The sequence below is a fragment of the Brienomyrus brachyistius genome, chromosome 17, assembly GCF_023856365.1.
Source record: "Brienomyrus brachyistius isolate T26 chromosome 17, BBRACH_0.4, whole genome shotgun sequence".
Lineage (NCBI taxonomy): Eukaryota > Metazoa > Chordata > Actinopteri > Osteoglossiformes > Mormyridae > Brienomyrus > Brienomyrus brachyistius.
This window is the reverse complement of record NC_064549.1, coordinates 16,922,536-17,054,468: the sequence shown is the minus strand read 5'-3', so window position 1 is coordinate 17,054,468 and position 131,933 is coordinate 16,922,536. Positions and strand designations below refer to the sequence as shown.

The following is a 131,933-nucleotide window of genomic DNA, read 5'->3' as shown; positions in this document are numbered from 1 at the left end:
GTTAGGAGCTGACATCCCGAAAAAAGCAAGATTTCCGGACTGGTAAACTTCCCCCAAGTGGATCAATAGTGAATTATCTTGAATTATCTTAGCATGTATCGATCACAATAGTCTATAGTAAGGTTGTATTCATTAAGTTTACCTGGATGAAACTAAGAGAAACAACATTTCTACAGAGGTACACTGGCCCATTCTTCGTAAAGTGTAGGTATGGTGCTGTAATGTGCCAGGCTGGTGCTTCTTGGCTCTCTTGCTCGTTTAATTTGCTTTGAGCTCAGTTAGTTCAAACCTTTTGATGTTCATACCTGCTGTCATTAAGCAGCTGCTGCTGTGTCTGTACACTGCTAGTTATAGTCCGTCTGGGAACAGTTTGTCTTACTGTAACTCGTCTTTGTAGCAGAATACTGAAGGAAAACCCCGTAATTGTCCATCTTTTTTGCACTTGCTGAAACATACTCCGACCTCTCTGACTCCTCATCCAACTGCACACGCTAGATGGCTGCCTAGCCTGTCCTCTTGGTGCTTCCCTTTCTCACAAGGTTTGCATTATTTCTCTCAGATCTGTTTACTCTGTCTCTGTCTCTCTGAGTGAAGTGAAGCTCTTGATTCTGTTTTGTTGCCCCTCCATGCACTGGCTACATGCCCAAGCTGTGGGTCTCATGTTGTCCTTCCCAGTGCTAATACCATAATGCTACTGGATTGTTTAGACGAGGCTCTGTCCCAAAAAATCCTTATTGACATTTTTCCATTTTCATCTCGATTATCTTAAATAACCATAACAGCAACATATAAGGAAAGCAAGTATTGCAATGACATCTATATTTTCAAAATATATGTGTAATGTTATTTTGACAGAGGGCTGTTTGTTTTGCTCCTCTCAGTCCATATGCCTTGATAGTAATAAGTAATGCAAGTACCTTTATACTTTTTTTACAAATAAGGTGTGTGTCTATATACTGTATGAAAGGTGCGTGTACACACACACACACACACACACACACACACACACACACACACATACATAATCTGTCTATGTATAAATTATACATATAATTTTTTTTTTTGCTTACACCATACTCCTCAGAAGTGATTATTACTACATTCTACACTGCTGGATGCCTGCTTAAAGTGTAACTGCAGACTGCATGCTTGGTTAAGTAACTTGCATCCCGTTGCTGAGCTCACTGCTGCTCTCTCTGCACCTGTGTCTGACTGTTAGCTTCTGCAGTAGCTCACGTTGCTGCATTTTACAATGTGAAGGATTCTGTAGCTCCGTGTCATTTATAAGTTATTTATTAACTGGCATTGCGGTCGGCTGGGAGACCGTGAGAACGTTCTCGGTCCCTGTGGCCAGCCTTGGCTAGTTGTCATGGGTGTGTACTTAATTATTTAAACTTATTTATTTTTTAAACTTTATTTGTCTCACATATCATTCCCATGATCTTGACCTGGATAAATGGTTGCAGGGTGGATAGATAGATTACCTGTAGCGAGTAGAATCCCATCCAAAACTTCTCACCTTGTCTGGTGTCCTGTGACAGGACCCAGGGTGTATGGGTGGTAAATGGATGGTATATTGTAGTTTTATGAAGTTGTTATATGTGGATTATGATCTGCTTTTGCCATATTAAACTTGACCAGAATTAAGATATATGCTCTGCCTTTAACGAACCGTTCATTCACTCCCGGCTCTGCATCACAGAGCCTAAAGGTGCCCTTTCCACAATGGTGAACTAATTAACACATCTGGAGTGACATGAAAGGAACCTGAAAGGCTGCAGCTGACACAAGAATACAGAGTGTTTGGGCTTGCAACTAAAAGACGTGGAACACTACAGAAGATTGTGGGGGGTGGGTCACCTGGGCACTTACTGCAATGAAAGTGTCACATGGGAACATTCACATCCGGCATGGAATCTGAAGGACAGAGTCACTTGCGCAGAAATTAGCCTGGAGGTGGTAAGGCTGTGATCTGGTTAGAAAGGCCATGAGGAGATGCTACAGTCCCAGAGTTCAAACATTGTAAAATTGTGACTGTGAGTTGATATTTGGGGATGGACAGAAGTTTCAACGATGCATGTATCTGTTTCCACCTAAAACAAGCATGATTAGTGCTAATAATGCAGTGGAGATGAGTGTAGGCTTATCTTGAAAGAATATGACGTAGGTCAAATTATTGTCCATTTTTTTTAAAATTGGGCAGCATAAAGCTTTTCCTGGCATGTTGTCTTGACTCATAGAACTTGTTCCTGTAGCTGTATAAATATAATATTAAGTATTTGATTTCCTTGATATAAAGTTTCACTGTTTCACGTTTAAATCACTTCTGTTCATAATGGAGACCAGGTCTAACCAATGAAACTGGAGTGCAGCAGTTTAGTGTTTGAAACCAAATTTATTTTAATATGGACCCAAACATGCATTTTTTTCTTGATTCGTAAAACATTTCGCTTTTCAAAATTCAGTAGATGCATGCATTTTATTAGCCTTCACTGCATTTCATGCGTTTATATATATACATAGATACATCAGTAGTATTTTCATTATTCAAAGGAATGAGTCATAATATTGTTAAATTCCATATATTTTTTATTAGTTTAATGTTTAGATATGAGATAAAGGAAGGTGGATGTGGGCTTTGCAACACGACCAGCACTAATAAGTGGTTTGAAAGGAGCATGGCTGGTTGGTTCTGACTGGTACAGTCATTAACACTGATTCTGTCAAATTCAACACATAGTCCAACCTTTCTTATTCTAGACCATTTCACCTGGTGGGGGGGGGGGGGGCAGACTGGGGATTCTTGTTCTGTTGGGGGGGGGGGGCGTTGCATTTGACCTTAATGTCCTCCAAGTATTACTTACACTAGATTGCCAGCATTAAGAAGCAAAAGACTATTTTGAAATCTGCTGTTATATATACAATGCTTTGCAATCACATTTTACAGTTCATACAAATATGTAATTGACTCTGATTTCTTGCTTAGACTGTCTTCCTTCCATAAGCTTGATTATTTTTTCTGTCATCAACTTCACTTATCACTGAAGCGACACAACCCCCCCAGCACACCCGCGTTAAGGGTCCGTCAAGAGAATGTGCTTACGTTTGTGTTTCGCCTTCTCCCAGTGCACAAAATTTTAGCCCACATATATAAATGTAAACAATAATAATAATAATACATTTATTTCAGACTCAATTAGCATACATATTAAGGGGGGCCACAGGAAGGTCATGCATGTTCTCACATGGGCATTGGCCCCCCTGCCCCCTCAGACCGGCCCCTGTTTAGTCATTATTGGTAATGTTATCATGAGATATTTTTGAGATGACAGATTTATTGCATGGGGCGGCATATTGGTGCAGTGGTTAGCACTGTTGCCTCGCACCTCTGGGACCCGGGTTCGAGTCTCCGCCTGGGTCACATGTGTGAGTTTGCATGTTCTCCCCATGTCGTTGTGGGGTTTCTTCTGGGTACTCCGGTTTCCCCCCACAGTCCAAAAACATGCTGAGGCTAATTGGACTTGCTAAATTGGCCATAGGTGTGCATGTGTGAGTGAATGGTGTGTGAATGTGCCCTGCGATGGGCTGGCCACCCATCCTGGGTTGTTCCCTGCCTCGTGCCCATTGCTATTGCTTCCGGGATAGGCTCCGGACCTCCCGCAACCCAGTAGGATAAGCAGTTTGGAAAATGGATGGATGGACTTATTGCACCTTACACAGAGCTGCATTGAAATATTGTAAAGTCAGATTTGATGTTAATTTTTATTATAATTTTTATCTTACCATTTATAAATATACCATGCACCAAACTGGCCCCCACTGTTTTACATCAGAACCACTACAGATGTCTGGGTAAAACATTTCATAGAAGCAATGCCCTCTGCACCTAAAGAGCCAGGGCACATAGAAATTGCAGACAGATACTGACAAGTCGTTCCATAACCACTGAGTGGCCCAAGTGTGATGTCATGGTGCAGCACAGCAGACATTAATGTGTGTGTTTCTAACGGCCCCTGCAGTTGTTAAGGGATCAGAACAGAATGTGTGGCCATTTGCATCCATTTCAGGATAAACTGTTGCTTCCTCTACTTCCTCTTCCCCTCTATTGTTCTGCAGTTCTGCAGATGCTATAATTCGGACAGATTTCAAATTGCCGCCCAGATATCAGCAGTCCCTGGGGGGGAACAGCACCACTAAAGGCTGGTGTGATGTGAGAGTATTCACAGACCGCAGACACTTCTCCATGGAGAGTGAGAGTTATCGCCGGTCCCCGAAGGGAATGGGGGAAAACGCCGCATACACACTTTAGAGGTTACCTGTAAATTCATGTGGAAATCACACGTTTGCCACTCAGTTTTTGAAAGGTCATTGTAGTATGGCACAGGTGTCATGGCTTGATCATTTGGAGGTCAGTTATAACTGATGTAATGTTTTAGAGTGGGCAGTACATCCCCTCTTTTTAATAAACCATTAGACTAAATCGCTATAACATGAAGATTCTCATATTAAAAGAATCCCTTTTAAACTTCACTGCACTTAGCTCACCTTTCATACCAGCTACTGCTTTAATACTGGCAGGTTGACTAAAACTATAGCTATAGTCGTGCAGCCGGTGCCAGCGTCACCTCCTGACTCTCCTCTCCATTTAGGAGTTCACTGGGTATAGCAGGAGGTGGCAGTATTGCTCTGCATGTCCTGGCAATTACTAGAGATTTTATCCTTACACTGTAAATGAATTCTTTATAATTAGCTTCATGAGTTAAATATCAGTGGCTCAGTAAACAGTATTATTGCCTTGCATACCTCTGGGTCGCACCCCTGCTCTTTGTGTGTTTGCGTTCACCCTGTGTTGTACAAGTTTCCTCTCGCAGTTTAAAGATATGCTATTAGATTAACTGTAGCCTGTAAAATGGTATGTGATTTTGTGTATGCATGTGTGTGTCTTTGTCCGGCAATGGACTGACATCCCAGGGTGTTCTTGTGCGCCCCCCCCCACCCTAACCTCCCCCCTCCCCCCCCAGCCCATATTTCTATTCTGGATAAATGTTTTTAATACGTTTTGTAGCCTCTTTACAAAATACAGCAGCCTATATCATCCGTAGTCATGCTTTTATGTGAATACTAAGAAAATCTATTCTGCTCCACATTTGGATAGATGACATTGAACACTGAAGTGAATAGTAAATCGCCCTGGAAATATATAGAGCTGCATGCCTATAAACTGTGACTATTCTGGGCCATCTGTGGTTGTGTACTGAGGGTTTGAGTGCTTGAAACATTCAGGCTTCCATAGTTATTCCGTAGGCATGTTCAATTTTAGATATGATGTCAATCTTTTAAGAAGACTGTGAGCGTGACACGCACATGTTGCCATAGCGAGTTGGAGAAAGCATTGAACATAGGAAATAAAATGTCTTTCATAGGAAGCCAATGGTTGACCCTCAGATCACAGCCAAATGGGAATGAGAAGGAGAGTAAGCAACTGTCAGATGCCATCTGGTCAATCTCCGTTCCCGTCTGTCTGTGGAGCAGCCTTTGCTTTTGCATGCTTGCTTCTCTAATTCCAGAATGGTTGTTCTGCTGTAAGGCAGGAAAGTTTGCTTTGCCCCATGCCTAGCGGGCACATCTCAAGGCCAGGCCAGATGGGTCTCTGGGAAACCGATGAGCTCCACAGAGGTCACATGGCATGTGACTGTATCCTGCCCAACCTAAAGCACTCTGTGCCTTCGTGACAGGTGGGAAATGGTCATATCGTAACCTAGCTGTGAAACAGAAGCCACTTCCACAGGGAAACCTCTTACTGTGAGCCATAGTATCGACGTATACAGATATCATATATGCGTACTGCATCCAGAATGCTAGTGTACCTACAGTATATTTATTTTTTTCCCCAATGAAAGGTGTAGGAACTGCCTGTGGGTAGCAGAAATTTGTAGGATTTGGTGTTAGACTGAAAGTTTTCGAGATATGTATCCAGAAGCTGAATTGTTGAAGACTTCATTGCAGAGTGCCAGGTTCTGTAATAACTGCAGATGTTTATCTGTCAATTAGCATGACAATATTCACTCTCTATAAGCTTATTGTAGATATCATATAATATCTTAATTACCTCTTATAATGTCTTGTGTTGTACGTTTTTGCACCTGTTGCAAAAATGATATTACGGGACATGCATCTCTTGATTTTACCTTGATCCCTGGCTTTTCACAGTTCCTCTGTTATATCACAGGAAGCCTCATTGCTTCTTACCCGAATGCCAAGTCATCCTAAGAATTGTCACGATATGTTCAAAACATCTGCCTCTTGCAAGTGTTAGTACAGAAAGTTGTACTTCAATTGTATCTTACGAGTGCATTACACTAAAGCATCTATGTTTTTCCAGGTCCCAATGCTTCTAATTGCCACAGAAATACTCTTATGTGATTACTGAATCTTTATTAATAAATAGCTACGGTCAATAGCATGTACACAACATAGCTGACAAGACGGAATCTGGAATTAAAAAACAACAGTAAGATGAGACAGGGACAACTTTTTTTTTGTCATTTCTCAGAAGGACAGAAGTTTGCAGTCTTCATAAATGTTGTGAAAAGGGGAAATCCGAGCATCTGGAAGCATTTTAAGGTCAGGAGTTTAAAGGCTTGAATTGCATGCTAAACAGTCACAATCAGTCCCACGACCCACAGTCCTACTGTTGTATGGAAGTTCTTAACCTGATTATCATATAATATAGAGATAGCTGCTGCGTAAAATGTATTAATGCAAGCCTTACCGAGAAATTCTGACTTGTTGATGTTTCATCTATATTGACTAAGAATATAGTGGTTTTGAGTCTCTCCAAGAGGAGCAGGGCAGGGTAATGCAGTCCGAGTTCTTCTTTGAGTCTGTTATCCATTGTTATGTTCTATTTGCATGCATATGCTATGAGGCCTGCGTTCATTTTAACGCTAAATACCAGAATTTTTAGCATCCCCTCAGGACACCTGAGATGAATTGCTCTGTCCTCTCTGTCTTTCTTTTTGTTGTTCTTGTTGCTGTTGTGATGAGAGACTGATGGGATCATTTGACCATCTACGGTTACATTTTTTTTTTTAATGCTGTCCAAGAGGAAACATCCAGTTTCATTGAAGCGCCTCATAGTCATTTTTGTCCATAGCCTGTCATCTCTCAAGCTGATTTCTGGCCGGATGCAGTGCACTGGATCTCCGTGCCGACCCAGGCTGGGTTGTTGATCGTATTCTCTCGTTCCGTAATTAAACTGCCCCCTGGCTGCACCTCTGGGAGAATTTGTGAATAGGTGTCGTTCCTAGATGCTGAGTCAGAAATCTGGTGACTCTGCTACATCTCTATGACCCCAGAATGCAGGGAAACTCTCTGGATGACCGTATGACTCCATGCTGATTTTATCGACAGGCTACTTCAAAAGTCATCGGATTATTATTATTGTCTGTTGTCAAATGTGTTTTTATGGACACTGGACAGATCTTATGAAGGTAATCTTAATTTTATGTCTAACGTAGTTACCTTAGACTAGGGTTAGGTTCAAATTCACAAACTTGTCCTGGTTTCAAATTAATCATTTGTTGCAGATGGTGTTTAGTCTGCTTCAGCTGAGGAGCGTGGTTTAAAAACACAAATTGAAACACTTTATTGTCCATTTCAATAGACTGATTGTGTTTCTTCTAAGCTTCCTGTGCTAGGAGAAAATGTTGGAAACACTGATACATGAATGTTTTGTTATGTTTTCCATTCAAATTTTTACACACTGACTCATAGGCCACAGTACTCTGGAGACTCTCTACTTCTAGGGGTTTTTCGCTTCATTTTTCGGTGTCTAGTGATCACATCATAGCAAAGGCCGGTCATTGGCAGACTGTCCAAACCTAATGCCATAGTGGGCTGGGCTTGGTTAGCAGCTGGATGAGGAGCATCCAGACCAAACCAACTTTTTCCTTGAGGTGGTTTTGAGTCTCTCCAAGAGGAGCAGGGCAGGGTAATGCAAGGCCTGTTCACACTGCACGATTCATCCACTCTCGTAAGTTGCCTTTTGAAGTCTCTGATTCTCAGCTGCTATTGAAGAGTACACAGTACATATTGCACCCCCCCACACACACACACCCATCATGGAGTAAGACAAGAGTTCTCCTTATGTAAGTAGGGTGCCTGTTTGCTCAAGGTTTACTGTAATCCATATGAACCACTCCTGCCAGACAAGGCCATTAGTTACAAACAAGCATGCATGCAGAATAAAATTTATATTTTAGTCTGTCTTCCTGTTGTGTTCCTTCAGACAGAAGAGTATTCTGCGGTCTAAAGAATTGGGCGATATTCAGCTTTATTTAGTTTGTTATTTAGCATCGCATCATGGTCGATTTCAGAAGCTTACTATCTGCTTTCAAGCACCAACCCAAGTGACCTTAAAGCTTTGCATTACAGGGGATGCTGCAGGGTGGAGCAGAGCTTTAAAATCTGCATGCGCTATTTATATGGGCTGAATTTTTCAGTCAATTCTAGCTTCATTAGTACTTGGTCAATAATGCTAATAGTATAGCAGAACACAGGGTTCTGCTGTAGGTATGACACAGCAGAAAGTGTCCTTTCTAGCTTGATTACAACCAGAAAGGGCCAAGCTTCTTTAGGATTGTACACCAGGTCATTATTACCTGATGGTCTTGGGGCTTCCTCCAGATAAGTGCTGTTTTTACGTGATGTACATTGTTGAATCCCATACCTCTTCCCTTTGTATGATGTTTTAATGTTCTACCCTTGATTTCTTCCCATAGCCTAAAACCTTTAAGCTAGATGAATTTGTGCCGCTAAACTGTCCCTGCTGTGTGTGAGTGCCCTGTGATGGCCTGGCATCCTGTCCATGATGTGCCCCTGTATGGTGTCCTTTGAAGCATAAGGCACTTGGGCAACGCGGGGAGAACATGCAAGCTCCACACACACAACGGAGGTGAGGCTAAAACATACCTGAATATTTATGGTAGGAGTTTGGATTAGGGGATGCTTAAGTTCAGGATAGTGGAGTGCACTTTAGCTCCATTTCACTCCATGCTCCTTCTCAAACGCACTGCTGCGCACTTGCATGCAATGCAGCAAATGAAAAATCATATTTTCTTTCTGTGATCTGTAGGTGGCGGCAGAGAGCTGAGGCAGAGAGATCTGTGAAGTTCCTGATTAAATATTCAAACATAAGCACTATTCTTGCCGTGTGATGGACAGCGGGATCATGCTTTTATTTAAATTATTTTTCCGAATTAAATGCTTATAAGAGTATGTTGGATGAATAAATAAAAATAATTTGTGACTGAATTTAACTCGCAGAAAGATCTGTGCTGATGACACAACAGTTTTTCTGCAGTGGTACAAATACGTTTTATTAGTTTTCGTTTTGCCTGCTGTTTTCGTAAAACAGTCACACGCCCCCAGTCTCCTTAAAGACTGACAATACACCCTGGATTTGGTCCTTTCTCTCTGGAATCCATAGGTTGCCACTCACCTTGCGTAGCTTCAGATTAAGACTAAGGTCTCCCTTGAGGTGCTAGTGGGAATTTTCTGCAGAGTCAGCTTTCGGGAGATAATGGGGAAACGCATGCCTGAGAGGCTGTGTGATTTTTTTTTATTCCAGTTTTAATTATTCCAGTTTTAATTAAGAACAGTCTCTCTGGAGGAGTATAGCATTTTTAAGAGTTTAATCTTTTAGCAGTTTTTTTGAGCATTGCAGTTTAGGCTTCTCATAATGTTTGTGTCTTCTTTCAGTCGCATTCATGCCGTTTATGCATTGTCTTTACGCATTACGCACCCAGTAACACTGCAACCTGCATAAACACACAGAGGTTTCAGACAATGCATTCACGCTGCAATGCATAACACATTCCTCTGATTCACAGTTTGTGTGTGTGTGTGTGTGTGTGTGTATGTATTCGTGTGTGTTTGTGTGTGTGTGTGTGTTTATTTGTGTGTGTTTGTGTGTGTGTGTGTGTGTGTGTGTGTGTGTGTATTCGTGTTTGTGTGTGTGTATTCGTGTGTGTTTGTGTGTGTGTGTGTGTGTGTGTGTGTGTGTGTGTGTGTGTATTCGTGTTTGGGTGGGTGGGTGTATTCGTGTTTGTGTGTGTGTACGTTCATGTTTCTCCTTTCCTCTCTCTTATTCAGTCCAGGTCAGCCCAAGTTCACTGAAAGTTCAAAATAAGAAAGTGACACGTGCAGTCAAACGAAACACACATGCTGACAAAAGCACAGACACAGTTTCTGTACTCTGTGAACAATGGGAGAAAAAAATATCTTTTAATTTTAAGGACTATAGATATTTTTATTAAGTGCATGTAGCAGAGAAATGTAGGCCCAGGAACTGTCCAAACTAGACGTCCTAAAAAATGTGAACTACAACCACAGTTTTTGATATTCATTGTATTTCTTAGAGTTTGTTTATATCTAACTCGTGTATAAATGAGTTACATTATGTTTTCTTTTTTTTTTTTCCACGGCACAACTGTCCTTGGCCCCTCCAAGTCTCCATATATACCACTTTAGCTTCACAAGGCCTCCCTTCTGCTGATTTATTTGTCCTGATCTCCAACCCCCCGCCCCCCCACACAAAACACAAAATGGTATTCCAGATATGCATTCTAATATTTTCTGTTTCTATTTATTTTAGGTCTTACTTTGCCATCACAGTTTCTTTTAAAACTGCGAGCAGCTATAAATTTCTCCACTCTACGTCCAAGTATGTCAGCATTAACTGAGCAACTTTCCTTCTTTCCTCTGTCACTGTGTTACTAGTCCTGATAGTTCAATGTATTCAATACGTGGTGCCCGTGTCATGTAATGTGTTCAGGCCTTTAATGTGTTCACATGCAATATGCTCAGGCCTTTAATGTGTTCACATGCAATGTGTTCAGGCCTTTAATGTGTTCACGTGCAATGTGTTCAGGCCTTTAATGTGTTCACGTGCAATGTGTTCAGGCCTTTAATGTATTCACGTGCAATATGCTCAGGCCTTTAATGTGTTCACGTGCAATGTGTTCAGGCCTTTAATGTGTTCACATACAATATGCTCAGGCCTTTAATGTGTTCACATGCAATGTGTTCAGGCCTTTAATGTGTTCACATGCAATGTGTTCAGGCCTTTAATGTGTTCACATACAATATGCTCAGGCCTTTAATGTGTTCACGTGCAATGTGTTCAGGCCTTTAATGTATTCACGTGCAATGTGTTCAGGCCTTTAATGTGTTCACGTGCAATATGCTCAGGCCTTTAATGTGTTCACATGCAATATGCTCAGGCCTTTAATGTGTTCACATGCAATATGCTCAGGCCTTTAATGTGTTCACATGCAATGTGTTCAGGCCTTTAATGTGTTCACGTGCAGTGTGTTCAGGCCTTTAATGTGTTCACATACAATATGCTCAGGCCTTTAATGTGTTCACATGCAATGTGTTCAGGCCTTTAATGTGTTCACGTGCAATGTGTTCAGGCCTTTAATGTGTTCACGTGCAATGTGTTCAGGCCTTTAATGTATTCACGTGCAATATGCTCAGGCCTTTAATGTGTTCACGTGCAATGTGTTCAGGCCTTTAATGTGTTCACATACAATATGCTCAGGCCTTTAATGTGTTCACATGCAATGTGTTCAGGCCTTTAATGTGTTCACATGCAATGTGTTCAGGCCTTTAATGTGTTCACATACAATATGCTCAGGCCTTTAATGTGTTCACGTGCAATGTGTTCAGGCCTTTAATGTGTTCACGTGCAATGTGTTCAGGCCTTTAATGTGTTCACGTGCAATGTGTTCAGGCCTTTAATGTGTTCACGTGCAATGTGTTCAGGCCTTTAATGTGTTCACATGTAATGTGCACTGGCATATAATGCGTTTACATGTAGTTATGCATTTTTAATTTTTCTGAAAGTTGCAATTCCGAAATAGAAATAGAACTGGCCCCAGCTCAAACCCCCCCCCCCATACAGCTGTTTTTTGTCCCTTACCTGCCCCCACATCCCCTACCCCCATAATTCCTTCCTACATTTCCATCCAGCAATTGTAGAAATTGTGCAAGCTGCTGAGTGTGGGATGAGTATGGATGAGATGGCCGGACTAAATGACAGGACTCTCTAGAGAATACAATACTGTCATTCCTGACAGCACCAAATATAGCTTCTTTCACCTGTATATATGCAACTTAAACTTTTGGTGGACGATTGGCCAAACTACCAAACCTCTCGCAAACTCACAAGCACGCTGTGTCTGAGGAACCATGAAGCCGTTGTAACCTGACACCGCAGTTCTGCCACGAGGCCAGCAAGTCATGTGCACACTCTTTCATATACAGTATCCTTCTTCCAGATGCTTAGAGTAAAGCAGAGGGGTTGAGGCAGGGAACGATCTCATGCCCTGCAGAACATGCACACATACTCACAATCACAATTTTGAAGTGCTCTGCCAGCTATTATGATTATTATTACATTTAATTTATTTAGCAGATGCTTTTATCCAGGCCAACAAACATTTTTTTTGAGAAAATAGGGTTATACAGTCCCGGGAACAATTAGGGGTTAAGGGCTGTCCTCACAGGCCATGGTGAAATCATTTTGCTGACAGTAAATTTTAAGTTGTTATGAAAAACTGCACAGTTTCAGGACTCAAGAGGCTTGAAGGTGAGCTTTGTTCACAGACGAACTGCACAACAGGTCTGTGGGAACGCAATGTGACAGACAAAACCACAAACCATGTGGCTGTTTGGGTTGGAAATGATCAAAAGTCAAAAATCCTTTCAGCGTTGTCACGCTTCTGTTTTTTTTTTTCTTCTCACGATTCTCTCTGACCTTATGCAATGGTTCATTTTTGAGTGTTTGCCAAGGGCTTCTTAGTTGGACATCTTGGTCTTGGTACATGGATTTTCAAATGCATACACATAACCTCATACTCAGACACAAAAACAACAACTGTTTGACAAAATAAGTGAATTTGTATTACATATAACAGACAAGGATGTACCAGGGGCGGGGGCGTCTGGGGGGCTGGGGACACCTAAGTACCTTCTCTTTTGCCCGAAAAATTAAAAATGCCCCACTTTTGAGGTTACAAGTACTACTTTTTGATAACTGATGTTCATGCCAAATTTGCCGAGGGGGAAGTCCCACACCACAATAAAGACAACAAACAAAACAAATTTATTTTTGTATAGCGCATTATCATAACATTACATCGTCTCAAAGCGCTTTACAGCATGCCCACCCAAAGCCCCCAGTCAGTAAGCCAAAGGCGACAGTGGCAAGGAAAATCTCCCGAGAAGGAAGAAACCTTAGGAGGGACCAGACTCAAAGGGGGAGCCCATCCTCCAGGGACCGGCAGGGAGAGTCAAATAGGAGAGATGGCTAAGTGCCAAGTCACACTGTCCAAATCATAAGATTTGAGACACAACTGGGGAGCAGGGAGGTGACAGTGTGTGCATGGTGCTGATAATAGATATGAGATTATATGTGCTTGTTTAAAGCCTGTGTATTTTACCTGAGCACAGGGCCATTGACTGCAAGCATCTTTCTTTAGCAGGACCACCTACTTGGAAAGTTGAAGGACCCTAGGGCGGCTGGTGACTAATACTGTGTATTAGTGGGGATGGTCTACAGTGTAGAACGACTTCCAGGTGTCAAACGTTCACATGATATCTTCATTGTGGGCTGTAAGATTAATAATGTTATATGATTATGTTCAGTGCTATATCTCAAAGAAAGTAAAACCAAGTTACATGGAGTCTGAAACCACCAACCTGCAGAAGTTGTCACTGGTCTTTTCTGAGGATGTAGAGATCAAAAACTGTAGCTGGGAGAGGCTCATATATTAAGCATGGCTTTCTGTGCAACGCAGCCTACAGATCAGGATGTGGAGAACACAATGAAGAGAATGGAGGATACTCCATTTTCACATGCATTAAAGGTTCCTGGGTGATTCTCTCTGAATCACCTTCTCTTCATTTATGCTGCAAGTTATACTTGATATTGAGCAGTGGTTCTCAAAGTCGGTCCTCGGGACCCACTGCCCTGCTTGTTTTCCAGCTATCCCTGCTCCACACACAGCTGATTACCTGCATCAGGTGTGTTCAATTAATCAGAAGCTAAAAGACAGCTGGGACATGTGTGTGGGGGAGGGATAGCAGGAAAACAAGCAGGGCAGTGGGGCCCGAGGACTGACTTTGAGAACCACTGATATAGAGGGATGCATCTTGTATGTCAACAATTTTGTCCCTTGTGGTTTCAACATGCAGATTTGATCTCCACTGAGCGAAATAGTAACTCAGCTGTCAGATGTGTGACGTGAAGGCCTGAAGAAACAGCATATCTAAACAAATTGGCATCACTAACATACTGCAGTTTCGGCACTTGGACATTGACCTGACTTCCTGGTAATGACATCATGAAACCCCACTGACAGTTTGCAGCTGCAGACTGTGATGAGTCCAGGCTCCTATCAATCACAGTGACATGCACTCAATACAAAGAGCAAGGTGTGTGTGTCGGAACAGCAGAATTAGCGACAACCTGTCCCAAAGGGCAATAGATCTGGTAATTAGTCATTAAACTTCAGGACTTGCCCAAAAATATATATAACCATTGGTGTTAGACTAGGTTTTGGATGGACTACCCATGATGCATAACTTTTGTGCTGTTGAATAAGACCAGAGGAATTTCATGTGGTGGTACCTATGCCCTCGTAAATGAAATCCCACCTTTTTCCAAACGTGACACTTAATCGAATGTAAGAGAAAAACTCAGATAAGATTTTAATTGTGAGTGTTGGAGAGAAGCAGCACCCGCATGTGCATCCCCCTCCCCAGGCTGCGAGGTGTTTATTTTATAGCTGGGTTTTATGTCTATGAATGGAGTTTGTTTTCGAGTGCTGGCCCACCTCTAAGGTGTTGCCACTCGTTTTTCATTTTGTTACAAATGTACAATATTTCAGAATTTTTCTGCTTTTCCGAGCAAATGCAAACCTGTGTGAATACAGTATGTGGCAGAAAACCCCACTCACCGGGAAAAGACGGAGGGCCACCAACTGAGGTACTGGGCAGGACAGGGAGGACAGAGTACGGGACAAAGACCATCCCCAGTCCGTGTAAAGTATGTTTAAAGTGCGCTTGATGCATAAAATATCTTCCCTCTTGTTGTGTGTGTACTGTATATAAGGACTGTCAATATCATGAATAAGACTGTGTGAGCAAGGATGTACAAACACACATAAATGACTTCAATTACAGTGACAAAGGGTCCAGAAAGTAACACTGTCACTGTAACATCATTTCTGTCAGGGGAAAGGAAAGGCATCATTATTGTAAAGCAGGTAGGAAAACATGCATTATTTTGCATTAATATGTGCTGTAAGGACAATAAAATAGCAACAATGGGTAAACTTGCTGCAAGGTCAAAGTATCAATAAAACAGAAAGGAATTTAACACAATGTCCATTTATGCATTTAATGATGGAAGCTACATTAATGTAATAAACTGTGGAATGACTTTTGTTTTCTATTAATGAACATAGGTCTATGGTATGGTGTAAACCCAACAAAATAAAAAATTCTGAGTGCCTGGTTTCCAGAGTGAAAATGCAGCTCCACAACGATATGAGGCTTGTTTGCTGCTCTTGGCTACAGTTTTGGTCTAATAATTGAAATAGAGGTAAGGATTCAAACAATGTATCCTGCCTGACTTGTGACATTCATCTGTACCAGGGGTGCCAAACTCCAATCCTGGGGGGCATTTTTGGCTTTCCCCTCATTTAACACACCTGATTCAACTCTTTGCAACTCCCTGTGCTAATTACCACACAGCTCTTGAGCTGAATCATTTATGGTGGAACAGGGAAAGAACTAAGCTACACAGGGCTAAGGCCCCCCAGGACTGGAGTTTGACACCCCTGATCTTTACCGATGGTTTTCATTCTGCAACGCCATCGCAGAAGGTCAGCACAAACGACAAAATGTTAGCATTAAGATCCGGTTTACACCACATGGAAAATATTCACAGGGGAATCTCACCTCCACAGGGCTATAAATATTAAAGGCCCAACCTCGGTCCTTAGTTCTTAGTTACATTAGTTGTAGGGGGTCCCCAGGTCTGAGCTACTTTCATTTTAGAATTTCTGGTTTAAGGAAGGTTGCAACCCATGATCTATATTCTTCCTATTACCAGATGGGTCATCCAACAAGTGACTCAGATTAGGGTGTCATGTATATTTTCTCAGCGTATGCTCCAACTGTGGTGAGTGATATCTCGCTGAGGGATACATTTTATTTGCAACTTCGGTCGGTGCTTGATGGGTACCGACTTGGTGACACTCCACTTGGCATTAACAGGGCTGGGTATGAGGATTGTGTCAGTCCCCACAGCGGTCGTTGTTAAAGTGGCTCCATGTTCCTTGACCTTGAAAATAGGTCAGATGATGTGGGAGACCTTCCATGACAAGACTCTGAAGGTTGCACTAGGTTGTGTTCAAGTTGCTGGTTTTTCCAATAGGTGTTTAATCTCACAGGACACCCTGGATATTATTGAGAGCACGACTTGATGGCTGCTCTGGTCTGTATTGGAAGCTGAGAAGCATGGCTGCAAAGGCTCTGAGGGGAGATAAAGAGACGTTTGTTAGAGGAATCTGTGACCAAGTGACACACCATCTATGATCTAGCGACTCACATCCTGCTTACAGAGGAAATGAACCGTTATGCACATCCAATTCTGTTCTTCGAAGAGTCACAGTCAGGGAAGGTGATGGAACCCTCCAGAATGAATTTCGCCAGGCTAGAGGTAAGGCTGTCCAACTGGATTGCAAGCAACCTTCTTCCAGTCATCCCAACTGACTAGAAAAAACGATTTGTTGTCCCTATCTGGAAAAGGAAAAGGAAGGGTGATCACTAGGATTGCAACAACTACAGGGGGATAGCACAACTCTCAGTGCTGGTTAAGACCCTGCTAGGGTCATCCTCAACAGGATTCTTGATCACTTACTTGTCTACCAGCTACCGGAGCAGTCTGGTTTTATGCTTAAGAAGTCTACCATTGACCGGCTCTCATTGAGCGTAAATGCATATATCCATAGGGTTTCTTTGCAACCTTTGTCGATTTTCATAAAAGGTTCGACAAGCTTCCCTGTGGGACATGCTAAGACTTGGTGAGAGACAATTCACTGATCTTGACTCTGATCATGGCTCTCGAGAGACTGAGAAAGGAGTCAGAGTTTGTGGGTTTGTGAGGTTCCTGGATAAAAACCAAGACATAGGCCTTGAATGACAACACATCCATCAGCAGTGTTTCTATCTGGGGAGAGAATGTCTGTTGTGTTGAGAGGTTCATTCAAGTCTCTGGTGCACCTTCTTTGAAGTCAGTAGTCAGATTGGGAGAGCATGGGAGGTCATGAGGTTGCTAGAAAGGGGTGTGTGGTGCTCCTTACATCTGTAAGATGATGAAGGTCCAAGTCTTTAGAGTCCTGGTGCTCCTTATTTTGCAGTATGGCTGTGAGACATGGACACTATCCAGTAACCTGAGATGAAGACTAGACTCCAATGGTACTGTGTCTCTTCGGAGAATCCTTAGGTACCGCTGGTTTCACTTTGTATTGGACGAGCGGTTGCTAAAGGAAGTCTGAATGAGGCTCTTTACCTGCATTGTGAGGGTGCATCAGTTACAGCACTACAACCATGTAGCGCTTTTCCAAGAGGGTGATGCAACTCGCAGGATCCTCTTTGTTGAGGCCCCAAGTGGCTGGACCATGCCAAGGGGATGCCCACATCCCACCTGCCTGTGAAAAATAGATGGCCATTTCTGGAGGGTGTGACTGGACCAGGTGTCAGCCTGGGGGCTTGCCAACTGGGATCTTGAGGTGTTTCATAATGTAGAGGGTGCAGTAACATGCTGTACCAGTGCATGTTCCCCAACCTGACCTGATCTGACCTGAGATGGGTCATAGCAGTTCCCATCATTCTCTACCTCCCAGTCTCCAGATCTCCGTCTACACTCTTTGTGAAAATATGAATTTCAGTTGGAGTCCTCTCTGAAATAGGCCTGAAATAATAGAACTGGGTTCTAAAATGCAGTGGTGTGGTGAATCATTTTTGACCACTACCAATATGCAGTTATACTGTATGCATGCACATCCACCAATTAAATATTATTACAGGACTATCTACGGAACTGTGGACTGCACATAATGATTGATTACGCCTAAAGGCAATTAAACTTTCACATAAACCAAAGTAAGATGAAAAGCTACGATCAGTGTTTCAACTACAAAGTAAGATTGGGAAGAACCTAAATAAATCTACAGTTTGAGTATGGCAATACGCCAACTGATACATAACTCATACATAAATCAATGAGTGCCGTGATTTTGTTCTTCATTCATACTCCCTGTAAGCAAAGTGATTATGGAACCAATTTCCTCAAAGCATGGCAACTCTAGGACTGTAGGTCTAGCAAACTTTACTGAGCTTACAATCATCATGGCCATTCAAAGTAGGTAGCATGCTGCTCAATAATGAACAGTGTATATACCAAAGGTATATATACATGCATACAGGCATGCAACTACAAAGATGTTTGAGAACCAGTCTAATAATGGAGATGTATCCTCCATTCTAATCTAAGCAGAACCTTGAGCAATGATATGTGAGTTTTTCAGTGTTAAAAAAGATGTCAGCATTCCTCTCCAGAGTGTCATGTCATTAAAAAGTAACAGGCATGAGGCCCAAACATCCAACTCTGGATAACAGTTAGGGCAGTAGAAGGATTATTTCAATGAGTGATTACTTTTGTCTTTGGCCGCTGAACTGTCCTTCGCTAGCCGTTTTGGATGCCTGCCATTGCTTTCAACTATTAAGCTTCATAGCTCTCTGGGCAAGGATTCATACTGCAGTAATGAAAATAACGCCTTGATTTATTTGTATTATGAATTATATTATCTGTCAGAGAGACTAAGAAATGAGTGCCAGAGCAAATGCTACTTTAAAGTATGGATGTCCACTGAGGAACTCTGGCATGAGTCAAATTAGTGATCGCCTGGTCTCCAGATGGATTGTGCCTGGCCATTTTCATTACAGTTTAATCTTTTAAAATGATAACCTTTTGGATGTTTCCAGTTCCATATACCGCTTAGGCGTCTGTGACAGAAGCTAGTGGCTTAGTCCCCACGCGTAGATCAATAGTAAGTGAGTTTTTATTAGCTGTTTTTGAGTGGACTGGAAAAATGAAAGTGAAATTAGAGACTATTTAAAAAACATTTATCTGATGATGTGTAGTGGGAACCAAAGGGGTTGCCTGTTTGTTGTCATCTGTTAATGTGACTCATGGGTCAAGTCCTGCTTTTACACGCATTATCAGCCCTTTAAGAAAGGTTTTCTAGAAAAGCTCCATTTTGGTCGTGATGACCTGCGAGCTGTCACTGGTTACAGATTAAATAATCAGTGAAATAAAAACCATTATGAATTTGCAGCCATTTCTTAAAGAGCATTTATCATCTATTAATTGAAGAGAAATCCATTTGGTTGATGTTGGTGTAATTTGAACAGGGTTAATATGGTAATACTACTTGAAGGATCACGAATAATGTAGTTGTACACTTTCACTTAACGTATTAATTAAATAATAAGTATTAGATACGAACTGATCCCATGATCGTTCATCATCAATCAATCATGATGGTTCCTGTATTTCATGCAGTTACTACATTTGTTATTGGTTTAGTTACTAAGTTACTTGTGCCCCCTCAAGTAAAGTGTTACCATTAAAATAATAGCATTGTAAATGACTTGTGTAATTTTTATTGCAATCCATTCATTTGGAGATATGCTTCATCAGAAATTCGGAGAGCTTCCTTGGAATATGCAACATCTGTCTTAAGACGTAGCAGAAGCAATGCTGGAAGAGGCCTGCAGTATAAACAAGGAAAACTAGACATGTTTATTTGTATAGCACATGTTCTTATATAATGGTTATTCAAAGTGCTCTACAGAAAAGGTTATAAAGAAATAAAGTACATAAAGCAGAAGTAGATAAGTAAAACATAAATAAGAAAACTATAAAGAAAAGTGCAAGAGATGAGAAAGTAGGACTAGTGGGAGGGGCTCATTGGTAACTGGTAAAGCGACCTAATACACCTGTACCTGTACAATAGACCTGTACCTGATTTACTTACTTATTTATATGTCTTTTTCATGTCTTTTGTCCCTTTTACTTTACATAGTTTGGGTGAGGGTGGCAGCATAGGTGGGTTGATTTTGGTTTTTCTTTTTGAGTTTGCAGGAAAAGTCTGACCCTAATAAAGTCTGATACCTTTAACATGACAACCTGATGGGGTCCGATGCCCTTTAACAATTTGACCAAAAGGCCAGTGGGAAAGATATGGGTAAGCAGGGGGACAAGTCTGGAGCTGTAGTGTGGGTTGGTTATTAGTTACTGAACTGGCCAGAGGCAGAGTGTTGCGTATTACAATAATGGTTTGTAATAATCACTGACATAAGCATGCAAAGAGAATGAATCTCAGTTTGTCTCAGTATGAATCGGGTACTGAATGAGACCAACGGTTGTCAAGAAGCACTTTCACAAAGTCCGCTCTCTGAACCCTCAATGAGCGGCATTGATAGCCTCAGGAGGAAGCCAGAACGTGTCATGACTCAACTCGGTGTTTTCTTCTGGAAACACTATCTTCATGTGGGTAACTGCTCTGCAACTGTTTGGAGCTGTTTTGTAGTGACAGTCAGAAATTCTGGTAGAACATTCTGCTTCTTATTGCATGTGAACCGATATTTTCCATTTTCAACCATCCTGCTCACATTCTTATCTACTGAAGGTGTTTCAAGGACAGCGTTGGGCTTTGTGCAGCATTAGGGTTTTTGCTTAACTCGATAAGTGGTATATCCTTTCTGTTCCCGTACTATGTAACTAGAGCCAAATGTGAGAACATGATGAAGAGATGAACCTGAACCAGGTCATGAGTCATGCAAACTTAATTGATAATAAAGGGACATCTCATTCTGCATTGGAAGATGTTTTGTATTTATGTAATCTTACTTTAGTGTCTTTCAGGATTAGGGCAAATGTGAACTGTTTATCCATCCATCCATTTTCCAAACCGCTTATCCTACTGGGTCGCGGGGGGTCCGGAGCCTATCCCGGAATCAATGGGCACGAGGCAGGGAACAACCCAGGATGGGGGGCCAGCCCATGGCAGTTAAATGCAATAATTTAATAAGATTTATATAAAGTGTGTTACGTATTGCTTAGACTACTCATGAATAAGTGTGACGCCATAAAACAGAATAAATTACCATAAATGTGTTATTGCCACATTTACTCTGATATGGCTAAATATCACTAGAAACTGTATTGGAAAAGACAGTCCTGCGAGTTAATTGCTGGCACTAAAGTTCGTCATTATGTAATTTCAAAAAGGGATTTAAAAGTATAATATCTAACATTAGTAAAAAAAATGTTTTTTTGGAATGAGTGACATACAGTATTTTCATTTCATTTATCTTTTTACCATCCCCAGCGGGCTGCACTCCAGCCACGGGTCCTGTGCTGCCTGGGTTGGGCTCCAGGCCCGGGGCCCTGACCAACCTGACCAGCGTTTGGAAGCTGGATGACTTTGCCTTTTTTAGTGACATTTGAATTGTTTCAGTAGCATAATTCTGTGCCTTTCTTGATTAGGATACATAAAAATTCTTAAATACTAACCATACTGTACAAATTTTAGGATATTTAGTCAAATTCTTGGAGGATTTTCACACAGATGGCACAAACGGTCAAACAAAATATTTGTTTCAAACTGAAACCGACAACCTCAAACGGCTTTTTAGTGATGTGGTGAAACTGCTCTTTCAGTTATCTTTGAATGAGTCAGGGTGTTGTCGATATGCCAGCTCAGCACCCCTTCGCACCTTTTTGACTCAGCATCTTCAGTTTGACAAACATGACCATGTCAGAGAAACTGCCAGCCACACTGTGAATGAGTGAGGAAACATCTGACAGCCAAACTGAAGTGTCATCCTCTGCTGAACTCTGCCTTCTTGGAGTTGAGCAAACTAGCCTAAATAGAGAGATACTCAGGTCCCTAATGATGAAACATGATAACATGCAAGCATTCCAGAAAAATTATACTTGCATTTAGTAGCAGAGGAGAACTGTATCAAAGGAAATGCAATATTTAAAAAAGAATACAACAGATCCCTTTTTAACAATATAAAAAGAGCTATTTTCTGGTTTAGTCTGTTGCAAGAAATAGTACTTTAGGAACCTTTCTTCATTTGTGGTAGTGTCATTGAGGGGAAAAGCCTTTGGAATTTAAAGTAGAGCGACAATGAAAGTATTAGACAGGGATGATTAGCTAATGAGTGGCAAAAAGAGAAGAGCTGTAGCACTGATAATGCTGGATCACAGCCAATGGCAGCACTGGAAATAAAAAATCATAATGAGAATTTTTGTAAAGGGAGGAATAGCGAATGGGAACGTTCAAGAGGAAGTAGCCACTGAGATGACAGAATAGTTTACAGGGGCATAGATAAGGGAGCATTAATATGAATTAAGTTACACTGGAACATAATATGGATGGATGGGTGGACGATGTTTAATGTATCACAGAAACAGGGTCAAGACAGTGGCTAATGCTCTTCACTGCATAAATATGCCTAATGCAGATACATTACATTTCTGAATGTATGTAGAAGAAACAGAGCAAGATGACACAAAATGGGTGTTCAGTTTAAATGACTTTGAGGCTTGGAAAAAATTAAAGAACCAGTGGCTCCTACCCAGCTTACAAAAATTCATAAAAATGTAAAGTATGGCTTGCAAGGTCAGTGTTGTAGCAGTTGGGGGTTGGTGGGTGGGTGGGGGGTGTTGATATAGAGATAAAGGGAAGGAAGACTGCTGATCTGTACAGAGTGAAACAGCTGTGGAAACACAGCCATGAGTGTGCGAGAGAGTGAGTGTGTCGGGTGCAGTGGGGGGTGACGACTGGGCTAGCGGGGGAGGGGTGGAGGGCGGACTGAGGCCACAGCCCCTCTGTGGGCTTTTTACCCCCCATCAGAGCAGAGAAGTGAGAAGTAAACAGCCAAATGCTGCCAATGATGAGTATTGCTGATCAAAAACTACAGAGGGTGGCAATGAGTTGCTGTTAAGACAGTTTCTCTGTGGGATGGAATTATGAGAGAGAGCTCTGCTGGAAGCCTCTCATCACCTCTGGGTTCCTGCACTGCTGGCCTAAATATCTGTTTAACTAACACCCAGAGGTACACACACACACACACACGCACACACAAACACACACAGTTAAAAACTTTCACCTCACCTCTCTCTCCATGAGACTGAAAATGGGTGGTTCAGCTCTTCTATACCTGGGCTTAATGTTAAATGTCTTGGGTAAGTCTGATTCTAATTTATTGCTAAAGAGGTTTTATAACTGTGCAAACTGAAATACATAGTTTTCAACTACATTGTATGCATCTGCTTTTTCCTGTTATATATGTCAAATAATAATATTTATAGTATATTGTACATATTGATTGTCATTGTGCACATTTAATTTAATTATATATTTTTTTCTAATTCACTAAAACAATGGCTGTTTAAGGTAAATTGATTAATTTTAGCTGTTATAAAGTATATTAAATAAGAAATTTGTGTTCTGTAACTTAAGAAATTTTGGACAAAGGACATTTTAATACAGATTTATTTTTTTTTCTTATTTTGAGTCATGATTGCATTCTTACAGGTGTTTGTATCTGTTGTAGACAATTAAATCTACCTACCAGATGAAATCCTTTCAGGCACATTAGAACACATTTTTTTTGGTATTTTTTGATGCTTCTATTGGAAACAATCAGCATAATCCTGTCAGAGCCCTATTCACAGAGGCAGGATGCTTCCCTTTTTGCATTATAATGGGCTTTTATCTGGGATGTTATTAATGCACATTTTATTACTGCTGTGGTGCTGAATTCACAACATAATTGCCACAAAGAGAAGCATTTGTTCAAATAAGCATCTACACAAGCACAAACACACAATATGTCATCGAGAATGACCTTTATACCACAAAAGAACTGAAACTCGTAGTAATCTCAGTGTTTTGCCACAACATTCTTTAATCTCTCAGTGGTTATTTGAAAATCTGACAACATATCTTAAGGAGCCGCGAAGACTATCAGACTGATGCCAGAGGGCACTGGGGTGCTTGGGGAGTATTAGAACATTTACAGAGGGTTGACCATGTCTTGTAAATCAAATGACACATTAGCAGTATTTTTCATAACTAATGAATAATAATTTAACGTGAATATATGAGAATGCGAGTGTACCAAGCTTTCTGTGTTCTTGTTAAGCTTCTTAGCCTTTCCATTCAGGAGGTTTAAGTTGACTACTGAAAATCTTTGCATCACCGCAAAACAAAGACCAACAGTTTTGTTACCTCCTCTGACCTTTTGCCATGTCTCCTGTCTTTCTCAGCTAACTGTTGCTGCTCTGATGTTGAGATTGAGAAGAATGTTTTAGGGGTTCTGGGGGAGACGGTGGTTCTCAGATGCCAATATCTCGGCAAATCAGAAGTGATGGCATCCTACTGGGCTGAGCAGCAGTCAAGTGGGAACTGGAAGCAGCTGGTTGGGTCCTTTATGCAAATGGTCAAAGTCAATGATCCGAAATTCAGTGCTCCGGTATCTCCAAGCAACCTGACAATAACAATGAACATCACTAGTTTGGAGGATGAGAGGGAATACAAATGTAGCTTCCATTATGGATTTGAAATTGTGGAAGAAAGAATGACCCTCACTGTCCTGGGTAAGGTGTGCTTCTACCTATGTTCATGAATGCTTTTGGAGTGATGGACTTGCATTTTGGTTCCGAAATGTACCTTCTACATATTACCAGTGGATGTTTGGGGAGAGTTTTCCATCCATCCATTTTCCAAACTGCTTATCCTACTGGGTCACGGGGGGTCCGGAGCCTATCCCGGAAGCAATGGGCACGAGGTAGGGAACAATCCAGGATGGGGGGCCAGCCCATCGCAGGGCACTCACACACCATTCACTCACACATGCACACCTGCGGGCAATTTAGCAAGTACCTGGAGGAAACCCCACGACGACATGGGGAGAACATGCAAACTCCACACACATGTGACCCAGGCGGAGACTTGAACCCGGGTCCCAGAGGTGCTAACCACTACTACTACTACCACTACTACTACTGGGGAGAGTTTTGTACCAGATTGTTACTGCCCGTGCCCTTGGTTGGCACAGTGGTTTGCACTATCACCTCCTACCTCTGGGACTGTGGTTCATATCCCGATCATGACTCCATCATGTGTCATCATGGGGTTTCCCTCAGGTACTCCACTGTCCCCCCATAGTTCAAAAACATGTAGAGGTGACTCAGAGTTTCCAAATTACCTGTAGGTGTGAATGGTGTGTGATCGTGCCCTAGTATGGGATGGTGCTCCATCTTGGGTTGTTCCCAGTCTTGTGCCCATAGGCTCCAGGCCCCTTGGAACCCTCAATAGGACAAGTCGTTGCAGAAAATGGGTGGATGTCTATACACTGTTGCTGCTGGATTTGAATCTCCCTCTCTTTCTTATTTGTCAAGCCCGGCCATCAGTTCAGATTAACGTGGCTATGACTTTGGAGAATGGAACACGCTACCAGAAGGTCACCTGCTCTGCCGCTGGGGGGAAGCCGGAAGCTGTGGTCAGCTGGCTGGTCTACGACCAAGAACCCAACAATGTGGCATTTTCTGTAACAACGGAAACACTCCAGCATTCTAACAGCACCTTTACTCAGACCAGCACACTTCGCCTACCCATGCATCTTATGCACGAAGGCAATGTGACCTGTGTTGTTAACCACCCCGCTTTGGCCAAGTCTACGCATGTGAAAGTGAGAGTGCAGACCTTTGGTAAGGTGTGCTGTTGTGAGATGATATGCAGGAATCTCGTGTGGGTCAGATGTGAATTTATAAGCAAGCTGATATTTATCATAGTTCACTGTGTGTTCAGAGATTCAGCTAAAAAACCTTCCTGCTGGTTAAGTGGTGTCTCATCCATTTAGGCTGTTTATACATTTCGGCTGCTCGCCGCACTCTCCTATCTGAGCCGCTCGTGTGGCACAGCTGGGGCGGCTCTTCCTGAATTCCGGTGATGTCACTGTCTGCTGCTCTTCCAGTCTGCTTCCTGCTTGGCCACCTGTGCCCCGTTCCTCACGTCACAGAGCAGTCTGCGCCTCCGGGGCCGAACCCCTCATGCAGTTCAGCTGTGTAACCACACTGGCAGACATACATAAAAGATACTGTCTGCTGCAGATGCTCGAGTGAATTGAGTTCACATTAACTGCTCTTGATTCAGAAATTTAATGGTCAGTCCATGGAAGTCCTAATTAAAATAATAATAATAATAATTACAACAGTAGCAGCAACATCAACAACAACAACAATAATCATAATAATCATAATAATCATAATAATAAACTATGAATACTTGAACAGCATTTTGCTGTAGTAACCTAAATGTCACTACAGATATGTAATCATATATTTGAGTATTCAGCAGGCTTACAGTAAGTTGAATAACAAAACCAGTAGCTGTTTCTCTTGTCTGGACAAAAAAATCCTGGCTGTGGTTTATTCTGGAATCTTTTCTCTCAGTTTTTGATGACTAGTGTAGAGCTATTTCCTCTCTTTCTGAAATTGCTGTTTGTCGTTGTAGTTACTCCACTTGTGACCATGAATACAACTTTGCTTCAAGATGAAGGAGGAGAGTTTCAGGTGGTAACCTGCAAAGCCGTGAATGGTAGACCTGCCGCCAGCCTTTCCTGGTCTCTCTCTGGAGACACAACAGAAGCTAGAAACATCTCAATGGAAGTCGGGAGTAAGATCGAAATGGACATGGACACAGAGACAGAGACGGCCATCAGCTCACGCAGGTTTCCAGCGCACCTTCATGAAGGCTGGAATATCACCTGCATGGTCACGCACCCCACATTTCCCAGTGAGCAGAGGAGGACCATAACCTTGCCCACCTACCGTGAGTCCTGGGGTTGAGGGAGACCTTCCAGTAATCACCATAGAGCAAATGTAGATATAGATGGATATAAAGAATCTGTTTTCCAAGACTGAGAGCATAAACGTATTTAAATGGCATATAAAGTTGGATGTGAGATTTATGCATGTTCTGGGAACCAGGCTTTTCAGCAATGAGGGTGCTAACCCCAAACGGTGAGGCTGTGGGACACGTCTTGGTGGATGAAGGACAAAGCAACGTCACCTTTCAGCTTGAAGTTACAGGCAATGTGCCCCGATACCAAATCAACTGCACCAAGTAAGCCCTCAGAAGAATGTTTTTTCAATTATCGTTTATTTTTTACTGTAATTATCTTTCAAATGGACTTGACACCAGTATTGAATGAAAATTCCATTCTTTAATAAAAAATGTTGTTTATATTGTATCTTAACTTAAATATTTGGTATCATTAATGATGTATTAAAAAGTGTTTTTTTGTGAGATGTCACCCATTTGGAAAGAGAAACACAAACCACAGAAGATGAAAAATGGACAGAAGATGGCGCTGTGCTGAATAACCTTCTCATGAAACCAAACAGCCTGCTTCACGCCCTATGCATGCTATACCTGCTGTACTGTTTACAGTGGACAGCCTGAGAGAAGACCTTCTTGGGCAATTTTAACTGGATGTGTGTCTTCTCTCTTCCTCCACAGAGAAGATGGGCCCCTCTCTACAGATATGACTGTGATTGGCAGCTTCTTGCAGGTGATGGGGCCTGTGGGCTTACATCATGCTGGAAAATACGAGTGTCAGGCTTCCTATTACAACCACACAGTATCAGTGGATCTAGAAATGCAAGTAGTCCCTAGAGAAGTGCAACAAGGTACAGTAGCCTTGTCCTGTGGTTTCTAGTCCTAATTTGCTATCCTCACTAAAACTTGCTCCCTATCACCCTCAGCTCCAGTTGCTCCAAATGTTACTATACAGACCTGGGAAGAAACAAATCACAGGATCATCCAGTGCTCTGCTGCAGATGCTGTACCAGTGGCTAACGTGTCCTGGGTCCTACCTGAAGGCCTGCTCGCCACTATCTGGCCTAATTCAACGCTTCAGAATAGAGCACATACTGTCAGTGTCGCCTTGCTATTGCCTGTCTGCCTATCTGAGGAGCACCGAGTCCAGTGTGTGATAGAGCACCCTGCTCTCTTTGAAACAGATATCAGGGAGGTGACAATTCCAGCGTGCTGTGAGTATGCACTGTCAGGCTCAGCAATAACCTGCTAAATGTCACCTTTGCTGCAGCAAATCTGCTCTCCTTAATAGTTTCCACTCAAAACCAAAAAGTTACTGCCTGCTTCTCTGAAACGCAGCTCTACTGCCTTTAGCCGACAGAATGACTGACAGGACAGAGCACTCTGACCTTTGGCATGTTCTATGTGTTTTTAGTAGCTGGCCCTGAAGTTAATGTTAGCATCAGTACCACACGGGAAAATGGGACGCGATACACTCTGGTAACGTGCAGAGCCGATAGTGACAAACCTGCAGCCACAATCACCTGGAGTCTCAGCGATGATCATGGCGGCAACAGCACCAGCTGGTCTGAAGGGGTCCAGACAGTGAACTGGACCTCCCCCAATGGGTCTGCCACAGTCGTCAGTACGGCTCCAATTCCCACCCTGTCATTCTTTGGAAGGACTCTGGCCTGTATAGTTACCCACAAGGCTCTAGCAGAACCAGTGAGGAGAGAAACCTGGATACCGGCTGTTGGTAGGTTTTATATGCGAAGAATGGCTCTCTGTACAAAGAAAGCAGCATTACTACCCATTCAGCAGAATAAGCCTCTTTATTCTTTCTGATTTTCTTCAGAGCCTCCTAAGCTGAGCGTCTCTCTCATCATGCATCCCAATTCCCCACTGTGTCTCATTGTCTGCGAGTCCAGTTGGGAAACGGGCACATTTAATCTCTCCTGGATCCTCCCTTTGAATAACACGGGCCGAGCTGTCCAGCGCTCAGGGAATGTGACGGGTCGATTCTGGGCTAACAGCACTTACAAGTTTCCTCTGGACCTCCACGAGGGGCAGAACCTGACCTGCCAGGTTAAAAATGAGCACATTTCTGCAGAGAAGACTTTACACATTCCTCAGTATTGTAAGTTCAGCAGGGCTAACTTGTGCGTTGTATTCATATATGTCATCAATGAAATGTTTATTCATCCATATTCAAATTGGCAGTGAAATTAGCTTCCTCCTAGGATTTTTACTGTCCTTAGTCACTGCATTCCTTTAATGAAAACATTCTACACACCAACATTGCCGACTCACCATAAACCCCCAGTGCTTACTACAACTTTGCTGTGTGTCTGGAATTGCATTTCCACTCACCCGCAAAGAAGATCCGGACATAGACTTAGCGAGGAGTTTATTTCTGCTGATTTATGAGCCTGTTTTCACTTGTGTGGCTCCCTCAATTTTTCACGACACCACAAACACAGCACTGCTACTCACTTATAATATGTGTCTGTCGCTCTGTCTGTCTTGTTTGTCTAATCTGCTGCTCAAAGAGCAAAACCACAGCAGACCACAGAGACTCAATGTTTTTTTTTTCCTTTCTAGATTTGTTGGTTGTTTTTTCCTGTTCATTGACCAGGGTGTTACCTTCACAGATATCTCCTCCCTCAAACTACTGAACCCCGCTTCAAGTACAGCAGTACAGAGGGTATCTTTAAAAACGCATCTCCACGACCAGAGGATCTCGCTGAAAGTCTGCGGCAAAATCCCAGCATTCAATATCACATGTGTCAGGTCAGCCTACCTTCCCGTACTTACAAAGCTGAAATGAAGTACATGTCTCCCTTGACCTGCTCATAACGCTGGTGCCTTTAGTCTTTCAGTGAAACCCAAAGGGATTCATCTGCTGCTCTCTGAAACACACCACTGCTCCCATTAACAGCTCCATGACTGTTTTAATTAACCCTCATTATCACTGCATCTGTCTCCTTACCACCTCTGAAAACTAGCCTCATTACAACCATACCTTTACTGCTATTTTCATTAGTTACACTTCTTAGAATAATGCAGCACTCTGGGAAAACATACGAAACTGATGAACACTGAACATTAACAAAGGTAACAAAATCGTTATTGCCATTCCATCATGCTGCTACTCTTTCCGCGCCAATGAAACTCTATTTTCTTTTATGCTAAGCAACTCTCATTAATAGTACTCTACTCTGCAGTTTATATTAAGAGCAAACTGTCTTCACATAACCACTGTCTTTCAAACCACACTGATCTCATTACCAGTGTCGCCACATTCATTGACATCCTGGCACTTTCATTACTACTACAGCTCTCACTGCAAGGGCTTGCAAGTTCACTTTAAAGTTTTCATGTCTAACCTTATATCGCTGTCAAAATTTGCTCAAAGCATGTTTCCTGACTGGTACTTTGACTGTGTTCTGAGATTCAGTTATCACATTGCAAGGATGAACCACCATCAGAAATTATCTTTGCAGCTTAACACCTTATTGACTGGAGATGCACCACAAAAATGTTATTTCTGAATGAAAATTTTCAGCAAGGGAATATGACAGCAGACTAAGAGCACTGCTTGAGTTATTGATTAGAGCAGGGGTTCGGCAACCCTGATCTTGGAGTGCCAATATCCAGAAAGTTTTCTATCCCACCTGATGAGATTCTATCTGCCTGAGATCAGGTGAGGTTCATCAGAGACCAGGTAGGATGGAAAACCTGCTGGAGACCAGCACTGCAGGATCAGGGTTGCCTACTGCTGCATTAGGGGAATCCTGGCATTTAACTGCTCCTCTGTGTCCTATACATCGCCGGTCCCAGGAGTGATGACTCACCTGTGAGAACTAAAGGTGCCGCAATAGTCTTCCCATCCCCGGTGTCCCTACATGATGCTGGCCTCTACACCTGCCGAGCCTCCTTCCACCACCACTCCGCGACCCTCTCTCTCCAGGTGGAGGTCACCGAGGAGGAACAAGAGCTCTGTAAGTGCCCAGAGATGTGCATCAAGCCTCAGACTGCCCACAAATTAATGTGCAAAATTGCAAATCACTAACATTTTCTTGACTTACAAGACATCTGGGAGAGAACCTCATGGCCCCCTTTCCCATTAAAAACAAGAAACCCCACCAATGCATGTCAGTCTTGTAGGCTGTTTATGGTGTTGCTTTCCACACTGCGAATCTTGAATTCCTGATTTGTGATGTCCTGAAGTAAAACCACTGCATCTACTTACTCACAGCTCTGCAATTCTCTAATCCTGCTACATGTGTTAAAATTACTGCCAGTACAATTATTGCTAAAATTAAAGAATTCAGTTTTGAATACTGATTTTGCTTACTTTATTTTTAGTATTTAGTATTTGAATACTGTTTTTTATGACACTTTATTATTCTGCTCCTTGAATGAAAGTCTTTATGCTTTGCTCCAATTACAGGGAACATTTTCATGATATGTTTTCCAACGGCACTTGCAGTTGCTCTCATCCTCATCGTGTTTGCCTGCGTCCTTTGGTGAGTTGTGGTCTAAGTTGCATACAGTCACAGGTAAGATATCTACATGTACCACAACGGCATGACAAACAGGAAGCCATGTTCCATCAGGGTGATCTTATCAGGCCTCGGCGTAACCAATGTGGTGCCTTCGATTCATAAACAGGAAGTGGTGTGGGTGTGGCCAACATGTGCACGGAGCTCTGGCACGACATGTGGTCAGACGCAGTCGAGTTAATCCTGTCTATTCACAGACATCACTTACCATGATCTATTGCTTGCAGGTGTTTACAGACAGGTTTCCTGGATCTGGTATCATGGCCTCTTTTTGTTTAGTTTTGGATCCAAATTGCACAACATTAAGCTTTGACCCATTTTTTTGCTCACGTCTGTATAGTACTTAGGAAGTCAAAGAAAATGTTTCAAGCTATTTATCTGGGTACTAAATGTTTATTTGCTCAGAAAATAATACAATTTAACATTATAACATGCATCTTAACAGTAACACAATAAAAACAAACAATTTCTTCTCTTCTCTGAAATGTTATTGACATCTTGTTGGATGCCTAAATAAACCCAAACCTTATATCTCTCTTAAGTCATCGAATGAGTCTTACTATTTATCACAAAGATCTTTTACTTCAATATGTGTATGTATGTATCTATGTATATAAGCATGTATGTACTTTAAATCAAAATAGAATTTCCTACTTACATTATGCCTCTGGTCCAAATTCTATGTTGCTTGTTGTTGAAGGTTAAACTTCTCTTTCTCTTCTGGATCTCATCACCATATTAGCTTATTCACAAACGACTTGCAGGCACAGACTGTACAGACTGAAAATGAAGTTTAAGAGGTCTCACAGTGGGTAGTTTTTTATTGAAGTGGAAGAAATTTGGATTAGATGTATGGCATGTAGATATTTCTATATGTTTATTAATGATTTTTACATCTTGCTTCTTAACCTTTGATTTTTTGTGATTGTTTGATTAATTAATTATACTACACAATTTCTGTTTTAGCAGGAAGTATAGAGCTGATTCTTCAGCATCAGTGGTAAGTCTAGCATTATTGCATTTGTTACAAGTTTTCTTTCATTTGGCATTGTGAGCTTTGTTAGAAATGTGATGTTTTTTTCAGGCTCTCCATGCTCTCAGACATAGGATACGTTAATATGCACTTAGTGCTGCTGTGTCATATAGCAACTGTGGTCAATGCCATTAAAATGCGGTTCTTTTTTTTCTCTTTTCTCTCCCTTCCTTCTTTTTTTGCGCCCTGCCCCCCCCCCCCCCCCCCCCCCCCGTCCCTCGTCCCCCCCCCCAACCGCATCTTGGTACTGCCGCGCCCCTCTTTTCCCAGGGCTCGTCTCAGAAGCACGAATCCCTGGCAGCGCTTACCTCCCTTCTGGCTGAGCACCGCTCCCCAGAGCTGAAGAAGCCGGTGGCACAAGTGCTCAGGCCATCCAGTGAGAAAGGCCAACTGTACCCAGAGCTCGTCAGGTACTCCATCGTCATCGACATCAAGAGCACCGTGTGAGACGGGGTCCACCTGAGGAATGTGACCCATTTCGGGACAGAACTGGGCTCCTGATTCGCAGCAGACAACGGCTTGGAAGTGTTGTGAATGTACGTATTTTAAGAAGTAAAACAAGCCGGTGACATGTATGTGACAAAATAGGGGAAAGTCATGGACATCCCAGTGAGAGTGGTGGCCTGTTATCACAGGGATTTCAGTGCCTTTGATATCTGCTCCTGTTCTGTTGATGGTGTGCCATGAAGTTTGATGTTGGCCTCTCTCCATGATTAAAAACAGCAGACTGTCTGTAAGTAATCAGGGTCACTAACCGTATCCATCTGAGACACCATTGTGTTACTCTTTGCCTTTTTTGTAATCCTTGATGAAAGATTCTTTCTTGATGTTTTATGGATTAACCTCAGTGGAAACATGCAATAATGTGAGTCTCAGTTCCTGTTCTCTTGTTGGAGGAGCAACACAAAGAGCCTGTTTATTTTTATTCTATTTTTTTTGTTTTGTTTTGTTTTTTTCTGCACAGAATTTACAGAATTTCTGTATATTAGCATTAGAATATACAAATATTGCACAACCTTTCTCATAAGGGCACTTAATATTAAGAATGACTGATTTTTGAGTATATTAAACAATGAGCCTGTTTACATAACATTGATTTCCGTTTGTACTGTATTAATTTTGTATGTGATTATATTTTCTAGGAGATCTCAAGCATTATCAAGGTATTCACGCGCAGTTCACAACATGATCTATTACGTGTTTCTTCTTGAAATAAAACTTTTTTTAACTTTGTGAGCATTGAATTCAACACAAGATCCATACTAGATACCAAACAACAGTAACACACACACACACACACACACACACGCACACACACTCACATTCACACACACACTCACATTCACACGCACACACACGCACACACACAGACACACACGCACACACACAGACACACACACGCACACACATACACACACTCACATTCACACACACACACACACACAAACACACACACACAGGTTTGTAATTATATCTTTGTGGGGACTCTCCATTCATTTCTATGGGGAAAACTCTAATCCCAATATGACGACCTTAACCCTAACCCAGCCCTAATCTCATCCATAAGTAACCAAACAAAATACGAGAACATTTGGTTCCCACAACGTAATATAAACATAATCCACGCACACATGCACACACACACACGCACGCATGTGTAGGGTATACCTATCCTTATGGGGCCCGCTCATTCACTTCTATGGGAAAAATACTAACACTAACTATGACAAGCTTAACCCCCACCCAGCCCTAACCATAACCATAAGTAACCAAACAAAATACAAGAGTTTGTGCATTTTTAGTTTTTTCATATCAGTCACAGATTTTTATAAAATAGAGTTTTCCCTTATGGGGACCAGTTTCCTGGTCCCCATAAGGGAAAAAAAAACGGATATTTATCACGTTATGGGGACATTGTGTCCCCATAAGGATAGGTATACCCGCTCGCACACACACACACACACACACACACACACACACACACACACACACACACTAATGTGGTTGCAAGTGACAATAATGAACGTACAACTAGCCCATAAAACAACAGCGTTGGTCTGCTTATCTTCTTCTTTCATCATTTTATCTTCCAGCTTCTTAACCAATAATTGATGCGCAGTTAAAGAAAACTAGTACAGGCAGCCCCAGATCACAAACAAGATCCGTTGCCTGTGTCTGTCTTTAATTCTGTCTATAAGTCTGTCTAAGTCTGCCTCGAATTTGTAGGCAAGTCAGAAGAATAATAATATAGTACATAATAATGATAATAATTATACAGTAATAGTAAAAGTACATATAATACTATACTGTATCTCAAGCTGAGAAACTGCCGAAGCTGTGCAATATTTTCACGAGTGTCACAACAGAGTGCGTGTATTCATTATCACAAACTATTGTGTTTGACCTATTTTTTTATACAATGGGCTTTAGCAGTCTCTTCGTCATTATGAGTTGTCCGTAAGTTGGACATTCTTACCTGGGTAGTGCCTGTGTCTCTAAATGTGTGTCTTATGAATGTGTATGTATTCATCCCAGCCTAGTCCACCCAGCCGTGTGCCCTGTGTTGCCTGCGACAGGCTCCAATGCGCTGTCCAGGATAAGTGGCTAATGGATAGATCTCCAAAATTTGTGCTGCATAACTTCATAGTTTTGGAGAGAATTATAGAGAATTATATACAAAGCTGCATGCATATATGCGTGATGATACACAAGGCAACTTTCTGAGCAATGTTGCCGGGTAATTGCTAGCCAGCGAGACAAAGGGCAACATATCTTCATCTGGATGACCATGAAAAGTTGCCCACTGCCAATCAAAATTTTTCAAATAGAAATTTGTTGCCCCGTGTATCATCACCCTTGCAGTTTTACACTGTTATCTATCTGTACAATGTTTACTGAAGCATTAATTCCCCATAAACACTCATCCAGTGCAAGTCTTGGCAAGGCCTTTCACAGATGTAATTCAAGTCACAGTAGTGACTTTTTAACTTGTAACCATTTGGTTAAAAGTCTGGTTGTAAAGCAGAGGGTTACATCTGCTGATTTTTCAGGCTTCTGCCAGTCTGGTGCTTTCATCAGTGGCTTTCAGTCGTTAGACCTCACATGACTTAATACCATTTAACTGCTGTTGTCACACCCCCCACTGGTACCCTGCATTTTTATAGACACTTCACTTCACTGTCTATGATTTGATTTATGCTTTCACATATAGTTCACCCAGATGCAGAGCTGTTATCTGCTAAGTCACAGCTGCCTGCCTGCAAAATATCGATTACAGCATCATTTGGAATTAACAGCAACCATTATATTTTAATATCTGTTTCATACAAAACTGACTTGGTTTACTTTGGAATTGAAGTGACACAATGAGGTAACAGGCCTGGGTTTGTTTACATGCATTGTCTCTGTGTTTATGAATATGGGTAATTTTAACTAAATTAGGTAGTACAATGACAAAAGGTCAATAGGGTTTCAAAGTCATTTTGATGCCAGCACATGAGTGAATTCATTAGTCTGACACAATTTGGATTGTGACAGTGATGGTCCAGTAAGTGCATGTTAAGCAACTTGCAAGAAAAAACATCACTGAAATAATGATTTTCTGTCACAAGAAGTGATACCTCAGAAACAGCACTGGGGAAATGCAGTATTGAAACTTGTAAAGTGTACAATAAAATCTCATTTCCACAGTCACAGATGCTATAAAGCCCTTTAGTGAAAAATTTCTTTCCCACAGTTAAATAAAAATGCCTGGACTTGTGTTTCGGCCTGGAGTTTTGCCAGAAGGGGTTTGGCCTGTTGTACCTTTATTTAATCAATGATAAAGTGCTGCAAGATAAAGTTATTACCTAAGCCTATAATAATAATAATCTGTGAGCACTTCTGCAATGCAGGGTTACAGAAAAGCTAGAGAATATTCTAGGAAGAACTGGACAGAGAACAGTAATCTCAGCAAATACACACTGCAGACAACATAGAGCAACCATCCATTCAGCTCCCAAATGCTTTTCCTGGAAGGGCTATCAGCGAGATCCAAGCTCATGCCAGGCAGCTTCGGGCACGAGGCAGCGCGGGATGCCATGTCCGCCCACAATAACGGGCAAGTAGCCTGACTGCATGTCTTTGGACTACAAGAGGAAATCGGAGTAAACCTGCCTGACACAAAGTCACCATGAAAACTACCCACATGCAGAGCAGGACCTGACCCCCCCTGCCCAGACAGACAGACACACACACACACACACACACACACACACACACACACACACACACACACACACACACACACACACATGTGAGACAGTGTCCCACTCCCGTTGCTGCTGGTTTCTTCCAAGTTCACAATGAGCAATTTTTCTCATGTACCTGAAGGGGGGGCTGTTGCATAATAGGCAATCTTCCATAAGATGAACCTATTTCATTGCAGCAACAGCTGTAATAATGATGATGAATATGGTAATATGGTGACGTGTGAAACACTGAAAACAGAAAATAAAGTCATACATATTGGGTGGTGTGGAGCTCTGTGGATTAAAACTTAAGGTTTAGTCTCAAAGCTTGCCAGGTCAAGTCCCTTGAGCAGCAGAGTAACCATATCACCTTAATATAACCACATATAACCCCAAATACTGCTCCTGGGGGGAGGGAGGGGCAGAAAAATTGCTGACCCTGTGCTCTGCCCCCAAGATTTGTTCTATGTGTATATGCGTTTTTTTTTGTAGGAGAGCAAGATAAAATGTGGTTGTCCTTGATTTCACCTGTATAATGATAATAACGACATTCTATTATGTAGCAACAACGTCCGCAATACTTATAAGCAGCGATCAATACTACATTTCTGTTATATATACAGCAAAGGAATCTACTGAATGCGGACATTTTCAATTGATACGATACCCTCGCGCCCTTATTGCAATATGTAGTCCTAGATCGCCCTCTGGTGACAAAGTATGAAATTAATGCGATAGATTATGTTTTTCGCGAGAATGGCCTTGTTGGACATATTTGAAAGCACAAAATAGTTATCAGTAATTTGTTACACAGTCCAATGAATAACATCTAGTGCAGCACTTACAATTACATTTTTTTCTTCATCAATAAAACTAATCATCAAGCTCTGAAAAATGCGTAAGGACGTTTATATCTGGCCGTCCATGAAACTGGGGGGACACAAAGGTCTGTTTATTGGAGCTGTAGCAGCTGCCACTCTTCTGCGAAGGATCTCCAGTCTGTCTGTGGGAATTTTTGGCCAATCATCCAGAAGAGCGTTTGTGATGTCAGGCACAAGTCTCTGTTCTAGTTCATCCCAAAGGTTTTCCGTGCAGTTGAGGTCAGGGCTCTGTGGGGGCCAGTCGAGTTCTTCCACACCAAACTCACCTAAACAAGTCTTTATGGACTTTGTTTTGTGCACTAATGGCACAGTCATGCTTTACAGAAAGGGCTCTTCCCCAAACTCTTCCCACAAAGTTGGAAGCATAGAATTATCCAAAATGTCTTGGTATGCTGAAGCATTAACAGCTCCCTTCACTGGAACTAAGGGTTCTAGTCCAACCCCTGAACAACTACCCCATATACCATTATTCCTCCTCTACCAAACTTTAACAGTGCAGTCAGGCAGGTAATATTCTCCTGGCATCTGCCAAACCCAGACTTGTCCATCAGACTGCCAGACAGATAAGAGTGGTCTGTCACTCCACAGAACATGTGTCCAATGTCCCAGGGTCCATGGTCACTCCATCCGACACCTGGCATTGCGCTTGGTGATATGAGGCTTGCATGCAGCTGCTTGGCCATGGAAGCCCATTCCATGGAGCTCCCTGCACACCTTGTGCTGGGATTTATTCCAGAGGAAGTTTGGAACTTTTGCAGTTTTTGAATCAACATAGAATTGGCGGCTTTTATACACTATGCACCTCAGCACTCAGTTACTTTACGTGGTCTGCTACTTCATGGCTGAGTTTCTGTTGTTCTTAAACGCTTCCACTTTACGATAATGCCACTTACAGCTGGAATATCTAGCAGGGATCTGACTTATTGTAAAGGAGACATGACAGTACCATGCTTCAATTCACTGAGCTCTTTAGGACAGCCCATTCTTTCACAAATGTTTGTAATCCTGACTGCATGGGCAGTTACTTGATTTTATGCATCTGTTGCAATAGGTTTGAATGAAACCTCTGAATGTTGGGATTAGAGTTTTACCCATAAAATTGAATGGAGAGTCCTACAAATATATAATTACAAAATTGTGCGCGTGCGTGCGCGCGCGTGCGTCGTGTGTCCTGCAGGACACCGCAATACGTTTACTTTAGTATTATGAACCACCAGTGTTGCCGTAGTATTGTCGGTGCCATGGTAACTAAAACTAACATATCCCGTTGGTATCTGACGCGGTGAGTGAATACAAGCCGATCTAATAAGATTAAAAGCAAGTAAATGTTTACTTTGCCTTAAAGTATTTTAAATACTTTAGTTGTATAAAAATTAATTGTTGAAATTAAACTTTACTTTGCTACGACTTTTTTTTACTTAAATGTGTGTTCGTAGTGGAAGACTTACGCAGTAATAACGTAATCATTATTATGAGTATTTTAAGTATAAACAGTGTACTGAGCCCTTAAAAAACACACCGAGCTACGGGAAAACACCGACCGTCGCTTCTCGAATATTATAACACTGTACGCACATTTGAAAACTGGCTCATGATATCTCCTCTTTTGTTCTGCCTGTTCTATTGCAGTGGGCTTGGCGATGTGTTTTGACAATAACTTGAGTTTTGCCCACAGAAATCAGGTAATCTATGCACTTAGATGGGTTCAAGTCCAGAAAATCCTATTTTGAAAGATATCTCAGAAGGGGCCCTTGCTGTTTGTTGCTGGACTCCGCAGGCACACTCTCTGTGAGGAATGGAAAACCAAAATTACCCTATCAAGGACCCCAGGGGGGGCTCAGATCCTCATTTACCTCATCTGGGCTCACAGGAGCATCCTTTCCACCTACATCCATCCCATGCATTCCTCTCAGAAGCATATCCCAGCCTCTCCACTGGGTGCCTGCCGCCTGTCTCACTGGCCCTGTCTCTGGCTGAGCTCCCCCACTTAGTGGCAGAGGTGGGCCCTGAGGTGGCCATTGCGGAGTCTCTGTGGACGGAAGGGCCCCACCTGATGACCTCGGCACTGGGAGTCGATATTCCTGTTAATGCTGTAAAGGTCCAGCCTGTGGAGGAGACACAGAAGGCAGCAGAGTGAGTGAGAATCGGTACTGTGGTTTGGTCAGGTGCTTCTGTCATTTCCCCCATTTTCCCCATGAACCTAGAAATCACTGGACTACAGGGGCTGAACATTCTGATTAAGGTATGGAGATGTTCAAAGTGTCCAGTTTTTCTGATGTTCCCAGAACATTATCTCACTGCTACAACAAGTAATGCTTATGCAACAGGCATGGTAGAGTAGCAGTTGACTCTGTCACTGTCACTGTATACCTCAAAGGTCATGGGCTCAAGACTGGATGGTACATGAGTAGTATAGACATAGCCTACAGCACTTGAATAAAATAATATTTTATTGTAAAATGATATTTTTCAACATTGTGTTAAAATGATATTTTGGTAATATTATTATGTGACATTGACAGAATGTTGTAATATATACAACATGACAATAATGTTAGGGTTACAGTAAGTTTTAGATTACAATTTTAATTTACAGCAGTGATTCTCTAAAGTGTGGGGCGTGGAGTCATGACAGGTGGGGCAGAAGAGACCTGGGGGAAAGTCGTACAGAACTGATGTTTAACTTCGGAGTCATTTTCACGGTGGAACAGAGAATTCACATCGGTACCATTAGCAACTGCTCATTTACTGCTATCAGAGCCTTAAAGAGTCAAAATTGACAGATATTTAACAGGGAGGAAAAGAAAAACAGGTGACGCTTCTGAGAGATACGAAGCAAGTGCCGAAAACTGGCAAAAAATCCAAAAAGGAAATATACTGAAGCATATCTTGCGTTCCCTGTTAGTTGGGCGGGAGCCTGTCCCCATGAAGCTCCGTGCACAGGGCATGCGATAGTTTCCCGTCCACCACAGGACACGCTTGCACTTGTACATGACGGGTGGCTTAGGGGCACCGATGCACCGAACCGCCTATTTTTGCACTGCGGGAGGAAACCTGAGTACCAGAGAGGCCACTAGAGCACATGGAGAACACGAATCTGCTTGTAATTTAAGATAAATGTCTGAATTTTTGCAGTTAAGCTGTACCTCATGAATATATGTCATGCTAATTTGGGTGCCAGCTTGCATTAGTGTGAAAATGCATAATAATAATTGCAATCCATTAACAAGTGTTTGGCGCCATCTATTGCCATGACTGCGCCAAGCCAACCATCCAGCCACACCCAGCTTCCCCTGAATACCAGACATATCTGCACCAGTTGGCACAGATTAAAAGTAGCAGTTTTCAGTTCACTCATTGAGCAGTATTCACTGTCCACCATACCGAGTGGTTGGAAGATGAACGGAAGATTTATTGTGGTTTGTGTATGGAATAGGTTTGGATTTTGAGTAAAGCCTGGTCACTAACTGAGCACCTTACATTTCATGTAGTGCTGCAGGTTCAGCTGTGCCACTGGGGAAGCCTACAGATGCCACTTCATCTAGGCCGAAGGCCCAGCCTAAAATGGAGTCTCTGACAGGCATGGAAGTGTGGGAGATCTTGACAACAAGGAGACACTTTGGAGCGTTTCAGTTTGTGCACTTGAATGTTGTGGATGGTACCTCCCATAGGTAGCTTTTACCTTTTTCTTTCAGTTACTCACCAGTGACTAAGTAGTTTTCATTCAGGACATGTGATTAATTTAAAGATGTGTCCTGTTAGATTGGCATAAAGAAGACGGTTTATTTTGAGAATTAGTATTATAAATGATAAACCAAATTCAAGAAGGGGCAGGAACAGGATTGCAGTTTCATACAAGCAGTCAGCATTGTCCAAAATTGGAGCTGATATAACACCCCACTGTTTTAGAATTTTTGAAGGTCATTAGTAAAAGTCATACTGCATTGTGTGGCTATTAGCATCCCCCACACTTCTGTCCTGAGCATCCTGCTGTGATTGCAGACCCTATGACCTGCATGTGGTCCCTCGCAGCCAAGCTGGAAATGAGCACTATGTCTTTTCCCCCACCTCTGTGCTGCACGTGCGGGACGGCTGCTGTGTGGGCCTCTGCACTCTGGCCGAGTGGCACCGCGAGGCCAGGCTGTGGAGGGCGCTGCAGGACATCCCCTCTTTCAGGCTCTTTAGGTTACGCAAGACTTTCTCCTGGTGAATATCCCCGCACCCTCCATAGTCATCCCACAGCCACGTCTGTCTGCTTCAGCTGTCATGCAAGATACAACTCAGTTTTTCAATTCTTACATTTATTTTTCTACATTTTTTAAATGCATTTTAAAAAATGCTAAAAATATGTTTTCACTGACATCGTGTATTGGTTTTGATTCAATCCATTTTGAAATGTCTACAACACAATATTATACAGTATTTTAGAGAAAAGGTAAAGAGGCTTGAATACTTTGAAGGCATTGTACACTGTCACTGTACAGTTGCTAATATCTGTTTCCTTATCCGATGCTTCTTACAGCTGGCGCAGGACCATACGACAGGGTATTCTTCACTGCAGGCGCAAGATACTGCAAAAGCAGCTGCTGATGGCTGTGCCCCAGTTCAGAGATGCACTTATCCAGCTGAACAGGTACATGGCGGTAATCTCATCATTTGCTGTCAGTAGCAGTAGGCTAATAATATGAGCGAATTGATTATCTGTAAATTAAAAATCAGTGCCTCGAAATTTAAACACTGGACTTATGAAGTGTTTAGATCATTGAGTACAATTCTGTCTTCATCAGGCTACAAAATCTTCTTCCAAAAGGTCCCTGGATCTGTCCCATAGTTTCTGGAAAACTTCAAGCCTGACTTAATGTTTTCCTTTCTTGACATTCATCTTGCTCTTTTCCAAAAACTGGCGTAATTGGCACTGCACACCTTCGACAGCACTTAATCCCCAGCTGCAGGGGTACTGCACGCTGGCTGACTCTGAGCTATGTCCTTCAGGCTAGCTGTATACTGTATGTGTCTGTGTGATTTATGGAGAGCAAGATGGGGTTGGCAAAAACACAAAAAAAAATTTCCCAAGGGGATCAATAAAATATCACTATTCTATTCTTTTCTATTCTATTCTATTCTATTCTATTCTATTCTATTCTATTCTATTCTATTCTATGTTGATATTGCATAGACAATTCCTTGGTCTTCATCACAGTGTGCCAGGTCTTATCTACTGTTTTACATACACGATCAATTTAAAGTCAGTTTTAAAATATAATTTTAAAAACATAAATACTTGAATTTCATGTGTTGTTAGGTGCTACGTAAAAATATCAGTAGAAAAATAATCCCATTTAATTATGATTTAATTTGCCCTTGCAACACAACAAAATGAGATGAACTGAATATTGTTTGACACCACTGTGCTTCTGCTGAGTATTTAACTCATTTTAAAGCCATTTAAAATATTTGACTTTTCTTAGTGTTTGATATTCATTCAAGGCTTATTGAGGAACTGAAGCAGGTGCACTGGTTACCTCAGGATGCCTCCAGGACCTACACGCTTTTGGATTTCCAGAATATTCTCGGCAAACAAAACCATGAATCACGGAGGATGCTGGCGAAGCTCCTGAAATATCAAACTTTCATACTGCACCTGGTAAAATGAACATTATCTTCAGGATTGGCTGAATCCTGGCTTGCTGTGTTTGTATGGGAGGCCGGCCTGGGGGTTGTGTTCCCATACAGTGTTTGTTATGTCTGTCTTTTCAACCTACAACCAGGGACGGATTACGGACCGGGCCAGCGGGGCCGCTGCCCAGGGGCCCGTGGGGCCCCTAGCCCAAAACAATTTGCAACGCTTATCAAAAATGTATTTTCGTTTGTCTATTTTAGAGGGCCTACATTCTTTGATCCTCTGCCTACAAGGGCCCCTGACCCTATAAGGAGTGCATTTGGCTGTCAAGGGCCCTTGAATTGTGGTGGTTGTGGTGGTGGTGCTGGTGGTGGTGGTGGTGCTGGTGAGGCTGGGGGGGCCCTCGCGAACGTTTTGCCCAGGGGCCCACACAACCCATAATCCGTCCCTGCCTACAACAGACATGCAATACCTCACTGAAAGACTTTTGAGCTTACTGCAACATGTGTTTTTTACTGGTCTATGAAACCCAAGACAAGGTTATGTTAAGCAATCCAGGTATTCAATAAATCAAAATATATCAAAATATCATAATAACGATGTCCCTGCTTCTTTTCGTACACCATTTCCAACGGCAAACCTCAGGTTTGGGAGGAAAGCTATGCAGCAAAACGAGATCTTCAGCTGCATGTTGAACGCCTCTATATCCACCAGGACAGACATTCTCTGCACCATCAGCAGGCACAACTGCGCAGCCTGCAGAAGGAACTTGGTCAAGCCAATCACGTGTTGCAGCGACTTGGAAACATGGCCACTCTGGCAAATCAAATGATTGTCCATAACCTTGTCACAATCATCTCTTCAGAGGTGAAATCATTTGTCATCAATGCCTTAAAGGTAAAGGGAGAATAAATGGTGGTGAATAAAATACAGATTATGGGGACATTATAGATAAACTAATCTTTCATTAATCTGTAGTTGAAGTCTTTAAATTAATTTGTAGACTGCAAAATTTGTAGTCTGCATTTCATCTGAAACAAATACAATTTAAACATATTTCACCATATGGAATCACCATATCTTAAAAAGGACATTGTGGCCTTAGAAAAGGTGCAGCGTAGGGCCACAAAAATGATTCCTGGTCTTAGAGGAATGTCATACGAGGAACGGTTACTTGAGCTAAATCTGTTCAGTCTCAAGCAAAGGAGATTGAGGGGGGACATGATCCAGGTATATAAGATTCTAACAGGTTTGGATGCTGTTCAACCAAATAGTTACTTCAGCATTAGTTTAAATACACGAACTCGTGGCCATAGGTGGAAATTAGCGGGAGAACATTTCAAGCTGGATTTAAGGAAGCACTTCTTTACGCAGCGTGTAGTCAGAGTATGGAATAGCCTTCCTGATAATGTAGTGCAAGCTGAATCCTTGGGTTCCTTTAAATCAGAGCTAGATAAGATTTTAACGACTCTGAGCTATTAGTTTAGTTCTCCCCAAGCGAGCTTGATGGGCCGAATGGCCTCCTCTCGTTTGTATAGTTCTTATGTTCTTATGTTCTTATGTTCTTATTTCCATGTTTCCAAATCCGGTCCTTGGGGATCAACAGACAGTCCATGGTTTTGCTCTCTCCTAGCTCCCAAACCAACTGGCAAGGGGTAAAAATGTGAACTGTCTGTCAGGGAACTGGTAGGGAGCAAAAACTTGGACTGGCTGAGGGTCCCTGAGGAACCGGGTTGGGAAACGCTGCGGTAATGATATGCATCTTAGAAATTCCAGTTGATAATGGGTTGGTGGGTGTTGCTCTTGGCAGAGACGGCAGCCCCAGCAAGCCAGCTTCTTCCAGGCAGAACTGAGATTTGGGTCCTCGGGTCAGCTGACCCTCCATCCACCTGTGCATCTCTTCCAGGAAGCCCTGCATAGTGCTGTGCTTTCCGTGGGCAACTCTGCCTTACGGGTGAGTCTCCTGTTAGAATGTGACTCTCACCCCAAATACTTAAAGATTTCATAACATCAAGATGTTTCTTCTGCCTGAGCTGCTTGAACCATGAGCACCTCCACAACCATGGAAGTCCACATGTAACACAGCTGGCTGGCTGCAAAGGTGAAATCAGAATTTCACCTGTACTATTTTATACCTGAATAGTTTAATTACAGGGAAAAAAAAATTATATTCTGTAGTCTCTCGCATTTTTCATTTGGATTGAAATTTTCACTAAGAGCTTTACTGTGTTTAACTTTTTCTTCTTTTGTTAGTCTTGTAGTAAGGGGTCTTCCCACCAAAGTTTGGGAACATGGTTCCTGGATCTGAGTTCCTGGGCCATCTCAACTGGGAACGTTTGTAGCTCATGGCCACTTTGATATCTCAATTGCACAACAAGGAACTGTGACCTTTATGCTAAATAGGCATGGAAGATGCAAAAAGCTCATAGATTTTTACTTCGGAATTTCATACGAAACTAGATCACCAACCCCAAAACAACAGAGGACGAACAAGTCGTTCCATTAGTTATTTGATATTTGCGGATTATCTATCAATTAAGTAGGGTCTTAAAAATAAGGTTCAGGAACTACAATTGTGGCTGAATTCCTGCAGTGGGAACACTAGAGAAATTTCCGGTTCCTAAAAAAAGTTCCACTTGCCAGAATGCCAAAACCATTTTAGGTGGGCTAGTTTTGTTCTAATGAGAAGTTATAAATTGTTTTTAATTTAATCACTTTTTCTTGAAAAATAATGCGTTTACACAATTTTATATGTCGTCAGGGTGAGTGCGGCCCTTCCTGGTACTGTAAGCTAAAAATGAGTGAGAGTGAGTGGAAAAATAGCTTGATAAATGCAGAAATATGCATCTGATATTGTGATTTTGCAGGTTTTTGACAGTAGCAGGGATTCTCCAGACGACAGCATTAGTGGTCTCTCAGGTACCAAAGGTATGCTGTGTTTGTTTACAGCTCAGAACTAATGGTAGTGATCTGTTAGTTTATCAGATAAAGATTCTCAATGTTTCACCACTCAGGTCCCTACTGGGAACCCTTGTTTTTAAGGTCCTATGGACACTGACAGTCTGCTGAGTGTTACGGTTTTTTTCCCATGAATGCAGAGCCCTGCGCTTCCCTGGCTCCCAGCTTGATGCTGCCAAAGCTTAACCCTCTGCACGAGGAAGAGCAGAGCTTAGGAGAGCAGTACTATCTAATGTTTCGGAATCAGCTGGAATGGCAGCTTAGCCTCAAAGCTGACACACAGGAAGCTGAGCGAAAACAGGCCAAAATTACACAGGCAAGCCAGAGTCTATATAGAATGTAGTGTATACTTAAAATTTTTATATCTTGAAATATGAGAAGTCCTCAATTTGCTCCTCCTTTGTCCAGGAGGCTCTGGTGGAAGTACTGCAAATGTGTGAGGATTACTCCTGGCTGGTTGACATCCATTTGTTCACCAGCCAATGGAGCAGAGCCAGGATGGAGGCCCTGAGGTCTTGCGACCACTATGGGCAGCAGGTCCTGCAGGTGCGATCATGGCAGGAGAAGTTACTGTCTGTTCCTGCATTCTACATCACCTCCAACAACCTGCTGACAGTCCACTTTTCCCACCTTCTGGAGAAGATAGGTAGGCTGCCTCTGCTGGAGGAAGACTTAACCATGATAAGGGTCCAATCTTTTTGTTTTTACCTAATGTTATCTTTTCCTCAGTGCCTGTGCTGAGCTCCATTGAGGAGGATATGTTAATCCTACTGGTAGGTGAGCTGAAGCAGCGGTCAGACAGCCTGATATCAGAGCTAAACAAAGCTGTGGAGGACCTGAGGATGGAGCCTACAGACGTCAGTAACTACACTCTCTATGCCAGCATGGTAATTCCATTTTTATCTGCTGAATTTGCATCACCTAGTGCTGTTACGGCAAAATCTTTACAAAACAATGCATGAAAGATTGAAGTGTAGCTCACGAGCCCACCGAAGCGTGGCCAGCAGGGATGTGCAAAATTCAGAATTCAGAATTCACTCCACAGGATGTTGAATCGGAATTTCAGTTGGAATGACAAGAAGAAAAATTACATTTTAATCTCAATTAAAAGAAATTCAATTGAAACGCACAAGACAGGAATTTACTTTCTAGTACATGTATGAGTGAGCAAAGTGGACTTACTGCATGTGAGTGTAAGAGAAACATTGTAACTCTTAGCCTATTCTGTCGCTGTATATTTGGTTTATTTTTGCCCTCTTTTCCCTCAGCACATATTTATTGTTTTGCATATTCAACTGTTTATGTGTATCGACAGGGCCGATGCATTTTAATTCAACAAATTTCTAAAAAGGTTTTTGTATCACCATTTTTGATATGTGAATCTTGGTTTATCTTGGCATGTGAATTAACATATACGCCACAGTTCAGAATTATGTTTAATTTATTTTTTCATTTCATTTGTTTATTTATTTGTATTTTTTTACATTTACAGTAAATTTCTAAACTGTGGGTAGCAAAAAAAATGACAATTTAGTGTGTTTTTTAGCTGTAACTTTCTAAATATTGCAAATATTTATGCAAATACTGTTTTCAGACAACAAAAAATGTATTCCTATTTAAACGAACATTGGAGTTAAGGAGCTCTGAACTTAAAAAAAATACTGAAGCCTAAATTGTACCTGCAGTGTTGCTTTAAGTGTTTTGGGGGTATTTTTCTGAGAAATTCTCCTTCATCATGCAAGATTAAGTATAAGCATTGAGTAAACTAAAGAATGTTTCCCTGTTAATTGAAAAAAATATACCCCTCCCCCCACATGCCTTTTTTGAGGCTCAAAAATAGCTTTTTTTAAAATAACTTGTACGCTTTTGATGTGCTCATATCACAAATCAAAACAAGTAACAGGTCAGTAATTTATATACAAGTAGTAAACATACACTGTTCTTTATATAACTAAAAGTAATACAAAGAAAATGCAACTTGTGAGGTGAACTTTGAAAAAAGAAATTTAGACTTGGGCAAAAGTTTAAAAAACACAGTGAAAGAAAGAGATAATAATAAAACAAATCTGATCTCTGGAAGGTATTGGTAATTCCCACGCAAAATTTAATCAGGATCAAAAATGATGATGCAAAGGTCATTTGTTGAATTAAAACGGGAGTCAGTAGTACCTGTAGGGTTTGAGTCAAGTGTCAGATATATAATCTTTTCTTATTACTGTTAACAATTTATTAACAATTAACAATTTTTTGTATATTAAAAGCAAATTAAAGTATACATTTATATGTTTACAATTACAATTTATATATTTCATGTAGTTTCTCCTATTTCCTTATGTGCAGAACAATAAATGTTGTCTGTCAGTTCAACCTTAGAACCACAGCAAAAAACAAAACAATGCACATGAGTCATTGTCCTCCTCCTTGTGGCTGGGACAGACTCCGGACCCCTGTGACCCTGAATAGGATGAGCGGTTTCAGAAAATGGATGGATGTTAAGGTGCATTGTCAAAAGCTGCACATGCACTATGTATACGAGTTTATTTCAATTCTACTTTAATTTTACTTCCTTAAATTTAATTCAAATTGCAATTCAGCATTCAGTTTTCAACCATAATTCAAATTTAGTTCAGATTCACAAATTTGTGGGTAGCGTGAGGCTTTGTGGGCTAAGTCTGTGTGCCTGTAATCTGAAGATTGCTGGTTCAAACCCAGCCTCAGCACGTCTGCGGGTCCTTGAGCAAGGTCCTTAACCTCCAGCCCCCTGGATGCCCCAATAGATGGCAGCCCTTCGCAGACAGCTGACTCTACAAAGAGCAAGCTGACGGAGACATAAAAAAAGACATTTTCCCCATGGGGATCAATAAAAGTATCTATTAAATAAATAAATAAAGTTGAACTTGAATTTCTGTGCCATTTTTCAGTTCATTTCTGAATGGTGCACAAACCTGCTGGCCAGTGACTAATGGAAAAAATGTCTGAATAAAATTTGCAGTAAATGGTTCCACTTCCAGAATAATGCTCTGTAGTTTCAGCTCATTCTCTCCTGATTGTCCTCGCTCCTCTCTACCGTAGCCCATCCCGCAGGGTCCCTGCTCATTACTCCTCTACTCTCACCCTACTTCTACATCCAGGTGAAGCGCTACCAGAGAATGTCCAATGATTTTGACCAGCAGATGGAGCAGCTGCGCTCCCTCCAGGAGACTCTCCATCTGCAGTATAGGGCTCTGAATGCAGAGGAAGCCCAGCTGGAGAAGCAGGTATCTTGTCTGCTGGTTTCAGATCAGTAAAAATGATACATCTATGCATAGCTTGTCTAGTGAGAGACATATATACATTTTCTCATTCTGCCAGCAATTCTTGTGGACTGCACCACTAATTTTTATTTTCTATATTACTATGTATAGGATTTTCTGTATCACTGATGTCTGCTGTCTCTGAGTCTGTGCGTTCTCTGTCCTGTACACAGTTGCTGCACCTGTGGAAACATTTTAAGCTCCTGCTAAAAAGCGCTGCAGAGAAACTGAATGACCGTTTGCCTTTCCTGTCCAACACCCTGGACAGCACCTTCCACTCTCTGCTCCAAGAGCTGAAGGCTCTGCTATCTAAGGCAACTTCAGGTCCATATCTGGATCCCTCCCAAATGGCCACCCTTATGGTGTCCCAGCTGGACTCCTTCTGCAAGCACTTCTACGCTGTTTCAGCACACCTACAGGAGCTGAGCTGGAGCAGTGAGATGCTCAGGGGTACGATGGTGACCTTTGGGCACGGGTGGGCTTGCATAGCTGAATTTAATCATGAAAATTACTATGCAGTGAACTGGGTGTGGTACTATATTACATGTCTACCCCACTAATCTAGTGTCATAAAAATAGCAGTAATTTTTTTTTATTGGTAAGATTTTTTGTAATAAATGTGCAGTGTACAACAGAGGTAAATGAGAGTCATTAGTCAGCTTTGTCTTATCAGATCAGAATTTTATTATGTTAATGGAAAATGTGTGACACAAACCTACCAGGTTTCTCTTAACTGTTAGGGGAGCCACTGGACTTGAGCTTTGTGGAGGCAGCAAAGATAAAGCTGGAGGCACGCAAAGGGTTGTGGGAACTGCTCAGTGTCTGCGCAGCTCAAATCCAGGAGTGGAAACTTCTCATGTTCAAGAAGGTGCAGCAGTATGATATTATTTTTCGATTATGCTTGAAACATTATATCAATATTCTTTTCATGATCAATATTATATATAAATCTTGACATAATTTATGAAAAAATAATGACAATAAAAGTGTGTAACTGTTGGGAGTTGGTAGTTTGTGGTGCAGAGAGCCCAGGGGAGAGTCAGCGAATGGCTGCAACAGGCTGAGGAGTTGGCCCAGAGCATCCCGGCCAGTGACACTGTGCTCAGAAATGCCCAGCAGCTTCTTGAGGGCTTCAGCCAGCAGCTCTCAGTGCTGGCCAACCTTAACAGCCCCAAAATCAAGCCCAAACAATGGAGGAACATCCTGAAAGGTTGGAGAAAAGGCACAAGTTCACACACTGTCATATTTATGTATCCATCTGCCATCTCACAGCTTGTCTTTCGTGGTCTTTCAGCAATGGACCTTCTCTGCACCACTGAGAGAGACTTGACTGTTGCCGTCTTCTTATCCAAAAGGCTATTGGAACACCAGGATGAAATCAGTAAAGTAGGGTACAGAGGGTCCATTTTGCTATTATTTTTGGCTGAGCGGTAGTGGAAGTCCATCATAATCAGAATCAGAATCTTTGTTCACCAAGTATCAAGTGTTTAAGGAATTGCTCTTGTTCCAGGTGTCAACACAAAGAGGTACACAAGATATAAGATATAAAAAATGTAAATAGGCTATAAATGAGCAAACTGCAAGTAGAAAGGATATACAGTACAGCAGTGTAACATCAAAGTGCAACTGTGTGTTTGTATACTGACTGCAATGGTGGAACTGGGAAGGCTCTAGCACAGAAGGCAGTGGCTGAGTGCATTACAATGTGTGTAATAATGGTATGGCATGGGATAGGCAGCGGCTAAGTGATTACAGTGTGTGTAATAATGGTATGGCATGGGATAGGCAGTGGCTGAGTGCATTACAGTGTGTGTAATAATGGTATGGCATGGGATAGGCAGCGGCTAAGTGATTACAGTGTGTGTAATAATGGTATGGCATGGGATAGGCAGTGACTGAGTGTATTACAGTGCGTATAATAATGGTATGGCATGGGATAGGCAGTGGCTGAGTGCATTACAGTGTGTGTAATAATGGTATGGCATGGGATAGGCAGTGGCTGAGTGCATTACAGTGTGTGTAATAATGGTATGGCATGGGATAGGCAGTGGCTGAGTGCATTACAATGTGTGTAATAATGGTATGGCATGGGATAGGCAGTGGCTGAGTGCATTACAGTGTGTGTAATAATGGTATGGCATGGGATAGGCAGTGGCTGAGTGCATTACAGTGTGTGTAATAATGGTATGGCATGGGATAGGCAGTGACTGAGTGCATTACAGTGTGTGTAATAAAGGTGTGGCATGGGATAGGCAGTGACTGAGTGCATTACAGTGTGTGTAATAAAGGTGTGGCATGGGATAGGCAGTGACTGAGTGCATTACAGTGTGTGTAATAAAGGTGTGGTATGGGATAGGCAGTGACTGAGTGCATTACAGTGTGTGTAATAAAGGTGTGGCATGGGGTAGGCAGTGACTGAGTGCATTACAGTGTGTGTAATAAAGGTATGGCATGGGATAGGCCGTGGCTGAGTGCATTACAGTGTGTGTAATAAAGGTGTGGCATGGGATAGGCAGTGGCTGAGTGCATTACAGTGTGTGTAATAAAGAACTTACATTACAAAGCGTGTAACAGATAAATGCCTGGTCACATACGAAGCCTTATGTGCCGCAGATTTGTCGAGAAGCCAAGGCTGAAGCCAACATGAGGGAGGCGTTTCAGGAGCTCAGGCGCCATTGGGAACGAACGCAGTTCTGTCTGATCAGATTTATTATGACAGAGTGGGGGGAGGATAATCCATGGAAGTCTGTCCCCATCAGCAACATTAAGCAGCCCGTATCCTCCATGCCCTGTGATGGCAGCACATTTACCATAATTGGTGAGAAGATTACAAATGAGAATGATATAGCTGTCCAATGTCTGTCCTCCTCAACATGTCCTTGGATGAGAAGATGTAATTATATTTGAAGTTTACCTTTGTAATCAATCATACATCATTAGTTTTGTTGCTGCTTGAGTCTCCCAGTCTTGTCCTCTACCTGTACAGGCAAATGCGGCAACTAAGCACAGCTTTCTACAAAATTATGTGAGAAAGACCGCGGTAACTACCTCAGTTGATCACTAGAGGGTGACATAACCTCATTGCTTTAGGCTTACTGTATTGCCCGCATGTGTTTCACCCTATTTAAATGCTTTGTTCTTTGTTCTTTGCTCTGCCTCATGTTTGAATCCCCTGTGTTCGCATTCAAAGGCTGCTCCTTATGTTGGTCCTGCGTATCAGATCCACTCCACTCCTCTAACAGGGGATTTCAGCTTTTCTTATATCAGGGAACGCAAGATTAAAAAGGACCAGAACTAGTGCCCCACTGCCCTTAATGCATTATTTTATAAATAATTAACAAATAAGGGATGGGGGTCTTTCTTGCTGGTGACTAATAACATGCATTATGTAAAATGTACAAATGGATCGAGTGCATTTTGTCATGCTTCAGTGGCACGACGGTGGGTTGTGACCTTTGTCAGTTTGGTTTGAGTAACAACACACACTTTCACCACAGTAACCTGGGTTCAGTTCCTGATTAAGTGCCTAAGAAGAGAAACAAATCCTGTTATATCTGTTTTCAGGTTGGGAGGACCTTCTGACTCAAACTGGAGACAGTGTGATGACTTTGTCCACCATGCTTTTGTCACCACATGTGGCAGAGATTAGGCAAGAAGTGGAATATTGGGTGCAGCTGCTGCAAGAGCTCGGTACAGTCCGGGAGAGCCAAGTCAGACGTGCTAGCATGGTTGCTAAGCAACATTTGTCATCAGTGTGTTTATTTCCTGTTTGTTGTGAATCACACAGATGAGCTGCTAGGCTTCTGGGAGAGGTATCAGCAGAGATGGGTCTTCCTGAGCAAAATGTTTTATGAGACAGGTGTAAACATGCAGAAACCAGATCTGGTGAGTTTAACTATATTTTTAGTGGTTACTTTAATGGTTTTCTTAATATACTAATTATGGAATTTTAATTTCAAGTTTTAAATAAAAATAAAATACATATTTAGGTACAGAGAGACCACATTTCTTATTTTTCAGTAATTGGAATATTACTATTTATAAATTTGTAAAGTGGTAAAGACCAGCTGCATTTGTGCTTTGCAGCTACTGACTGTGGTGCTGATTCATCTTGCTGTGATTGTTCCTTTACAGGTTGAGAGGTTCTGTCAGGTTGATCTGACATACAGGGAGATGGTTCAGAACGTAGCAACAGACCCCCATGTGCTCAACATCGTGCAGCCGGTGGATATGAAAAGACAGGGACGCTTCCAAGGGTCGAGTCTGCTTGCAGTCTTTATGGAGGGATTGTCCATCATGGAAGGGATCTGTAACCAGCTGCTCCACCTCCTGGACTCACCACGTAAAGAATTTCCTCGACTCTGCTTCCTCAGTGACGGGGAGGTGACCAAGCTTCTCTTCCTTCATCCCACGCCGTCCCTGTTACTTTCAACAGTGAGGAAATGTTTCCGAGGTGTGTGCTGGCTGAAGGTTAATGCCGGCAGCACTGAGATGCTTCACCCTAAAGAGATGGACATTAATAGTAGCATTGCACTGACTAATACACAGCTGAGAGTTTGGGGTGTAATTGGACCACTGGGGGAACAGGTGAGCTTTCTCCAGGCCCTGGAGCCCAGTGTTGATGCCGTGGTCTGGCTCATCCAGCTGGAACAGCAGCTACAGTGTGCTATGGTGCAGCTGACATATCAATGTACAGCTGTGCAGGAGTCACTTGAGCCTTTAGCTAAAGATAAAATACTGGAAGATGTACCGTCACCTAGAGGTCAGGGTTCACCCACTGGCCTCAGTAGGCAGGTCAGAGGGCAGAAATCAAAAGAAGCTGACAGGCTTACCTCATTCTGGAACCTTCTATTAGACTTTCCTCTGCAGTGTGTGCTCCTGGCAGAAGAAGCGTTATGGCACAGAGAGATTCAGGAGGCTTTCCTGAATCCAGCGCCAAGTAAGAAAATCAGTCTACGCACCCGTTATACTGCGAAACTGAAAATATTATGTCGCATGATCCAGAATGGGTTTGCTGGCTTCGATGGGAGATTCCAGGATTCTTACTGTACTACAGTGCTACAAGCTCTGATTCTGCTCGCCATAAAGCATAACCGTCAGATTGATGGGCTCTTGAATCTAAAGGCCAACTTGGAGTCATCTTTTGAGTGGCATAAGCTATTGAAATATCGATTCAGTGTCGGGGATCAAAGTGGGCAGAGTAATTTATCCATGACTCAGGGGGATAATGAATTACAGAAGCAATACTGCTTTGTGGACATCTTGGATTCCCAGTTCCCCTATGGTTATGAGTACCTGGGCCCAGATCAATGGATTATGGTTAATACTCTGTCCTCAGACAGAGCAGCTGTGGGGATCCTTCTCGCTCTCAGTAGCTTCAGGTGTGCTTTTGTCAATGGGTTCAGTATGTCAGGGAAGAGTAAGACTGTGGCCCATCTTGGTGCAGCACTTGGGCAGCCAGTGGTCACTTTGCAATGTTCCCAAAATACAGCTCCTGTGGTTATTCTGAATATGCTTCTGGGTGCCCTGCAGACTGGAGCTTGGCTAGTGCTAGACGCTGTGGATTCCTTGATGCAGGGCACACTGTCTCTTCTAGGGCAACATCTGTCTGATATCCATGCATCACTCTCAGCTATGCAGGGCTTTGGTTGGAGTAAGCATGCGTCTGAGGAGCTCCGCTGCTGGGGGCAGATATCATTGGCAGGGAATCCAGTTTCACCCAAATTTGGCTATGGCTGCGTGATAATTTCATCAAGCTGTCACATATCTGATGTTCCAGAGAATTTGCGACTTGCCACTCGGCCCGTGTCTTTGACTCAGCCGGACTACAGGCTCATTGCCGAAGTGTCACTGGCTGCCCTGGGATTCTCAGAATCTGCCTCACTCAGCTGCCACCTGGTCACTCTTTTTAGCCTTGCAAAGGATTCACTCTGTTTCCCAGAATTCCTCACTAATGGTCCATCATCTTGGCTTGTTCTTCTAAAAAAAGTCATTGATGTTGCTGGAGCATACCTGTATCAGCTTTGCAAAGCTTGGCTAAACGACAAGGACAATGTAATCAGGGGGAAGCTGGGCAAAGGGGCATGCTTGTCAGGCACAGCTTTAAGACTGGAAGAGAAAACAGAAAGTGAGGGCAAAGATCCAGTTATGGGCCACCACAGATGCAGCCACCAGGCCTCTGCTGTTTTCCATGCAGTAGTTGAGGAGCAGGCTGTCATCAAAGGTGTAAAATCTGTGCTCCTGTCAGCCATATTTGACCCCAGAAAGGCCTCGCACTTCTGCACCATTTTTGAAGAGATCTTCCAAGCTGCTTCCTGCCCTTCCCTTTATTCACAGTACACAGATGAGGCTGAGCTGGTCATCCTCAGGACAGCAGTGAACGAGGAACTGCAGGAAAGTGGTCTGCACACTGATCCCATAATGCTTTGCAATGCATTATCGCTGTATCAGTCCCTGAAACGTGACCAAACAGTGCTATTAGTGGGACACCCAGGAAGTGGCAAGACAATGTGTTACAGAGCTCTGTCTGGAGCTCTAAGGAAGCTGGCAGCACGGGTTCAACAGGATGTTGGTAGCGAGTGCAGGAGTTCTGATATGGAGCAGAATTCCCCAAACTGGGTGTCTGTTAACACAGTTCTCATATTTCCTAATAGCTTATCCCACAAAGAATTCTGGGGAAGCTGGAATGAGGGGCAGGATTGTTGGTGTGACGGGGCATTCACGAAAGAGCTTAGAGATTCAGAGTCGCGAGGCTTCTCCATCACCAGCCAGGCCCCAAACGTAAAATGGATAGTTCTGGATGGGGATCCTGCGGCTCAGCCAGGTTGGCTGGATCCGTTCAGCACCATATGCAATCCTGAAGATCCTTTCCTGTCCCTTCCAACTGGAGAAAAGATACGTCCATCAGAAAGGGAACTCAAAATTCTGGTGGAGGTGTCAAACCTGGAAAACGCATCGCCATCAGTTATCACACGCTGCAGCCATGTGTACCACTCTGGGAAGGATATATGGAGAGCTGTATGGAAAGCAGAGCTGCAAGCCCTTTACAGGGAGCAGGGTCTCGACGAGGTGACTCTGAGGATGTGGACCCGACTGTCAGAAGACTTGTTTGACAGCACCCTGCTCTTCCTGACACGTGAGGTGTCTGTGCTGCCTGAAGATAGACAGGAAAAACTCAGCAGAGGGGTTGTGTATGGCTTACAGGAAGTGATGTCATTTATTAGAATCCTTCATGCATTCCTGGTGCATTTTGGGAATGGCAGTACATTGACACCCCAAACCTATAATAATGAAGGTAAATGCAGTTCCTTAAATGTATATAAAACTGACAGCATTTAAATATAGGCATAAGCCTGTTTATTGGTTGGTTCCCGCCTACGCCCGTTGTTCCCGGGTCACGATAATAGATTGATGGATGGATATTTATTTAAATATATTTGAGAATGCCATTTTTGTTATGTAACGGCGAGGCATGGCGGTACAGGGAAACAGGTGTGGGAGTCCAAGAGTATAGGTGAGGATTCCACATGAGGTAAACGAGGGGGCGTGGCACACAGGAGGAACTGCACGATCGGGATGTGACAATTTTCATTTTGTAGGGGATGCAGATTTTGCAACTGTTAGTCTTCTATGCTAACTGAGTAGAAGAATTAATCCGTAATATTTTAAAGGCAAATCTGAGTTAAAAATAAAGCAGTTTCATTTCTAAGACTACTGTAAATACTCTGAGGTGAAATAGAGCAGTAAGGAAATGCTTACTGATTAATCAGATTATCACTGGCCTTGAGGTGTACACTGATACTGCTCTGTGGCCTGGTTCTAGTGGCTGCACATACACATTGCCCTGCAGAACCGGTGGTATCCACTGGCCCGCAGGAGCTGCAGATGCGGAACCTCTTCGTTGTAGCCTACATCTGGGGCTTTGGGGGACACCTGCATCCCAGGTTAGCATTTATAATAACGTAATAAATTATTAAAAGCAAGTTTTATTGCCTTTCTTTTGTTCTGTTGTTGGGTGACTGAACATTTTCTTAAACACTGCTGGCGGTTCATGTTCCTCTCGAAGTCAAACAAAGTTGACGTTACTGTACCTCACCCAACACTGCATTTAGGATAGAATAGTGAATCTTTATTGACCTACAGGGGGAAATTCTGTAACATTTTACTTAAAGCACCCATGTATAATGCATCACATATACTTTCATTATGCATTATAATGCATTCATAAAGTATTATACACGACTATAACTATTAATAAAAAGGCATAACACATCATAGTCATGTTTATTATGCATTATGAATGCTCTGTGAAGCTGTCATCTATAATGCAGTATAGAGTCCCTTCATAATGCGTTCTTAATTCTTATAATGACTATTATAATTCATTATGAAGGTATCTATAGTGCATTATAGATGTGAGCTTCATAAAGCATTCATAATGTATAATAAACATGGCTATAATGTCTTGTGCCTTTTTATAAATATTTATAGCTGTGTTTATAATACTTTAAGAATGCGTTATAACTATCTAAAATGCACTACGATGACTGCTTTAAGTAAAGTGGTACGCAAAATGCCCTTTACCCTATCTTGCACTCCATGAAGCTTGGGGTGTGGGGGGTGTCATAGGGAAGGACAGCTACCATGTGGTGCCCAAGAAGCTGGGGGTTCAGGGCCTTGCTCAAGGGCAATGGCTATTCTGCAGAGGCCGGGCACAAACCAGTGACCTTTGGATCACAGCCACTGAGGCTTGACCCAGTGAGCCACACATGACTGTGTAATGTCCTTTGTAGTAAACCTTTCATTCAAGTATATTCTTTAGTAATTACATATGGCTGGTGACTGGAGAAACTGTTCTATGGCTTCTCTCTAGGTTTTGGCCCCAGTATGATGCTTTTGCCCGTGAAGCCCTATACCACAGCCGCTACAGGGTGGAGGTGCCTGCTGGGGGGCTGATATTTCAGCATTTTATCAACTTCAATGAGGGGCCCCAATGGGAAGCCAGCACTGGTATCTGTAGCACTGGGAAGAGAAGCCTACCCCTTTCCTACCCTATCATCCCACAGGTGTGCTCCAGGCACGATATTGCACTAATTTATTTTATATTCCATCTACTAATTTGGTAGGATCTGACTGGCACTTACCTTGCTATTTTCATTTCAGAACGGTTATATTGTGACTACAAGCTAAATACTAATCTTCAAATGTATGTACATTAATCATGTTGCCTGTTCTTGGCAGTATGAGAAGCATGCCTTCCTGTTAGATCTGATGTTAGAAGCCCGTCAGCCAGCACTTGTGGTAGGGGAGAAAGGATCAGGAAAAACCACACTGTGCCGATCCTTAATGAGCCGGGAACGTCCACATCGGCGCCTCCCTGCAAGCCCCTGCCTAACGACTGCTGACTTACGAGGAATTCTGGAGAGTTTGGGATGCCAGAAGACAAAACTGGATAACATGCCTGTCAGTGTTCAGAAAACTGGATGCCTACTGTTTGTGGATGACCTACACAGTGCCCCTTGTGGTAGGCGGTCAATAATGCTTTTGGTTAATTATGAAATTATTAATCCTTCGTTGCTGAACATGTTTATTGGAATTTATCGTTTCTTCTTTATGTGAGGCTTAGATATTTCTGGGGCTTCTATGGCTCTGGAGACTCTGCGTCTCTCCATGTCCAGAGGAGGTGTGCTGACCTCTGACGGCCTCCGTTTCAAGCTCTTCAGGTCAGGAGCTTTCAGCTACCTGGCTACCTGCAGCACACCTACAAAGGACCACCTCAGCTATGGTAGCATCACGCCACGCTTATCACGTCTTTTCTCCATCTTTACGTTACCTGACCTGTCAGAAGAAGTGTTGTTCTCCATACATCATCCCAGACTGCAGCCGTGGCTAAAAGAGGTCCAAATCATGCCCCATCTGAAAAATGTATCTGCCTGCATCATTTCTGCAACACTCGACCTGTACCATCTTGTGCAAGAGAAATTTCCCCGCAACATGGAAAGGCCCTACCTCATGTTCTCCCCATGTGACTTACAAAAGGTGTTTCAAGGGATGTGCCTTTGGGGTCCACAAAGATGTACCAGACAGCCGAACAGCAGCACCCACATGCCGATCTCACAGTCCTCGTTCTATTTACACCCCTTCACGATGGCTACTCATGGGCTTTTAGCTGACTTGCTCAGTATTGTCCGCTTGTGGATGCATGAGTGCTTGCGTACATTCGGGGATCGCCTCTGCTCTGAGGAAGAGAAAAAACTCCTGATATCGCTTATAGTTCAGGTTTCTGAAGTGACCTTTGGTGAGCGGGAACCATCCCAACATTCCGCAGACAAACTGGGCAATGAGCCTAGCATTGTGTGTTCAGCCCCAGTTATGGAAAAAGCACATTTGAAGAAGAGTCCACGTTCTTCAGGCAAATACAGAAACAAACAAGGGGAAGAGTGGATCTCATCCAGCTCAGAGACTGACCATGAAGACACTCAAGATAACTCAAAGGATTTCCCAGGTAAGGAAATCAATTTTAACTCCAGAGTCAGTTGCTGTGTAAGTGAGGAGGAACTACAGAGTGAAAAATTCTCTAAGAGTTTTGAAAATGATAATGTTTCCCAAGGAATAAAAGAAGAAATGATGAAAGATATGAAGCCAAAAAACCTTGGGCCAAACTTTGGACCAATGTCTGATGATATCTCAGACCCTTCAGTGTTATGGCCTACCCCTCCTAAACAGACTAAGCCACCGGACAAGTCTGATTGGAAGAGAAGTTTTAAACTGGTTGCCCAGTGTCCACAGAAAAGTGTCTTAAACCCAGTAATAGTGACTAAACAAACTCCTACTCTTGGCTTGCTTCCTTTGGATCTGCTCCGGGGCATGGAGATCACCATCCAAGATGCAGTCTTTAGCCCCGAGCTTTCTGAACAAGCGCATTCCTCAGCTCAGCAGAACTTCAAATATAACGCCGCATACCTAGAGCGGGACCCAGGTGTACTCTTCCAACAGCTGCGAAGAATCATGAAACTCAGAGTGGGGACACAATTAACTGAGCCAGGCATCAGCTGCCATGGTTATGCTATGTTCGGGCAGAGACTGCACCAGCTGGCACATGTCCTCCGTGCCATGCTCATTCCTGGGGGGCATGGTGCCTTGTTTGCAAAAGTAAAGGGCACGGGGCGCAGGACCAATGTGCGACTCGCGGCCCAACTAACAGGCTGCCGACTGCTGGAGGTTCATGCTGGTAATGAGGCAATGTTACACCAGTTACTGAAGGAGGCTGCCACCCGGAGTGGGCTGCATGGCAGTAATGTGGTTCTATTAGTGCATGATGATGCCAGCCAGCCTATCAGAGATGAGATTCTGTTAGTTATGGCCAATGGCAGCTTTCCGGACCTCTATTCCAATAAGGAACTGAAGGAAATGATAAAGAAAATCAATGCAAAGATAAAGAACTCATGCAATCAGCTGAGGGAAGAGGAAGGGGTAGCAAAGTAAGTATATTTAACAAATTTTGGTAACACTTTCTATAAATGCCATGTCTATAAGAATCTGTGAAAACATTCAAAATGCACTATAATGCATTATGAATGTTCTGTGAAGCTGTCATCTATAATGCTGTATAGAGTCCCTTCATAATGCAATACAAAGCATCCATCCATCCATTTTCCAAACTGCTTATCCTACTGGGTCGCGGGGGGTCCGGAGCCTATCCCGGAAGCAATGGGCACGAGGCTGGGAACAACCCAGGATGGGGGGCCAGCCCATCGCAGGGCACACTCACACACCATTCACTCTCACATGCATTCCTATGGGCAATTTAGCAAGTCCAATTAGCCTCAGCATGTTTTTGGACTGTGGGGGGAAACTGGGTACCCGGAGGAAACCCCACAATGACATGGGGAGAACATGCCACACACATGTGACCCACACACATGTGACCCAGGCGGAGATTCGAACCCGGGTCCTAGAGGTGTGAGGCAACAGTGCTAACCACTGCACCACCATGCCGCCCTGCAAAGCATCCATAATTCCAATATCAACCATTATAAAGCATCATGAAGGTGATGCATTATAAATAAGAGCTTCATTGGAGCTTGTGAAGTACAATAATCAACACTATAATGCCTTATGACTGTCAGTAGAAGATGCTGTAATGCTTTCTTAATTCTTATTCTCACCATTATAAAGCTTTATAAAGGTATCTATAATGCATTTTAAATGACAGAGTTCAGTAAAGTGTTACCAGTATTTCAACCAATGTGTCTGCTTGCATGCAATACAGTATATGCAGAATATGCTACTCATATTTTTCTGATTCCTAATCCTGCATTTATACTATAATGGTACTGTTTCCATGCCTGTTTATTAGAATACGTACGGGCACTGTGTGTCTCTGAGGGTCAGCATTGGTGATCAGAAGGTCTCCGATTCAGGTCCCATGACTACATAATGTCACAGTTGGGTTTCCTGAACAAGGCCCTAAACCCCAGTTGCATCAGGGAATACCATTTGACCAGAATCTCTCATCCTCACTTTTACGTTGCTTTGGACTAATGTGTCTAATAAGCAAATAAATGTTGTGTATTATGCCATAAAATTATTACTGCACTTACAAAATACATCCAATGTATCAGATTCTTTCGTCAGGTCGAACAAAACATGCATGTGTTCCTGATAATGCCTCTGGAGTCCAGCAAAATGTTGGGGCAAACTGGGAATCTCTTATGGGGGTCCATTGCCAGGGCCACGGAGCTCTGCTGCTGTGTGGAGGTCTACCAGCCGTGGAGTACACAGTCCTTAATAGAGGTTGCTGCTCATCACCTGAAGCAGAACATACAGGTGTCTGATTTGGGTGTCCAGGGTAAGTCATCACCATGTGTAGGTATGGCAGAGCTCTAAAATACATTTCCTATTTATAATATTAGTAAAATTTCTGAGTAAATATATTTTGTGATATTATTTCCATCTCAGTGGATGGTGCTACCTGGCTGAGCTCAGTCCCCCTGATCATGGCAGGAATCCACCAATCAGCACTGGCGTACACAGAGACTCTGCTTCCGCCTTTGCATCTTTACAGCCCCCAGACATACGCACACCTCATGGAAAACTTCATCTATTTATGCAAACATCTGTCTGATAAGATTAAGGATGAGGCCAAGAAGTAAGGATATACTTCTTAATTATTCACCACATAGATTTTTGATACGTGTCTATTTCACATAAATAGCCAGTGACTAATACTGTACATATGAAAATGTTTATTCCTAAGTAATTGACAATTACGTTTATGTATGGTTTCGCAGAATGACCACAGTTCTAAGTCATTTGAAGGACATGACTAACGAGGTTGATCAGTACAGAGAGAACGTTCTGACAATCAGAACCAAGTTAACTAAAGCACAACAGGTAAACCCGAACATCAGCCAGGTAAACATGACAAGCAGAGATCACTAACTGTGACACTATGCAGGGGAGAATAAACACCAGTTTATCTTTGGCTTGCATCTTCTGCATCTGTGGGGATCAGCTCCACAGCCCCCTGCAGCATGAGGTGAAGACGGCATGGGTGCTTTATGACCAGGCACGGCAGGTCCGCCTGCTGGAGGAGGAGCAGCTGGCCGGCCTGGAGGAGGCCAAACGGCGGGCGGAGCAGCGAGTGGATGACGCCTTTCAGCAGGTTCGGCACTGCAGGGCAGTCTGCTCTGAAGAGGTTAATCTGCTGACCAGCATGTTCGTCTCCTGTTTTGGGGATGGTTATTAGATACCGGCAAATATCCCTCACATGGCATAGCTATGACTGGGACCGTGGGAGTACCTAGACATTCAAGGACCCCAGTCAAAATGTCACCCCATCTTCCAATTTTATGTATTTTACTTAAGGGCCCAGGTTCTCCATGCCCCAGTCATGCCATTGGTTGGGACACTGCAAGTGAAGAGGTCATCATATTTTAAGATGGAAAATCACCAGGTGGCATCAGTAAGAGGCATGCACTGATACAGTGTGTTTCCATACCCACCACATGACAAACCACCTCAGGGATGAGAACCTGAGTGTAGCCCATGTGATGGGCGATACCTCAGCACCACACTAGTCTGAATGGACTAGTGTGAGTTTTTTTCCAGTGGTTGGAGTGCCAATCCTGCCACCAACCCCCTAGTTTTCCCCTACGTTTTCCTAAGTTGGAGGACCTCCTTATAAGGCTGGATATAGAGTAACATCATACCCAGGATGAAGCAATTACAGGTTAAGGGCCTTGCTCAAGGGCCCAATGGGGTAGAATGCCTCTCGGCATTCATGAGATTTGAACCAGCAACCTTCCAATTACTGGCACAGATCCCTAGTCTCAGATCCACCACTGCATCTATAAAGGTGGCATCAGTGAGCTTAGAAAAATATGAAAGCAGTGTATGTAGGAGGGCAATAATGTTTACGAATGTCAAGGAATTTTAGAGAAGTTTGATATCTATTGGCACTCTTTCAGTTTGTCACACCTATTTAATTAAACATGTTACAAACAAGCAAAAATTAATATTCTGCATGTGGTTCACACACATTTGAAAAGTCTGACCTGAACTCTTTACTTTTCATATCCTAAGTGATCCTATATCAATATATTGCTCATAAAAAGTTTCTACATATGTCCATCATAAGGAAACCTGAGGGGAGAACTGTAACTATATATCTGCTATCTAATGCTGAAAATTTCTCAACCATGGTTATATTCTGCTTCCTTTTTTATGTCTATTAGCATCTTTCTTTACAGAAGATGCTAAAGTCCCTTCTAGCCTTTGTGGATCCTGCAGCACGTTCCCCCTCCAATAACTGCTAATGCTTACTGCATTCATAGGACGTCTTGGCAAATTTAGTCGCGCCCATCTGTCCTTACACAGCAATCGGAATTCATAAGCAGAATTAATCAAATGAATCACTGAGGGAATGACTATATCTATGTATTTATGAAAATTAATTTAATGTATCCTTTCCAGGTGAACACATCATTTTCGAAATGTGTTGTACATGCAAAATGTTCTAGCTTGATGTTGGCTAAATATTTTAAATATAAATATTAAATATTTTCCAAACAAAATTTTACCCAATAAATCAGGACTCATTTATAACAGATCAATAAATTAGGATTGTAACAGATTTAAACATTTTCCCACTTTATTTTAAAAAATTCTTTTCTAAAGTTAATCAAGCACACCATAAACACACAGTCCTGATAGATTCATTAGAACAAGGCTTCCGTGTTCATTCATTTCTTCGCTGTTTGTCAGGCTTAAAGCACTTTCCCAGCTTGCCCGTCGCCTGTTTCTCCAGGTGAGCCCTTTGTACCATGCTGCCGTGCAGGCAGTGCAGTCTCTCAGCCAATCAGACGTGAACGAGGTGCGGCACTACAGGCAGCCCCCGGACGGCGTCATGCCCGTCATGGATGCCATCTGCTTGCTGTTCGGCCGCCCCTGCGGCTGGGAGAGCAGCGTGCAGCTCATGTGTCAGCCTGACTTCTTCCAGGTCAGAGGTCACGACCAAATTAATTCGCCTGCTTTGTGTTTTTTGTCTTCACTGTCATAAACCTGAGCTGATATTGGTCACAGTATGATACTACTAGCATACATGTAGACAGAAAACAGAGCTCAGCTGCCTATTAACGCACATTTATATTTTGATAACAGATGAGGTACATTGTTGTACTGATCAGGCGATGGCCCAGACATAAACACACCAGAGGACTGGGGTTTATAATGACCAGTGAAGTGAAGGTTTTCAGTAGTTAAACTTCATGAACTACTTCATAAAATTATCTGTTACGTTAATTATATATTGTTTTTACGTAAAGTGCAATCTGATCTATAAGTCCTAATCAAGAAAGATGGCAAGCAAACTGGATGCCATTACTGAAGATCAGATCACATTTTAAAACAAGAATTTTAGACACGATTTACTTTCAGTAGCTTTACAGTAGCTTTAGCACTGATCCTGCTCTGTAGACTGTGGATCAGAACGTTATTTCTGAACAGAAGGGGGACAGAGGGGGATTTGTGGTATGGAAGCAGCCAGATGATTATAGCTGTTCTGCTGTCAGGAGCTGGCTTGCTATGACCGGTCCAGGGTGCACGGGCAGCTGTTTGAGGCCCTGCAGCAGATGGTAGAGCGGCCTGGGATGCAGCCTGAGGCGGTGCGTGGCGTGAGCCGGGCCTGCGAGTCGCTGTGTCTCTGGGTGCACGCTGTCTACCAGCACGTCTGCGTGCAGCGCCACGTGGCGCCACAGGAGGCACTCCATGCTCAGCTGGGGACCCGTCTGGCAGAATGCCAGACCCGGCTGCATCTGCGCCAAGTGCAGGAGGAAAGTACTCACCAGCTGCTGCGGGACACAGAGAAGCGACTGCGAGCTTCCGAAGAGGAAGGGGAGGAGCTAAGAGAACGGCTGCACCAATCAGAAAGCTGGGAGCAGGAAGGTGCTACGGCCATCCGGTGGCTGGAGCCGCATATTAAGGCCTGGAAATCTGTGGCTGAGGTGGGGGTCACTGCGATGCATGTTTATGCATATTTACATACATAAAGTCTATAATCTGTAATCTTCTGTGTTAAAGGAAACATGTTTGTGAGACTAACTATTCAAGCAAAATTTAATTAATTTTCCCCAAATCAGGAAGTGTTAAATCTAGACTGGATGCACTATTAATAACAGTTGAATTTAAGTAAATAAAGTCTTCTTTATGATACAAAAATCTAAATAAAATGCTAAAACATCATCCTTCTCTGCTTCTCTTCAGAGATCAGAGGAGAGTGCTAAGACAGCCGCAGGTGATGCTCTGATCTTAGCCGCAGCTATTACCTACCTGGGGCCTTTCGGGCCGGACGTGCGATGCGAGCTGCTGGAGAAATGGCGTGAGCTGTGCTGCTCAGGCTGGATCAACCCCACCCCTGAAGATCCCAGGAGAGTGCCGCTCAGTCCTCCAGGGCCCGTCTCAGCAAACGCAGCTTGCTTTGCGCCCGTGCCAGTGGCCAGGGATGTGTTCCTCCCTCTGTCCCGAGCTGTGGGCGTAGTTCACGGGGTACATCCGAGCTCCAAACCCTGCCTGCTGATAAAACTGCTGTTGTGGGGAGTCTGGGACCATTGTGCACGACACTGGCCCCTGCTGGCAGATGTGCAGCAGCGCAACAAGCTCAGCTCAGCAGACAAGGGATGGACAGGTGACCTGCTAATCTCTGTGTCTCTTATGAGCGAAATGATTCTTGTGTGCTGGTGTTGAAACTCTGACACTGAATATGATGAAACAATCAAGGAGTCCAGTTATTATTTTATCAATAAAAAAGCTACTGTTAGAACTTTTTTTTTTTTAAATTGGGATTTTAAGGTGTCGTCTCATTGCAGAGGATGTGTGAGTGACATGTAACTGATAAGTGGTGGGGTGGCAAAATGGATTAGTATTGTTGACTGACACATCTATGCTTAAGGAAGGTAAGAGGCTTGATTCCCACCCTGCTCTGAATATGTTTGTGTCCGTGACCCCCATCCCATCTGGGACATACACAGCCTTATACCCTGCGTTGCTGGGAATGGGCTCCAAATGTCCTTGCTGAGGAGTGTAGGGTAGCATACTGGTAATACTCATATAGATATATAGATAGAATTGTTCAAAGTGTACAGCAGTTATTTTATTGATTGTGTTTGTCATTGGCAGGGGGGTTCTCTATGAAGGACTGCAGTGCTTGGAATGGGAGGGGTTATGATATAGTTGTTGATGCTACTGACCCCACCCTGCTCGACAAGATAAGGCAGAGTGCAGAAAAAGGTAGGAGGCTCACTATACACGCCTGGCTGGGGCCTTGCATTGCCTTTGCGGACATTTTAAGAACCTTCTTAGTACTACAAAGGCTCATTCTGTGTTAACTGCTCCTCAGGGTCCTCTTTGTGTGAAGCAACAAGAGCATCTGTGCTATTTTCATGAGGCATTACAGTAATATTGACCACGTTTTAAATAAAACATCGAAGGCTCAATTTTACTTACCAGAAAAATGCACTTTAATAATTTAGCATGTATAGTGCTGTATTTAAGAACAGTGAAGGTAACTAGCTTAAGTTTTTTTCCAGCAAAATTGCTAAATAGATGCCCTTATATAAAACTATAGGCTAAATGTATAAAAAAATGACAAACTATAAATTTCTACACTTTCCCCCATGGCCAAACGATTCTTTAGTTACTTAATGGTGATGCTTGTGCGTTTGCGGTCTCTGCAGGCAGTTCGGTGCTGGTGACACATGCGGAACAGGCTCCTCCATGCCCCGAGTTCCTGCACCTCCTGCTGCGCCCCAGCAGGAGCCGGGCCTCGCCTCTGAGCTCGCTTCTTCACACTGTCCACCCCAAGTTCCACCTGGTCCTCAGTACCCCCTTGCCTGTGCAAGCGCTACAGCATGGTGAGAATAAGACAGATATGAGCACAAACACCGTTTCCTTTCATCGCCTGATCCCTGACACCATCTTCTGCAGAGATCCACCCCTCGATACTGGCCAAAGTGCAGGTGATCGACTTCTCCCTGGGTGCGGCCGAGGTGCAGGACGTCCTCCTGATGGAGATCGTGCAGACCAGATGCCCTGGGCTGTGGAAGCAGCGATATCTCTTCTTAAGAGATCAACAGGCTCTACTGGAGAAATTGCAACAGATAGAGGTGAGAAGAGGGAAGCATATTTGGAAATAATACTAGAAATGGTAGATAATACAGTATGTAGTTGGCTTCTGTAATGACCACTAATTATTATGATTAATTTACCAATTAAAAATTCGATTAAGAGACCTAAAAACCCTCCGATTGGGCACGTTGAAGGCTGTCTTTATTCACTGGCTTCATTCTGTTTATTTCGCAGACCTCCTTACTGGAACACATCCATCAGTCATTCAGCCCAGTGTTGCAGGACCCGCACCTCTATCCCCTAATGTCCACTTATCAGAATGCAGCCTCAGGCCTGCAGGCGGAGCTGGCGGAGGTGACCCTGGAAGTGGAGCGCCACGATGCCATGCTCGCTACATTCCACAGAGCCGTCAGGCTGGCGGCGGACCTCTATCGGGCACTGCAGGAGGTTGCTCGCCTCTGCCCACTTTACCGCTTCCCGCTCCATGACTTCCTGCAGGTGGTGAAGGAGGCCATCATCCTAAATAAGCACCTGGATGGAAACAGCAGAGGGCAGCTGCCAGCCGGCACAGTCGTGGCAGCGATCACGGACACGCTAGTGCGCCGCGTGCTGGAGCACTACCAGCCCTACCTCTTGCAAAACCATGTGACCCTGCTGTGGCTGCTGGTGTCTGTTTCTCATTGCCAGCACAACGAGGGCTCCTCTGAAGCTGAAAGGGTCGCCTTCCTCCATGGACTGGCAACAGAGCCCTCACCTGAGGCTAATGAGCCAAAAGCTCTGACTTCGCCCTATCCCACATGTGAACCATCGTGGATTCCTTTGCACACACACTCAAAGGTGCTCTGCCTGGAGAAGCTGCCTCCATTCGCAGGTTTACTCTCCTCCCTGCAGGCGTATCCTGAGCGATGGCGGGAGTATCTGCGCTTCCCGTCCTCCACAATCATGGGGCCTGTCCCATTCTCGGCCTTTAGCCACCTCTCCACCCTGCAGCGTGCGCTGCTCTGGAAGACCTTGCTCCCACACTGTCTGGCTGCCGTGGTGGACGACCTGGCAGCGTGCCTGCTGGGCCAGCCCGCCGGAGCCTCCTTGACCAGTGCTGCCCCAGAGGTGACCTCCACCATCCTAGATAAATCAAAGGGCACGATCATTCTCATGCTACCAGGGCAGAAGGGACAGCCATATACTCACCCACTGCGCTGGCTGAACCAGGCTGCCCAGTGCCTGCCGGACAAAAAGGTGAGAAGGAATGATAGGATGGTTATACATTAAAAATGCAGAGCAATCACACAAAAACTATAATGTTAATTAGGGTAATGCATTGTATTACTTTATGATCTGAAGAATTTCTTATTTAAAAGGATTCTAATATTTTTATTGAAGGTGAACGTTCAGGTTGTTACCTTTGGAGGAAAGTGTCACAAGGAAGCCGTGCTTGCAGTACTGGATGAGGCTGTCCAGAAAGGCCATTGGCTGGTTTTTAACAATTGTCATTTACTGGACCAATGGGATGAAGATGTGGTGTACAGGATAACTCAATTAGTGTCCTGTACTGGTCAAGGTGAGTTGAGGTTTCCCCTTTACCCCATGCTCATGGTCAGATAATACTATGATACTTATGACATAATTGTAAAAACAAAAGAAAAAAAACTATTTGTTCTTTTCAGGTAACATAACTGGTGTAAAGCAAGAAAAGAATCTGAGCCCAAGCAGAGATGGTAACAGACTTGCACAGCCAGGCTTCAGACTGTGGTTTATATGCCAAGCCCAGGCTCCCTTCTCCATACCAGGTACTCTCACACTACTCAGAGTAAGGACACCTAAGCAGTACAGGCTGTCACTTATCGTCTGATTCACTCTGCTTACATGAATGAATGTAATATCACTGCAATATCCATCACATGCCAAGCTACACAAAAACCACATCACCCAAAGTCAATTTTATTTTAATTAAGCTGTGACTAACCCAGCTTTTACTTTTTTCCCAAATTCGAAAGTTGCAGTGAGGATGAATGCGACATGTCTGGTGTGCAGTTCCCCGAGGGACCTGAAGGGGGTGCTAAGTTACTCACTGCAGCAGTTTGCCTCTGCTGCTCGGGCTGCTTCTACTTCTTCAGAAGCACTTCTGCAATGTTCCATCCTGCATTCAGTACTACTGCAGCATCAAACCTACCTGGGTCAGGGACATCACTACAGCTGGTGAGAGGCGGTCTCCTGTGATAGCAGGGGAGCCATTCCTTCTTAATCTTAATCATCTTAATCTGATGGTTACATGCAGACCAAATCCTCATCTACATGGCATCATTCCAGTTTATAGTAAAGGGTTCTTCATGGACACAGATGAACGGGATAAAACTGTATCTTCTGCTCAGAGAGCTTGATGCAGCTCAAACTCATATCTTGCATTATTTATGTGTTATATTCCTTGGCAGAATCCTGGCATCAGTTTTTTTTCAGTAAACATAATGTTCTTTGGTCTCCATCCAAGTTGCATTAATGAGAAGCTTCCATGCAGGATACAGGAGGACTTGCTTGTACTGCTGGATGCCGAGGTCCGGTTTGCTGGCCGCCTTGCTGACCCAGCTGCTGCGCTGGAGTACATAGCAGGTGCTGGGCTTTTCCCCGGGTCAGAACTCCTGAACAACTGCTCACATACACTGATGTTTTAAATCATTATTAGCACTCTAATATCCAGGCTTTCCTCTTCTGTCATTTCTGAAACGTTTATTTTATAAAATCATCCTACAAACTCCACAATTGCTTAAACTCAGCCTGGTAAGGTTTTTGCATTCACTTTCAGTAACTTTCCCTCACTGATTCCCTTACCAGCAAGTTAACCACATTCCTGTTCTGTCCTCAGCAGTTTTAGTGTATGGAGGACAGATTGCAGACTCGGTGGATTTGGAGACCGTGGAGAGCTTGGCCAGAGTCTGTGTCAGACCGCCGCCTTCTTCTCAGTGGGACAGTGGCCCCCTCTCTGAACTCTTCAAGATATCTGGGTGCTCTGGTAGTCACCTATATCTCCCCTTAAAACAGCCTCATACAGCAGACTGTCAACTATGTTTTGCTGCAGAAAAACAGCCCATTATGTTGGGAATTATGATTTAAAATTCATGTTTTGAATTTGCAGTGCTGCTTATGTCCAGCCTCTTTATGCAGACAGTAATTCTCCAGTGACCCCGTGTCAGTCCTGTAACAGCACTCCGTCATCTGTGTACCATCACATTTTTCTTGGTCTCAGGTTTGGCTGAGCAGCTGAATGGACTGCTGGCCCAGGTTCAGGGCTTTCCTCACCACAGCGACCCCACACTGCTGGGCTTTACCTCCAGGCTGGATGTGGAGCTGGTGAAAGAGCAGAGTCGCTCCCTGGACCGTCTCCTTCAGCAGCTGTCTGGCCCCTGGGGCCACTTACCAAGGAGCAGGATGGAAGGGGACGACCCTCCAGTGTCCGATCTGCAGCATGTCAGGGCCAGACTGCTGACCCTGAGGGACATGCTGGGCATAAAGGGAAGCCAGAGACCTGTGGCCAGCAGCGCAGTGTTCCTGTGTCCCCTGCAGCGTTTCCTTGAGCAGGAGATGGACTGTCTTATTGAGGTTGTATCATCACTGCTTGCAGGTCTCACACTCTCTCCCCAAAACACCGGACCGGCTTCCCCTGCTCCCACTCTTTTAGGCCTGTCCCGCATGGAAAAGCAAGCAGAGCTACTCAGCGCCTACCTGCAGGAAGAATCCATCTGCACTTACTGCCTCTCTGCGTTCTTCAACCCCCACGGCTTCCTAGCGGCCCTGGTTAGGGAAGGAATCCGGGACAAGCATGTGGACATCAGCCAGGTCTTCCTGCACTTCCAGGTATGACCAATTGATTGAGGTCACAGCTGTATAATTACTTGCAATATTTAACTTTTAACCGAAATGTACACCTACTCCATTCACTAGCATTCTCCAGAACATTACATCTGTAGTTACATACAGAAGTTTGAGGGAAACAGGGTAATATACTCATTTACTGGCATTATAGCAAAAAAACGGAATACCAATTGATGATGTAGCATTTCCCATCAGTACACGTCCTCTATGACACACAGCACTTCACTTCTCTCCATAACTTCAGGTGCTCAGTGCTATAGGCCTGCCAAACTCTCCTCCTGATTCTGGGGCATACTTATGTGGTCTGGAACTGCAAGGAGCACAGTGGGACACACAGCTGGGGGCCCTGCAAGACACCCCCTCTTCCAAACGCTGTCCGTTTCCCATCCTGTGGGTCCGACCCAAAAGTAGGGCTGTGAAGTCATGCTGGTCTCAGGATAACCCGCCCCTCAGTGTTCCGTCTTCCCTGCCCCTCTACCACTGCCCTCTCTACCTGGAGGCGGGGTCTCCGGACACTGGAATGAGTTTGGCCGAGAAGAATATAATTACACGGGTCCCTCTGGCATCCGAACTGGATCCAGGGCTGTGTGCAGTGAGGCGGGTAAGGCTGGTAAGCTCTCTGCGACACCCTGAGAGCTACATGTTGTCACAGTGGCATTAGCCGAAACTTTTCTGCTCACAATCTTCAAATTAACAGTGCTAGAGACTCATGACCCTGTCCTGATGGACTTCCCTTCAGTAGACGTTGATCACCAGTTGAGATTATGTTTATTAAAAAAAAATTAACTACTCTGGAAATCATATCACCTTTGCCCAACAACAACAGTGTGCACTATATCATAAAGCTGGATCAAGATTCAGTTCTATAGGTTACTTGGTTATATTACAAGGTAAATAAAAATGACAATTCAACGTTTTAGGAAGTTATTTTTTTTGCCAAACTGGCTCACTGTAAAACAGTGAACATAAATAAAATATGACCTTCCTCAAATGCAAGTATGTTTTCCTTTTTTATACAGAATATTTCACATTTGTACAAATGTATACAAATTCCATGACAAGACAAATCTGCTTAAAAGGGCCCTGAGAAATGACAGCTGGTTTAGCCTCTGTGACTTTCTGTGGTCGTGTTGGTCTGGAACCATAATGAGATCATTTCCCTTAGAGCTATTAAAATTACTAAACATTAAGAACGTTTGTTATTTACAGAACCAAACTTTGAGACCAAAATGCTTCCACACTCAGCACTGCACCATCAGGATTCTCTGTTTTCCAGTGGCCTGAGTTCCAGGGATTTTCTTAGCTTTGCATCATTAGAGATGCTCCCTCCAGCTTCTGTGGTACAGAGTCTCCATGCTCTGGCTGCAGTCTCTGTATCATGTCTCTCCAGGCCTTCACAATCCATCCAGTCTTGTTTCCAGACAGCGTTGCTTCTCGTTAATCATCACCGTTTCTTGTACACACATGGCTTTAGCTCCAGGCCGCTAGTTTTGCTTTTCTCTGGTGCATTCCCAGTCTTCACAAACTCAAAACTGTAAAAATATCTGTTTTCTGTGTCCTGGAGAAGGATAATAACAGCAACATTTGTTTTGAGCCAAAAAGCAAATAGAGAGGGAACAGAGAGGAACAGAACCATTGGCTTACCTTGGAAACCAACCTGAACCCAAGAGCAGAAAGTGCACCCAAAAAGCTGCGTACATTCTCAAATCTACTGGCCACCTCTGCTATTTTCAAGACACCCCTACACAGAGACAAACAGTGATTAAAAGGGGCAATGCCAGACCTGAGGAACATGGATATACATACTTTGAAAAGCAATTATGTACCTTGGATCTGCAGCTATTTAAATATCATGATGCTTAGAATAGAGCACACTAATGTGCTGTGTCCAGACAGAAGCCCCCTAAGTGGTCTGCTGACGTGGACCAGGAGGTGCCGGATTTGGTTGTTAGGTTTTAGGATCTTGACATATGCATTAGTTAGCCAACTGCTGATGACTTCCTACATAAACACAAGCCTCTGTGGCAATATGCATGATAGAATAATGGGCAAATTAAAAAAATGTGAAGTTGTTCCCAGTCTGCCCTGAACATGGCCAATCCCCTGACTCTCACCCCATCACAAGCACGCGGCTGGCTTCCACCAGGAAGTCCCTGAGGTTGGTCCCCATAAGGGACAGACAGAACACAGCAATATCCACACTGGCGTTAGGAAGAGGAACCTGCAGGCAAGAGGATGGAAGCAAAGTGAGTAAGACCCAGGGAAGGTCCTGTGGGTGTCAAGCCGAAATGCAGACAAATGCGATCATATGACTAAAAAGCATTTTTAAAAATGCCATCTACGCACCTGAAGGTAAACTTTGCAGTTCAATAAATATACAGATCTGTAAACAATACTCTTCAGCCAAAATAGTTCAACGCTAAAGACTAGAAGGTTTTACAAGATGCGATGGGTTTGGTAGCATGCATATTTACACAGCCAACCAGAGGAAACATCCGTCTTGCATGTTGCATGTAGTAAGTCCCAAAGGGTTTGCAAAGCAGTCCGAACATATAACACAATAAACCCCAGAGCAAACTCACATTAGCCATGTCGCAAACCGTAACAATGTCGCAGACAGGTGCCAGGTCAAAGCTGTGGACTTTGTTCCTCACGCTGCGTGCAATCTTGCAGTCCCCACACCCAAAGTCGGCCACTACCCGGGTGGCTGGCCTGAAACCAAATGGGAAGTTTCTCAAAAACAGTACGTACTCACTCACTCGTGCACACTGCTTCTGTGCTCCCAACTATCAAAGTCATAGTTTTCAATCCGGAAGTGTCCCCGTAACTCACTTGTGCTTAATGTAGGCAATGATGGCATCCACCGGATTGGCAGGCCAATGCTGAACCTGTGTCGTAAACCCACGATGGTATATGTCGAAGGCTTGGGGGTCTTGCTTAAACATGCGCCTGGCCGTGCTGCTGGTTGAGGTGTACAGCTGCTCGTTGATGTAGCGGAACCGGGCTGCTTCCAAGCGCTGCTCCATTCGGAACTTCAGGGCAGCTGAGCGGTCAATAATGCCCTCTGTGGTCTTCCCTCTCTCCTCTTCTACCCCACTGTGACTGTCCTCTGTCTCCTCCTGCACTATTCTCCCCTTGCCAACTGCCTCTCCATGTTGTAGCATCTTCTGCAGTTTTTTCTTTTGTGCAATCTGCTGCTGAACCTCAAATGTACTTTTGATTTTGGCATCTTTCTTCTCCTCTCCGTTCCTTGAGGAATTCACCTCCCTAGACTTTGACACTCGACATGAAGATTCACCGGCCACCTGCGATTCACCTTTGATCCTGCCAGGTTTATGTTCTTTTTGTTCCTTTTGGGTGGTGTCACCACCCACGGACACAGCATTTGCTTCTATTGCCCCTGCATGTTGGCTGCTCAGCTGAATATTGTGGGTGTCCTGCTTTCTCCGTTTTGTTTTATTCTTCTGTGTTGGAGCACCTTCCTCCTGCATTGACATATCTGGGTTTCCACCATTTTTTATCTGTCGATTTTCATCTGCTTTGGGGACACTCTGCGGCAGCTCGTCATTTTGCATGTACTTGTTTTTACACTTCCTCTTGTTCTTCATCTTGTTCTTCCACTGCTGGCGGCTTAACCGTGTCTCCTCCTTACCTGCAATCTGGCTCGTTTCCTTCTGGAAATCCACCCCCTCACTTTCATTTACTGGTTTTGTATTTTTCTTGTCCAAGGAGCCTTTTGATATGAAATAAGTTTACAAAATACCGTCAAACCCACAGTACAGCATGGATCTGCTGGATCATCATGCCTACATCTCAAAACTGGCCACTCATTTTCAAATAAACTGAGATCACTGTGCAACAAATACAATTAAAATACTTACCTTCTGGTATTTTCTCCTTTTTCTTCCTTTCTATCACTATAGTTCCAGGCACCACCTCCGCCTCTTTCTGCTTGCTTTCATCTTCAGTTGGTGCCGATCTCCTGTGCTTTTTGCTCCGCTTCTTCCTCCTCTTAGCAGGCAAGGTTGTTCCTTCTGTCTCGCTATCTTCGCTGGCCTCGTGAGCAGTGCCGTTGGTCCAGGTGGGAAGCGAGCCCAGAGTATGGAGTGTTCGCAGCAGGCTTCTCTTCCTGCTAATCTTGGTCTGTCCAGCAAAAACAAAACAATGGGCAAAGAAGGAGTCTAAGATTTGAGCACATACAACCATTCATAATGCATTACAGTACTCATAATCTGAATATATACTATATCTGTAAAGTATTATTTTTTTTTTGTCCAAAAAAATTCCATAACTGACTGAATTTGACGAGATACTCATAAATACAGTATCCACACTAATCACTTAATTCACTCAGGGTAAACTACGAACTGACCGTAGCATTGAAGTTTTCTGGCATCGGCGTGCCGTGGATTACTGCTTCCGTAAGAGCTTTTGCCTCTGGACCATCGTTCCATTCAGCCTCCTCAGCGAACATGCTTTTAGTGAAATCAACGCTGCTGACACTGGAGAGATTACAAAACAGTGGACAGGACGAATTTGGATTTGATTTGCAAATATAAATCCCATCAATCTTCATCTAAATTCACTAGCTTTATCGTGATACAATTTCTATAACTTTATGTCTCGAATTCCCGACATTCTTTAGCCACCAAGCTAATAAATTTGACGTTACAGTGCCAGCCGTTACCAGAAACCAACTCATTACAGACAACTACCTATATTTTTGGGACAATTGGTTTTACCTTGGACGTCCGCTGAAGGAGACTGAATTTAACTGTAATTTACTGTATTTAACTGAAATTGTCCAAAACACGTGTTCACTGTAAATTCTATCAACTACGACAAGAACCCCACTGCGCATGTCACCCAGAAGCACCATAGACCAAACAGTCCATACCCAGCTAATTACGTCATCGTTATTGCAATGCATGACGGGACACTAAGCTTCCGATACTGGAAACCCGATTAAGCTGAATGTCTGTATATATGCATCACAAAATATACTTAAGGAACGTATTAAAGTAGTTTTGAAAACTAAAGCACGTCAGACCCGAGCATATACGAACTATTTTACTGCGAACACTATGAACTATACTATTTATTTAAGAGTCAGCGAAACATTTTAAAACAGTAATCCAAGATCGTTATTATCTTTAAAAAAAAGCAAAGCACATTCACTGTAGTTCCATGAAGGTCTTATTTATGTGTTGTGTTTGGTATTATTTAGAGAACACATCGGTACATTCACTATGCCCGAGTAATGCAGCTGTTCTAAAACAAGTAGCCCCGGGCTAAGGGGATGCGCTTCCGAAAGGGGGCGCTGTGGTGAGCGATTCGTTACGGCATTCCGGAGAAAGGTCTCGCCCCCACGTAGCTGAGCAGCTTTACAAAGAGCCTGTCGCAAGACCAAGGGTGTGGACAGCGGGGGACGAAGGGTGGCCTCCCCGGAATCGTCATTTTTGCGGAATCTGCATGAAGCGCGTTAACTCCGATTTAAAAGGTGAGGAACTTTTTCTAAAGGGCGCTCTTTAGCTGCGTTTAGGCGGTATAATAGCCGACCTTTAGCTAGCCGTGTGTTTGGCGATTGCAGCGGACATTTGGCCTGTGATTAGTGGTGGAAGTGTGCGGAAGGACCCACTGCCGTTTGCTCCGTCCCGCTAGCCCCTGAGGGACACCCTAATGTAAAGAGAAAAAAAATCTGAATTTTAATGATTAATTTAGTGAAATGTTCTGTGTGAAATAATATATAAATATTTTTATTTACACTTGTTTATTGTTGGCTGCCTTGTAAAAGTTTCTGTGTATAATTGAGTTCAATCAGCTTTCTGCTTAAACTTTGCGGCAAGGTATCAATCTGCAGGTAACCGCTGACTGCTTTGTGGAGTTATAGTTCATTACAAGTGCTAGGCGACATTTATATGGCAGAAAGAGTGGCTGTAATATTAATTGTGGCTAAATAAATGGCAGCTCTGGTGCGGTTTTAACTTCTAGGTGTTTCAATGCGCTTTAGAGACCGAAGCGCGTACGTGCGGTGTCCTGCGGTTTACAGGAGAGCGTAAGACGCCAAAGGTTCCGATTATTATTAGTTAGTTAGTTTACAGATGTATTTCAATTGCCACAGATTTTTTTTTATAATAAAATTCCAGAAGTTGTGACTTGTATAAAGCATTTGTAAGGCATCTCGACAACTTCACTGAGGAGTTTTTCAGTGCACCTCAGCATCCGATAAGATTAAAATGCGAGACATCAAAGCACATGAGCTTTGAGCATGCGATATTAACGTAACAGCATTATGAGCCATTATAAAATATGCTTTGCTTTATACTCGAAATGAACGTGTGTGCAGGTACGTGACAGGTGGTTATCTGTCTTGCAGCGGCTCATCTCGCTACGCGTCTCCTGTGTTGTGGAAGGCAATGTTTAAGCGCTAAACATGACACTATACTTCCAGTTTTGTCATACTTTTGTTGTTTTTACTTTATAATGCCCAGCAGTGTTTTATTGACCTACATATTAAGTAATGCCCAAACATGTAAGTTCTATACTTTGTTGACCATACATTTTTCCATTCCATCATTTAATTTTACTGAAATGTTTAGTGTAATCTCTTTTTAGGGAGTATATGACATTTTCTTGCACCGTTTTTTTCTGTATTTTTCTACCACAATAGTAGGATTGAATAAAAGGACCAGCGTTCAGTTTCTGTAAGCTCTAATCAGTGGCTCAGGCTTTAAGTAGCTCAGGCCAGAGGCTATGGGAGTCTGTGTGTTGTGCTGTATAAGGTTGTGGCAGTGCTGTCTTGCGCAAATCCGGACTATTTGCTCAATACGGCTTGTTCTTCCTGGGTGTGTCAGCTTTATTTTACACCTACTCAGAGCAGGACTCTGCAGGCTATAGATTAGTTTTGCATCTGAAGACCAAATTAGCAAAATTAGCCCAGAGTTATATATATGTGACAGCAGGTTTTGGTATGTAAGTTAAGCGGTGTTTTTTTGCTGTTGTTATCCATGGATATTTAGAGAGAAAACAATTAATTTAATATGTTTTCATTATGTAATTTGAAGTTCCAGTTTTTATGCACTTCTATGTCTTTATCTTCATTGTCACACATTTACAAACCTGACCTGTTGCCAAAAGCCTGCAAATCCTGGAGCTTCTTATCTGTGCTGTTGCCTTGTGTGTTTCAGCACTGTAATGAGAGAACACCTCTGTCACGTAGCTGAGCGTCTCCTTGTCTGCGTGGCCTTGTCTGCACCCCCTTGCTCCCTGTGGACGAATGCCCTCCAGGCCCCAGTGGAATTTCACGTGCTGCGTTCCTCCCGCATCCAAACTCGACAGCCTCAGCGCTGCGCCAGCCTCTAGGGGCACACCGTTCAGTTAGGAGAGAGAAGAGGGCGCCACCATGGACGACATTTTCACCCAGTGCCGGGAGGGCAATGCTGTGGCTGTGCGCTTGTGGCTGGACAACACCGAGAATGACCTCAACCAGGGGTGAGTTTCTGTGGGATGGCAAGAGGGGGAAGGGTGCTTCAATGTGTTTGAACCCTGCTTTGCACTTAGGAGCCAAAGCGAAAAGTGCCAGGGAATCTCAAATGTGGTACAGCTATATTAAGGAAGCATGAGTTTGTTTAAAAGGAATGGATAATATACTTGGAAAATAAGACTTGTTTTGAATGTCAATCAACTGATGAAATAGTTAATAAATGGCTATGATGGACATAGCTAATTGTATGTTTCTAAGGGTCTGTTTGGACATTGGTACATGTGTAAGATTTAAGCTAGTCTTTGGGTGAACTTCTCCTGCATGTCATCATGTTCTTTTATTAATGGGTCAGTCTGTGGTGAAGTGAAGACCTGTGACTATAAGACAGACAATTGTTTTGTTTTTTTTTGTCTTGGCTTGGCCTATTTTTCCTACCCTGTAGTATACCTGTTTTCAGTTTCAGTAGCTGCAAGGCTATTTGTGTTCAAAGTTAAAAGCTGAAAAGTGATCACAACCTTTATTTATTAACGAAGGTTGAATGCACATCTGTGTATTTCTGCAAGGGCCCAGCCTCTCCCAAATGCATTTTGGGCAACTGTGGGAAAACTAATGTAGGTCATTTATACATTTGGGGCTGTTCATTGCCCAGCTAGGTGGGAGCTGTTGGCTTGTGTAACATCCTCGTATAATTGGTTCCAGACCATGTTGGTAGAGGCTGAGTCCCATGGAGAGGTATTTTGTTTTTACAGGTTTCTTTTTATGCTGTGCTCCATTTTCTTTACAATAGGGTGTCGCTTGCACAGCTTATAGATTCACGGATGATAAAAAAAAAACTTTAAGCACATTCGCCCTGGTTAACCATATATAAGCACAGTCTCAACTAGTACGTGAATGCATGTCTGAAATAATATGGCTGAAATGTGGTTTGTGCTCCCTCATGAGAGTTACAGGATCTGGTCTCTGGTATCAGATGGCCAGTGCCATCTTGTGGGAGGCTGAGGACCTCGGGTTTAGACAAACAGGCTCTCTGGGCCTCCACTGCCGCAAGCAAATGACAGAAGCAGTATCCGCTCTGGCCTCCTGTCGCGCCTCTGGGTAACTCGACACGCAAAAGCAGGGAGGGCGGCAGTCGGTGGGGAGGAAGTTGCCTAGCGTAGTCGCTAAATTCGGCCAGCACTACTAAAAAGGGTGTTGCAAGTCAAGTCTCCAAATCAGCGGTGGTCACGCGGAAGGCAGTTAAAGTTGTGCTTTTTTTAAAATCTGCAACACTATTCCTCATTGCTTCTGCCCTTTTAAAATTGAATTAAATATGATTTTGAAAGGCCAGTTTGTTCTTATGTAGTAAATGGCTTTCAGTGTTATGAAATATACTGTAAACGTACGCACAATGTCCAGTAGTGAAAAGGATGTGGTGGGAGGGGTGTTTTCCCCTTTCCTGTACAGAGAATTGTCCTACCCATCCCCACTCCTTTCCTAAAAGGGAAAAAAAGATTAAAATGCGATATTACTGCTTCTGGTGTAGTAATATTGTGTGCGGCACATGCATTTTTGGATTGCATGTGAAAATCTCTTCCTTTGCCCATGCACACACATACCACTCTGCAAAACGTATTCCATTAGCTGATTGCTTTGCTCCATTCTTTTTTTCTTTTCAGCAAGGAACACCCCTCTGAGCCTCTTGGAGCTCTTCTTTTAATAGTGATTGCTTTTATGGATCTTTTTTTTTTTGGGGGGGGGGGGTTCACATGTGTCATGCTGAGATTGATTGTCCACTTGCATGGTTGAAAAAGTGATACTGAGATCTAGGAAGGTTCAAGATTTCCATGCATGATGTTAAACGGTGTGTTCTTGTGAATGTCAAATGGCCACAACCAAAAGGAGGAAAAAACAATGACTGTGAAAGACAGAGAGAGATGTCATTTTTCTGGTGAACGAAAGCGAAACAGTTTTCTCCACTTGATTCTGACTTCCTCCTGCCCAGCTCTTGGTATTTGATAGCAGCTTGTTTCCTTTTGGCCTTGCGTGCATGACAGAATGACTCCCATTTCCCACAGATAACGTTCTTCAAGAATGTCCTTTGATCTGTTTATTCCCTGCTGGTCTTCAGCATAATTAATCACAGGAATGTACTTGGTGGGTGTGTTGCCTCCATGCTTGTAGAGATGCATATGTACAAATAAATATAGAAATTTGATCTCCTTGAAGTGAAACTGCTCCTCTCCATATTGGGGAATTACACTCTGAAATACTTAAAATGCTCCCCATTATCTAAGAAATTTTATTACCTTCCATTTAAACAGGGAACAATATGAGTTTCTGCTCAAATAAACTTTCCTATTTATGTTAGACCTTTTTCCAGTTTCATGGTGTACAAGGACAGAGTCATGGCTAATAAAATGAGAACTTCACCTTCTGGGGAAAAGAAACAAAGCAAAGCTCCTGGCTTCAAACTGGTATTGGCAACTGCTGCACACCTGGATACTAAAGATGTTCGAGGTTAGGGGTGAAACCCCTACTGAGTTCATGGGAAACCACTGTGAAATTCCTGATGGTTAGTAGTCTTACTGTTTCAAATTGTAGGTAACATTCAAAGCACAGCAATCAACCACGGTTTTAAATACTCACATTAAATACTGTCCAGCATCAGAATTGGCAAGAGTCTCGCAGATGCGCAGGCGCAGCATGCAACGTGGGTTTGTTTCATGTCAGTGACATCATGGTGGAAGGCGGTTATAGTGATTTTTCAGTCTGATAAGTGGATTAAGTCTGACGTGTGGTTGTATTTTGGTTTTTGATCTACATGACCACCACCCGCTACTGTGTCGTGAATGCAAGGTAATTTAACCTAGCCCAATGCATGAGTTTGGAACTTCATAATGGGAGGAAAATTTATTATTTTTTTAAAAAATTTTTTTATCAGAATTGGTAATGGCTTGTCTGTAACGTAAACTGAAGCTTTCAGTATTACCTCCTCTTGTAGGAACACTACAGGTCAGTTGTGTGGTGGAGCCTGAGCCTAAGAGCTAGCTGAGTGCCCATTTGCTAGTGATGGTTAAAATGATGCCCCTTGAACCATTTGCAGTATTTTTTTTGACCCCACTAGATATTGCTCTTGATTTTCTTTTGGGCATGCTTGTCACCGTTTTCACCTCTGATGAGTGACAAAATACACAAGACAGCACCAATCACAGCACACAATCTTGGTGTCCAATAGCCATAAGTTATCAAAGTGACTTGCTGTTCTGGTTGCTACCCTTTGCCTGTCCTGTCGGTGTTGAGGAAAAGACATAATAATGATGCAGAGAATATGGACAGCCTCAGTCATCCTTGTGTTCTGTAGCTGGTCTGTCAAGAGTGCAGCAGAGAAATAGAAACAAGTCATAATGTTTTCAGAGTTGAAAGTGTGTTAACTCCTTTGCTATATTAAAGTGCAGTTCATTGCCCATAGACAGGTTTTTATATACAGTCGAACCTCGTTACTACGTACAAGACGGGATATCAAAAACATGTGCGTTATAAGCATAGAACGTTGTAACCACTTAGTGCAAGATGGATGAAAGAACTCACGAAATATCCATGTAAATGATAAAACTTTAATAGAACAGACCATTAAATTGACTACAAAACAAATGAACACATTATTACTTGTAAAATAATTCGACAAAGCTCTTTGGATCCTTGAAAATTTTCCTTAAATTACTCACGATTACTTGGTGCCGGCCGGCGATAAACGGCAACGAAAATACACAACGGCTGGTCAACATGGATTTTTTAAATAAACATTCGCATCCAAATTGGCATTTGGCCTGAAAATATTAGTGAAATATTGGTCAAATTAAATAATAAAATCCTTTACTTCCATTATTATTCTGAATTCACAATTACCGGCATGACCGGTATTTCACAAGGTTTAATAAACAAAGAATACGTACACAACACTTAAGCCATTACTACGCAGTCCAGTAGCGATCGGTCAAGGCAACTCATTTGACGCGGGAAGTTTGAATATTACTTTAAATGTAGACAGTCTATGCCTTGAATAAGTCAGTTATTTTTGTTTGCATTGTCGGGCGAAGATCAGGTATATACAGGTAGATGTAGCGACACAAGTTGCAGTGGGTGGGGAGAGCGCTGTACGTTGTAACGATGGTTAGTTTTCGTATTTTCTCTAGAAATTTGGATGTTGTATCGAAGTGTGTACGCTGTAAACAATGGCTGCTATTGGAATAATACATAGGCTAAAAACGGGAATTAGAAACCTGTACGTTGAAAAGGTGAAAACGTTGTATCCGGGGTACGTAGTAACGAGGTTCGACTGTATTTTTTTTATTTATATATTTATATATATAATATAGTCACGAAAACGCTCGCGATCGCTGGGTGAGCGTGCAAGCAGGAAGCAGGCAGGCAGAGTACGGGATCAAACAAGGGTTTAATGAATAGACGGGGACCGGGAAACAGCAAACGCGTACAAACATCAGGTAACATCAATGACAGACACTGGACTCAGGTAAGACACGGACTGAAATACACAGGACTGAGCAAATTAACTAGATACAGCTGGGTACAATCGGGAGAAAACACGTGGGTAATCAGGGGGCGTGGCACACAGGAGGAGCGGACGAGCCGAGCATGACACACATATATATATATATATATAAAAAAAATGACAAAATACTACATAGAGCTCACAAGATCCCTAAAAGTTTACTTTTTTATGCTTCCGATTTGGTATATCGAACTTTCAAATTGAAGTTGTGCTCCTGTTTTGGTTATTGTTGTTCTTCTCCAAACAAAACGTTTGCAAAGCCAGAAACCAGAGTCTTGGGACTCTGGTCAAGCCATCTGCATGAAGTTTTGAAGCGTGCAAATACTAGTTGTAAATATATTTTTTTAATTAATATTAAAGGCAATTTCATAAAAACTACCCGATACTTAAATAATGTAAATTTAAATTAAACAAAGCATAGCTTTTGTTAGGGCTAAGTGATTTGAGGAAAATATCTAACTGCAATTTTTTTTCTGACGTATTGTGATTTACAATTTGATTTGCAATATTTTTGTATGTGAAGCTTCAGTTCAATATTCAGCGTGTAATAGATTTAAAATGTATGACACAGCATTACCACATGAGATGCCATCAAAATATTGACTGGTCTACATTCCAATACAAGGAGAACTTGTAGATATGAATTGTTTCCAACGTGTATTTATTACTTTTTTAAATTAGCGGAGAACAAACATAAAACAATCACAAAAGCGGTGACTGTTTCGTTAAATTATGTAATAATGATTAAAAAATAAAACAATTCCAGTTAGCACTAACGATCTTGTAACTAACGCTGCTTGGACACCCAATAACACTAGAACCGCCGATTCCTATGCCAATGAATGTCAAACTCCTTTAACCTCCAAGAAAGTCATACTTTGGCGTATCCAGCCCTCTTGTTTGTGCTAATGTGCCATTGGTGTTAATAACAGCAGCAAAATCTAACACTCTCAGCCAAATAGCCCGACAGAGTGGCTGCTCTATCCTGAAATTGTACAGTTGAAAAGTTTAGATTGTGTAAGACGTTGAATAAATTTGCATAGTTTATTGGTGATTTCACGTTCGTCAGTTTCCACTTTTTAACAACAGTATAAAGTAATTTTTTTTTTAATAGAAATCAACTCCGTTGAAACAATTTAAAAGCGTATGTCTTCAGGGTTGCCAGCTCCCTCACACCTGGTATGACACCCTTTTATACTCTCACGTTCAGGCAAGAAACCCTATGGCAAAAAAAAATTACAAAACACAATTACCTACATCAAAAGCGTTGGGGTAGTTTGCAGACTCTACAGACTATTTACAAGGTAATAAACTATTACGTGTATGTAAATGCATATGTGTACAGACTTGAATCGCCCTGCGTTTTATATTGGAAAAAAGTAAAATGCACTGCTTTTCACTCAAGTGGCTTGTCATTCCATTTGCGTTGTATAAAAAATAAAATGTAAAAAATAAATTAATAATAATGTATGCGAGGACAAATGAAGTAATGCAAGGTTTAATTGCAATCTGGTTGGAAGAACAGATGCAACATGATCAGGATAGCAACAAGAAATAAAGTATTTTGTATATTATACTATGACGGCACAGTACTGGAATTTTTTTCAAATATTGTAGTGTGATTTTATTGTAATAAATATTGGGGTATTTATGAAACTTTTTTTTGTTTGTTTCTATTACAAAGAAAATGCTTTAGCCAGATTTAAACTCGGGGGGTGGGGAATTGTGAAGCATGCGCAGAGTGTCTAGGCCAGTTTGAGTCTGAATGTTTACATGCGGGAGTAAATCAACTCCCAGTTGTATTATCTGGTTGTACTGACTTTGAAATATTCCATTGAATACAATCATGGAGACATCCTCTCAATCCGGTGGTGTTTGTCTTGCCGGTGCCCAAAGCCGCCACTGTCTCTTCCAAGGCAGCGTCTAACCCCGCAGCCGCCGTATTGCCCAGATCGGAGTCCGAAGTCCTCATTCCACCGACTCCCGAGGCGCAGCCCCTCCTCATGCCTGTCCCAGAGGCACACCGCCCAGCCGCACCGGACCCACAGTTTCCTGCTCCGGGACTCTGTGTGCTCAGTCGCTGTAGACCCAGTTTGTGTCCCATTGCAGTACAAAATACCCTGCTTCGCGTTGTAATGTCATTCATTGGCGCCGGTACCAGTTTTTATGCCAGTGGAAAAACTTGATGTACTGTACTGTACTCTTTGGTACCTTCCTGAAGTACCAAAAGTACAGTATCTGGTGCAGTGCATAAGTGCCCTTTAGTTGAGTGATCAATTGGACAGTTTTACAGAACTCCATTTTGTACATGCAGTACATTGATTAAAAAAAAAAAAAAAAAATTATAAACGAGATGCACACTATTCCCTGTGGCTGTGTTGTATGAAGGCAGCCGATGCTGCCTAATGGTGCTGGAGTGCGCCAACAACACGGCAAAAAATCGTGTGCACCTTTTAGGGGTTTTGTGGGCTCGATTTGGTTTTTTGTGTGCATGTTGTACTCATGCAAACGATTTCGTTTATCATACAGGTTTCGGAAGGTGAATGGCTAGAGTATGAACAAAATTACAAAAATAAGCTTGTCTTAAACTGTCCATGGCCCCTCCAGGGTTCTGTACTGTCACTGTCACGATCAGTGCAGGACCTTGCGGCGATCGTGTGGGCAGGCGGGTAAGAACAGGCTGACAGGCGAAGATCAGGGCAAACTACGGGGTTTATTGTGGGAAGAGGGACTGGAGACATTCAACCACACCATAACCACAATGATGGATGGGGGAAGCAGGTAAGACCAGGACTTAAATAAGACAAGACTAAGCAAAGAAATCAGACAAAGCTGGAGACAATCAGGGAAGCACACGTGGGTAATCAGGGGGCGTGGCACACACGAGTAGCCGACGAGCCGGGTCATGACAGTCACTCTCTGTAAGACCATTTATTTTTACTCTACTAACTGTGCAGTGAAAATTATGGGAATTTACATTCTAGTAATGGGTTGTGGGATTGTCTGTTGTAAACTGGCTGTTTTTAATTTTTGTTTGAAGCTGGTGTTCTGTTTTCAACCTGTGCAAAGAAGAACCAAGTCCCTCTCCTGACAGTGAGATAGATATTAGTACAGCAGTATTATTTCATATAGAAATGCTTATAGCATGAGAGTGCTTGACATGCATGGGATGGTATGGTAGTGGGGTGCAGAGGAGGAACTGGACTAAAAAGGCTTCATTCTTTCATCCACCTGAACTACTCCTGTAATTCTGGCTGTGAATATTGTTTGGTGCAAAAGTTGCTTTGCTTGTCTGCTAGATTGTTGTATAATGTAAGGAACATAGATGTGGAACATCCAGTTGCTGCTGCTGTGGGTTTCTTACCTGTGCAAAATAAGATTCTAATTGAAACTTTGCAGTATAAGAAACTCTTGGACTATTCCAGTTATGCAATTGTCTGATTTATTGGCTCTGAAATCTCCAGTAGAACGTTGTGCTTGCAGTGTTTGCTTGGCCAGAAGCTGGATGTGAAGTTCATTAAGTTAGCATTTGGGAGGGGAGGGAGCTTGGAAAAGACTCCCTTATTTGGTGAGGAAGGTTGATCGCAGATCTGGGAATGCTGTTTAATAATGGGCCCGGCAAGCTGGGGCCCTGCTCTACTCCCTGGGGCCAGTGTTTGCTCGTCCAGACCAGGCAGCCGAATACCCTGCCTGAAGAGTATGGACCAGACCTGGGATGGGGTGAGGCCTCCGTTTGTGGTCATGGGGAGGAGATTGCATTCCTTTTTGTTCTGCTTTATATCATCATGTAATGAAGCATTTTCTTTAAACTTTTCTCATTGGCTTCTGTATTGCAGATAACATAAAGGCCTGCCTAATTAGTACAAAACAGAAGGAATTTTGTATAATCACTGTTCCAATACCTGGAGATGGATATTTTTTTAAATAGTGTGTAATCCTGACTAAAATGTATGAACAGTGTTTGTGTCCATGAGCATCTCTTCACATTTGTTTTGACACAAAGCTGAAGGGGAGTTCCACTTTACTTTTAAATTGATTTGGGGTGATATGTATATTTAGTGGGTTTGGGGGTCTATGCCTGTCTCCAGAAGGTTGTGGGTTTAAATACTCTGGTCTGCAGAATAATTTTCTCACTGCTAGGAAAGGTCTCTAAAGCTTGCCTGATGGGTTGGTGTTGGATGCTGGGTGGCCTGCACTCTCACCCCAGAACTTATACAGCTGGACAAATAACAAACTCTGTGAAATTACCCCTGTTACACATGGTGCAACTGTCAGGTTTGAAATGCAGTGGGATCAGGTCATTTGTACAGGCTGACCCACGTGTTTTACTTGCGGGTGAAGTTCCGCCAGCATGTCCTGCATGTAATACTCCTTTGAATCTTAAGCATCTTTCATTGTTTTGTCCTTTTTTAATTTCCTTTTTAGTGAAGCCAAGCCAGAGGCTTTTTAATATATTTTTCTGCACACGTGTGTGTGTGTGTGTGTGTGTGTGTGTGTGTGTGTGTGTGTGTGTGTGTGTGTGTGTGTGTGTGTGTGTGTGTGTGTGTGTGTGTGTGTGTGTGTGTGTGTGTGTGTGTGTGTACACACACACACACACCTCTTGCATGGAAAGATATGTAAAATCTGCATATGGGGATGAATGAAGTACATGTATTCCGTTTAAGAAATAAGTAGAGGTCTAATGGTTCAGTATGAACTGCAGTTCTGGGTTTGCAGTTTGGTACAATTTTGGCACAGCAGGGAAAAATAATTTTAGAAATTTTGCTGCTGAATATCCGAAGACAGTATATGTTGTAAAGCAAAGGCAATGCATCTGTCGACGTGTCCATAGAACACAGATGCTTATTTGCATATCGTAACCATAATTACGTAAAATATATCAAAAAATATAGCATCTTAACAATCATCATAATGTTCTCTATTAGATGCTACAGGGAGACGAAGTAGCAGAGGCGGTTTCCGCCTTGCTGCTGTTATACTTGCACTCGCATGATAATCTCAAATGAATTGGCATGTTGGATGTGTTTCCATAAACAGAGCCGACAGTAAGTCTCAGTCTTATCTACTGCTCTCTCTCTGGTGGTGGTGTATATTATTGGGAAATCAAAATGTTCCCAAACCACTGATTATGACCGAATGTAACCAGCATCGGCCGTAACAAATTAGCACAATTATTCGCAATTAGCATAATGTTTTCCATGTTGAACATCTGTTTGTGATTTAGGTTCATTCATTTCATTGTGTGTACCGAACTGAAAATGATGTACCGAATGGTACATGCCGAATACATGCGCTGTGAGTGGCCTACAGACCTTTTCCAAAAAATTAGAATATCATGGAAAAGTTTATTTCCATAATTCCATTCAAAATGTTAAACTTTCATAGATTATAGATTCAGGGTCCACAACTTAAACGATTTCAAAGTACTTAGTTGTTTATTTGTACATAATATAGGCTTCCAGCTCATAAAACCCACGAAAACAGGAATTCAAAAAACTAGAATACTGTGAAGACATCAGCCCAAATTTTACAGGGCATCAATGTTTTAAACTGAGTGTCACACGCAACCCATCTACTAAATTCAAAGCACCTGCACAGGTTTCTCCAGGTGTCATGAAATTGCTTCACTTTGGTTCAATTATCTCAGGTTCAATATGGGGAAGACTGCAGACTTGACCACTGGTCAGAAGAGCATCATTGATACCCTCCATAGGACGGGTAAGCCATAAAAGTTCATAGCTAAGGAGGCTGACATGATCTTCAGATTTTTTGGAAAGGGTCTGTAAAACACATAAACGCTGTGTGTATCTTCAAGATGAATGTGTGAAGATCAAAGTGCTCCCTTTCTTCCAATCACACTGTTTGGTTATAATTGGCTGGCCACTGGTCTGTTTACTGGAGGGTATCTGTGGCAGCTCCATAATCACACCTCAGCCGATGCTTCTCTGCTATTGGTCAGTGTATGGCCATCTGGTCTAGGCCTAGCTTAATGTCGCTGTGATGAACAAGGTGTCGACAAGTGACTGTCGCCTGGGCCGTTCTCGGTCGTCTGGTGCTAAGAGCCCAGTAGCAGGTGGTCTACCCTGAAATAACCAGGCTAGGTATTTGTGAGATGTGTGTCTGTGTGTGTGTATTTTTTAATTATATACATATATTTTTACAAGTACATCTTAGGACCCAGCTCACTGTGACAATACAGGGAGTAAGGAGAAACAAAGAACAGGAAAGGAATACATTTGTGTGTTAGGCAGCCGACCACATCTGTGGGTTGAGGGCACCTTTGTACACACCAGGTTTGTAAACTTGCATATAGTTTTTATGGATTGTGGCAGATCTGATAGCAGTAGCACCACTTAGTAGGGGTGTAGCAATGCACTATGGCATATTTTACAATTCAAACATATGACTATACCCCTTTTAGGGGTGTAATGATGCACTGTGACACAACATAATTTACTGTTGTTAGCTCCCTCTTGTGTTGTAGGCATAGTCTGTTTATATTTTGAGATTTTATTTTTTGCATTTTGCACTGGAGTCTGCAGAATAACAGAAATGATTGGAAAACAGATTTTATTTTGCAGATGTACGTGCAATATAAAGGCATAAATAAGAATTATGGACTTAGTTAATTTTAAATGTTATTTTCTTGAATATATAGTTAGTGTATTGAATCTGGAGCCCCGAATCGTCTTTTGAAATGAATCGTAAGTAATCTACCATTACACCCTCACCACCTTGCTTCTTTCCAGACACTGATTGTGTGTTGAGAGGGACATTATTTTTGATGAGGGTGGGCTGGAGGACAGCTATTTCTTTGTGGTTTGCAGTCATTATTCCCGGAAACTCTGATGGAATGCATTAGCCTGTTTGTTTGGACAGGGTGCTTCGTAGTGCTGCCACAGTGGCTGGGAACGCTCCAAAGGAATAAATCACGCTGATTTTTCCCTGCCTTCTTTCCAGGCCCCATTATCTGAGCAAGTACAGCTGTGTTGAAGGGGCCATAAGCCAGGTGTGCAAAAATATTGAGGATCATTTTAGGATAAAACTGTGGTTGAAGCATGAGTTGCGGCTTGCGATCCTGGGCAGAGCTTGTGTGATGTAACAGGCATGCCCTCGACTGGCAGCAGGGAGGCAAAGTGTGTGTGTGTGTGTGTGTGTGTGTGTGTGTGTGTGTGTGTGTGTGTGTGTGTGTGTGCGCGCATTGTAAGTCATTGGTGATGACTCTTCTCAGGAGTGTCTTGGGCAGAGCTGGGAGAGTGCGGAAGAGATGTTGGGTGTTGATTGATGGCATAGGCAGCTGTGGAACCACATACAAGAGAGGGAGTATTCCCAGCCCTTATAAGGCCTGCCTGTTGCGGAGGCCTGCCTGACTCCCTCCATGCTGTTTCGCTACCCCCCCCCCCCCCACACCCCCCTTGTCCACTACAGCAGTCTCGCTCAGCCCGCTGTGTTTGAAGCGCGGTCCAGCTACTTACTGAGCGCTCCAGCCACCAGCTACAACCTGACCTTTGACAGAAGCCATGCTGCTGTCATGATCTTTCATATGCCTTTCCTTTGGAACTGTTTCCAAATAGCACTGTGATGATGTAATGAGTGTTGAAATTCCCTTACTGTCTGTCTTACACGTAGTACTGCATTGATCGCTATTTTCCAGTACAGTACCAAATGTGACCTGCTGGTAACATTCTGGTACTTATTAGAATTCCAAATAGCTTCTCTAAAACACACATTTCAGTAATATATGTATGTCACTGGCATTTGTTCGGAAAGTTTCACCAATGCCAAGTTGAAATAATTAGTGACATCTAATACAACACTGAAATTTGCAACATGTTCTGCTGTGTGAACACTGCATGCTTAATTTTGTTAGTATCCCATAACAGATGTGTGTTTAAAAACATCACTGTCACTGCAGATAACCTTACAATAAAAAGATGTTACTTTCTCCTAATTTCATTGTATCATTTCATGTAACTGCATATGTGCCCTAATGCAGTGCTCTATTCATGCTGTAGTACCTGGTCTGGTGCTTGGGATACAGCTTTATTAGAAATGTAATTTTAGCGTGTTAGGGTGAATGTCGGTGTCGTGATTGTGTAAGTAAACCTAGACATATTCTGCAACTCAGTCTGGCCTCTTCCTAAAGTAGTACTGGATTTATCTTGCGGAAATTATTTTTGAGAAATCTTAACGTGTTGTTGGCTTATATTTTTGTTTCTACTCAGTATAGTTCTGTTGTGTACATTTTTTTTAAGGCAATTATTTGTATAGTTGGTCATCTCATGTCACTGATGCGTCAGTGCCCAGCCACAAACTCCATGATCTAGCACAACCAGTGGCTGCTCTTTTTCTCCTACCTATCTCAGTCACACCAGAGCACTTTAGAAAACCAGAGAAACTGGGAATTGTTGGAGTGCAAAGTAAGTTAACTTGCCTGCAAATTAAAGTAAACCACCTGCAGGAAAGAAATCAGTTCTTGGATAGATTACAAAATTCATTTTGAAGTGTTTCTCAATTTTACATATACTGTGTACATTCTGAAGTGTGCATTCTTATTTGGAAAGAGGACCAGAAATAGCTTCAATAAAGCACCTGCTTTTTTTTCCTTTGAATTTATGTGTAATTCAGCAAGAGCCTGAATGGCGTTTTTGTATTCATCAGTCTTTCACATTTTAAATGATATTTCTAGAAGTTTTGCAGGAATGTACTTTGTATGTCTTGACTTGAAGTGAGAAAGGACTGTTAGTATTATACCAGAGCAAACATGTCCTTATCAGCACTCAGGTGCATGCTGCCTGGCTCTGGGCGCAGCATTCCTTCATGGGGAAACGCGCTTGTGACGCTTCCTGCTCTTTGTCCACCCCCCCCCCCCCCCCCCCAGAGATGACCATGGCTTCAGCCCCCTGCACTGGGCGTGCCGTGAGGGCCGCTCCAACGTGGTGGACATGCTCATCATGCGGGGGGCCCGCATCAACGTCATGAACCGAGGTGACGACACGCCCCTGCACCTGGCCGCCAGCCACGGGCACCGCGACATCGTCACCAAGGTGGGCAGAACCAATGACGTGCCAGATGAAGGGCACTTTTTCTGCTCTCTTCCCACTTTGAACAGAGTTTGTTCTGGTCTCTCTTCGCTTGTCTGACTCAGTTGCTGCAGTTGATCAGCTGTCATGTGCTGCTGCTATGCTGTGTTTAAAGATCACGTTGCCCTGCTTGTTGGAGTGTTTTTTTTTCCCATTTTTGATTGGAAACTAAATGTGCCATTGGCCTGATACAGACCAGTTTACTGTGTATGCTCATTGTCCTCCATCTCCCAGCTAATCCAGTGCAAGGCAGATACCAATGCAGCCAACGAGCATGGCAACACCCCACTGCACTACGCCTGCTTCTGGGGACAGGACATGGTGGCTGAGGTCAGTTCTCCCTCTAGTGGGCTCTTCTTGAAATAGCACCTTACAAGTTGTTTGAAAATATCACCCAAGCACTTTAATATCTTTACATACAAGATGGCATAAAAAAACTGCAATCTGAACGTTTCCACTGTGACACATCATGCTCTTTCAGGATTTGGTGGCTAACGGTGCCCAAGTGAGTATATGTAATAAATACGGAGAGACGCCTTTGGACAAGGCTAAGCCCCACCTTCAGGACATTCTGAAAGGTATGCAGCCTAGTGTCTTGTTGGTCATCCCACTGCCTCCACTCTGTGGTTCATCCTCTCACAGCTCTGAGTCTGAGCATCCTTTTTCCATTCTCTCCTTTGTTACATCGTGACACCTCTCTTTGCTACCCCCTACAGAGCGTGCAGAGAAGCTCGGACAAAACTTGAATAAGATCCCCTATAAGGACACCTTCTGGAAAGGCACCACTCGAACTCGGCCCCGTACGTCTCATTTTAGGATACTGTATTTGCAGGAATCTGTGATTTGCATTCCTGTTCTACTTATTTATTTTGAAAGATCTTTGTCATTTTATGAGCAGTCACATGCAACAATATCTTATTTGATATTGTGTGATTACCGCCTCCCTTCGCATAGTAGTGTTACTTTACTTACTTTTTTCATTGTAATGGGATTTTTTGTAATCTTTCACTGATGTGATTATTGCCTGGCCTCTCACCTTATCTTTGCATAGGTAATGGCACTCTAAACAAACATGCTGGGATTGACTTCAAACAGCTGTCCCTTCTCACCAAGATTAACGAGAATCACTCTGGAGAGGTAGTCATTTTTAGTAGTAATTCAGTCATAATGTTTTTTTTTAATTGTATAATTGGAGAACAGTGCTAGCATTATGCATGTTTAAAGATTAAATTATTTCTCTGTTTACCATCAGCTGTGGCATGGGCGTTGGCAAGGAAACGAGATTGTGGTTAAGGTGCTTAAGGTTCGAGACTGGACCACCAGGAAGAGCCGTGACTTTAATGAAGAATATCCAAAACTGAGGTTTGCAGAGCTGTTAAGCTTTTTGAGTACTTCTTCGCCGACGTGTTCCTTTAAATGCTCTTCCATGTGTATTGGTTGGTATGTGTTTTTGTCTCCCATCTTGCCTACAGCTCATTCTCCATGGTCCGTGTACTTTTGTGTGTTTTTATTTGAGCCTGTCTGTCTTGTCTCCCATCCTCTCCGTGTACCATCCCTGTCCTGCCCCCACCTCCAGGATATTCTCCCACCCAAATGTGCTGCCCATGCTGGGGGCATGTCAGTCGCCTCCTGCCCCCCACCCCATTATCATCACACACTGGATGCCCTATGGCTCTCTCTACAATGTGCTTCACGAGGGCACCAGTGAGTACCTCCACTTGATTAGTTTTGTCTGTCTTATCAGTAGTAGTCATTCACTTTTCTTTTTTTTGTAAACACACCTTTAAGGGCGGTCTAGGCCAGTTGATGACTTGATTGACTGATAACATTAAGGTCTGTTTAATAATTTAACCATGAGTGTGAATTTACTGAAAATGTTTAATGGTATAACAGATTACCCCCATGGCATTTGCGGCCATCTGATTATATAGACTGACGTTTAATCTCCTGCTGTTCATGCTGCATATCAGACCTCGGCTTGTCGCTTTGAGGTCTCCTTGCACAGCTGACCTCGGACTCGTCTCTCGACAGATTTTGTTGTGGATCAGATGCAGGCCGTCAAGTTCGCGCTAGACATCGCCTGTGGGATGGCCTTCCTGCACACGCTGGAGCCCATGATCCCTCGCCACTATCTCAACAGCAAGGGCGTCATGGTGAGCCACTCATCCTCCACTTCATCCTTCCCACACAAGCACTGGCCATTCTTCGGTTCGTCCATCAGCCAGTCAGTCACATCTTGTTGGGTGTATGGGTGATGCTTATATTTTCCCACATATCCCTCTTTAGCCTTTGCCTTGGTACGCTATTCCCTGGTGCGTAGCAGTTCTGTACCAGATAAAGAATCACTACTGTGTACTGTTGTCTTATTCAGATATCATGTTTATTTGTTTCAGACCTTTTTGTTGGAGTGTGTGTGTGTTTAATTGAAATAACCCAAATGCAGTCTTGACTGTGAGATCTGTGGTCTATAGTAGTGGTCAGTCTCAGTACTCATAGAGGAAGCGTCAGATAAACATGGAGGAGTGTAAGTGATAGTTGTCATAGTATGGAGCTCAGTGATGTCCACACTGTGTATGGCTTCATGAGTTCGCTTGTGCTTGATGGGCTGAATTTCCTTGCTGTGACTGACAGATTGATGAGGACATGACAGCCAGGATAAGCATGGCAGACGTGAAGTTCTCCTTTCAGTGTCCGGGCAGAATGTACTCGCCTGCTTGGATGGCACCTGAAGGTACACTGTCTCCAAGTCTTCACATGTGCTCTCATGTCCTGTTTTTTTTTTTTTTTTTTTTCTTCAACTCAAAGCACATCCTAGGATATTTTGGGGATGCCTTATCCCATTAAGAACTATATATGCTCGGATGTGCAGGAAAAGATTAGAGAGCCAGTTGTCATATTTTGTGGTGTGTGTGTGTATGTCTGTGTGTATATATACATTCTTATTACATTCTTGACATAATTGTCTGGCCTAATTGATCTGTGACATTGTGAGGCCTTAAGGTGCCCATGTTTTGAGATGCTGCCTCTTCCTGCCAGCTCTCTGTATGTGAATCTTGCTTGTTCTCTCTGCTTGTGTGATTTTCCTCCAGCTGTTCAGAAACATGGTGAATCACCTCCTCTAAATTGCACTAGTCTGTCTGTTGTGAGTGTGTATGTGCCCTGTGATGGACTGGCCTGTTGCCCAGGGCTTTTCCCTGTGGTTCTTCATGGCTGGATGCTTGTGGAATGGATGTGTGTATAATGTCACTGCTGTAAATAGCGGTTCTTTACCGCAAATACTTGTTTTAACACTAGAACTGCCAAATCTACGCGAATTTGCGTAAATTCCCTGGGCCTAACACCTACTAGCATCCCTGCTGAGAGTTTCTTGGGCTATTGTCCTCCTGCTTTTGTTGTGCAAACACACCAATTACCTGTGAGGCCTGGCACATTTGCATTTTTTTTACTCAGAGCAGCTAAAATCCAAGGCAGGCTAAACCTCTGTGTGTGACATGGAAACCTTCACAAAAGTCTGCCATATCTATACCAAATATCCCACACGCTGACTGACCTGCAAATATGAAAGACACACATTCACAAAATATATGGAAGCACCAGTCTGTTTTATTTATAAAAAAAATTGAGTGTTTCAAACTTTGCAGTGTTTGCAGACCCAGTGACCATCATCCCTGCATTTGGCGCAAGTGAATTTGTAACACTTTGCACTGGTAAACCTGCTGCGGTTTCTGTTGCAGTTCTCCTGTACCTGACACTGAGTTGTCCATACAAGTCCTGGCACAGCAGCAGCCTTCCTCTGTCCCCATAGCCTTTTGTGGCATAAATTGGCAATGGAGTTCCTTGGCTAGATGACTCAAAAATAATCTTCTTTTGCCTTCCCACCCTGTACATGCCTTGTACAGAACGTAGGAATTTGCCACCACCAGGTCCAGCATGTTGTAAAATACAGCTACTGGCCACCTGCATGTTGCTGCTCTTACGGAATACATGCACGCCATTTGGTCCAACACATTTACACCACACTATAACAGCAGAGAGAGAGAGAGTCATGAGTGTATTTGCTTTTTTTCTACCTTCTTTCTATATAGGCCTGTATAGTACATATCAGAAAACATTGTAGCACTGATGTAAAATTATACACACATTCACATACCTTCATGTGGTTATAGTCTGTTATCGTGTTGGGTTTCCTCTTTCTGCCTTCACAGATCGCCACATTTTGGTCCAAGGAACTCAGAACACACACAATCTTGTTTTTTTAGGTGCATAAATTGTCAAGGAGACACTGCCACTTCTAAGCACTGACGCGGAGAATTCCTCTTGCTGTGCAGTGTCCTTTGAAATTGGAGGAAGTTCATACCAAACTTTATTCCCTGTGCTCAGTAGTGTTGTTTTGCGCTGAAGCAGTCTGTGTGACAGTGCCAGTGAGGTGAAGAAATTGTCCGTTGTGACATTTCTCCCGTCATCCAGAAATGGCTCCATCAGACTCATGACCATGTTCTCTGCCAGCCTCTCCCTTTTCTGGTGACTGGGGTCCTTTCCCAAGTTAGGGGACACGTTGCAGACGTATTTGGTCTCCAAATCCGTGGCCATCCAGAACTTGATCCCAAATTTGTCCGGCTTGGATGCGATATACCAAGTGACATGGAATGGATCCACATCTACTCCACGTTGTCTTTCCACCGGTGTCCCTCAGGGCTCGGTTCTTGGCCCTCTCCTATTCTCCCTCTACACTAAATCTCTTGGCGAAGTTATATCCTCACATGGCTTCTCCTACCACTGCTATGCCGATGACACTCAACTCATCCTCTCCTTCCCTCCCTCAGACACTCATGTCTCCACTAAGATCTCTACATGCTTGGCAGACATCTCATCTTGGATGACCACTCACCAGCTAAAACTCAACACTAGTAAAACTGAGTTGCTTTACATCCCGGCTGACTCATCCCCCCTCCAGGACCTTGCGATCTCCTTTGACAACTCCCTGATCCGTCCTTCGGTTTCTGCTAGAAACCTTGGAGTTACCATAGATGATCGGTTGTCATTTTCCTCACATATCGCCAGTCTTTCTCGCTCTTGTCAGTTTCTCCTCTTTAACATCAGGAGGATACGTCCATTTCTTTCCACCCAGGCTACCCAGATACTCGTCCAGTCCCTCGTCATCTCACGCCTTGACTACTGCAACTCGCTTCTAGCGGGTTTACCACTGAGCGCCATCCGTCCCCTCCAACTGATTCAGAATGCAGCTGCTCGTCTTGTTTTCAACCTTCCCAAGTTCTCCCACACCACTCCTTTGCTGCGCTCCCTCCACTGGCTTCCTGTAGCTGCACGCATCAGATTCAAAACACTGATGCTCGTATACAAAGCCAAAAATTCTCTGGCACCATCCTACCTAAAGGACCTCATCACACCCCGCTCTGCACCACGATCTCTCCGATCCTCCAGCACTGCTCGACTGGTCCCACCTCCCCTCAAGGCACAAGGAAGACACGCATCTCGGCTCTTCTCTGTCCTGGCACCTAATTGGTGGAATGAACTCCCCCTAGATGTCCGAACAGCTGAATCCTTGAATGTCTTCAAGCGACGACTCAAAACTTTTCTTTTTCAGAAATACCTGACGTAGAACTTCTATATTCTTACTCGACTCTTTTTCTGGTGTGTGTTTTAAAAAAATAAAATAAAATAAAAATTCTGCACTACTCAATGGCGTTCTCAGAGATAGTATTCGTAGCTGGGGTCCTTATTGAGCTAGCATCGGAAATTCATTGCAGAGTCTCAAAGCACTTATGTAAGTCGCTCTGGCTAAGGGCGTCTGCCAAATCCTGTAAATGTAAATATACTGCATGGACAATGAACCTTGGTCGAGAACAGCTGTACATCTATGTTCATGTGTTCTCCTGGAGTGAAACTTTCAGCACAGTTCTTGGTGAAGGCTGGCAGAGAACGTGGTCATGAGTCTGATGGAGTCATTTCTGGATGACGGGAGAAATGTCACAATGGACAATTTCTTCACCTCACTGTCACTGTCACACAGACTGCTTCACTTTACTGGGCATGGTGAATAACGTTTGCCGTGAACTTCCTCCATTGGCAAAGGACACTGCACAGGGAGAGGAATTCTCCACGTCAGTGTTTAGAATGGCGCGCATGTATTCAGTACGAGCAGCAACAAGCAAGTGGTCAGTAGCTGTGTTTTACAACATGCTGGACTTGGTGGCCGTGAATGCCTACGTTCTGTACAAAGCATCTACAGGGTGGAAAGGAAAAAGAATATTGTTTCCGATTCTTCTAGCCAAGGAACTCCATTGCCAAATACAGGGATGATGGTCACTGGGTTTTCAAACGCTGCAAACACAGACTTTGAAAGATAGACAGACTGTGTGGGACAGTAACCACTGAGACAAAAGGCAGAAAGATGACGAAGAGATGAACCTGGAACTGAGGCACGGATACATCAATTTTTACATGAACAGCCAAACATGCAAAGCTGGAGAGATCACACAAAAACAAAATTCACTTTTGGTGTTATAATTCAGTGATGGCCAATGAAAATGAAATGACATTTTATTCTGTATGTGTATGAGCATGTCAAAAACCATGGACCATGACTTCACTCAGCTTATGACATTTATATACAAACATGCATTGGAGACTGAAGTGTTAGCATGTTTTCATTTTATTCATTTCATTCTATTAGCAACTTTTCATTCTATTTTCACTCAATTTGTTTTATAAATAACACAGACTTGTGTTTCCATATATTTTGTGAATGTGCGTCTTTCATATTTGCAGGTCAGTCAGCGTGTGGGATATTTGGTATAGATATGGCAGACTTTTGTGAAGGTTTCCATGTCACACACAGAGGTTTAGCCTGCCTTGGATTTGAGCTACTCTGAGTAAAAAATGCAAATGCGCCAGGCCTCACAGGTAATGGGTGTGTTTGCACAACAAAAGCAGGAGGAGGATGGGGCTGAAGACCTGCGAAAATCACAGCAGGGGTGACAAACACCTTGGGACTCTCAGCAGAGAATAAAAACTCGGTAAATCTAGTGTTAATCACTCTAGACATACTCATATTTCTGGCAGCTTAGTCACCCACTTGGGATGTTGATGTAAGTATTCAGTAACAACTGGGTTTGCTCAGTTTTTCATGAGCCTAATGGGCAGGCAGGGACTGTTGGGATAGGCTTGGGGTCTTTAACGTTTTACTCTTTGCTTTTCCCTAACCCTTGCCCACGTTTTCTAAACATGCGTGCACATGTGCCACACACACACACACAGCCTTGCAGAAGAAGCCAGAGGAGATCAACCGGCGCTCTGCAGACATGTGGAGCTTTGCAGTGCTGCTGTGGGAGCTGGTGACTCGGGAGGTGCCCTTCGCTGATCTCTCCAACATGGAGATTGGAATGAAGGTGGGTTGTTGGTGGGGGGGCTGGGTGGGTGAAGCATGCCTAAGCTAAAGCTGGAAGCTCAGCTCGGCCACGTATTCAAAAGAGCCCCACTGCCACTCAAACTACCAGTTCAGTTCCATGACAACTTCACCAGTTCCCAAATGCCTTATTTCCCTGTGTCACTTCAGTTAAGGAAACATTAATTATGATGAAAAATGCCCCAAAGACACCTCCTAATGCCTGTCCCCCCCGTGCCTACAGGTCGCTCTGGAGGGCCTCCGACCCACAATCCCGCCTGGAATCTCGCCCCACATCTGCAAACTCATGAGGATCTGTATGAACGAGGACCCAGCCAAGAGGCCCAAATTTGACATGATCGTGCCCATCCTGGAGAAAATGCAGGACAAGTAACCTACCGCCCATCCCCCGTCACCCCCCAGTGCCCCAGTGGACATGTCGCACACCAGTATTGCCTTAAGCATCTCCTCTCACCTGTTACTTCTGCTATCGACACCACTATCTATTGTAAACTTCTGAAAATCGCAACTCTGTCTCATGCTAACAGTATATATATATATATTTTTTAACTTTTTGTTTTACTTGCCAATCCTTTATTAGCCCTTCTTAGTGGGCATTGAGAAGAGCTTCTCCTCACAGTAAGGTTTTAATGATGTGGACTTCTTGCTGTTTTATGCCTTGCTGTCTGACTGAATGGAGGCTTTGAGACTGTGACATTTTGCCTGTCCCTGATGGTCACCTTCCTCTGAAAGGATAAGGGACATTTTAGGGCTCACGGGCTGCAGCTCACATACTGTAAAGAAACTTTTATTACTGTTAAAATGAGCTGATACATGAGTAAATTGCCTCATGGGTGACTAAGCTTTGGGGCCTCTTGTTTGTCTCGCAGAGAAGCTCAAGTTGCTTTCCAGCCATCATGTGCCCTACCTCCAACTTTCAGGAAGTGACTTTTTTAAGGTATTCTTTAGGGGGTGATGTATTCAGTACTAAATCACTGTAACGTCCTGTTTGCATTCTCAAACTGTATGGCTCCTCTTTGGCCACAGGGGTTGTGTGTATCTTTGGGCCTGTCAGAACTGTCTGAAATTAAATGATTCTCCTTCCTAAACCTTACAGACTGTACCGTATCTGCTATCCTGCCGTGAGATGCACTCTTTTGTGTAATATTTCAAGGATTTGTTTTATATATGTTCAGGAGAGTAATTCCAAAATCATTCTGCAGATACAAGGGTTCATGAAGAATATTGAATGGGAATGTGGGCCTGAGACAGCAATGTTTCTTTCTTTGTTTGATACCCCTATTTTTTCTGTTGTCCAGTGTTTTATGCGGTTGTACACTGTCACAGCAGCTTCTTGTCCTGAAAGGTCAAAAACCAAAACAAAGCATGTCTTGTATGTAATTTATATATAACATTAAAAAGAGACATTACGTTGTTTTGTTTATTGCATAATTTTTACATGCTGTATACATGCACTGTGGTGACGTCTCTCTCTCACGGTTTCTGAGTCTCCTGTTAACTTACTCCTGACTGAAACGTGAACACCTGTGTCACTGGCTACTGCAAATACTCCTAACTGCAAAAATTTCTACCAGACTGCGTGTATGTAGGTTTCTTCAGATTGAATATGGTTTTATTATAAAGCTGGACCAGTGCTGAGCAGCGTAGCCTCACGCCTTATGGGCTCTGGGTTTTATTTTGGCCCTTGGTTGCTAGTGGGTAGAATCTGCATGTTCTGGCATGTGTTTCTGGAGGTTTCCTTTGCATGCTCTGTGACAGGCTCCATACACACTATGACCTTCATCTGGACCAGTGGCAGGGGAGATTAAATGAATAACTGTAATAATAAAGTAAAAATACCACAAATCAAGATCTTAGGTAATTTTGCCAAATATGTTTGTGTTGTTAAAGTAAATGTAACTGGTCTTTATATTGCTAAACAATATTTTATACTGGCCCAAAAATGGCTCTATGATTATGGGAACTTATGGGAACAAGTTTAAAAATAAACAAATAATCTCATTTTGTGGGTTTCCTTTTATAAAGACCTGGACATAGAAAAATTCAATTTTTTATTTTTTTTTATGAGTACTGTGGATCTAGGGGTTGACTCACTCGTAACATTCAAAGGTAATAATTATCACAGTCTCTAATAACATTGCTTCAAGCTAGAAACGAATGGCTGAACAGGGCCCTCCACTGCAACAGTGTAACTATCCATTATACATCTATAGCCCTGTGTTGCTGTCAGCACAATGATAGCTGGATATCTGCTTTGCTGAGACAGTTTTACAGTGTTTCATGATATTTTGACGTTATGGTGGGAAGAGCACCCAGCAACTGCACTCAAAGGTAATTTGAGTATCTTCCTAAAAATACGGCACAGGACCCAGTAGTTTCGCAGGTACCAGTGTTTCCTTTACCATGCCGAATGGTTGGGAGGACAGACTATACGTTCCACCACTTTGGCTAGTTAATTATTTAAGGTGGGGAAGAGGTATAATTAGACTTAATTATAGCTTGGGAAAATAGTCAGTCTTTTTATTGATTTAGACAGTAAAATTTACCTAAACTATGTCACAGTGTTTTGAGTTCGGCCTCATTTTCACACTTTCTGTCTGCAGTCTTGATGAAAATCAGGTGATATTCTCATCAATTTCATTTCAGAATGTTTCACACCGTAGCTCTTTGGTGGTAATCCCCGTGCATGGAGATAAGTCTTCATGCGCTTGTGTAGCTACTCTGCTGAATGATGTTGACAACAAAAACCAGACGTGCTCCTGGCTACTTCTGCACCTGCAGAGAATGTAGTATGAAGGAAAATGCATGGAAATACTGGCTGTGCACCCATATCAGCCCTGGGCTGTAATGCCTGTCCAGGCCAATGCTCTCATTGCATTTTTGTTGTAGTTGCAGGCTTGGAGTTTCCAGCACCAAAGTCTTCCGACTGCCTCACTGAGAAACTGCACATCCGCCATTACTGACTCTTTATCACACGTTCTGCTCTCAGGCCCACCTGTCCTGGTAAATGGGGTGTGGAAAGCTGAGTCTGTGAATGCAAAGGGCCCATCTGAGATGAAGGGCCTTGAATCCCTGACAGTTCCTGCCTCTTGAACCCTGCCATCTTATACTGGGAAACCACCTTTCCCACATCAGCAGGATTCCAGTGGCACTGGGCCGAGCAGAGTTGGGCATTTCAGATCAAGAGACTACGAATCTAGGCCAAGATGCTCCTGCGGTCCAGGAGTCTGCACCAGCTCTCAGACTTGGTCAGGCTTCTCCCACCTCATGCTTTCCTGCTTTCACCTCCCAGGTGTCACACCGTATTTTTAGGCTGGATCTTTTCCTTTGAACATAAACCCATAGAAACACCCCATGCTAGCATACCTATGTTCTATACACTGTCACAATTCTGTCAGACCCTCATACAAGTTGTTTGTTAGGATTTGAGAGGATTTGAAACCTGTTTTGCTCTCAGGTGAATAGCTTAAATGCACTAGCACTTGTAACCTAGAACAGGGAGATGGAGATGAATGGGGTCAAGTGTTCATCTCTACCCAGTGGCTTTCAAAAGACCACATGGTATCGCACTCAAATTATACAAAGCAATAGTGTTGTTACGCTGGTAAAATGAAATTAAGGTGTTAAAGGACCTCGTACCACAGTAAAAAGCATAGATTTTTTAGTCAACAACTAAAGATGGAATATTTGTGACCAGTTTTGCTAAGCATGTCCATATTTGCATATTATTTCACACATATACGGTGCCTTGCATTAATTTCCATGAATCCTTTTCCATAACCATTTACCAATATGTATTTACAAATATTTAAGAAAACAAGTAAAAGGATTTCTGGATGCTGCAGTAAATGTAGGTCACGTTGCATAGATCTTCCGAAAGATACTGCAACTGATACACATACTGTGAAGGTTGATTTACTGCACTTCCAAATAGATGCGAGGTGTGCTTTCCAAACCACATTTGACAAGTATTATACATCCATTCTTTGTTTAATGGAGATTTATTGGAAAAAAACGGAAGCACAATCGTGGCAAATGGATTTGCCCTTTTTGTGTCCTATGCGATGGATTTACATGCATTCCATCACTGCTTTATTCGGTTTCTACGTCAGCCAGGAATAATATGACTAGATGGAAAATACCAGTAATCAGTTCATCAAAGGCATGGAGACCGATTCCGCTGTAATTACATGTAGATATTCTGCCATTATTGGTATGAAAATGTGACTGCTTTATGCAGTATACTTTATTCTCAATGTGTCCATCTTATTCCATAGTGTTTGGCTCTTACAGCCATAATGAACCTGAAATTGCAGGCTCCCTGTGTCACAGATGAGTGCCTCACCGCGTCAGTAAGGAGCATTTGGATCACCGTGCCACCCTCACCATGCTCTCTCGCTCAGACGGATGCAGCCACGTCACATGGTACAGAGTTCAGATCCATCTGAGACCGAGGACACCACACAGAAAGCTATAGTTATCCTCACGATACTGTCTCCACTGTGTGGCTTTGGTTAAACTGTGATCTCTTGGTTTAATTATACAAATAATATAAATATGGACACAGAGGACTCTCTAAGTGTCTATATACTAGTGACTATCGACAAATGTTCCACAAAATAAACTCATTATATAAAAGGTGATTATGTAATAGCTCAAAGCAACACAAAGCCCTTGTTTTAGCAAAATCCCACGCTGCAGGACCTATATGTGTGCAAAGACTTGCTTTGGTGCTTTGATTTAAACCTCAATGCCGAATTTGAAACTTGTCAAATTTCTTATTTTTGTGGTAAGAAAAACAATAATTCTGGTGATAATAAATAAAGTACTATCCTTTAAAGTATTTTTATTCAAATCAAATTGGACTGTGTGGTGTCCATCCTTATTCAATACTGAAACATCTGAAAAAATTGTTTCACACTAAAACTTAATCCATTAGACGTTTGTGTGACACAGCATGGCAATCCGTATAGGTTTTCGTGATGATTTTTGGCATGAACTCTCATGGTTAAATACTTCATTCTGTTTAGAACATTTGTTGTATTATCCACTAAATTTATTGTTAGGCACCTTGTTAAGATTTAAAGCTTTGATAATAATGAAAAATGTATGTTTTGAAAAACATTCTGTATCTTTTCAATTTGTATTACTTATAGAGCATTTCTTTTAAAGAATGAAGGTTGGTATTGGATATTTGACTTTTATTTGACCACAAATTCTAGAATAAAGCATAGACGATGAATCTTGCTGTTCTTTATAGAAAATACAAAAAATTAAATGTGCAAAAGCAAAATCGAAACGGAAACATTTCTAAAGCAAAAAGTTTGTATGTGAACATATCTTTATGTAAAGGGTATATACCCATTTGACAGAAAAAGGAAGACTGAGTTCACAAAAGTTATCATTTTCCACAGTGGGCCTGAAATGAGTCAAGTTTAATTTGGCAAGTATAGTGTAGCACGTATAGTTTTAAGATTGTTTACTGCTGATGTATTTAAGCATATTTGACCTCTTGGCCACATGAAAAGTGCTACCCAACTAATCATTTTAGCTAGTTTAGTCCTGTGATTGTCAGTTTTATTCACATATTTTTTCACTGCGTCATCACCTTACAATAACTTTAAAGCTTTTTTGGCTGTAATAGGAAGCTAATAAATCCAACCTACTTCAGGATGATAGCAAGGAAAGGCAGCATTAGCTGCAAATTCACCAATACGCAGTGAATTACAAAAGACAAGCAACTGCTTAGTGTTCGCAATGCTAAATATCTTACTAGCAGTTTTTGGAAAACTGTCCGATCTATAGTCACTGGAGCTCATGATTGGATCGTATTATTATTTTGTATGCATGTCAATCTGTGGTAAGTCCCTCGCTGTTTAAGCCGACTGCATCAGCACTAATCTCTCCTCTTAGTCAGGTAGTAATATATCAGGAATCATGCTTTTCTAATTATGGCTGTCAAGAATCCATACTTCCTCCGTTGTTTATATTCCCCTGAAAGCAAACCCAGTGCATGTGTATGTAAACTGAGTGGCCACCTCATTAGGTACACCTGCCTGCAAAAGGCCTGCTACTCCAATCAGCAAAACACATGGCTGCCACAATGTGTAACAGCATGTACCCTAAGTCAAAATGTTCATTTACTGTAGCATTACAGTGGCTAAGTGGTCTGAGTGATTTTAAATGTGATGTAATTCTTGGCGCTTCCAGCATGTCAGAAGCTGGGATTTTAACACGCACCATTGTCTTCAGTCTGCAGAGAAAGGAGGGATAAAGAAGAAATACCTTGCTAATGAGAGAGGCCAGAGCCAGATGAGCAAATCGCCAGACTTGTTAAAGCTAACAGAAAGACTAAAAGTGCAAAAATAACAGGTCAGTACAACAGTAGCATGCAGAAAGTCATGTCAGTTCTTCTTCTGGAGACAAAAGGGAGTCCTGCCTGGTGCTATGCTACAGCACCAGTGTATTACTACACTGTATAAAGCCTTCTGTGGTCTGTAGCCATATTTGTAAATACCATGTCCGTGAAACACTAGCTGCGGTACTGGAAGCCTGTAGTGTTCGATTCTCGCACGTGGTAACGGCTCCGCTGAAATGCCCCGTCCCACGGGAATCGCATGTCAAACCTGGCCCCTCTTCTCCTCTCACAGTGCAAACCGCCTGGCACTGTACCAAAGGAATCCAGTGCACAGCTCACAGGCACCCAACAGACCAGGGAGGTGGCCATAACCCGCCCCCCCAGAAGAAAAGTAGCAGTTATTTCTGACACGGACGCCCGCCATCCAATGGGAGTTGGCAGTAAGTCTAAACTTTATTTGGATTTAGCCTGTGAGCCCATTTGCTGCAGGGACTGACTGACCCTGCATTGTATGTTGCTTTGAATAAAAGCGTCTGTTAAATATTTTTCTTGTAAATGTCTTTTCCCCTAATAAATTAGACATTGTTACTACGCATCAGGAAACTGTTATAGAATTATCTAAATTGTATTTGTTGTGAATACTGACAGACCTGCATAAAACCTGCAAACCTGCAGATATAGTAGTTTCTTCGCCATGTCTTTGAAACGAAGCTTGTACGAAAAAGTCTGCAGTGAGCTAATGTTGACAGCAGAGGGAGCCACTGAACAGTTTATCCCGTCAATTTACGTTTTGCAGCTTTATGCATTCCGTTGAACTATATCAGAAATATTGAAAAACAGATTTAAAATGTTAGTTGAAAGGGATTAGCTTTCTTATCAATAATATTGATAATTTCACACTCTGCACAGTAGCCAGATATAACCTTCCATGTATTTCGTCCTGATTTTTTGAGGCATTCTCTTAATTTCAAGATATATTTATTTTTTGTAAAAACAATATGAGATGCTAATCGATTCAAGTTGAGTGTAGTCGTGTTTGCAGGAAATATATATGCAAATTCAAGTGTCTTGGCCTATTAGTGACTTGTTTTCTCTACCTTTTGTGTTGATAGAAGAAAACGATTCAAAGCAGGCTTTAAAAGCGAAACCCATCTTCCTCAGCACACGAATCTATGCTTTATGAAATGTTAATCTGAGACTTGCCAAGTGAAGCACAGAGGCACCTTTTCAAGGAAAAGAATGTGATTTTTAGCAGGTTTACTTTTCCTGCCAATTTCAGCCTGTGTAGTCAGAGTACATGCGAGTGATGTGACTGGTGAAGAACAGCTATGAATGAAGAATAAAAATTGATATAGTATTTTATGACAAATATATGAAAAGGCCTTTTGATTGTGTTTTTTTACCTTTATGAGAAACTCTGTTAGACTTTGTTACTCATTGACAATTTCAGTTATTTCCAGAGTGTTTCTTTTGAAAGCTATATTTGATTCTTACTGGATCCACTGTCACCCATTTATCATATTCAGTTGTCGTTATGACTACAACTACAAGTAATGCACACCAGTGCTCGTTGCAGCAATCTGAAGTGGATTGTATGCTCGTACTACACAGAGCTGGCTTATAGTGCTATGGAAGTAGGCGTAGTGGAAATAGGAAACCTTTTGTGGCAAGAAATCATAGAGAACACCTTCGTTTTGTTTTGTTTTCAGCATTTTTCCTGTTATGGAGGATGTTTTTCCTCTGGCTATGAAACATTGCTATTTTCCGCCGTCCTCTGAGCTAAGCTGTACTGAAGGTGACGCTGACTCTCTCTGAGGAAGAGGGACGAGCGTTTTTCTGAATAGCAGGCTGCAGCTTATTAAGTGCGCGGCCATCCTCCCGGCAACTTCCTCACCGGCTCCCGGTTACATTCATTATGCGCCACTCGGGCCAATTTGATGAAACACGAGGCATGCTGGACCCCCCCCAAGCCGAATGCCTCCTCTGGTACGTGCACAGTAAATTGCGTTGTTACTTGCAAATTTGTCCAAGTAATCAACTCTGTCTCAGTTGGGGTGGAAAACCAACACGGGTCGTGATTATATTCCTGAGCGGCGTGTAGCTTCTGCTGGGGAGTGACGGTAGTGGAATGACAATGAAGGCTTTACCGGAGCCTCCTTCTCCGCCGTGCCCCCCCGCCCCCCATCCCCAGCATAATGCCAGCCCCTGCTCACTTACCTACCTTGTCTGGATAAGCCCAGTGCGCCGCATAGATGCGAAAGCATGCCGTCCTGCGGGCGTCTTTGTGAAATCCAGCACGCTCTTCTGCAGCGAGCGAGCCGGTATCTAAGTAATGCGGAGCTCGAGGCTGCCGTAATTAGAAAGTTAGAGAGACATTCTGACTCTGTGTGTGGAGATTGGGGCCAGGCTGTACTCTGACTTCGGGTTTGTGGAGGTGGATGCAGCCCCTTTTAAGCCCATCAATAATAACTGTGTCCAAGGCAGCTCTTCTGCTGATTCACATGAATCGGTCTTTTTCCACCAGTTTCTGTGGCAAAAGACTAGATTAGACTAGACAGGCCCGGCGCCGGGCTGAGCGGGATTCTCCTGCTGCTCGCTCTCATTCCTACATTAGCTACCATTGCGCCTTTTAGAGCCCATTTCAGAGTTTCAACTTTGGTCAGCCGATTTTGCTGCCAATTTTCAGTTTGAGATAAGTCTGCTCTGCACGCCCATTTACATGTATGTAAGAGTTTAATTATCTTGTGAATAGTCTGTATGGTTTGCAGACTACCCCAACGGTTTGGATGTAACTAATTTTAGGTTTATAATGGATGAGTATAGATGTGCTGTAAGATTTCTTGAGTGTCACGCTAGATGCGTGACAGTTGGCAGCCCTGTCATTTTAAATGGTATTAAGTTTTGTAGGTGTAAATAGGTATATGATGTCTCTGGCTCTCCCATGATAATTTATGTAAAGATGAAGTAGCATCTAGGAAAAGGGAATTTTGGAGTGTGAGTGAGACAAAGGACAATGGCTAATCTTTTGACAACAAATCCACGCTCACATACATGCACACAGAGCCATTCTTAGACAAAGCAGGGCAAAGCATGCAGAAATACATACTCTCACACCGTAAACATGCTTTGCAAATCAATTTTTAACATTTATAAATTAAAGATCTTCTGGTTATAGATAGGAGAACTTCCTGTTCTTGTTGTAATTAATTGGGTTCAATCGCAATGCGGCTATAGCGCCTGTTACTCTTCTGCTTTGAGGCCCTGTCCTCCTCACACAGAGCCCAACCTCACCGCCCGCCCTCCCGTCTCACTCCAAATTTCACTCCTCAGTGCTGACATTCAGTCTTCAAAGAAAATATCACACCCCCCATGGTGTATTTGTGAACATTTGTTGTCGAGTTTGCTTGGAAGGGATGGCGAAAGCGAATGTCAAAAACTTATTTACTGCAAAAAAATTCTTTCCTGATGGTTTTGTTGGTTCTTGTGCAATTCGTCTATGATTCTAACCTTTATTTCTATGAACAGAAAATATGAAGACCCCCCCCCCCCCCCCACAATTCATTCATTCTATACGTTTGTACTATATTACCCCTACCGGCTTGACTGGCCTTAACTGCAGCCTCTGCGATATTGCATTGTTTTCCCCCAATGAGGCTCCTCCTACTATCCTGAGCAGCATGTATTGACTCTAAAATGGAAGCTTTTTATGAAGCAGGAGATGCAGAGGCCAAGCTGCTCGTGACACAGCGCCGGGGCGAGAGCTTCACACAGCACACTATGTAGCTGAGGCTGTGCCTGCAGATGCCCAACTCAGTAAGGTGAGGAAAGAGGCGTGAGAAGTAAACATGAATAAACGACAAGAAACTGTCATTGCCGGACCAACGGACACTGGCTTTTCAGTGCTATACAGACATTATTTTCCTCCACAATTCCATAAACAGTTCAGATTAGTAGTATGCCTAAAATATTAAGAAGATGCATATTGTGATGCCCTAAAAATACCAATCTGTATAAATTCAGCATATCTTTATGCGTATTTAATTCGGTTAGCGGATCACCTCATGCTACTATTTTGGTTAATAATAGAAGCAGCAAGTACTGAAGTGGCGGTGAAGCATGGGACAGCTCAGATACCACAACATCTTTTAAAGGAGGAGGCATTGTGGTTTAGCTAGGTAAAAAGACATTGGTGGGTTGGCAGTACTTTTTGTTGATTATAATCTGACTAGTTTATTTGGTAAAATAGTTTAAATTTTTATTTCAGTTAATGTTTTTTTAATTTTTTTTTTTTCATTTTTATGGTAATAAAACTGCCCCTCCTTGAGCCGACACCTTATCGTGGTGGAGGGGTTTGCGTGTTACAATGATCCCAGGAGCTATGTTGTCGGGGGCTTTATGCCCCTGGTAGGGTCACCCAAGGCAAACAGGTCCTGGGTGAGGAACCAGACGAAGTACGGCTCAAAAACCCCTTTATGATGAGGAAAATCTTGGATTCACGGTTTCCCTTGCCCGGACGCGGGTCACCGGGGCCCCCCCCTGGAGCCAGGCCTGGGGGTGGGGCTCGATGGCGAGCGCCTGGCGGCCAGGCCTACACCCATGGGGCCTGGTCGGGCGCAGCCCGAACAAGGCACGTGGGTCCCCCCTCCAATGGGCTCACCACCCATGGGAGGGGCCATAGGGGTCGGGTGCGAGGTGATCTGGGCGGCGGCCAAAGGCGGGGACCTTGGCGGTCCGATCCTCGGCTGCAGAAGCTGGCTCTAGGGACATGGAATGTCACCTCTCTGATGGGGAAAGAGCCTGAGCTGGTGCGTGAGGTTGTGAAGTTCCGGCTAGATATAGTCGGACTCACCTCGACGCACGGCTTGGGCTCTGGAACCAGTCTCCTTGAGGGGGGTTGGACCCTTTTCCACTCTGGAGTTGCCCGCGGGGAGAGGCGCCGAGCGGGCGTGGGCATACTTATTGCCCCCAGGCTGGGCGCCTGTACGTTGGGGTTTACCGCAGTGGACGAGAGGGTAGCCTCCCTCCGCCTTCGGGTGGGGGGACGGGTCCTGACTGTTGTTTGCGCTTATGCGCCAAACAGCAGTTCGGAATACCCACCCTTTTTGGAGTCCTTGGAAGGGGTGTTGGAGAGCGCTCCTCCTGGGGACTCCCTTGTTCTGCTGGGGGACTTCAATGCTCACGTGGGCAGCGACAGTGAGACCTGGAGGGGCGTGATTGGGAGGAACGGCCCCCCCGATCTGAACCCGAGCGGTGTTTTGTTATTGGACTTCTGTGCTCGTCACGGACTGTCCATAATGAACACCATGTTCAAGCATAAGGGTGTCCATATGTGCACTTGGCACCAGGACACCCTAGGCCGCAGTTCGATGATCGACTTTGTAGTCGTGTCGTCGGACTTGCGGCCGCATGTTTTGGACACTCGGGTGAAGAGAGGGGCGGAGCTGTCAACCGATCACTACCTGGTGGTGGGTTGGCTCCGCTGGTGGGGGAGGAAGCCGGCCAGGCCTGGCAGGCCCAAGCGTATAGTGAGGGTCTGCTGGGAACGTCTGGCGGAATCCCCTGTCAGGGAGAGTTTCAACTCCTACCTCCGGCAGAACTTCTCCCATATCCCGGGGGAGGCGGGGGACATTGAGTCCGAATGGGCCATGTTCCGTGCCTCCATTGTGGAGGCGGCTGACCGGAGCTGCGGCCGCAAGGTGGTCGGTGCCTGTCGCGGCGGTAATCCCCGAACCCGCTGGTGGACACCGGTGGTAAGGGATGCCGTCAAGCTGAAGAAGGAGTCTTATCGGGCCTTTCTGGCCTGTGGGACTCCAGACGCAGCTGACGGCTACCGGCAGGCCAAGCGGAATGCGGCTTTGGCGGTCGCTGAGGCAAAAACTCGGGTGTGGGAGGAGTTTGGTGAGGCCATGGAGAACGACTTCCGGACGGCTTCGAAGAGATTCTGGTCCACCATCCGGCGGCTCCGGGCGGGAAAGCGGTGCAGCATCGACACTATTTATGGTGGGGATGGTGCGCTGCTGACCTCAGCTCGGGACGTTTTGGGTCGGTGGGGGGAGTACTTCGAAGACCTCCTCAATCCCACCGACACGCCTTCCGATATGGAAGCAGAGTGTGGGGACTTGGGGGTGGACTCGCCTATCTCGGGGGTGGAGGTCGCTGAGGTGGTCAAAAAGCTCCTCGGTGGCCGGGCCCCGGGGGTGGACGAGATTCGCCCAGAGTTCCTCAAGGCTCTGGATGCTGCGGGGCTGTCCTGGTTGACACGCATCTGCAGCATCGCGTGGACATCGGGGGCAGTACCTCTGGACTGGCAGACCGGGGTGGTGGTCCCCCTCTTTAAGAAGGGGGACCGGAGGGTGTGCTCCAACTACAGGGGGATCACACTCCTCAGCCTCCCTGGTAAGGTCTATTCGGGGGTCCTGGAAAGGAGGGTCCGCCGGATTGTCGAACCTCGGATTCAGGAGGAGCAGTGTGGTTTTCGCCCTGGCCGTGGAACAGTGGACCAGCTCTATACTCTCAGCAGGGTTCTGGAGGGTTCATGGGAGTTTGCCCGACCAGTCTACATGTGCTTTGTGGACTTGGAAAAGGCATTCGACCGTGTCCCTCGTGGGGTCCTGTGGGGAGTGCTCCGGGAGTATGGGGTACCGGGCTCCCTTTTAAGGGCGGTTCGGTCCCTGTATGACCGGTGCCAGAGTTTGGTCCGCATGGGCGGCAATAAGTCGGACTCGTTTCCGGTGAGGGTTGGACTCCGTCAGGGCTGCCCTTTGTCACCGATTCTGTTCATAGTTTTTATGGACAGAATTTCTAGGCGCAGCCAGGGCGTTGAGGGCGTCTGGTTCGGTGACCTCAGGATTAGGTCTCTGCTTTTTGCGGATGATGTGGTTCTGTTGGCCTCATCGAGCCGTGACCTTCAGCTCTCACTGGAGCAGTTCGCAGCCGAGTGCGAAGCGGCTGGGATGAGAATCAGCACCTCCAAATCCGAGACCATGGTTCTCAGCCGGAAAAGGGTAGAGTGCTCTCTCCGGGTTGGGGATGGGGTCCTCCCCCAAGTGGAGGAGTTTAAGTATCTCGGGATCTTGTTCACGAGTGGGGGAACGATGGAGCGGGAGATCGACAGGCGGATCGGTGCGGCGTCAGCAGTCATGCGGGCTCTGCATCGGTCTGTCATGGTGAAGAGAGAGCTGAGCCAAAAGGCGAAGCTCTCGATTTACCAGTCGATCTACGTTCCTACCCTCACCTATGGTCATGAGCTTTGGGTAGTGACCGAAAGAACGAGATCGCGGGTACAAGCGGCCGAAATGAGTTTCCTCCGCAGGGTGGCTGGGCTCTCCCTTAGAGATAGGGTGAGGAGCTCAGTCATTCGGAGGGGACTCAGAGTAGAGCCGCTGCTCCTCCGCATCGAGAGGAGCCAGATGAGGTGGCTCGGGCATCTGATCAGGATGCCTCCGGGACGTCTCCCTGGGGAGGTATTCCGGGCATGTCCCACTGGGAGGAGGCCCCGGGGAAGACCCAGGACACGCTGGAGAGACTATGTCTCTCGGCTGGCCTGGGAACGCCTCGGGGTCCCCCCAGAGGAGCTAGACGAAGTGGCCGGGGAGAGGGAAGTCTGGGTCTCCCTGCTGAGGCTGCTGCCCCCGCGACCCGACTCCGGATCAAGCGGGAGATGATGGATGGATGGATGGATGGTAATAAAACTGGTCCCAACAAGCCCAACGCACATGAACCCACACTGGCACTGTCAGTCTATAAGCCCAGATTTTAGCCTAAACAGTTTCTCAAACACTTATTCAATGAGGATTCTAAGGTAGCAAGCAGGCAACTTTGGTTTTGGTTTTAATAATGAGTATATTTAGCAACTGCAAGGACAAAAGCTATTAAGAAGTTATCCGTATAAATGGTAATTCAATAAACATACATAGACAACACTTTCGGTGGAGTTTTGCCTATTCTGGTGGTCCTCCAGTATGGTGCCTGTGTGTTTTCCATTCAGGTGCTCATGTAGAGCTCTAGTGCCGTGGGGTATGCCATCGAAACCTTGCACAGTGTACAAACTACCTTTTTCTTTAGTGATATTTTGAACTACTCCCATAATTATGTAGTTATATTAAAGGAAAGCATTTGTTATAATTCACAAAAATAAGAAAAACAGTGCATCTATTTAAAATATTGATCCCAAGGCATTTTCAGCGTTGATGTCATCAACTTTGTCGATTAATCGCGGCAGCCCTAAACACGCATGCTGTGGAGGGCAGGCTACCTCTCCTAGCCACCATGCTGGACAGTTATTTTTCCACGTGGACGCATTTCATGCTGACAAATTAATCAATGCTCAAAGTGTGTCCCGTCCACTTTCCCATTTGGTTACTATAATGACCAGAGTTATTTGAGGGAACTTGGTGCTCCCCAGTCAGTCAGATCTGAGTTATCATACCAACAGTGACCATCTCCTGACAGACGCTAGAGAACCTGTCAAGACAGGTTTGTTTATCATTTTTAAGTGGGTTAATGATTGCACAGATGTATTCTTACCTAAAGGCTGAGAAGATGCTAGAGCATTAGCTGCGAGATGGACTGTGGGAGAAAGTCATCTTGTCCATAGAAGGTCTATGTAAACAAACTCCCCTCACCGAACAAGCACAGCATCAACCTTGGAGGTGCCAAGGTCATCGTGCTGCCTGCTTAGCTATCGTGCCACACATTGAGTAAAATAGCCATCAGGTTTATGCTTCTCTAGGCTACTGGGTAAAACTGAAGCAAGACAAACGATATTTACATAGAGGTTCTCACAGGCTCTAGAAGAACAGTGTGTCAGTAGCAGAGAAGAGGCGCAACCGAAGGCATGACCGAAGACTCCCTGTTTAGTGGGTTTGCTGTAATTGGTTGATTTATTTTGTTGTTTAGCGTTTGTTGTGCTAGTTTATTTAGTGTAGTTAGGGTGGCTGTGTTGTGCTTCCTTTGCTGAAATAAATCTATGTTTTTCTTTTACCCAGTGTGACAGGAAGCTAAACGAAGCTGGGCTTTACGAGGTATGCTAAATGCCGATATGTCGAATTCTCAAGCTTGGAGACACTCAGTCTAGAGAATGACATCATGAGCATTCCTGTGACAATCTGCTGAACATTCCTAGATAGCTGTAGGTAAGGACTTGTAATGATGGTGTGATCATGTTACGACAGTGTTGTGTGTAACTGAGAAGATTTAAGCTTTATTTGTGCTGGTTGTGACAAAGTTTTAGCTGCTGTGCCATGTCACCGCACAGCCTCTCTTACGCCAAACTCTTTCAAAGTCAAATCACTTCTTCTGGGTTGGCCTATAGTATGGGCTAACTCTTCTGGATGGCTGGGTCACTAACAGCCGGTTCACCCAATTTCCATTTATATTGAACCATCGATGCGTGCCTCTCGTGACATAGGCTCCAGTTTACCTGTTTGTCTGTCGAGCTTGAAGACGAACTCACCTGGATGAGTTTATAACACTGCATATGACAAACAGGCGGAAAATCTTTTCACTGCCTCTAGTTTATGGCATCTCGGTCGCCATAGAGATCATTTGCTTTCTGACAGTGCTGTCATAAAGACGTGCTGCCAAACCGCCCAGCTCGACAAAATATGGTTGAACCTCTGTCTTCATGTGGGGCTGGAATGTGTTCACATCCTTTACGTGGATGTTTTCTTCCCATTTAGACATTAAAAAGCAGGACAGTGATCATGTTGTTTCTTGTGGGTCCTTCAGAAATCATTCTGTTGGTTGATTCTTTAGTTTTGGGTGCAGAACCAATTTCCATCCAGGTCACTCCAAGGAGAAGCTCTATAACACTGGCTTATTATAAACCTGACGTTTGCAGGGAGCTGTTAGCTTTGAGAGATTACGCTTGTCATCCGAGTGATTTTGTTCCCCATGTAACTTCACCTACCGAATATAATATTAACAGAAAACACTTGAACAGAGGAGAATGATTGCAACGGAATAATGGAAAAATGTCACAAAATCATTGAGAGATGATTCCAGAGTTAAGCTGCAGGACGCTGTGTATCTCCGCTTGCATTCAGCTTTCTTGGCTTCTTATACAGTTTGATACAGTTTAACATTTACTGATGCTGGTCTTTTTTACTATATTGACAACAGCTGTAGTAGCATGTTCTTTTACATCTTTCAGAATTTGGATAACTAAGGCGTATTACAAATAACTAAATGCAAGTATCTGAGTTCTAATAAAATAAAAGCCCACTTCTTTGACACATTTAAATCAATATCATTCGGTTTGTCCCTTCTGAGGTTCCATACTTTATCATGAGAGAAATATCCAGCGGCCATTTGTCTGCAGCACTGTGCCAATAATGATATTGAAATAACAGTAAAATTAAATAGAGATATTGCTTAAATGGGAGCCCTGAAGCAGGTGGATTCAGCCTTATCTGTGGCAGTCGGTACAGGGATGCTTTATTCGTGTAGGTTTGATGACAACAGGATGGATGTGAGTTCAGTCTGCTAGGGCTGACTTCTACCTTGCCATTGTCTCTTTTGTTTTTTAATTTATTTCTTACGTTTTATTTAGTTTGAGCTGCCATTTCGCCTGACTAATATACTTTAATTATACATTTTGCGTCGTATATTTAATCGAAGGCAGTGGTGACAATTGTTTTCGGGTACAGGTCTTTGAATAATAATTTTTTAATCATCTCAGCAGTCTTTTAAATGCTAATTTATTCAACTAAATGTTAAATGCTTGGCAAGGTGGGGGGAGGGTGGATCTTCCCGTTTAGTCCTGTTTCTCTGCATATGCATTTATCCATTTGTTTGGACTAATGTGCATAGGACTTGTTTAAGTGCCTTCTGAGCGGATCAGAAGTTGCCCTTGAGGTGGCCTTCTCCTGTGTGTCAGAGTCCAATGCAACCCCCCCCCCCCGCCCCTCGGCCAGCCCCCTCAGGGAGGAGTGAGCCGTTTTAAGGCTGAATATGTCCAGACACCTCTTTTCCTTAACCCTCTGATCTTCATACAGGTTCCTAAAACAAAGGACCCCCATTAATATTTATAACCTACCGGATGGGAAGGGATCAATAGACACAGTGGGGGTAGGGGGACGGGGGGTGAATAATTACAGTCCATCTGTATTTTCACCCCACCCTTCCCATTATTCTGAAGTGGAGTGACTGCACCAATGAGTGTGTTTTGGATGAGTGTGTTTGTGTCTGTGCATCAGTGGTGTGTTTACTGGGAGAGTGTGTGTCTGTGCATTAGTGATGTGTTTACTGGGAGAGTGTGTTTCTCTATGTGCATCAGTGGTGTGTTTACTGGGAGAGTGTGTGTCTGTGCATCAGTGATGTGTTTACTGGGAGAGTGTGTTTCTCTATGTGCATCAGTGGTGTGTTTACTGGGAGAGTGTGTTTGTGTCTGTGCATCAGCGATATGTTTACTGGGAGAGTGTGTGTCTGTGCATCAGCGATGTGTTTACTGGGAGAGTGTGTTTGTGTCTGTGCATCAGCGATATGTTTACTGGGAGAGTGTGTGTCTGTGCATCAGTGGTGTGTTTACTGAGAGAGTGTGTTCCTGTGCATCAGCGATGTGTTTACTGGGAGAGTGTGTTTGTGTCTGTGCATCAGCGATGTGTTTACTGGGAGAGTGTGTTTGTATCTGTGCATCAGTGGCGGGTTTACTGGGAGAGTGTGTTTGTGTCTGTACATCAGTGGCGGGTTTACTGGGAGAGTGTGTTTGTGTCTGTGCATCAGCGACGTGTTCACTGGGAGAGTGTGTGTCTGTGCATCAGTGATGTGTTTACTGGGATACTGTGTGTCTGTGCATCAGTGGTGTGTTTACTGGGAGAATGTGTTTGTATCTGTACATCATTGGCGGGTTTACTGGGAGAGTATGTTTGTATCTGTACATCAGTGGCGGGTTTACTGGGAGAGTGTGTTTGTGTCTGTGCATCAGCGGCGGGTTTACTGGGAGAATGTGTTTGTATCTGTACATCATTGGCGGGTTTACTAGGAGAGTATGTTTGTATCTGTACATCATTGGCGGGTTTACTGGGAGAATGTGTTTGTGTCTGTGCATCAGTGGCGGGTTTACTGGGAGAGTGTGTTTGTATCTGTACATCATTGGCGGGTTTACTGGGAGAGTGTGTTTGTGTCTGTGCATCAGCGGCGGGTTTACTGGGAGAGTGTGTTTGTATCTGTACATCATTGGCGGGTTTACTGGGAGAGTGTGTTTGTGTCTGTGCATCAGCGGCGGGTTTACTGGGAGAGTATGTTTGTATCTGTGCATCAGTGGCGGGTTTACTGGGAGAGTGTGTTCCTGTGCATCAGCGATGTGTTTACTGGGAGAGTGTGTTTGTGTCTCTGCATCAGCGATATGTTTACTTGGAGAGTGTGTGTCTGTGCATCAGTGATGTGTTTACTGGGACACTGTGTGTCTGTGCATCAGTGGCGTGTTTACTGGGAGAGTGTGTTCCTGTGCATCAGCGATGTGTTTACTGGGAGAGTGTGTTTGTGTCTGTGCATCAGCGATGTGTTTACTGGGAGAGTGTGTTTGTATCTGTGCATCAGCGGTGGGTTTAATGGGAGAGTGTGTTTGTGTCTATGCATCAGCGATGTGTTTACTGGGAGAGTGTGTGTTTGTGCATCAGTGATGTGTTTACTGGGATACTGTGTGTCTGTGCATCAGTGGTGTGTTTACTGGGAGAGTGTGTTCCTGTGCATCAGCGATGTGTTTACTGGGAGAGTGTGTTTGTGTCTGTGCATCAGCGATGTGTTTACTGGGAGAGTGTGTTTGTATCTGTGCATCAGTGGCGGGTTTACTGGGAGAGTGTGTTTGTGTCTGTACATCAGTGGCGGGTTTACTGGGAGAGTGTGTTTGTGTCTGTGCATCAGCGACGTGTTCACTGGGAGAGTGTGTGTCTGTGCATCAGTGATGTGTTTACTGGGATACTGTGTGTCTGTGCATCAGTGGTGTGTTTACTGGGAGAATGTGTTTGTATCTGTACATCATTGGCGGGTTTACTGGGAGAGTATGTTTGTATCTGTACATCAGTGGCGGGTTTACTGGGAGAGTGTGTTTGTGTCTGTGCATCAGCGGCGGGTTTACTGGGAGAGTGTGTTTGTATCTGTACATCATTGGCGGGTTTACTGGGAGAGTGTGTTTGTGTCTGTGCATCAGTGGCGGGTTTACTGGGAGAGTGTGTTCCTGTGCATCAGCGATGTGTTTACTGGGAGAGTGTGTTTGTGTCTCTGCATCAGCGATATGTTTACTTGGAGAGTGTGTGTCTGTGCATCAGTGATGTGTTTACTGGGACACTGTGTGTCTGTGCATCAGTGGCGTGTTTACTGGGAGAGTGTGTTCCTGTGCATCAGCGATGTGTTTACTGGGAGAGTGTGTTTGTGTCTGTGCATCAGCGATGTGTTTACTGGGAGAGTGTGTTTGTATCTGTGCATCAGCGGTGGGTTTAATGGGAGAGTGTGTTTGTGTCTATGCATCAGCGATGTGTTTACTGGGAGAGTGTGTGTTTGTGCATCAGTGATGTGTTTACTGGGATACTGTGTGTCTGTGCATCAGTGGTGTGTTTACTGGGAGAGTGTGTTCCTGTGCATCAGCGATGTGTTTACTGGGAGAGTGTGTTTGTGTCTGTGCATCAGCGATGTGTTTACTGGGAGAGTGTGTTAGTATCTGTGCATCAGTGGCGGGTTTACTGGGAGAGTGTGTTTGTGTCTGTACATCAGTGGCGGGTTTACTGGGAGAGTGTGTTTGTGTCTGTGCATCAGCGACGTGTTCACTGGGAGAGTGTGTGTCTGTGCATCAGTGATGTGTTTACTGGGATACTGTGTGTCTGTGCATCAGTGGTGTGTTTACTGGGAGAATGTGTTTGTATCTGTACATCATTGGCGGGTTTACTGGGAGAGTATGTTTGTATCTGTACATCAGTGGCGGGTTTACTGGGAGAGTGTGTTTGTGTCTGTGCATCAGCGGCGGGTTTACTGGGAGAATGTGTTTGTATCTGTACATCATTGGCGGGTTTACTGGGAGAGTATGTTTGTATCTGTACATCATTGGCGGGTTTACTGGGAGAATGTGTTTGTGTCTGTGCATCAGTGGCGGGTTTACTGGGAGAGTGTGTTTGTATCTGTACATCATTGGCGGGTTTACTGGGAGAGTGTGTTTGTGTCTGTGCATCAGCGGCGGGTTTACTGGGAGAGTGTGTTTGTATCTGTACATCATTGGCGGGTTTACTGGGAGAGTGTGTTTGTGTCTGTGCATCAGCGGCGGGTTTACTGGGAGAGTATGTTTGTATCTGTGCATCAGTGGCGGGTTTACTGGGAGAGTGTGTTCCTGTGCATCAGCGATGTGTTTACTGGGAGAGTGTGTTTGTGTCTCTGCATCAGCGATATGTTTACTTGGAGAGTGTGTGTCTGTGCATCAGTGATGTGTTTACTGGGACACTGTGTGTCTGTGCATCAGTGGCGTGTTTACTGGGAGAGTGTGTTCCTGTGCATCAGCGATGTGTTTACTGGGAGAGTGTGTTTGTGTCTGTGCATCAGCGATGTGTTTACTGGGAGAGTGTGTTTGTATCTGTGCATCAGCGGTGGGTTTAATGGGAGAGTGTGTTTGTGTCTATGCATCAGCGATGTGTTTACTGGGAGAGTGTGTGTTTGTGCATCAGTGATGTGTTTACTGGGATACTGTGTGTCTGTGCATCAGTGGTGTGTTTACTGGGAGAGTGTGTTCCTGTGCATCAGCGATGTGTTTACTGGGAGAGTGTGTTTGTGTCTGAGCATCAGCGATGTGTTTACTGGGAGAGTGTGTTCCTGTGCATCAGCGATGTGTTTACTGGGAGAGTGTGTTTGTGTCTGTGCATCAGCGATGTGTTTACTGGGAGAGTGTGTTTGTATCTGTACATCAGTGGCGGGTTTACTGGGAGAGTGTGTTTGTGTCTGTACATCATTGGCGGGTTTACTGGGAGAATGTGTTTGTGTCTGTGCATCAGTGGCGGGTTTACTGGGAGAGTGTGTTTGTATCTGTACATCATTGGCGGGTTTACTGGGAGAGTGTGTTTGTGTCTGTGCATCAGCGGCGGGTTTACTGGGAGAGTGTGTTTGTATCTGTACATCATTGGCGGGTTTACTGGGAGAGTGTGTTTGTGTCTGTGCATCAGCGGCGGGTTTACTGGGAGAGTATGTTTGTATCTGTGCATCAGTGGCGGGTTTACTGGGAGAGTGTGTTTGTATCTGTACATCATTGGCGGGTTTACTGGGAGAGTGTGTTTGTATCTGTGCATCAGTGGCAGGTTTACTGGGAGAGTGTGTTTGTATCTGTACATCATTGGCGGGTTTACTGGGAGACTGTGTGTCTGTGCATTAGTGATGTGTTTACTGGGAGAGTGTGTTTCTCTATGTGCATCAGTGGTGTGTTTACTGGGAGAGTGTGTGTCTGTGCATCAGTGATGTTTTTACTGGGAGACTGTGTGTCTGTGCATCAGTGGTGTGTTTACTGGGAGAGTGTGTTCCTGTGCATCAGCGATGTGTTTACTGGGAGAGTGTGTTTGTGTCTGTGCATCAGCGATATGTTTACTTGGAGAGTGTGTGTCTGTGCATCAGTGATGTGTTTACTGGGACACTGTGTGTCTGTGCATCAGTGGCGTGTTTACTGGGAGAGTGTGTTCCTGTGCATCAGCGGCGGGTTTAATGGGAGAGTGTGTTTGTGTCTGTGCATTAGTGATGTGTTTACTGGGAGAGTGTGTGTCTGTGCATCAGCGATGTGTTTACTGGGAGAGTGTGTTTGTATCTGTGCATCAGCGGCGGGTTTACTGGGAGAGTGTGTTTGTATCTGTACATCATTGGCGGGTTTACTGGGAGAGTGTGTTTGTGTCTGTGCATTAGTGATGTGTTTACTGGGAGAGTGTGTGTCTGTGCATCAGCGATGTGTTTACTGGGAGAGTATGTTTGTATCTGTACATCATTGGCGGGTTCACTGGGAGAGTGTGTTTGTATCTGTACATCATTGGCGGGTTTACTGGGAGAGTGTGTTTATATCTGTGCATCAGTGGCAGGTTTACTGGGAGAGTGTGTTTGTATCTGTACATCATTGGCGGGTTTACTGGGAGACTGTGTGTCTGTGCATCAGTGATGTGTTTACTGGGAGACTGTGTGTCTGTGCATCAGTGGTGTGTTTACTGGGAGAGTGTGTTCCTGTGCATCAGCGATGTGTTTACTGGGAGAGTGTGTGTCTGTGCATCAGTGATGTGTTTACTGGGAGACTGTGTGTCTGTGCATCAGTGGTGTGTTTACTGGGAGAGTGTGTTCCTGTGCATCAGCGATGTGTTTACTGGGAGAGTGTGTTTGTGTCTGTGCATCAGCGATATGTTTACTTGGAGAGTGTGTGTCTGTGCATCAGTGATGTGTTTACTGGGACACTGTGTGTCTGTGCATCAGTGGCGTGTTTACTGGGAGAGTGTGTTCCTGTGCATCAGCTGCGGGTTTAATGGGAGAGTGTGTTTGTGTCTGTGCATTAGTGATGTGTTTACTGGGAGAGTGTGTGTCTGTGCATCAGCGATGTGTTTACTGGGAGAGTGTGTTTGTATCTGTGCATCAGCGGCAGGTTTACTGGGAGAGTGTGTTTGTATCTGTACATCATTGGCGGGTTTACTGGGAGAGTGTGTTTGTGTCTGTGCATTAGTGATGTGTTTACTGGGAGAGTGTGTGTCTGTGCATCAGCGATGTGTTTATTGGGAGAGTGTGTTTGTATCTGTACATCATTGGCGGGTTCACTGGGAGAGTGTGTTTGTATCTGTGCATCAGGTGTCTCTGCCACTTTGTCATTGGTTGGGCTTGATACGAAGTGTCATCTCTGCCCGACAGCTCAGCCCTGCAGAGTGCACGCAAAGTGCTCAAGGCAGGCCCCATATATCAGGCAAACTCACACACCAGGTCTTCCTACACTCCAGAAGGGGTACGCAGAGAACAGGAACCACCCTATTCTCACCTTGTCTTTCATAAGCAGTCATGCACACTGTATGTTGGGTGTATCCATGATTTTGGATAGAGAAAAGGGAAGAACACTCTCAGCATGCTTTACTATGTTCTGTGTCTATGAATTCAATTTCCCATAGTGCATTGCAGCTGGTGCCCGGCCTACTAGTTTGGAGCTGAAGAATATTGCGACACCACTCTCTCCTTCAGCCTGAATCTCAAGCGAACTTGCAAACTATGCACCTGTGCAAACGTCAGATGTGTTTACCCAGCCTTTCCTGGAAATGCACCCCAACCTCCCTCAGCTCGCAAATATTACAAAAGTAACTAATGCGGGTGGTAATGTCATTAATTGTTATTAATGGGTCTCATTATTTTTGTGTCATAGTGTCTTCGGATTTGGATATTAATAAGTCTTCTGCACAATTAATTATGTATACATCTGTCTGTTCTGTGTGCGTACTTGCATGCAAGTGTGTGTGTGTGTGTGTGTGTGATCGTATACATTTATAATTTCCTCACAATTTGATAAAAGCTTGTTTATTGCAGCTACTGCCAGCAACACAGCCATCACTGGTGTTCACCTTCCTTTCTGTCATACCCGGCTCGTCCGCTCCTCGTGTGTGCCACGCCCCCTGCTTACCCACGTGTGTTTCCCGAATTGTACCCAGCTGTTTCCGTTTGCTGTCATTCAGTCTGGTGTATTTATCTGTCACGACCGGTCGCGGAGGTAAGCGGCGATCGTGCGGTAGGGCGTGGAAGGAGCAGGCAGGCAAGCGGGATAACAGGAAAACGGGGGTTTAATGAAGTAACGGGGAGCAGGAGACATGTAACGCCACTAACATCAATGACAGACAAAGCAAACTGGGGAGACCAGGACTTAAATACACCAGACTGAATGACAGCAAACGGAAACAGCTGGGTACAATTCGGGAAACACACGTGGGTAAGCAGGGGGCGTGGCACACACGAGGAGCGGACGAGCCGGGTATGACACTTACTCGCTTTACTGTGATTTCTTCAGATAATTTTTCTGCCAGTTATGTTTAACTTAATTAAAGATTCCTTAATTAAATCATTTGTTAATATTTACTTTATTACACACTGCATTAGTCTAGCTGGATTGCATAAAGATTCTTTATGCAATAAGATTCTTTATGCAATATTGTCGATTTAATATATTGTTATGGTTTATTATAAGTCATGTATAGGTTATGTATAAGTTAATTATAAGTTATGGTTTATTACTTTTTGGGTACCTTTAGATCTTACTCCTGGGTAAAGGTTGCAGATGGAGTAAAGTTGACTGCAAAGTTACAGGAAATTGGACTGCAGCACACCTTGGACATGCTGTGTGGGGTAGTGGGGTTTTAGAAATTTAGAAATTGTATGATTTTTGTCACTGTCCTAAGGTGTTTATTGTAATTTGGTTTAAATATTTAATTTGTTCCCCCTCCTATGTTTTTGGCTGGCCGGCCACTGTGTGTAACTTTTGTTGGGCAGTTTTTTTGGGCTGTTGTTACTGATAGTTTTTGTATATAATTTGAAATGAAAATTCTTTTTTCTCTGAAATAAGTAAATAACTGTGTTCCTTACCTATGTGATGCCCTCACTTACTCACTCCATCATCCATCCATCCATCCATCCATCCATCCATTTTCTGTACCCATTTGTCCTATCCCAGAGGCTATGGCCTCACACCAGTCACTCATGCATGCACACCTACAGGCAATTTGGTAACTCCAGTTAACCTTAGCATGTTTTTGGACTGGGAGGGGGAGTTCCCACGACGACTCTGGGAAAACATGTAAACTCCACACACGGAGCCACAGTGGAAGCTGTAAAGGCCTGTGGCAACTGTGCTAACCACTGCAAAACAAAAAACAAATCATGCCAATTTTGTTTGATAACTTATGATTACGTTTGTCATAGTTGGGATGAGTATTTTTCCCATAGAAATGGATGGAGAGTGTGCATGCATGAGTGACTGGTGTGCCTTGAACCCATAGCCTCTGGGATATGCTACGGACCTAGAATAGGACATGTGGGTACAGAAAATGCATGTGTGTTTGTGTGTGTGTGTGTATGCGTGTAATTAATTGTTGGCGAGACAAATTTGCCGAAAAGTGTCTGAGCATCAATTGCTTTGCCTGGGGACCTTCCGTATACTTCAGCCTGGCTGCTGTTTGCCTGCGGGGTTTAGTCACATTCCCTCAGCCTGACGGCTGCCTGCCTAAGGAGAGGCTACATAAGCAGCCTTGTATCTCTGTGCAGTCGGTCAGCATCTTACTGGAGAACATCAGCATGCTTCCAGTCTCCAGAGACACAGGAGATGGTCCTGTGAGAAACTAGTACTGTACTGCATCGAGGTAAAGATGCATCCTGTTATCGTAGCCGGTCCCCCTCATAGAACCACATGCATGTATGGCAGAGCTGTAGTGCATGTTTAACTGTCTGATATATGCGGATGTTACTGTTAGCACTCCTCCTGGGACTTTGCTACTTTCAGTGAGATGGGTAGCATTGAGGAACGATCTGCTTTATTAGGAAATTTCCTGGGGAGTTGCTCCCATTCTAAATGGTCTTTATGCTGGTTTATTAAATGGCTAATACTGGAAAGGGGTGATGATTTACAGTCTCTGCAGGATGCTGAGAACATGTGACTTGGTGGAGAGAATAGAGTTTATTTACTCGACTGAACTGCAGGAGTAAAGACATAGATAAACAGCTGGAAAATATCCACCTGTCAGTCCAAGATCACCCCAGTTAGTTATAGAGTGAAGACACTGAACTAGGACTCGTAACTGCTACCAAAGGTCCAACAGTCTAAGAATAAGGCTGGATTAACAGGGACATGCATTATAAAACTTGCAAATGGGATTCCAAACATATTTCTTTAAATTCTGATTAAATTATAAAGAATCTTTGGAAATCTGTAATTTAAAATCCAGGAATGACTGTATGAAAACCAGTCCATTTGTTGAAAACCACTGAGTGACAATGGGTGTCCATTGTTATAGGCAGTATGTTATTTGTTGGTGTGTTCTCTGTGACAACAGACTGACCAGATGGGGATCGGGGCTCAGCGGACCCCAGGGGGCAACCACAGAAATGGCTGTCTGACCCAAGGCCTACTGCCCGTCCATCACCAGAATGGGATGTGTCTGCATTCTGGGCAATTCATCAGTGTGAGCAATGCTGCTGCCTGGCCAATAGGCAGCACAGCGACACTCAGAGACCTTCTTGTGAGAAGGCACTGGCATCTGGCAATGCGGAGCACACAGCCTGAAATGGAAGCCTGAGCCCGACACGGTGCTCTGAGCCCAACATGGAGCCTGGAGCCCAATACTGAACCCTGAGCCTGACATGGAGCCCTGAGCCTGTGGCGGAGCGCTGAGTCTGACACTGAGCACTGAGCCTGATGTTGGCCCCTAAGTCCATCACGGAATGCTGAGCCTGAAATGAAGCCCTGAGCCTGACATAGAGCCCTGAGCTCGACACTGAGCCCTGAGCCCGATCCTGAACCCTGAGCCCGACATGGAGCCCTGAGCCCGATACTGAACCCTGAACCCGACATGGAGCCCTGAGATCGTCACTGAGCCCTGAGCCTGAAACTGAACCCTAAACCCGACATGGAGCCCTGAGCTCGACATTGAGTCCTGAGCCCGATCCTGAACCCTGAGCCCGACATGGAACCCTGAGTCCGATACTGAACCCTGAGCCCGACATGGAGCCCTGAGCTCGACACTGAGCCCTGAGCCCAATACTGAACCCTGAGCCCAACATGGAGCCCTGAGCCCGATGGAGAGTGCTGAGTCCGACACTGAACCCTGAACCTAACATGGAGCCCTGAGCTCGACACTGAGTCCTGAGCCCGATACTGAACTCTTTGCCTGACATGGAGCCGTGAGTCTGACACTGAACCCTGAGCCTGATGTGGAACCCTGAGCCTGATGTGGAACCCTGAGTCTGACACTGAGCACTGAGCCTGATGTTGGCCCCTAAGTCTATCACGAAATGCTGAGCCTGAAATGAAGCCCTGAGCCTGACATGGAGCCCTGAGCTCGACACTGAGCCCGATCCTGAACCCTGAGCCCGACATGGACCCCTGAGCCCGATACTGAAGCCTGAACCCGACATGGAGCCCTAAGATAGACACTGAGCCCTGAGTCCGATATTGAACCCTGAGCCCGACATGGAGCCCTGAGCTCGACACTGAACCCAGAGCTGATACTGAACTCTGAATCCGACATGGAGCCTTGAGATCGACACTGAGCCCTGAGCCTGAAACTGAACCCTAAGCCCGACATGGAGCCCTGAGCTCGACACTGAGCCCTGAGCCCGACATGGTGCCCTGAGCCCAATATGGAGCTCTGAGCTCGACACTGTGCCCTGAGCCCGATACTGAACCCTGAGCCCGACATGGAGCCCTGAGCTCGACACTGATCCCTGAGCCCAATACTGAACCCTGAGCCCAACATGGAGCCCTGAGCCCAATGGAGAGTGCTGAGTCCGACACTGAACCCTGAGCCTGATGTGGAACCCTGAGCCTGATGTGGAACCCTGAGTCCGACACTAAGCCCTGAGGCCAATATGGAACCCTGAGCCCGACACTGGGAGCTGAGTCCGATACATAGCACTGTCATAGAAGCCCAAGAAGCTCTTGCTGTGAGAAGGAGAGGGATGGATGCCACAGATGGCGCCTGGGTCTGTGCTGTTACATGCTGATGTAAATGAGCTGAGTGAAGGAATGCTGTTATGCTTCAAACTGCGAAGTCTGTCTGTGAGGAGGGGAGTTTGGCGGAGGCGCTCATTCTTCTCAGAATTTAAAAGAAATGTAATGTGGAGGAAAATGGGAATCATCTGCCTGCCTGCATCGTACCTCATTCAGCTGTAAGAATGGTGACTTTCTGCCTCATAAACCTCTAATTCTGGTGATGTGACCCCGCCTTGCCCCACCCCACCCTGCTCAGGTAACCTACTAATCATATTTTATTTGGATGAGCGACAGGTATTCTGCCACCATGGAACTTACCTGGTATGAGATCCACCCCCCCACACCTGTTTGGCAGCCCCTCCCGTCTGACCCTTCGTGCCCCCGCATCCCCAGGAGGATGCCGAATCACCTAATTAAACTGAGAGCGCATCACCCAAAGCCCCCACCTGCCTCATTAAACCTTTCCAGCAACCCCCACTATTTAGCGCTGAAGAAAAAAATCCCACAGCCCTTGGCAGAGAAGGTCAGATGAATGTGAGCGGTGTTTGGGGGGGGGGCAGGAGATTTACCCCGGCTTTGCTGATTGGATGCCGCTGTAGTGGGCAAGCTCACACTGGCCAGGGAGGGAGATGGGGAAAGGGGGGGGGATTGGAAAAACAGATATAAACAGATTTCTGCACATGTTCATGCCCCCCCCACCTGAACTCTGATACTATCATGCAAGTTTGTTGCAGCGTACTGTCAAGGTGATGGATGAAGAATGACCTTTCAAAGTAAAATTATTTACAGAGACCCCCCTCCATTGGCCTCTTTAGATAAACACTGACGCACAGGACCGTTTAAAGTTGATTGCATCCCAAACGTAGGCTGACCCACAGACCAGTGACAGGCCGATACACAATCCAGCCGTCAGGCTTCACATTGGGTCCATGCGTTTATGGGGTCCAGCAAGATCAGAGTGAGGAATCTTAGGGATCTAGGGACAGTGGGATGGAAAGAGCCATTTACTCAGCATTAACGTCCATGCAGCTAACTTACCAACAATATATAATGCAATGTTGGATAGAGATGCTGCTAAAGGTATAGTTGCAGTGGTGAATTACTGATGGCTTCAGTACTACCTGCAGCATAGGAATGGAAACAGTTAATCCGCTTGACCTGGGTTAGGATATCTGCCATTGTTTCACTGGAATGCCAAAGCAAAAATCAGGGACTAGTGTAGAATAAACCTCATTATGAATTATAACGTGCAAACATTCTTTTAATTCACTCTGGAAGCAATCAGAATGACATCAGAATGATCCTTGTGAAGATAGTGTCTACTTCTGGTTATTGCTGGTATGGAGCAGGACAAAAATATTCACTCTTTGTCTCAAAAATGATGGTGATGCCAAGCCAGGTATCCCTGAAGAAATTTGGGGCTGCGGGTCTTACTCAAGTGTGTAATGGTGAAATGATTCTTTCAGCCTTGGGATTTGGACCAGTGACCCCCTGCTCCTGGTGAACAATCTTAAGCTTCAGAACCTCCCACCCCGAGACAGACACAGAATCTTATGCTTGTATGTCTTGCTACAGCTTGACAATGGGGAATGAATATTAATAGACACTGAAGTTAAGCAATGGCAGCCTTGCATATATAAATGATAAAGAATAGCTGATTTATTTTCTATTTTATTGTTTGCATGTCATGCCTCTTATTGTATAAATAATGGGATTTTCCACTTTTGGATGGAGAATGCCTTTATATTCCACTGTACAGTATGCTGTGACATTTTGCTAGCTAAATTAACCGCAGGTCCGAAACAGATCCATTAAACAATCATTTTGCAATTTGTCCCTGCGCTGTTTAGTAATTAATGGCATTTGTAATGGTGGATAGGAAATTAAAGTGTGCTTTTTTCGTAGACGCATTAGCACACTAATAGGCTGTGTGTCCATTTGCCGTTACGTTCTTTTATGGGCATATGCTAGGAGCACTGAACAAACTGATTTCTTCAGAATGCTATAGATTGCCCGACCGTTAATATTAAGATAAATGTCTTTGCACCAACAGTGTGTTATTTGCATTTGAAGCAGTCAGACTGCTATTAAAACAAATGCCTGTTTGACTCACCAGCTGCCACTGACTATATGCAATAAGTAACTGTTCCATCACATGACCTCCAGCTGCAAGACCACTGATGCACCTGGGGTTAAGAAGGCGGTGGGACCTCATAGCCCTTATTGAAAAGTTGCCAGTTTGCATCCTTTGCTTTGCAGAATGATACCCCAATGAACCCTTGACAAGGCCTTCAACCCCAACCCCTCCAGGGGTGCTGGACACTGGCTGACTCTATGCTCTGACCCCACACCCTGCCCATTACAGCATAATGGTATTGGTTTAAACCCACTTTCCCCTGGCTGTATTTTTAGCTGTCGTCCTCTTTTTGAACCTGCCTCACTGCTGTTGTTCTGATGGCTTGCTGTAAATTGTAGGCTCATTTACATTACGGTACACTCATGTATTATATGTGTCTGTATCTGCATAATTCAGCTGACCTTGAGCTGTAATTAATCAAATCTGGATAGCACCAACTGCAGTCCTTTCATTGTAGTGGCTGTGTAGCACAGTTAGGAGTTGTTACTGTGCTGGTAGATTTTGCCTGGCTATTTGCCTTATGGGGAGAAAAAAAATATTGGGGGGGAGGGGGATGAAATCGCCAGTTTTACTATGTGGCTACGTGTCTGCTTGAATTCCAGTAGTTACATGCACTAATGTGACTTGTGAGATGCAGCTTATATGTTGCCAGACAGACATGACCTGTCAACTATGTGACTGGAGTTAATTCATCATGTGAATTATGTCGCCTCAAAATCCACTGCTGGTTTCTCCTCATACAGCAGATTTGTTTATATTTCAGATTCTCTTGTGCCAGTTTGGGCCAGTTTGAGTAGAGGAGACAGACCCTGAGAAGTGTCTCTGATTGGTCGATGCTCTGTCACCTCAGCCTGATTACCCAATCCCCTCTGTACCTAGAGCCACTTAACTGTGTGGGTTTTTATGTGTAGATAGACTTCAGAACTAGATAAATTTACATAAATTACTAATAGATCCATATATTTCAAAAGCTCATCATAAGCTCACCATAGAGCATTTTTGACCTGCTGGATATTTTCTGCATGTTTAATCTTGCTTGCATGCTGTGATGAAATGCTCACATATTCTGCACCAATGCCATTGACCACAAAGCTGAAACATTCATATTAATTTTGCAGT

General features: G+C 43.7%; 4 protein-coding genes across 12 annotated transcripts; 3 read left to right on the top strand and 1 right to left on the bottom strand.

Annotated features, from left to right (window-relative positions):
• Window positions 1-23,084: 23,084 nt before the first annotated feature.
• si:ch211-149e23.4 (uncharacterized) lies at window positions 23,085-33,872 on the top strand. Of its 2 annotated transcripts, none has more exons than XM_048981451.1 (14): window positions 23,085-23,401; window positions 24,488-24,817; window positions 25,622-25,930; window positions 26,736-27,053; window positions 27,212-27,347; window positions 27,744-27,913; window positions 27,989-28,276; window positions 28,477-28,797; window positions 28,897-29,178; window positions 29,693-29,831; window positions 30,882-31,042; window positions 31,495-31,570; window positions 32,576-32,606; window positions 32,910-33,872. In XM_048981451.1, exons 1-14 carry the CDS (start codon window positions 23,341-23,343, stop codon window positions 33,084-33,086), a joined length of 2,799 nt encoding a protein of 932 aa, XP_048837408.1. In that variant the 5' UTR covers window positions 23,085-23,340; the 3' UTR covers window positions 33,087-33,872. The 2 variants fall into 2 exon arrangements, with proteins under 2 accessions (XP_048837408.1, XP_048837407.1); XM_048981450.1 differs by having other exon boundaries at window positions 32,573-32,606.
• A 5,109-nt stretch (window positions 33,873-38,981) lies between these two features.
• On the top strand, window positions 38,982-73,083 carry LOC125711543 (dynein heavy chain domain-containing protein 1). Of its 7 annotated transcripts, none has more exons than XM_048980535.1 (44): window positions 38,982-39,031; window positions 39,379-39,431; window positions 39,527-39,882; window positions 41,241-41,420; window positions 41,752-41,955; window positions 42,272-42,382; window positions 43,237-43,393; window positions 44,015-44,266; window positions 45,180-45,323; window positions 46,237-46,297; window positions 46,468-46,643; window positions 46,736-46,973; window positions 47,057-47,214; window positions 49,459-49,584; window positions 49,794-50,070; window positions 50,361-50,488; window positions 50,632-50,830; window positions 50,915-51,006; window positions 52,234-52,438; window positions 53,185-53,310; window positions 53,408-53,505; window positions 53,755-56,914; window positions 57,443-57,563; window positions 58,493-58,685; window positions 58,861-59,143; window positions 59,240-61,100; window positions 62,244-62,470; window positions 62,581-62,770; window positions 62,913-63,015; window positions 63,137-63,286; window positions 64,931-65,122; window positions 65,694-66,125; window positions 66,385-66,805; window positions 67,297-67,407; window positions 67,854-68,030; window positions 68,104-68,282; window positions 68,479-69,480; window positions 69,625-69,802; window positions 69,909-70,031; window positions 70,239-70,440; window positions 70,757-70,848; window positions 71,102-71,248; window positions 71,483-72,090; window positions 72,353-73,083. In XM_048980535.1, exons 3-44 carry the CDS (start codon window positions 39,545-39,547, stop codon window positions 72,767-72,769), a joined length of 13,839 nt encoding a protein of 4,612 aa, XP_048836492.1. In that variant the 5' UTR covers window positions 38,982-39,031; window positions 39,379-39,431; window positions 39,527-39,544; the 3' UTR covers window positions 72,770-73,083. The 7 variants fall into 7 exon arrangements, with proteins under 7 accessions (XP_048836492.1, XP_048836494.1, XP_048836495.1 ...); XM_048980537.1 differs by having other exon boundaries at window positions 38,986-39,031; window positions 39,379-39,882; window positions 59,240-60,124; window positions 60,230-61,100; XM_048980538.1 differs by having other exon boundaries at window positions 38,986-39,031; window positions 39,379-39,882; window positions 62,352-62,470.
• Window positions 73,084-73,105: 22 nt separating this feature from the next.
• rrp8 (ribosomal RNA processing 8) lies at window positions 73,106-77,005 on the bottom strand. Its single transcript, XM_048980539.1, has 8 exons — window positions 76,851-77,005; window positions 76,481-76,610; window positions 75,990-76,251; window positions 74,941-75,841; window positions 74,691-74,820; window positions 74,223-74,329; window positions 73,753-73,849; window positions 73,106-73,666 (listed from the first exon to the last, which is right to left on the bottom strand). Exons 1-8 carry the CDS (start codon window positions 76,985-76,987, stop codon window positions 73,553-73,555), a joined length of 1,878 nt encoding a protein of 625 aa, XP_048836496.1. The 5' UTR covers window positions 76,988-77,005; the 3' UTR covers window positions 73,106-73,552.
• A 441-nt stretch (window positions 77,006-77,446) lies between these two features.
• Window positions 77,447-102,058, top strand: LOC125711546 (integrin-linked protein kinase). 2 transcript variants are annotated; one of them, XM_048980540.1, is made up of 13 exons: window positions 77,447-77,608; window positions 79,296-79,599; window positions 93,022-93,187; window positions 93,458-93,553; window positions 93,705-93,801; window positions 93,940-94,023; window positions 94,275-94,360; window positions 94,476-94,585; window positions 94,800-94,927; window positions 95,255-95,376; window positions 95,855-95,954; window positions 100,502-100,632; window positions 100,873-102,058. In XM_048980540.1, exons 2-13 carry the CDS (start codon window positions 79,511-79,513, stop codon window positions 101,020-101,022), a joined length of 1,359 nt encoding a protein of 452 aa, XP_048836497.1. In that variant the 5' UTR covers window positions 77,447-77,608; window positions 79,296-79,510; the 3' UTR covers window positions 101,023-102,058. The 2 variants fall into 2 exon arrangements, with proteins under 2 accessions (XP_048836497.1, XP_048836498.1); XM_048980541.1 differs by lacking the exons at window positions 77,447-77,608; window positions 79,296-79,599 and adding an exon at window positions 86,339-86,921.
• Window positions 102,059-131,933: the final 29,875 nt, after the last annotated feature.

Bases quoted from the DNA above. Each gene is read 5' to 3' on its own strand.
- si:ch211-149e23.4 (XM_048981450.1), top strand. From the start codon at position 23,341: ATGAGACTGAAAATGGGTGGTTCAGCTCTTCTATACCTGGGCTTAATG. The intron at 23,402-24,487 runs GTAAGTCTGATT...TGTCTTTCTCAG, and splicing joins CTTAATGTTAAATGTCTTGG to CTAACTGTTGCTGCTCTGAT. The intron at 24,818-25,621 runs GTAAGGTGTGCT...TTATTTGTCAAG, and splicing joins AATGACCCTCACTGTCCTGG to CCCGGCCATCAGTTCAGATT.
- LOC125711543 (XM_048980535.1), top strand. From the start codon at position 39,545: ATGGAAAACCAAAATTACCCTATCAAGGACCCCAGGGGGGGCTCAGAT. The intron at 39,883-41,240 runs GTGAGTGAGAAT...CATTTCATGTAG, and splicing joins GAGACACAGAAGGCAGCAGA to TGCTGCAGGTTCAGCTGTGC. The intron at 63,287-64,930 runs GTTCGGCACTGC...CTGTTTCTCCAG, and splicing joins TGGATGACGCCTTTCAGCAG to GTGAGCCCTTTGTACCATGC.
- rrp8 (XM_048980539.1), bottom strand. From the start codon at position 76,987: ATGGTGCTTCTGGGTGACATGCGCAGTGGGGTTCTTGTCGTAGTTGAT. The intron at 75,842-75,989 runs GTAAGTATTTTA...TCATATCAAAAG, and splicing joins AAAGGAGAAAATACCAGAAG to GCTCCTTGGACAAGAAAAAT. The intron at 73,667-73,752 runs GTAAGCCAATGG...ATCCTTCTCCAG, and splicing joins GGTTCAGGTTGGTTTCCAAG to GACACAGAAAACAGATATTT.
- LOC125711546 (XM_048980540.1), top strand. From the start codon at position 79,511: ATGGACGACATTTTCACCCAGTGCCGGGAGGGCAATGCTGTGGCTGTG. The intron at 94,928-95,254 runs GTGAGTACCTCC...GTCTCTCGACAG, and splicing joins TGTGCTTCACGAGGGCACCA to ATTTTGTTGTGGATCAGATG. The intron at 95,377-95,854 runs GTGAGCCACTCA...TGTGACTGACAG, and splicing joins TCAACAGCAAGGGCGTCATG to ATTGATGAGGACATGACAGC.